The sequence below is a fragment of the Thrips palmi genome, unplaced genomic scaffold (assembly GCF_012932325.1).
Source record: "Thrips palmi isolate BJ-2018 unplaced genomic scaffold, TpBJ-2018v1 HiC_scaffold_7, whole genome shotgun sequence".
Lineage (NCBI taxonomy): Eukaryota > Metazoa > Arthropoda > Insecta > Thysanoptera > Thripidae > Thrips > Thrips palmi.
The window spans coordinates 4,029,808-4,171,214 of NW_023144634.1; the positions used below are offsets into that span (position 1 = coordinate 4,029,808).

General features: G+C 55.7%; 2 protein-coding genes, 1 long non-coding RNA gene and 1 pseudogene across 4 annotated transcripts; 2 read left to right on the top strand and 2 right to left on the bottom strand.

Annotated features, from left to right (window-relative positions):
• The first annotated feature begins 26,232 nt into the window (after window positions 1-26,232).
• On the top strand, window positions 26,233-27,369 carry LOC117652258 (annotated as a pseudogene).
• A 135-nt stretch (window positions 27,370-27,504) lies between these two features.
• Window positions 27,505-105,583, bottom strand: LOC117652257 (serum response factor homolog). 2 transcript variants are annotated; one of them, XM_034397026.1, is made up of 6 exons: window positions 104,912-105,583; window positions 96,041-96,310; window positions 30,551-30,697; window positions 29,538-29,669; window positions 29,301-29,423; window positions 27,505-29,209 (listed from the first exon to the last, which is right to left on the bottom strand). In XM_034397026.1, the coding sequence occupies exons 1-4, from the start codon at window positions 105,359-105,361 to the stop codon at window positions 29,544-29,546; spliced, it is 993 nt and encodes a 330-aa protein (XP_034252917.1). In that variant the 5' UTR covers window positions 105,362-105,583; the 3' UTR covers window positions 27,505-29,209; window positions 29,301-29,423; window positions 29,538-29,543. The 2 variants fall into 2 exon arrangements, with proteins under 2 accessions (XP_034252917.1, XP_034252916.1); XM_034397025.1 differs by lacking the exons at window positions 27,505-29,209; window positions 29,301-29,423; window positions 29,538-29,669; window positions 30,551-30,697 and having other exon boundaries at window positions 93,396-96,310.
• Window positions 58,211-88,838, top strand: LOC117652259. Its single transcript, XR_004588146.1, has 3 exons — window positions 58,211-58,270; window positions 83,026-83,078; window positions 88,716-88,838. It is a non-coding gene; the product is annotated as an uncharacterized LOC117652259 (long non-coding RNA).
• A 13,402-nt stretch (window positions 105,584-118,985) lies between the features above and the next one.
• Window positions 118,986-122,904, bottom strand: LOC117652724 (slit homolog 1 protein-like). The gene is made up of 4 exons (XM_034397816.1): window positions 122,899-122,904; window positions 121,220-122,160; window positions 120,364-120,683; window positions 118,986-119,829 (listed from the first exon to the last, which is right to left on the bottom strand). Exons 1-4 carry the CDS (start codon window positions 122,902-122,904, stop codon window positions 119,033-119,035), a joined length of 2,064 nt encoding a protein of 687 aa, XP_034253707.1. The 3' UTR covers window positions 118,986-119,032.
• Window positions 122,905-141,407: the final 18,503 nt, after the last annotated feature.

Here is a 141,407-nt window from a genome sequence, read left to right on the forward strand (position 1 = left end):
TGGCCAATGGGGGGCCGCTGCGGCGGCGAGGGCGGGGCACGGTCTCTCCCAGCGGCCGCGTCCGAGCGGTCGGCGTCGCAGCCCCGGACGCCCACGGCGGAGCGAGGGAGCGCCGCGACGCTCGGGGACGCCCCGGACGCGGCCCCGTAGTGCCGCCGCGGACGACGCGGGGGCGCCAGGTAGCGGCGCGGACCGCGGACGCCGCTGCGACGCCAGCGCGCCGCGCGGCCGAACGGCGAACCCGGTCGGGAGAAGGGCGCGGCGGCGGCTGCGGCTCGACACGGCCCGGCTCCAGTGAATGGGTGTTCGAGTAATCGAAGGGGAAGCCCGCCGACGTTCAAATGTGGCCGCGCTCCGCGCTGTCCTTCACTCGGGAAAACTTTCTTGTCATGAGAGGATTTGCCTGGAGAGAGGCAAATTTACTTGAAGGAGAATCTATGTCGCCTTGAAGTGAAATACCCCTCACTGGTAAAACTGAAGCGTAGTTGTATGCTTCATTCAAGCATACACCTACGCTTGAAGACTTTTGTTGAGTTTTCAGAGTATGACTCACGTCTTTGAGACGCTGCGAGCTGCCAGCCGGATTCCTTTCTGCATCCCTCACCCAGTCCCGCTGCTCCGATCTCTGTTTATTCATGCAAAAGTCCTTCCAGCCCCTCCAGCCCGGACTCCGGACTTGGGTCGGCAGTTCAGTGATCGGGCGTAGCAGGCCCTTCGCGTGCTGAGCCGGCGGACTGCGATTCCGAGTGGGGGATCTCTCTGTCTCTCTCTCTTTCTATCTCTTGCACTCGGGGTCGTCCCGTAAGGTCGCGAGAGAGACAGATCGACGAGAGCACTGTTTGAATGATTCTGCTGCTTGGCGTATCAAATGAGTACAGATTCATCCCAAAACGTCATCCATTGCAGTCAAATTGAAAACCCATTGAGGGTCAATACCTTCGCGGTTGAAAATCCAAAAAACAGGAACCGATTTTGCCTACCTGATCGAAATGACTGAAATTTTGAAGATTCCCTTGAGAAGCAATGAAGAGAGTAAATTTATCAGTTCCCAATTAGTTCATAGAACTATCCAAATAGTTTTCCTCACTTCGACTTGTGATTCTTCCAAACGTTCATTTCGGCTGAGCAATTAGCACAAGGTGGTCGCTCATTTCGGAAAATCCTCTCATTTTCCCCATTATTTAGAAGCGCCTCTTTCCAGAGTATTTTACAGTGCAGGAATGCGGGCCGCCCGATCGACGTTGGTGGTTGGTCGTCGTCCAGCAGGCCGCTCCACGTTGCCTCGGACATGCCCTGGAACGAGCGGCCACCTGTCCGGCCAGCGCCTTGTGTCCTCCCATAATTGAACCGTGGTACGCCCTTTAAAAAAAGGGGGAAATATCGTAATTATCGCCCTTTACAGGTGCTTATTTTTTTGCGACACTTTTTTTTATAATATTGCAAACTTGTTGCGTTTTCTTTTGTAGTTGTGGACCACACCGAAAAACAGTGGCGCGTGCATACCAAAACCTGACGACAGAAAATTACTTTTAAAAAATTACAGAAAGATTTTCAAGCATTGCAGGCCGATTTTTCCAGGAGGGTACTATTTGCAGGTTTGGCCGCGGGGCCTCGGGCCGTACACTATTAGCCGTGACTGCTATCCGATCCATCCCTTGCCGCTCCGTCGTGAACGACACGGCCAGCGATCAATGAACAACAACAAGAACAAAAACGAAACCACCCACGACGCCCTCAACTGTCCTTCGTGATCCGACGTCACTGGAAGAAACCACGGCCGTTTACTCGCGACTATTGGGACAGAATTCAAGATCACGCGGATCACGCTTCGTTTCGGAGTGGTCACAGTGTTTCGTCCACTGTGGTTAGGAGTCTACGCTGCCAGCATACATGGTCTGTCGAAGGTCGATAAATTTCTTTGAACTAACCATGCGTTGACCCAGCAAATATATTGCAGGGTCAAGTAAATGCAGGTTCCTTTTTCTTCAATCCTTTTTCAACAACTACATTTACTGTTTAGGTTGACACTCACTGCTCACTTGGTTTGTCCCATAAACGTTTGAATGTGCGACTCCCACATCTGCGACGATTAAACAACAACGCTCGACCTCAAGAGTGCCATATCCGTGCGCGATTTTGGGGTGCAGCATCTGGCCAGCGGGGTGACCACTGGCCTGTGAGGACTGCGCCGCGCTGGTCATTGTTTGGACAGGACATCGGGGTCCTGCCTTTTGTCCGGCCGGGTGGACACGCGCCTGTGAGGTCCCCGCGCGTGCTGGGTGCCATGGGTGCCCGGGTCCTGGGTGTGGCACACGGTGTTGGCGCGGCATTCATTTCCGAGGGAAAACACAATGAAAACACACAACGGCAATAATGCAACTTGACTCTGCTGCGCAGATCTCTACCGGGGATAAACGGCTCATTTCGATAGAGGTAGAGGTCGAACTTTTTCCTGGGATCTGACCACTTGCTTTATGCGAAAATATGAAGACAAGAGTAATGTTGAAGAGGAAGAAGAGGAGGAGGAGTAAGAAGAAGAAGAAGAAGAAGAAGAAGAAGAAGAAGAAGAAGAAGAAGAAGAAGAAGAAGAAGAAGAAGAAGAAGAAGAAGAAGAAGAAGAAGAAGAAGAAGAAGGAGGAGGAGGAGCACAAGGGGGACGTGGAGGTCGTGGTCGCCTCAGGCCACCTCAGGCTGCCCCAAGGGCCTTGAGGCCCAGCCGTTCCTGGGGGGACTGGGACGTCTGCTGTATTGCCTGCTGTGCGTATGTGTGTGTGACGTCAATAAGTTATAGAGGTGCTCAAGCGGCAGCCTCCACGCTTGCAATAGCTATAGTGTGCCTGCGTTGGATTCGTGCGTCAAATGGTGTCAGTGACAGCACACACTCGTGTTTACTGATACACGGGTATGTCATCCCTGAATGTGTATTCAACAGTGGTTTATGAACTTAACTTGTCTGTTTTACAAGACATTACCAGCCTGTGACACGTGTCCTGTGACAATATTTTGATTCACAGCCATGCAGCTCCGAGCTTCCGTACAATTTTTACAATTTTTAGCCGTTCTCTAAAGTAAAGTTCTCCTGCTGCCAGATAAATCAGGCGCCTATCCTTGGTAATCGGTGTTATTATTGCCCCCTCCCCCTGTCCCTCTGTGGGAAAAAGATAGAAATGTGAGAAGTAAAGGCCGCCAAGAAGCAAGGAAAACCGAAATTTTAGATCCTGGAAGTAATAAATGCCATTAAAACCGACAACAGTCAGCGAGCGAGCCAAGGCAATAACTAAATTTCGTCATCAACGTTTGTTTATGGCCGGATATGAAATGATCCTTGGAGTGCGTCTAGCGGCAGTCCCAGCCACCATGCGAAAATCCACAACAAGAGAGTGACGTGGGGGAGTGCACGCTTATATCGTGAGATTCAGCAGCTAGAAAAGACATTGTCCGAGTGCCACTAAACTCGCACACGTCACACAAGAATACAAACAGCAAAAGGGGCACTTTTGTCCATTGTCTTAAGAAGGAAGGCAAGCCCAAAGTACAGGCGTCGCGAAAAGGGGTGAAACCCTCAGTGAGAAGTCAAATGCGTCGCAGTGTTCTGTGTGGATAGCTCCTTTTCGAGCGTGTCACAAAACACAAATGCAAAGGCACGGGCGGCTGCCTAAATAAATTACAGTGGCGTGTGTAGCAGCAGCGAGTGGTGCGAATGAGATGAGTCGGCACTGATTCTCATTCATTTATTTTTTGGCTTCTACTTTCGAGTTTCAGGCGAGCACCGTTTTCCGCTTGTTGCATGACCAAGCGCATCCTTTCAATGAAAAAAAGACGAGAGATACGACTACGACACGGTATTGATGTTGTTTTGATTTTCGACAGTCCAACACCCGCATTCTTCGCGCAGCACTGTGAGGAGTGTATCGCGAAACGATCTCAAAGTGTTCCATTCCGAAATGAAAATTGGAAGCGGATCCCCCGTCATTACAGTGCACTTGCAGCAAGGGCGGTGGGCGGCCGACGCCGATTTCAAACGCTGTCTCTCTCGCACTCGTGGGGCGTCGCGCATCGGTGCGAGGGAGACAGCGGCATCAGCCTGCAGGCGGACCTATTCGGACTGCGAAGGAGGGGCCTGGGCGTCGCGGCGCGTCGCTGGCAGTGGCCGAGGCCAGGGCCGCGGGTTGGCGTGTTCTCAATAATGTTCGCCTATCAGTGGATCTAATAATTTCCCACGCTAAATGAGCGCCCCTACAGTCGTAGCGAAAGATCCCGTTGCCGGATAAAAGTTGGAGCCCCGCGCCGCGCCCCGCGGCCGCAGGCAAGCCAACATGGACGGATCTGGCAACCACCGCGCCGCGTAGCGCCTGGCGCAGCATGGCGCACAGGCCTATTTTCCGCACATTTTGACCCGGACGCAAGCTAGCAGTGCCATGCAACTACACTGAAAAAAAAAAAACCATCAAACTTTAAAGGAAAAAAGAAGATTCAAAACTTTTTATTCAGCTACTCCGATGTTTCGATTAGTATTATTTCATCATCTTCAAAATTTGACGTGGTGAATTTTGAAATTGGTAAAATAATTACGCAAGATATCTACATGATTCAAATTTTGGACTCAATGAAACATTTACGTGTACTACAGTAACGTGAGAAATTTTTGTATCGATGAAATATGTGAATATGTAAACAAAGCAAGTCCAATTTTTAAATTTACGTTTCATTAGTCAATTCCTTCTTTTCCATTATTTTTCTTCACTGTTCTTTGTTTTCTTCCTCCTTCTCCGGCAGCAGCCAATGGCGCCGCTGCCCATTAATCCCAGCTTCATTATTCCGACTAACTGCCGCCTTACAGTGGCGTTGCGGGCCTCGCGGTGGCGCAGTGTAGTGGCGGCCATGGCTGTCGGGGGCGGGCCAGCCGGTGGGCGGGGCGTGGCGGGGCGGGGCGTGGCGGGGCGTGGCGGAGTGGGCCGAGGCCTGCTGGCTGGGCCGGGCCTCCGCCAGGGTCGCGTCCGAGGCGACCGGGCCGTTAGGCAGGGCGGCCATGGACTGGCCTCGAGGCGCAGCCTTTCGGAGGCCCTCCCGTCGGCCGGCTGCTTCTGTTGATTATCTTGTTTCCCACTGTAGGGGAGCCGAGCCGGCCTCGGTGGGGGAGCGAGCCAAAGGGGGCGGAAAATGTCACCGAAACTCCGCCACCTTCCCTGATAACATTTTCCGCGCGGAGCGCGCCGCGGGTTACACTATTTTTAGAGCGAACCTTGACAACTCTGCCGTCCGTCAAAAACTACCTTCTCACGGTCACCATGATTGCGCATTGTTGCATCCGCCTTCGCTGCAATCCGCGGCTTTTTTTCGCGCTCGCGGTCGCTCCGCTCTGAAATTTCAGGCGCTCTGTTCGTGACGCGAAATCGGCCCAGCGCTCCCAGGCAATTAAAAAGCGCAGGGGCGTAGCAGTGTGCTGTGCCCACACTGTGCCCACGTAGGCCGGTCGACGTCAGAGGGCTGCTGAGGTATACGGCCCGCTGCCTCTAGCCTCGCAGCGATAGCATCTTAGCAGCGCCGTGAACGCCGAAGGAGCGCTTCAAGCAGAATAATTAGATCAAAGCGGCACTTTTTATTCGCTGGCGAGGGGAGGGGGAGGGGGAAGGGCAGACCGAACAGTCTGCTTCATGTTTTCTCCTGACGAGCTCCTTCCGACGCCCCGATGCCTCCCCGACAGCCAAGTCACGCCACGCGACGCGCGAGTTCGCAAAATGCTCGCCTTGCAATTAATTTTGAAAAAAAAAGAGGGCTAGGTTGGAGACTTAAAAGTGCAAAATTCTTTTCATTTCAATAATTCTGTTTTGGAAAAAATTGTAGATTACCCCCCAGAAAAAACAAATTCGAATAGGTACTTTCAACGAACTTGGAACCGTGCGCTGAAGCTCTGAAAGACACACACTCGAGTGCTGCTTTCAGCGGTCGAGACGTTCGAGATCTCGAAGCTCCGAGCCGGCCCCACCTTCCGCGGGTGGCCACGCGGCCCGCACGCAATGTCACTGGGCCCGCTCCATTCCGCAGATGAAGTGCCTCATTGCATGGCCACCGCCATAACTCTTTCGAAATTAAACTCGGAATGATTCGTCCTCGTTGGATGGTCGGAGCGAAGGCGGAGGACGCGGGACTTGACGAAACACAGAATCGGTTACCGCATTCAAGCGATCATAGGGTGCCCAGCGGTTACACTTTTACACTTAGTATCTATGAACAAAATAAAAAGTCCTCAGAAGAAAATTGCACAAATATGACCGTAGTTGAATTCTTTGCGCTTCGTTACACAGAAACTGAATACTTGAGGGTGCAAAGGTATCAATCGTTGCTGTTGCGGGGTCAATGAACTACATGTATTTCAGTGAAACCAAACGCAGAACACTGTCCCGGGCCAAGAATTGTTTTACCGATTTTTCATTTTAATTTCTTTTATGGTTGGTTCCGGGCCATCAAATTTGGGACCTGATCAGCACTGTCGTCATAGAGCGGCCTGGCGTCGGGTTTGGCTGGCTCTACTAGAGGCCCCGCGTATGGGCCAATAAACTCCAGGACGAGCCTGGCAGCGTGCAATCCGCCTCGCAAATTTATGCCGAGAAGAAATTAAAAACTCGTCGGTTTCCAGTTCTTGGGCCGCTTCGCCGAGAAGCCATGCGCCCTGGATGCAGGACGGCAGTGGACGGGACGAGCGCCTCCGGGCGGGCCTGTCCTGTTCCCGCCCTGGCCGGAGCCTCAGTCTCCGGGACCGGGGCGCTCGGCTACGGGCCTGTAGGCTGACTCTCTCTCTCTCTCTCTCTCTCTCTCTCTCTCTCTCTCTCTCTCTCTCTCTCTCTCTCTCTCTCTCTCTCTCTCTCTCTCTCTCCATTGGTGTTCCGTGAGCTTGCGAGAGAGACAGATGCCTCTCGGAATCAGCCCGCCGGCCGGCGATCTGTAATCCGACCGCACCGGCTGTCAGTCAAACTTTGCGGCGCCAAAGGGAACCCACACGGAAATTAGACTAATGACGGAAACTATTGCGCTGCACTTATTTCCCGTAATGATCGGCCGAGTCAACATTTAATGCCCCGATTGCGGTTCGTCGGCAGTGGTGCCAACACCGTGCCAACCCAGACAGGGAAAGGCTGCGCAGACTGCGCTGCACAGCGACCACGGCTCCGGACTGACCGACGCCGGAACGAGGACGGGCTCATAGCAGAAAAAAATCACATCCGTTTTATCAAGTACGCTAGTGGTATTTGTTGTTTGTTTGGACTAAAATGTCTACCGGGCGAGCTATCAGAATAATATGTGAAAGTTGTCTCAAAAATTGCCAACACTATTCCAGATCCAAAGTGAGCTCAGTATTGCTCAGCCCAAGGTATGAAGGCCAGTGTGCACTGACACTGAACACCCTTTGGATTACTAGTAGTGGTTAGTGAATTAACTTTTCTGTGGTCACACATCTATACCATATTTGTATGCAAGAATAAGTGTTGATGTTCTCTTCTCGCAGTGCAACCTGAGCAGCCCTATGGTTTCGATTCGGACCGGAAAGGGCGGAAATAGCATCCCGCCGTCATTTCCGGGCCCCTGCGGTGTCACTGCACTGCAGCTACTTTTCTCCCTTTTGTTTTTGTTGTTGTTTTCCAGCTGCGGCCGCCATCTTGGCCCCGCCCGTTTGGCGCCGAGCTTGCGGGGGGGCGGACTCGATAAGCCGCACGCTAACCCCACGCCACTGTGAAGAGACGCTTCGTTGTTTCTGTCTCTCTCGCACTCGTGGGGAATGCCCCAGAGGTGCGAGAGAGAGAGACAGAGCCAAAGGCACCGGTGACTTTTCGGAATGGGCGCGCAGGGGGAGTGTTGGGCTGCTCAGCAAACTCTGGCGAAAGGGAGGGAGGCAAGGAAAACACGATATAGAATGCAACCCCCAAATTTTGTGGCTTCTCGGTCGATACAGCCCGCCGTGGGAGCATGGCGGCCGGTTCCTCTATACGCACTCACACACACGCACACACACACACTCTCTCTCTCCCCCCCCCCCCCCCCCCACCACACACACACACCACACCCCACCTCTAACTCCTAAACTCACATGTGGAAACGAATGGGTGGAATTCCCTTTGGTGAAGGTATGGGAACCAAAAGTCTGGCAACTCCACCAATGACAACGAGGAAAAGAGAAGCCCTCCAAAAAAAAAAGAGGTCCTGGGGTGCCGTCGTTGTGTGTGAATTTCTTTGAGAAAACAATCGAGAAAGACGGTTTATTTAATGACAGGGGATTTCTTTACGTAACAAAGAAACATTTTCTTAAATCCAAAGGATTCACGTAAAGAAAAAGTGTTTATACCTAAATTGAATTGAATTAGATGAAACGTGTTTTCAGGTGCAAGCAAAAATCACTGTGAATTTCAGTGTACAAATGCAACGAATTTCAGGCAAATATCGATGAATTTCTGGCAAAACTGCTGAATTTTGAAAAGAACTTCGATGAACTTCACTAAATTTTGATGAACTTCAATGTATTTTAGTGAACTTTACATGCTTGATGAATTTTGGTGTACAAATTTGGCTGCAGTTATTTCCCCTCGGCCAGGTGAACTGGGCGTAACTCTTCGGCGTAACTCGCTCTTCCACCAAATGAACGACAGTCCGGCGCTACACTCGGCGCGGGGGAAGTGTTTCGGCGTGGCGCCTTGCCGCCTATGATCGATCACTCATTTGCAGGATCGATTCTGATTAATTGGCGATCATCAGTGTCCGTCGGGGTAAATAAGGCGGATTCTGTTTTTCTGTGAGTCCCGCTCGGGGCCCCGGGGCGTCTGGCCCCGCCACGCCCCGCCACGCCCCGCCACGCCCCGCCACGCCCCGCCAGCTCGCTGGCTAGGCGCGACGGAGTCAGGGAGGAAAATGAGGGGGGAGGGGGAGGGGAGGGTGACGGCCAATTTTCAAATCAACTTTTGACAGGCTCCCATCAAAGACGAAGAGCCGATCGGATCGACGCCGGCCTGTCAATTACTGACTGCTCTACAGCGCCGAGCGGCCCAACCTGAAAGCCTGGAACAGCCGAGCGGTCCGAAGAAGCGTTCCGTCCCTCTCGCACCCGTGCAGGACTATGCAGGACGCCCCGCGAGTGCGACGGAGACAGAGAAACGACTCTCTCGAATCGGTCTGCAGGCCTGGATCCGGGGAGAGCCAGGCGGACCAGGCGGAGCAGTGCGAGGCACCTCCAGGAAAGGGGCACACCGAGCTCGCCGCATTCAAACTCACAACTTTAGAGGACGCCACGAAAACATAACACAGTTTCAAAATAAACTCTGCAGGAAATTTAAATTTCAATGTTTTTGACCGCAAAGAAAGGCACGACAAAAGTATGTCACGTTCTCGCGTGTCCGCTGCAAGGTCCTAACTGTTTAGTCGCACAGTTGCCGTCGCGGTCTGCACTCCAGCCCGACTCCAGCTGGTTCCAGCGACACGCGTTCGCGTCGCGCTGGCTGTGTGTTCCGTGTCGGTGCCAGCGCGGCCGTTCCAGAATGACAACAGTCGGACAGGAGTGTACTCTCTTGAGCCTAAGGGTCCGTGTCACACTCGTAAAAACGTTAAAAGAAATGTGCTTCACCGCGTTGCTGCGAAAAATATTGCCATGCACTCTGCCCGACTTTGCCAGATTGAAAGCGTGCTCAAGGCTTCTGGGGTGGGATTTTCAGTAAAATACAGGAGACACCTTGGACACAACAGGAGTTGTTAAGGCACACTTTGGAGTATAGTTGCGTACAGACACACCTTAGTCCAGTTTCAAACGACAAACATTTCTAGCAGAGTGAAGAATCTGCGAACTCCCCCTTCAGGCAAAAGAAGAAAGAAGTCAAGTCAGCCGGTATTGGAACCGAGGCCCGCTGCCGGCGTCGACCCTCAAACCGGCACGTCCTCCACAAAACGCTAGGACCGCCGCGAACCGCCGCCATGCCGCTGTGTCCTCCCTCCCACGTACACTTCCTGGGAACACAAATTGCAGGCCAGGCCGCTTATTTCAAACAATTACGGCAATACGCAAGTATAGACGTTCCCATCAATTTGGACTAAGACGGGATGGCCCGAAGCAGGGAGGGGGGAGGTATCGGGTTTGTCCGCGAGAGTCAGACAAAAGGGCTGGAGCATCTGTTTACAAACAATAGTACTTGTGTATGTTGAATAAGTAGCATAGACTAACTTCAATTTTTAAATCAAGGTTACAATCACCGGCAAGATTTCTGGCAAGGACTCCTCCAGAGATAAACGCCGAATTTGGCACTCTGGATGGAGCTCCGCGAGGAAACTTCCCAACGGAATCGCAAGGCCGTGCCGCATACACATTGCTGAAACAGGGACGGAACACGCTTTTGGCGTGAAAAGCGGCAGAGTGGTCTCCGAGTTGAGGAAGAGCTGCGACAGATAAAGTGGAAAACAACCCTCATCCTGCTGAAAGGAATAAGGAGATCGGAATACACATCAAGAAGTCCAAAAGCTCTGCGCGACGGTGATGGACCTTATTTTGCAAGGAGGGAACGCGACAACAATTTCAAATTTCCTATTCAGAACTTGTAACAGCAATTTATCCCCGCACATTTAGGCGGAAAGCACATGCGTTTTTGTACGCTTCAGAAGGGCACACGGCCTGTCGGTCTGTGTTCAATGACTTTCGAGCGGGCGGTGCGATGTCTCCGAACCACAGAGCACGCTCGGCCAAGGCTGAGGCGCCTCTCCTGCACCTTGCGAGGTTGCGGGGTGGCGTGGCCGAGCGTAGCGTGGCCGAGCGTGCGCTACTAATGTGAGCATGGCTGGGCAGACGTGCTAAAACGTCGATGTCACGTCATGGCGTGATGTGATAAAGTTCGCCGGCGGTGCGTGCGCGTGCGTCGTGTGAGAAACGAATGGGCCGTGACACGAGGCATGGCGCGCCGTGGCGTGGCGGGGAAGAGCACGAAGACGTGCGGCTACAAATGTTGGCCTTTTTCGTCAAGGGGTGTTTGTTTTTCCTATTTTATTTCAGTTTTCACCAATTAGTTGGAAATTTAAAGCACGATAAGCTGTACGAGGGTCATTGGACTGTCAAAAAGTCGTGAAAATTTCCAGAGAAATTGTCTTAAGTCTTTGGGGACAAAAATACGGAATGTATACGTTTTAACTTCTTTTTATCACTTCCTGTCAGCTGCTAGCTGGTAGTGTTACCGATTTGAACTTTGCAAACTTTAAATTTGCAACACAGAGCTTTAGTACTTACACTTTCCCGGAAGTTCCTCCAGAATTTCCCAAACTTTCTTAGCAGTTCATTAGTACAGAAAGACTTTCCCATATTTTCAACGAATTCAATTGACTTTCCTCGGACAATTGTTGTCTTTCTTCTTTTTTCGAGCAAAAACAAACCAACTGACGACCGCGCGTCCTTGGCAGCTAATTGCGGCACGGCCAGGCACGGCCACACATGTGGTTAAATCCGTTGGTTCGAAACTGAATTGCCAAGGCGGCGTTGATGCGGAAGCGCAGTGTCTGCAATTTGCGTTCGACAAGCAAGCAAGCGTCATGACGGCGAGCCGCAGGAATCCGCTTCAGGGTCGGGGCACTGGCAGCGGTGCCACTGTGGTCTGTGGCCGCCATTCGGGGCCGATTTCATCCAGTCGAAAAATGGCAGTCCAAAACGGAGTGAAATCGAAATTCAGAGCCAATTTTGAGACCAAAACTGTTTTCATTGGACCTTAATCGATGTCGACATTAGTACCGTTGATGAACTGCAGATGACGACTGCACGGGAGGATCGAGGCAACTTTATTTGATTTTCTGTTTATGCAACTAAGGTCTGCGCTGCGCGGGGTGATTGAAATTAAAATCCTGCCTGTTTTAAAACGGAGTGTAGTGCTAGAAACAAATCAAGCCCGGCGAACGCCTTGGCATTCACGCGCGGTGTTCACGTAGGAGGCCCGTTCAGACGCCAATCCGACCCCGGCCGCGGAGCCCGGCACTACTTGGGCGCTGGGAAAATAATTCGTTTAAACCTCGAGCTAAAGACTTAAGTTCGAGTGGATCGAATCTCCAGGGAAAAGTACGTATACTTACCTTGTCATGCCTTTCGGAGTGTGTAGCCCCGGGCTACCGCTGCTTCGCTGCTTCGATCGGCCGGACCGTCCCCGGTTAGTCGGTTCCTCGACCCCAGCGAGGCCCAGCAAGGCCCAGCGAGGCCCTTCAGGGCTTTTCTGGGCCTTCAAGGGACCACGCCACCCGGACACCCCCGCCTCCCTTCCCTTTGCCGCAGTGCCGCTATACACACTAAACGCCACTGGACGGGACTTTTTCCTTTTGTTTTGGTCCCACGAATGTTGCAATCAGTTTGAGCGCATCAGACGCCATGGCGTCATTCTGTTCCGCACGGCGACGATGTCTGATGTTTGCCCAGCAAGAATTAAGGGCTAGAAAGGGCTAGAAAGGGCTAGAAAGGACGTCGATTCAACGTAAAAATCCATCGATTGGTTGAACCGATGTCGTTTTGTACCACAAATTCGCGTCAAGGGGGCGTCTTGCAAAGTTATTTAGTCAGTATCGCCGAAATAATCGAAAATTCGACCACCGTCGGATGTGCTTTTGTGTCGCTCTTTCAACAAAAATGTGTTTTCCCCTTTATTTTCCTGCTACGTTCACAAGACGACAGGATTTTCTGCAGTATCTTCCATTCCCCACAGACTGAGATCATTCATCCAAGATTCAAATTCCCGAATCCACTATAGTAAATGTTTTAATCGGGCCCTTGGTTCCCCCGAGCCGGCGCGCCGTGGCCGTCCCAAGGTTCGCGGACGGGCCATGTTTTATGGAGAGATTGAGATTAACTCTTTGGCGACCGCGCGCACGCCGCACGCGAGTTGCCTTTTCCAATCGAAAGCCGATGAGATCGCGACCAAGTTTAGCCGGGCCGTACAAAAAGTCACATGCCCACTAGGAGGGCGCCCCTACCACCCAGGCCGGCCAGACCGGGCTGGCAGCGTCGCCAGGCTGTGGGCCGGGCGGTCGGACGGCAGGCAGACGGACAGACCGGCGGCCCATGATGGCCCCACCCCGCCATTATCCGCACGCGATGCCCGGCGAGGCTCATGGCGGATAGGACCGCGCCATGGCTGTCCCTCTCTCTCTCTCTCTCTCTCTCTCTCTCTCTCTCTCTCTCTCTCTCTCTCTCTCTCTCTCTCTCTCTCTCTCTCTCTCTCTCTCTCTCTCTCTCTCTCTCTCATGCTTTTAGGTATAGTGGAGTCGCAGCTGTCAGGACGGCAACTTTGCTAAATTGAGATAAATAGTTGGCCAAGGCGACAATATTCTTAGAACGTATTGCCCCTGGAGAGGGTTAAACAGGGTCAGATGAGACGTTTTTGAAAGATGAAGGCTATCTCAAGGAATCTTAAGATTGGTGAAGATTGATGACATAAGATACAAACGTTTGCACCATTTTCCCCCACATAACGATGAAGTTCCCACCGAAGGCTAGCATATGCAGCTTTTCATAAGGAAGGGTGTGACTTTCAGTCTATGGTAAATCTACGGTGAATCACGTCTGCTGCCGTCACTTTTTGCACTTTCAGAGCCAAAATGTAGCTTTTCGCCAACCTTTCACGCAGCTATCTGGGGGCAAGGGGAGGGGAAGGGGGCATGTGTCCTTCTCCCGCCCCCTCTCTGGATCCGCGCTTATGCCGCAGCGACAGTGTGGGAGCATCAAAATTGCCGATGTGACGATAATTGTTTTCGTTTGCAGAAGCAGCAAAGGCCGCGATGCCCAGCGCACAGTGTGTCGGTCATCACGCATTCATTCAGCACGTGCTAACGAGTCAGGCCTAATTGCAGCAATTACTCCAGCATCAGATTCATGAAAACTTTTTCGCGTGCCTCGTAGGTAGAATCAGCATTCACGATCTGGAGGCCGAGCGGAGGAAACTTCTTCCAACAGTGCACCGCCGCCGCGGCGGCGTTCCCCGGAGAATATTAAATGAAAATAAATTAAGAGTGGAAATATGATAAACGCGCAGCACTGGCGGCCAGGCCGGCTGAATCATGAGGGAAGAAGGCAGGGAGGGACCTCCGATTAAAAGGAACAGGTCTTTAGCTGTTCACAAAGCATGCGTGATCGAGCCAGCCAACCACGCCGCCCAGCAGCTCCTGGCGCATATAACAACTGGGGGTCATTATTTTACAGAAACCCACAGCGCGAGATATTCATAAGAGCCGCCGCAACGGGCAGCCCCCCCCCCTTTTCCTCTCTGACACTCCCCTCCCCTCCCCCCTGCCTCTGCCCAGATCGGCCCGGAGCGCGTTATTAGGGGCTGGTTCTACCTTTCACTCCACTGATCGTAATCTCCATGCGGCTAAAGCCCCTCCCCCCCCCCTTTCGACCCCTCCCCCCTCACACCCTCTATCTGCAAGGGACTCAAAACTACTGCGCCACGAGGATATTTTACAGTAGTTTTTCCCTATCTGTACTACCGTGTACCACTGCCATTCTAAATACAATCGTGTTTTTCTTTTCTTTTTTTTCGAGTTTGGTGTGCATTTTAAAAGTCATACAGTGAAAGGTGACGCATGACACGGCGGTGCAGCTGATTTTGTAACTTGCCACTTATAATTTACAGCAGCAGATATTTTAATTTTGTCAAATTCGTATGGTGAAGAACATCTCCACCAGAAAAATGTCGGTGCAGCATCTCACCTCACAGCCCCCAGTGCGACAAAGGGTGGGGAAATGATGCACCAAGGACTCGCGATAATTGTCCGCCTCAAGAACAAACATCGATACTGCCGACGCGACCTTGACGAGGCCAGCCCGACGAGGAGAGGAAAGACACGAAGTGACTCGACGGAATAGGAAACGAAGCTATGCAGCGCCATGAATGTCACGAAACGCCGATGACTCATGGCCGCTGCAGCCCGCCCCCAATATTTAGTGGCGGCCCCTAGACGCTTTTAATTGTTTCATTGAACATGGCGTCGGGTAATTGAGCGTCGGCCTGGCGTCGCGGCGCCGAGCCGCCATGGGCCGCCATGGGCCGCAATAGCCATGGGAGGGGCTGGCTGCCAGCACGGGCTGGGCTGCCGCGCCGCCGGCAGTGGGGAGAACTCGACGCGCGTCACTACACTGCTCGCTGGCCATTTCAAAGATGCATGGTGTTTGGTTGCTTCTACGCCGTATTTTACGTAAATTTTTGGACTGAAGAAGTATGCGATTTAAATCGGAGTTCCCTCTTGGCACACTTGTGCTTTCAAAACTTCTCCAAATTTCTACAAGGCTGTGTTTGCGAAAGTGTTTTTGATTCATCAGTTTGTCTATTCATTTGGAAGACTTCATAAAAATGCAGATTTTCCAAATTTTCCTAAGACTTTTCGAAGTTGTGTTTCTTTTAATTTTCCGGAATTTGAAGCAGCTTGTGGACGAGAAACCACCGCTTAGTGCCCCAACTGTTTGAAATTCAGCACGACCTGTTCAGAAGTACTTCCCCACAAAAAAAAATCGTCGGTTCGGGGTAAATAAAGATGAGAAGAAAGCAGACAAAAAAAAAGAAACGACAAAAAAGAACAAGAATCGATTTTAGCGTTCGGATACACAACACATCATTTCGACGAGCCAATTCTCATCGGGGACGCGGCGGTTTGGGCCGTGATGATGGTGCGTCGCAGCGAGGGCGGCAATCCTCGCGATAAGGCGACAACTAGCACACATCGCAAACATTACATGAATCGATGGAAACGCAATCGCAACACGGCAGGCGTCCCGCACGGCAACGAGGCGGGTCGATGCCAACTCTGATTTCCAGATGGGTGCCAACAACGACAGTCACTCATTTTTCAAGATAAAATTTACCATTTTTAGAAACACTTTTAATTTTTATTGATTTTTACTTGTTTTTGTTTGGAATTTTCCCTCGGAGCCGCACGCAGCCCGCAGACTTTATTTGGCCCATGACGCCCTATTAAAAAAGGCGCTGCTCGCCTTGGGCCAATGGGCTGCCGTCCCCTCCCTCGTCTCGTCAAAGTGACGCATTGTTGTTGCTGTTTTTGTTCTTGAGGTTGTTGTTGCCCAGCCCATGACACGGGCCTGCCGGCCTGCCTGGCCACGAGGAATGCCGATGAAATGACGGAACAGCGTGCCGCGCCTTTGGCAGCCACGCGCCAAATCGGACCCAAATGAAAAAAAAATACAAACATGTAGATTTTCAAAGCGATTTCTCATAATGTCCATTGTGAAAGGCGCATGTGCACTCTGGTAACATAAAGTCATGAATTTTAAACGCATTGCGGCTGGAAAGTCATTTCAGCAACTTTTGTGACTTTTGGAAAGCCATGAATTTTAGGTCTTAAAACCTATGTTGCTTTTACGCTCTTTGAAGGGCATCGATCATTCATGCCGCAAAATTATGGATAGGGCCACTTAAATTCACGCCCTGAAAGAGCTTAAAATTAATGCCTTGGCGTGTCAGCATCCCTTTGTAAATTTAAAGAGGAACATGCAATGGGCTTTCTGAATTTTCGTGTTGGTGATCAAAAATATGATGAGCGTCCACGTTCTCTTTGGTCGATTTTCCGAACTGTAGTCCTCACAAGAGGCGGAACAGAACCAGTGGACCGCGGGTAGGCGTGGAGGCTTTAGGACTCGAGGAATTGAGGCGAGGGGGAGGGGCGGTGGTGGGAGGGGGGGGGGAAGCGGAAAACCAGAGGGAGATTCGATGCCGTGGAAGGAGAGACGAGTAACTGGAAGGCATCCGAGCCGCGCCAGTTGCTAGACTGCACGATCCTGCCCTGAATCAAAGATGGAGTGAGCGTCGCTTCCAGGATTCATCATTATTCCACCCTCCGGGAAATCGTGACGAGTATCCTTTTGGGAAGCCCGGCCTCACCCACAACACGGCCAGATCAATGTCTTTAAATTTCTATGCGCAAACGAAATGTTCTGAGGCAGCGACCCGACTACGGTCTCCTTGAATTAACGAAAACCGGTTGATGATGGTTGAATTCCTTTGAGCTAAAGTCGCTTAGGCGTGTACCGTTCATAAAATCATGCATTGAGACCAAAGAACGAAATGAACATACACGCTTAGTGTTCATGTACAATTTTGTACGTGGTGCTGCATGATTTTAAACTTGTGTAACGATTTTCATAAAATTGTGCTCAAATTTGCATACATTTATGACTTTTGACGCATACTGCTTTGCAAATACCACGTATGCACAAAAGTGTGCAAGTTACACGTGCAAAATTTTTCTTAAAGATTTAGTGTGTCGACAACAAAAAGTTTTCCGGTGTGAATGCGCCTGGAGGGTTTCAAGTCTCATCGACTCCTTGAAAAAAAAAAAACCAACTCCTGCTGTTTTCACGCCTTTTTTCCTTTCTTTTTTGGCCGTCCTGTTCGGCGCGAAAACGGCGCGCAGGTTTCGAGGCGAGAGGGGCGAGGGCCGTGGTGACAAAATGACACCAATCACGCTGAGGAATGGCTCGGAATGGAACCGCTCGGCTCAGCGCGGCTCAGCTCGGCTCGACACAAAACTAGCGGTCGCAGCACGCACGGCGGCACGGCGCGGCCCGAGGTATGGCCCGGGCCACCTCCGCAACCCACGGCAAAAAAGAAGAAAAAGAGACAAAACCACGGGTGGAAAATATCAACAAATCGGTGGAAACAATCAAAAAATCGCCTGTCACGGCGAACGCCTGCGAGGTAGGCAGCGCGAGCGCTCCGCTGTAGGCAAAGCACACGAGTTGCCTACCTCGCAGGCGCCCGGCCGCTCCGCTGCCTTTTAGGGCACAAGACTCTCCGCTCGAGAGATCGAAGCTTCTCGACCAAACGCGTCATCTCTCAACACCTGCCGCGCAAGCCAGTGGAAACATCAAAACGACAAAGCAGAGGAGGAAATAGGGTCGCTGGTTCGGTTTCTCTTCGGCGTCCGAAACGCGGCCGCGTTTCTGCCAGGCGGTGAATTCGAACCGCAGCCTTTTCGATGTCGGAATGCCGTCTCGTCCCAAGGCAAGCCGGCTGCGGATCGGGCTGCGGACCCGAAGGCCGAGGGGCCGAAGGACAGGGATTCACACCGACCGACTATTACCCGGCAAGAGTCTACGGCCTTCGGGGCGACAAGAAACTCGCCCGTCGGAAGCATGAAAAAAATTACACTGTGAAAACAGCCTTACAATGAACATTTTTGGGCCCAAAAAGGGACATAGACTGGCATAGACCTTTGACTTTGGCTTCGATAATAACGTGGTATTCAGGGTGCACACTAGTTTCCCTCATACAACTTTTGTAAGTGGTCGCACAATTGACATGCGTGCTATTTCGTACAAATTTGTGCACAATTCTGCACGAATTCGTGCGAACAAATTTTTACGAAAAAGTTCGCAAGCTCAAAATTGTGTGGGACTACTAGCAAAAAAGGACAAAATAAATTCAGTGTGTGCTCGACATACCTTGAAATTGAACTTCAAAATTAGACATGTGCTGTCTTCCAAACTTGGAAGGCTTTTAAAATTTTGTAAATATCCAGGAGCGCAAAAAAAAAAAAAAAACGTGCCGCAGATTGGAGTGTATTCCGTAAAAAAAAGACACTCATTCATTTGGCACTGCAGTGGGCCCGCAAGACGGGACGACACGGAACGGCCGGCGTACCCCGGCCCGATTTCGCGTGTAGGTAACAAATTACCAAAATCCAGACGAGGCAAGACAATCCCGGTTGCGGCAGGTCATCTCGATGACGTGACAAACATGCAGCAGCAGCGCACGCGCGCACGCGAGAGTAGCATCTGTGTGTGTGCGTGCGTCTGGCGTGCGTGCCGTGCGGGACACGCGCGCCAATGCCATCACCTCACACCTCACTGCATGCGACTATGAAAAATTCCGAGTTGAATGGGGAATGGAGAAAGGGTGGTGCGAGCGCCTCCCGACGGCTTACTTTAGCATGTCCGGTGTCTTGGCGCGGCAGCGACCGATTGGAGACATGACACACGCCAGGGGGTGGCAACAGCTAGTGCGCGCGTGAAGCTATGCGCGCCGCTCGGGCCGGCAAGGAGCGGCTGGGCGGCTGGGCCGCGCGGCCGAACCAAATTAAACAGAACTTTGTCAAAACTGCATCGAACTGAGTAAACGAGGTCATTTTTAGATTCTACGCAAAATTTCCTATCCGTGAGTGACAATGGAATGGACTTTTGGATATGTGAAACAGTTCTAAAATCAATTTGAAAACCAAATTTACGGCACCAGACAGCCGACTTGAAGTTTCCCTTTCACTAAAAAAGCTATTTCCGTTCGTTTTAGGTCCATACATACAGCGAGCCGATTGTTGGCCACTATTTTCCGGGTTGCGTGGTACACTTGGAACGCCAATACGACTTCTGTAGCAGAAATGCCGATCCAAAAACTAATTTCCATTTTTGGTCCAAAATTGTATTTTGCAACTTTGGAGGTTAAAAGCACAGTTTGAAATAGGTTTCTCAGCATTGTCAACCTCACTAAGCAACCCAGAATTCAATTCTCTATCGCCCTGCTGTGTTGGATTTGCAAAAGGAGGTCAAACTTCTAATTGAAACGAAAAGGCCCGAAGCGCTGCAAAACCGCCAAAACAGTTCAAGTATTTTGTGGAGCTTAATGTGTGAAAACTATTTCTCAGATTGTAAATCCAACCACACCACCTTGTAGGCCAGTCAATTCTACAGCTCCATTGTAAGTTTCATCGCAATCGGAGACCAAAAGTGAAGGCGGCAGAATATATTTAAAGTTAGCTGCAAAAATCTGCCGCAGCGATTTCTCATACTTGCGCCCGCTCGACCAATCAACCAAACTGATGGGATTTACAATTATTATAGCTGTCTTTACTCTTGGTCTCCGATTGCGATGAAACTTACAATGGAGCTGTAGAATTGACTGGCCTACAAGGTGGTGTGGTTGGATTTACAATCTGAGAAATAGTTTTCACACATTAAGCTCCACAAAATACTTGAACTGTTTTGGCGGTTTTGCAGCGCTTCGGGCCTTTTCGTTTCAATTAGAAGTTTGACCTCCTTTTGCAAATCCAACACAGCAGGGCGATAGAGAATTGAATTCTGGGTTGCTTAGTGAGGTTGACAATGCTGAGAAACCTATTTCAAACTGTGCTTTTAACCTCCAAAGTTGCAAAATACAATTTTGGACCAAAAATGGAAATTAGTTTTTGGATCGGCATTTCTGCTACAGAAGTCGTATTGGCGTTCCAAGTGTACCACGCACCCGGAAAATAGTGGCCAACAATCGGCTCGCTGTATGTATGGACCTAAAACGAACGGAAATAGCTTTTTTAGTGAAAGGGAAACTTCAAGTCGGCTGTCTGGTGCCGTAAATTTGGTTTTCAAATTGATTTTAGAACTGTTTCACATATCCAAAAGTCCATTCCATTGTCACTCACGGATAGGAAATTTTGCGTAGAATCTAAAAATGACCTCGTTTACTCAGTTCGATGCAGTTTTGACAAAGTTCTGTTAATTTGGTTCGGCCGCGCGGCCCAGCCGCCCAGCCGCTCCTTGCCGGCCTGAGCGGCGCGCATAGCTTCACGCGCGCACTAGGCTGTTGCCACCCCCTGCACACGCAGACCCGAGGTGGCGAGAGGTGTGAAGCATGCCATGCATGTTGTTGTTGACCCCGCCGGACTGAAAGCACCACTGAAAAGTGAAGGCTGAGAATTCTTGCCAAAATTTTGGCGAGAAATATTTCTCTCCGTCTTGTGGTCAAAAACCTCAGCAAATTTTGACAGGAATTGTTCTACCACCCTACAAAACGTAGCGAAAGATCCTCACCACTTCGAAACGAGAATTCTGATTCTCACCACTGCGAAGGCGAGAATCTCCATTCCCACCACACAAAGGTGATAATTTCTTTCGACTCCTGGACTCCTCACCCTTAATTTATCAGTCATATCAGCAGTTTTTATATTTTTCTGTGAAAATGTAGGCGTTTGTCGGTTTGTCCCCAGCCGCCCGCGAGGTGCTATTCGGCAACAACGCCAAGCAGCGACGCGTCCCGGCAGGCCGAACCAGCTGAGCCCAGCTCCCCATAGGTCGGTGCGTGACGCCGGGACGCCGGCGGGCAGATTCCGAACCGTGCTGTCTCTCTCGCACCCACACGGGGCGCCCGCATGAGCGCGAGAGAGACAGAGCGACGAAAGCGCTGTTCGGCATCAGGAGGCCCGGACACAGGATGTGGTTCATTACTGAGGGATGGGTCCTCGGTGTGGCCACAGCAAGGCGGGGCAGGGCCGAGCAGATCCAGTGGGGTGTAAGAAGAACTAGAGCCAATTCGAAACAAAACATGATTTTTATACATTATACACATTTTGTAAACTGAGTTATCCTGGAACGATTCCTTTAAAAATTAATCGTTTTGTTTTCCACCGAGCACACATTTCTGTTTATTCCTTCGCCCATGTAGTCTACCATGCACGCACTTTATTTTGTACAGATGGGTACGAAACTTTTGCAAGCAAATTCTGTACGAAAAGTTTCGTGGACTATGCGCAGCCACGTACAAGAGTGCACAAATACGCTCACCGTAACAAGGGCCGCGAGTACCAAAATCGCAGCGAAATTGGAAAGTTTAGCGGCAAAAAGAAGAGTGGCGTCTGGCCACCATGACGCGGTTCTCGGCGGCGCTGCGGCGCGGAGCGCATCGCGCCGCCATGCGCGCAGCCCGGCGCAGCCAAGCCATCCCCGCGCCTGCAGCCCTGCCGCGCCCAGCCCGCCGTGGTTATTAAAAGAGCCGCCAGAGTGCGTCGCGTCGTCGCACTTCACGCTGACGTCACTCTCGGCCGGAATGCCGACCGGGAGTTTCGACGGGAGTTTCGCCGGATTTTCAGTCAGAACTTCGACCTGCTTTTGACCGAAGCATTCCATTGAAATTTCAACCCGACTTGGCCAGAGAGATCTGACTGGAGTTTTCTTTCAAGTTCCAACCGGAATTCCGACCGGAGTTTCGGCCGGAGTTTCAACCGGAATTTCGACCGGAGTTTTAACCGGAGTTCCAACCGGAATTTTGGCCGGAATTTGACCGAAGTTGGCATTGGACTTTGGATTTGGCCTGACTGGAGTTTTGACTTGGCTTTTGATTCGGGTTTCGACCGTAGTTTGATCAAAGTTTCCATCGAAATAACGACCCAATCGGACCGAAGTTATTTAAAAACTTCGACCCAGCTGGACCGGAGCTGATGGAAGTTTCAACAGAGTTCCACCCGAGTTTGGGCTGGTCTTTCCTAGGCCAGATGATGGATCCTTGGTGGAATTCGTCCCAAGTGAAGTTTGGATAAGACCGGAGTTTAGAGCGGTATTCCAACCGGAGTCGGTTGGAGTGAGTCTCTGGGACGAGGACAACAGCACTGTATGCAGCGACGCGGCTTGTCTCGCCAATTACACGCCGCTGAGAACTCACTGAGGTTCCGTCCCACAAACAGCGCGGCAACGCCGGCACCCGAAAAAAAATGCAGAAAAAAAAGGGAGAGACTGCACCGCACTGATGCGAAATGATTATGGAGATTATCGTTCGAGATAAAAAGAACAAGGATTCTGCTGCTGTGCTGCACCTAACTGCAGCTACAGGGTGGAAACGGAACTCACCCACAGAATACGCCATTTCCTAAATGGTTTTGCTGCAGTTAGGATTCTTCGCAAAATGCCATATTTTCTCAAAATTGGCAGCAAATTTAGGGAACTTGGGGAAACTGCGGAGCAGGAAGGCCAGGTTCGAAAATGAAACGCACAACACAAACTTTGCGGAAGCCCCAAGGATCCACATACTAGTTGGAGCAGAGTTAAATGTAGAGTGAAACTGCTAGCAAATGTCTATGATATTGTGCGGGGCAGCCTGGCCGAAAATTAGAGTGTACTTCTTGCCGCATTTTAGGCATTTTTACTGCATGCCGCTTGGAGGGTCCAACTCCGGGTTGGCTCTTACTGTAGTCGTAGTCAACCACCGGACAGCCTGCACAGTAGTTGTCACAGACTTGAGTTTACTGCAGCGTTTGAAGTGTAGCCCTTCGAGCCGAAGGCTGCAAGCCAACACAGTTGCCTCGGGCGACGCCGCTATACACTTTATTAAAACAACCCTACGGCCCCTTTTAGGCCCTGCAGCCTTGCAGCCTGCAGTCTGTCTGTCCTTTCGTCCGTCCGTCTGTCTGCCGCAGTCTGGTCGGTCCGGCTGTCTGTCGTCGCCTGTCAGTCACCTGGGCCGCCCGAGCCTGCCCGCCCGGACACGGGTAGGGCCACAGAGCCGCAGCGTGGAGCCGCAGAGTGGCAGGTAAGGGTAATTACTGTCCCACAATTAGGGGTAATGGGCGTGGGGTAATGCCCCTAGTGGCAACACCGCCCGATGCATTTCTGTATGCATTTCGGTATGCATTTCGTGTCACCCACCCCCATGCAATATGCCACTGCCACGGCTCGCGTGCGGCCGCGGTCATTTCATCTAATTAAAGCATTTTATGCAGGCGCCCAGATATCTTTCGATAAGATTCGACTGATTCACAGTTCATTTCGCCAATTCCATAAAGTTGAATGAAGGTTTTTTCTGCAAAAACATGTTTTAATGTGTCTACTGCAACTGGTTTTGAATGAATGTTGTGGTGCGTTAGTAATACTTAGTGATGAAAATGTACTTTTCTCCGAAAGGCCTTAAATATGACTTTTGTAAGGTTTCGAGATGTCCCCGTGCCGCGGCGCGGTTTCCTTTGCAGTGTGCCAGGACGGCAGGACCCGCGGCGCAGCTGAAGACTCTAAAGACCGGACAAGCTCCACTTTTCCGCCCACGTTGCGGCCAGGCCCGGCCCAGCCCGGCCCAGCCCGGCCCAGCCACGACGGCGACGCCGTGACGTCCTCCCCGCCCCGCTCCGCCAACATCGACGCATCTCCGCGACAACGGGCCGCAGATACACTGTTTGCTGCCGGCCGTCGTCCGGCTGGGCGAGGCTGCAGACTCACTCCGAGAGTCGTTTTCGTCGCTCTGTCTCTCTCGCACCTAAACGGAATGCCTCACGAGTGCGAGAGAGACAGAGCGACGAAAACGACTCTGCCGGCGAGGCTGGGCGGGCCGCGGGAATCAAGTCAATCTCGGCGTCCCGCTCTGCTATTCGGACCGATCCGGTATAGCTTCGGGGCGCGATCGGGGCGGCGTACGAGGGGCGCGGCCCGGGGACGCGAACGCAGCCGCGACCCACACTTTACACGTCTCAGTCCAATCGTGGCGAAAAAAAATCGCTGAAGACTTTGGTTAAGACTGCAGGTGCCGTCGCAACATCCGGAATTCCCGCCCTTCTAAACCACTCTTATCGACTTATTGTCGGTGGCTCGCAGTGAAATTCGGCATCGGTGGTCGAAGTTTGAGCACCTGTCAAAAAATCCTCTCTGAAAATGAAACTTTGCCCCTTTTCGGCGACTCGGAATGCGAGAAATTCGTTCGCAGGCCGTCGAGAGGCCGAGTGTGATTGCAGCCCGGCTGGGCCTGGCGGGCCTGGCAGTTTTTACTTTGCCCTGCTTCTGGGAGGAGTGGGGGTTAATCCCCGCGTAATTCGTGTGAATATCATAACAGTCGTAGAAAAGAGCGGCAAGAGCGAACCCACCCCAGTCTCTCTCTCGCACTCAGGGGGCGTCCCATACACGTGCGAGAGAGACAGAGCGACGAAAACGCCTCTCGGAATGCAGGCGGGAAAGGACTGAAAGCAGAGATGGGAGTGGGACGTCCTTTCTTCTCACAGACGTGCAGCGTGCACAGTGTAGGTACCACAAAGGCCGACCCGGTGGTGTGAATAGTGCGGCAGGGCCGCCCTGGACCTGGCCTGATGTGCCAGGCAGCGCTTCGCCTTCTAATTCCCTTCTCTCCTTTGGCGGGAAAGGAGAAAAAACAAAAACAAAAGCAAGCACACAATTTACTCCGAAATATGTTTCATAATAGCCTTGGGCTGGGCGGCTGATAGCGTCAAGCCTGCGAGCGTGTGTGTGTGAATGTTTCAGTGCGAGTGTGTGTTTGTGTGTGTATGCACGGAGTGTGAGAGTGTGTGTCTGCCGCCGCAGCTACAACGCCGGCCGGGGTGCGTTCGGAGAGCGCCGACCGTCCTGCTCCGACTCAAGGAGGCCGTAGGGAAGGACCAGAGCACGGCCCGTTTCACACGCAGCCCCTGGGTATCAACATCCATCCAATTCCCGGAATCGAGGCGAGTGTAAATGGCGCGCGCTTTCAACCGCGCGTGGGTTGGCTGGGCCGGCCTTTGGCTGGCCGGGCGCGCGCTGCCATTGGCTGGCGTCGGGCGACGCCGGCCCCGCCCCCCGCCCCCCCTCCCTCGGGTCCATCCAGTGCGTCCCCACCCCGACGCGCTGCTCCTCGCTCCCAGGAGTCGGCCAGGCTGAGGCCAGGCTGCGGCCAGGCCCGCGCTCCTTCCCCGAAAATGCGGAATCGAATATGACATTGCTGCAGTGGTGGGGGCAGAAATTTTGAAAGGGGGTGGGAGTCAAGCCACGCTTTTACCCTGCCTTCTGTTAAGGGGAATGTACCATGTATCACAATTTGCCCATCTGTCAAGTGCTTGTTTAGCATAGCAACATCCCCCCCCTCCCCCAGAGCACGCCACTGCTTTGCTGCTAAAGCCATGGTTGAAATCAAAATAGGGCATGCCCTGCAGAGGATTTCGTTTTCTATGTTGGCTCTCCCGTCAGCCGGATTATTGTTTTGGTTTTGTTGTGATTTTGCGAAACATCTCGGCGTTGGTTTAGAATAGAAGACATTCGGCGACACGTTAGATTCTCAGCTTCCCTTAGAGAAGGGAGTCTAAGCTCACGTTAGAGTCAGTCCGTGTGTTTTCACGGCTGTTTGAGGTGGCGGTCCTTCAACTGCTCCAGCAACACCAGCTCCATCTCTTGGGAAAATATGACACTGCTCCGGCGCGGCCCCACTTCCCCCCTCCCCCTGACACACACCACGTAGTTTACATGCTTCCAAGCGAAAACGCTCGTCTATGGAAGGATAACGCAGGAGCGTGATTTATCCGAGACACATTTTCTTCAACGAGCTTTGCATACTTTATATTCATAATCGGAACGTAACCGAAGATTCTTCTGGTTTCTGCGGCCAGTGTTTAAAAAACCGCGCCTTTTGTATGGACCTGTGAATAATCATGCCACTATTCACAGTCACTGCAGCCCGGCTCTGCCAACTCTCACACAACAAAACTCTTTCAACGCGTTCTTTTTCTTTCCTTAATCACTTAATGGTGAAAGGCGTGTTTCAATATTATTTTCTAACTGACAGTTATTAAATTTCTTGTAAAATAACAACCGTCAGTAACTTTTGGATTTCTTCGGTTCTCTTTGTTTTTATCGTCTGAGCCGTTCATTTGCGCGCGCAATCGTTATCCACCTTTCGATTTAGCAGGTTTGAACGTGTCTGTTGTCTTTGTGAAAACGTCTATGCGATTTCGGATTTTACGTGATACTTCGTTGTTTGATCTTGACCAATATCGCCTTATATATCCTGCCTCCTATTCGTCACAATGCCAACCGACCTATCGATCCAATACTCTGAAAATACTACGATGACAAGTACGAATACAGGTTAGTTCATCGTGTACCGGACCTTCCAAATCAAAACAATACCCTCCTTTCACTGGTTTTTGATCTTTCTTACCCTAAGTATCTATCATTTCGTCCTCTCGTCAACCTGTGTTCATCATCCTTTTATGATTTGTGACATGTGGTAAACTGTTTTCTTTCGTTTCCAGACATGTCATCGTGACTCCTGACTTGGCTAAGAAAGTACCCAAGTCGCATTTGATGAACGAGTCTGAGTGGAGAAACTTGGGAGTTCAGCAAAGTCCTGGTTGGGTTCATTACATGATGCATACTCCAGGTAGTTATCATTGTCTAAATGGCATGTGGACTAACGTGTTAAAATGTATGCCTTCTTCAACCTTACGCTCTGTGTTTCAGAACCTCACGTGCTACTGTTCAGGCGACTCCGCACAGATCCTGCACCAGTTCCAGCTCCTCGGTTAATGGCTGCAAGAGTGGCGGTGAATTGAAGTGACTTGTAATGCACACAGGCAATGGTGATTTTCAAAGATTTCTTTGTGCCATAATGTGGTTGAGATTTGAAGGCTTTTTTTTCTTTGGCATGTTCTACAAGTCTTCAAATCTAATGGCCGAATCAGTATCATAGTTGGCAATATCTATATTCCAATGATGCAGTCAAAAATTCTTTCAGTTTCAAGGTAACTACATTTTCCAATCAGATCTGTAATATATATATAAAGGCAGTAAGTTCATTACTTTGCCATCTAGCAATCTTGGCGATTCTTTTGTTCTATTTCAAAATACAATGTTTTAAAAATCTGGATGCTGTTCTTACATAAACCTTTGATTTCTTTTTATATCACCTTCAAGGAAGTTTTATATTCTCTTGTATATGAAAATGTGCTTGAAGAACAGGGGTTTGACTGTTAAAGCAAAGGAAGGGTCAAACATTGGTGCTCTTTTGAAAATCAATATTTAATAATCAGGGCACATGTAAGTAGGGTTTCATTCTTAAATACCAAATAGCACATTACATCTGTTCGTCAAATTGATTATTTTTTTTCTTTTGGTTTTGATTTGTCTAAATTAATTTACACACTTTATGTACAAGAAAGTCAACATGTAACTTCTTATAAGAAAAAGTGACACTATAACAAAAAGAAAAACTTAAATAAAAATTACAGTCTTACATATTAAGTCGTAGACAAAACCAAATAAATTTGGCAGTATGACAGCCTGAGCTCATAAATATGAGGGAAGTTTGACATGTTTAAAAACTAGATGGTCATTCAGCCGAATTTTCCCTTAGAATTTCAATTAGTTTATTACCTATAACACCATGTGGAGTTGGAGCTCCAAAACCTATCAAAATATACTGCTTTACCCTCAAAACAATTTTCTATGAAACCTCAATCACATGGAAAACCAAGCATCATCATTGGCATACAAATGCTAACTTTTACCATAAAAAATATGACAATTGTTGAAAAACAATTCTCAGTATGCATAGGCAAAAGGAAAGTAGTTATTTTACTGAATCAAAGCTGTCCTTTTTTTTGGTCCCCTTCACTAAAGTGATAATGGTAATCTATGTTAACATTAAACTCTTTTGAAGAAAACACTCCTATGAATCAGTTTCATACAAAAAAAAAAGTGTAGAGATTTTTTCATTTGCACTTAAAAACAGGATAGTCTCTGATAAATCATAAAGTGAAGCAATATTATAAGCAGCAAGCTTTCCAGAAAAGAAAAAATTCAAAATGAAAAGCAAAACATACAATGAAATTATAGTAAATATCAGCAGTCTCACAAAAGTTCAGCACAAAAATCTTGTTAGAAAAAGCAAACGAAACAAAATCTCTAGTTTCTAAATCAGCTTTCTTTAGAGAATAGAATGACAGCTCTTCTACGTTCAAGTAAGAAAATCTTTTGTATTTTGGACGGAGAGCCAATTACTAGCTATTTTGAGACATCATACTTCAATTTGTTCAGTTACATCAAAGATGCATTAAACAAAACAAATTAAACCACATAAGTAACACAACATAAAGAAAAACAAATAATAAGTTGGTTTGCTCAACACGTTACTATCAATGACGCTGACTGTTGACAGAAACTCATCATTGCAGGTCAAATTACTTGCTGCAAAGTGCACAGAAGTATGTATACCAAATTCTGAACCACTTCAGAAATCCACTGAATACAAAAAGTCTTTTAGTACCAGTTTTCTTGAGAATTGTACAACAAGTGACAGAACCAAAGACAATTGTCATTGGTCACGATGGGAAAATTTGGTTTTAATCTGCAATCATGGAACCAGCCATGACAGATTCAGCAGGTGATTGAAGAATGCATTGAAAACCCAATCTGGCTTCCAAACCCAGTAACTTTTTAACAGTAACATTGAAACTTTTACAATAACAAAAACTAATTTATGTATGAAATGAGCACTGACAGTTGTAGTATAAAGATGGAGTATGAAATCACATGTAAATTATTTACGACCTTTACTTAGATCAGCAGCCTCTGTCATAACATTTCGAGACTGAGGTGGAATCGTCACTTGCGGGTCTGATACAGTCATGGGAAATTGTAGTCTCATAAATGGTGCTTGCCGCAATCCAGTTGATGAGGCTTGGGAAGAAGAAGTTGCAGTAGATCCTATAAAACGAACAAACAGAATAAGTGATAAACATCAAAGATCCAACTAAATCCAACAGATTAAGATCATACAAAAACAAAAAAGTATTACCATTTGCTTCATTATGGGATTGAAATTGTAAGCCAGGTGATAACAATATCATATTTGACATGTTATTGGGAGCATAAACCAATCCTTGAGCAGTCTGAATCATAACTCCTGCTGGGTAAGGCGCTGGAAGTACAGAAATACAGTTAGTTTTTGAGATCACCCCTGTGATTCAAAAGTAATTGAAAAAACAATACACGAGACCGTCCATAAACCAAAAACAAAATTACAAGAACTTACTAGATATTATTGAGGATGAAGACGTAGCCAAAGTTGATGAGGTTGAAGTGGATGTCTGCTGATGAGCTTCAGGGGCATTCGAAGATTCCAGCACTCCTCCACTGCCTCCTTGCTGAAGAGCTTTTCGGATACCTACACACATGCAAACATTTTTTCATTAGTCGAGAGACGCAAACATCTGCACATAAGTCTTGTTGCTAGTGTCCCTTAGCGATTGGTGTTTCAAGTCCTACTTCCTCTCTACCCTGAGTCACATCAAAGCCAGTGCCTTTTATCCCTCTACTAAGTGTGCCGCCTTGCAGCCATGCACGCCCGCAAACCACAGGCGTACGATGGGTTGCCTATGCCTCAAGGCGTTTCGAGACCGCGCATGAGAATTAACACAAAGCCAAAGGCACCTAAAGACGGAGAAGGAAAAATCGAATGAAAGCCGTTGCGGGAAAAACGGCAACAGGCTGCTCAGTGTTCACGGGACGATAGAGAAAATCCTACTTGCTTTGAGCATGCTGGTGGACCTGTGGGCTGTGAATACCCCACGCCGCACGAGACTCCGCGCGCGGCGTATCGGCAGGGGCACTCGCGGCCTGAGGAATACCCCGCGCGCCGGAGAGACTCGACAGCGCGGCAGACGCAGTCGCTTCCATCGGCTTGTCTCTCTCGCACCTACAGGCAACGCACCATGAGTGCGAGAGAGACAGACGACTCTCGGAGGCAGTCTGCAGCGGCCGGGGTATCGACGGCGTCGTCGACGGCGCACAGTGGGCCAGAAGACCGGTGGAGGCGGCCAAAACTCTAAACGCGTTTTGAGCTCCAGAGTCGCGAAGCAGGCCTCGAACTGAACGTGTGACCCCACCAATGGATTCCTCGTTCGGAGAGCAATCCATTGGTGGGGTCACACGTTCGATTCGAGTCCCATTTAGCGACTCTGGGGCTCGAAACGCGTCTAGAGTTTTGGCCGCCTCCGCCGGTCTTCTGGCCCACTGTGCGGCGGAGGCGGAGCGGGCGGAACCCACCTGTGCGGAGCACGTCGGTGAGAACTTGGCGGGCGGCGCTTGCGGTTCGGGCGAGAGGGCGCGCGGGGACTCCTGCCCCGAGGACTCGCCGCCGCTCAGGTCGCCGTCGTCCACGGACCGCGGCGAGGGCAGGGCGTCGTCGGACTCCTGCAACAGAAGAGAGGATGACGTCAGCAGATTCCAAAGTTTGAACTCAAACAGAACAAGTGTTTGCTGTGGTTGCAGCGAGGGCTTAAGGTGGGGGGAGTGCGTGCTTCCGCCGCCCTCGGATTGCTCTCCGAACGAGGAATCCATTGGTGGGGTCACACGTTCGGTTCGAGTACTGTTTGGCGACTCTGGGGCTCAAAACGCGTCTCGACTTTTGTCCGCTTCCACCGGTCTTCTGGCCCACTGTGCCGCGGTGTAGCAGCGCCATTGAAGGCGCCTGCCTCATGCACAAGGATCGCTTCGTCGCTCTGTCTCTCTCGCACCCCTGCGTGACGCCCCATGGGAGCGAGAGAGACAGAGGCGGCCGGGCAGGGCAGGGCAGAGCCGGGCAGGGCTCCCCTTCCCTTCGTTCGGTTCCCACAGAGGCGCGGTGCTCGCGGTGTCGGCAGGCCGTGCCTTTGCGCGGTGCACTGCAGACTCAGAGTCGGTTTCGTCGCTCTGTCTCTCTCGCACTCATGGGGCGTCCCCCGTAGGTGCGAGAGAGACAGAGCGGCGGAAACGACTCTCGGAATGAGTCTGCTGGGGCGGTGCTGGCAACCGCGGCAACGGGTTGGGGCCTTAGACCCAATTGGACGCCCTGGGAAGGTGCCGGAGAGGTGCCGCTGCCGGTCGCCATCTTGCCGCGCAGCCGCGGTCTGGGCTGACCGACGGGCTGGCCAATGAGGCGGGTACACTGTAAGCCAGACTCACCGACAAAAAGCAACCAGGGCAACAACAAAATAGCCGTCGTCCACACTGGAATATAACCAACGAGTTCCACCCCCCCCCCCCCCCAAAAAAAAAATAATAATCAGAGAGAAAATGGCAGAAAATTGCACCTATGCACCAATTGCGAAGCTCATAGCTCGTTCACAGTCCCGCATTTCTGAGGTGTCCAGGTCGCATAGGTGTATGAGAGAAGACTCTCGGAATCAGTCCCCAGGTTGACCACACTGCGAAGGGCGCCTGGCGCCTGGCGCGTCAAACGGCACCCCCTTTGGGGCCTGCAGACTGATTCCGAGAGTCGTTTTCGTGGCTCTGTCTCTCTCGGTCTTATGGGGCGTCCCGTGTAGGTGTGAGAGACAGAGCGACGAAGTGACTTTCGGACTTGAGCGCCCCGTGGACACGCCGAACGGAACACGGCGCCGAATGGGGCACGTCCCCGCGTGCGGTCGACCGCCAACCGCGCCGCGACGCGCCGCGACGCACAGTGGGCCCTGCAGCGCACATCGCAGTCGTCGGGCTGTCTCTCCAGCACTCGCGGGGCCTCCCGGATGGGTGCGAGAGAGACAGCGGGCAGTTCAGGCGTCCACGGCGTCATCGTCACCCATACCCAGACGACACATACAGTGGCAGTGTAAAGGCCTGCGCTTCGATAGGAGGTCAGTCTCACTCGATTCCGCAGGTACTAGGCAACCCTTCCAACTCGATAGGGCTGTACAGTGGACCAGAAGACCGGTATAGGCGCCCAAAACTCTAGACGCGTTTTGAGCTCCGGACGCTAAATGGGACTCGAACCGAACGTGTGACCCCACCAATGGATTCCTCGTTCGGAGAGCAATCCATTGGTGGGGTCACACGTTCGGTTCGAGACCGATTTAGCGACTCTGGAGCTCAAAACGCGTTTGGGATTTTGGCCGTCTCCACCGGTCTTCTGGCCCACTGTGGGTTGCCTACCAACCCCAGCAGCCGCAGGCAACCCTTCGCCTCGCCTCGCCTTGGCGGTTTGTTTTTGCCGCTCGGTCTGGCGGCCTGGCTGCTTGCGGTCCTGGGGACGGCCGGGGAGTGGCCGCGCCGTTGCAGCGCTGCAGCGGCCGGCAAAGCGACGCAACGCAGGCAAGGCAGGCAAGACAGCGGACTGATTCCGAGGGTCCTTTTCGTCGCTCCGTCTCTCTCGCACTTGCAGGGCCTCCCGTCCGGGTGCGAGAGAGACCGAGCGACGAAAACGACTCTCGGAATCGGTCCGCAGGCAACGCGAGGCAACGCGAGGGACACTCTGTTCACACAGTGCTGTGAGCAGAATAGTAATGCCGGTCCAGCGCGGCCGCGTCCGCGCCGTCCAGCGACCAGTGCACAGTGGGCCAGAGGACCGGTGCAGGCGGCCAAAACTCTGGACGCGTTTTGAGCTCCAGAGTCGCTAAGAAGGACTCGAACCGAGCGTGTGACCCCACCAATGGACTCCTCGTTCGGAGAGCAATCCATTGGTGGGGTCACACGTTCGGTTCCAGTCCCATTTGGCGACTCTGGATCTCAAAACGCGTCTGGAGCTTTGGCCGCCTCCACCGGTCCTCTGGCCCACTGTGCAGTGCACTGCCGCAACCGCCGCGCGGTTTTCAGCAAGGTCCGCATTAGCGGCGGACAAAGTAGTTCCAGCGGGGGGCGGGCCAGAACACGGCGGCCGGGGGGAAAAAGGAGTTTGCAAGAGTTTCATTAGACGCGGCCGGGCTTTTTCTCCGGGCCGCGCTGCAGGTGACATCACCAGCAGACGGATTCCGGGAGGCGTTTGCGTCGCTCTGTCTCTCTCGCACTCGTGGCGCCTCCCCTGCGCGTGCGAGAGAGACAGCGCCACTTTCGGAGTCAGTCTCTGCAGGGCCCCTCGACAAGTCGACATCCATCAAGTGCATCAGGTCGGCCGAGCCGATGCAACGATCACAATCGCCACGGCGCGCCACCGCCTGTCGTGTCCGTCAAAAAACGCCGCGCTTGACGGCCAAGGAGCGCCGCCGCGCCGCGCCGGTCTAGTTCGGCCGATCGTTATGAATCCGTAATCGGCAACAAGGACGCGACGCCGAGGAGCGAGGATTCTCTTTGGAATCATTTCAAAATGTGTAACAACGTCGCAGGCCTGCCTGATTTCTTCGAGAAAATGACCACCGTGGTGGGTCGCACCGCGCTTGCAGAGGTGGGGCCGGAGAGGGAGGGGTAGGAGGGAGAGAGAGGCAGAGAGAGAGAGAGAGAGAGAGAGAGAGAGAGAGAGAGAGAGAGAGAGAGAGAGAGAGGAGAAAAAAGTTCCATGCCGCACGGGCTGCGTGGCGGGGCGTTTCCATACGTGTTTCTGCGCGGTTCGCAGAAACGCAGCCGCGGCGACGGCGTCTCCCAGTACTGTGCATTAAAAACGACTCGGGGACGCCGAGGCTCGCCCAGGCTCAATCTGTGAGGGAGACCGCGTGACTCGAATTAACTGGAGCTTATTTCTCCCTCCCCGTCGTGCCCCTCCCCCTAGAAACGACGACAAAATCTCGTCGTTCTCGGTACGAGAAGTAAACCGCTTTTGCATAATCAAATGGGACGTAATTGAAGTGAGCATCAATTTGAGACGGTGGCGCAACCAAGGTGCCTTTCCTTGATCAGAGGGAAGTCCCGCCCGCCTGACGATTCCGGAGCGCTCCCCCCCCCCCTCTCTCTCTCTCGCTCGCTCGCACCCCGACGGGGCACCTCGTGAGTGCGAGAGAGACAGAGCGAGTCTGCCGGCCGAGCCGTGCCGAGGTGTGGGCCGCGGCGCCGTGTGAACCTCCTGCCCATCTCGGCCCATATCGGGACAGTGCCCGATGGCTAATAGCGGCTAAACCGGAGCCGGGGACCTCTGGGGCCGCCGGGGCCGCTGGGGCCGCGCAGGGGGCGGGGGGAAGGAGGGGAAGGGGGGAGAACACAGGCGTCAACGCGGTGGCCAAAACAACCTGGCGGACAACTCAATAACAACAAGAATCCAGGTGCGGATCCAGGGCGACGACGACGACTGAAAGATAGGCACCATTCGCATTGCCCTACCCATGAAAATAGTTGAGCTTTGATGAAGATGCCCTCCACTTTAGAAGCGATGAAAATGTGATCCTTGGCTTTGATATCAATTTGATCATCATTTAATGGCAAAAACAACAATTTTTCAGAGACTGCGCGGCGCGAGGTCCTCGACAAACGCGACCGTGCGGATATCAGAGTGACTGCGAACCGCGCTGTCGTCGCTCTGTCTCTCTCGCACTCACGCGGCGTGCGGGGCGGTGCGAGAGAGACAGAGCGCCCACCCCCTCGGCGGGGTGCGGGCCGCCGGGCCAATCAGGGTCCACTTTGAACGGCGGCGCGCGGAGGCGGCGCGTCGCCTTGCACGCCTTGGAGAGCGTGATGAACAACGTTTTCATCGCTTCCTTCCTAAATTGCTTTGATTAGCTGAGCGCGGCTCGGGGCTGGACGCGCGAGTGGCGAGGGAGGGGGGAGGGGAGGGGGAAGGGGTCCGAACCACATTACCCGTTCACATCATCATCCGGCGTCCTCTTCGCACGACCAACGCGTCCAACACCGTCCGACCGCCGCGGAGCGACAGAGACGACGCCGTGCAGACTCATTCCGAGAGTCGTCGCTCTCGCACTCATGGGGCGTCTCGGAGTCAGTGGACGGCGTGGACGGTGGGAAGCGCGGCGGCGCGGTGCTGCAGTCTCATCCCTCGCCCTGTCTCTCTCGCACCCTTGCGGGCCTTGCCGGCCTTGCGGGACGAGCCACGAGTGCGAGAGAGACAGAGCGTCCGGTGCAGCGAATTAGGGACGACCCTCACGTCATCGCGATGCATCGGCCGGCTAATTCGCATTCGCCGGCCGGCCGGCCGAAGCAGTCAGTCCAATATCCGGAGTGAGATCCGGAGGGGCCGATCGGCGGGCTGCGCGCCTCTTGGCTGGAGGAGCCTCGGTTGCTTTCCAAGATTCAAAGATTTCAAAAGTTTAAAAAAATGCATTTACAGAGCGAAAGAAAATAGAGAAAAAGAAAAAACATAGAACTTTTTGAACTTAAACTAGGGGTTAAGTATGCATTTTGAAGATTTTACTCGCCACACAGTTAGGTTTTCCAAAAATAAATTTAAAAAATCTAAATTTTTATTCAACCTCAGTCAGTGCTTGAAAGTGGCGAGTGGTGTTGGCGCCCTCGTGGGGCCCACAGGAGTGCCAAACTTCGTCATCCTCAGAGCGCTCTCCGGGGCCGCGGGGACCAATTCGGGCGTTCAAAATGGAGTGTCAGTGGCGAGGAAACTCCGCCAATACCAGACAATTCGCAGTGAACGAAGAGCACGGTTCGGCGAGGCGCGACTCCCACGCCCGCTGGCCGCTCCACTCGGGACACCGCGGATGTCAAAACTGGATGCGCCAAACACGAAGGCGGTGGCGAACCACAGAAAGCGCCGAAGTCGCGCAGTACGTCGAGCACTGCTTTCGTCGCTGTCTCTCTCGCACCCTCACGGGACGCTCTGCGAGTGCGAAAGAGACAGAGCGACGAGAGCAGTGCTCTGAATCTGTCTACAGTGGAGCGCCGACGCCGTCGAGAACCGCAGCGCAAAACCCCTTGACGGCACGTGGCTTTCACCCCAAGGGCTGGAGCGCGGACCGGGAAACACTTTCACCAAAAACAGCGGACAGCAGACTCTCAAATTCGAAAGAAAAATGGCGCGAGAGAGACAGAGCGACGGAAACGGACTCCCGGAGTCGGTCTAGCACCTGACCCGCTAACCTCGCGGGGGGCTCACACGGCAGGGCGGCGCGCCGCGCGGGGCGACACCACACCATCAGCAGAGTTACACAAAAGCGCCGCCCGGCCGGTCGCTCGCAGCGCCTCGCAGCGCGGCACCAAAGTGACCACAAAACCGCCACCTTATATTCCCATCACGAGATGACTTCCCAAAAAGGGCGGACGGACGCGGGCAGCGCCGGGCGGGGGGGCGGGGCGGGGGGGCGGGGCGGGGCGCTGGGGGCCCCGACGGGGCGCACAGACAGCGCGGAGCCCATCTACACTGGTCATCATCACCTCCCCCCTCCCCCTTTTCCTGTCAGTGCGCGGGAAAAGCTCACGCCGTGAATGCAGAACGTTTAGCTGACCAGAGCCGACGCGCGCAGACACTGTCGTCTGCCGAAGGCGATTTGCGGACGGCACACTGCGAAAAACGAAAAGTGTGTCCGGGTTCCCCAGGCCCGGCCCACCGGGGAAAAATGACCTCTTTTTCCAGGTGGGCATGGGAAACCCGGACACTGGTTTCGTTGTGGCTAACTACCCCTGGACCCGCACCTGCTTAAGTCTGAGGACTCCGAAGCGAAGCGCCCCTGCGGCGTCGCCGCGGTCCTGTACTTGTCGAACCGGCGCGCGAAACTAGACCGCGCTTCCGGTGTAGCGGACAGATCCCGACAAGTTGTTCGGTCGCGCCGTCTCTGTCGCACTCACGGGACGTATGCCCACAACTACGGAACGTTCCGTACTTTTTTTTCCGTGCCCATTTACATGGGTTCATATAGTACGGAACGTTGCGTAATTTTCTCCGTACCTCCGTACTATATTTTTCTGTACCATTTTCGTACAAAAGTACGGAATTTTTTACAGTGCGTGCCGTGCGGGTGCGAGAGAGACAGAGAGCTGCTGCACCGCTTCCGGTCCATCCGCGGGCACACTGCGGCACGCTGCGGCACGCTGCGGCGGGGCGTCCGGTGGGGCCTGGGAATCGACTTCGAGACATCGACGCCGCCGAGAGTCTCGCCGAGACACACACTCGGGCAAGGCAGGCAGGGGCAGGGCGTCGCCATCATCCGCCGCGCGCGGTTATGAGAACTTCCCCGGTCCTCTCGGGGCGGCTCTGTCCGGAACTTCACCCCCCCCCCTCCTCTCTCTCTCTCCTCTCTCTCTCTCTCTCTCTCTCTCTCTCTCTCTCTCTCTCTCTCTCTCTCTCTCTCTCTCTCTCTCTCAGGCAGACCGGGCTGACCACAGCGCACGCAGCGACCACACCGCAGGCTGCTAATTCATTCCATTCATTCGTCCATTCATTCGCCTCCAAACTCATTCACCGACCGACACCCATTCATTAAGGGCCTCTCTGTGCAGCGCCGCGCGCCGCTTCCTGCCGCCGCCGCCAGGGCGCGCTGCCGGCGCGAAGCCCAAACCGGGAGCCCTGAATCATAGCTCGAGTGTGTGTGTTAGTGTGTAGTGCAGGAGCGTCTGTGTGTGCTGGTGTGTGTGTAGTGTAGAATGTGTGAGTGGGCGAGCGTTCGCGTTCCCGTGCGCTGACTGGCGACTAGAAATACGCCCCGAACGGTCCAAGTCGGTCCAAGTTTATTTTCGGCCAAAAAGGGAGCAATCCGTTTTTTAGCCGTGCCGGTCGGTGCGAGCGTCGAGTCGGCTTGCCGGTGGTCGCGTGGACCACCGCCAGGAGTACGAGGCGCACAGTGGGCCAGAAGACCGGTGGAGGCGACCAAAACTCTAGACGCGTTTTGAGCCCCAGAGTCGCTAAACAGGATGCGAACCGAGCGTGTGACCCCACCGATGGATTCCTCGTTCGGAGAGCAATCCATTGGTGGGGTCACACGTTCGGTTCGAGTCCCGTTTAGCGACCCTGGAGCTCAAAACGCGTCTCGTGTTTTGGCCGCCTCCACCGGTTTTCTGGCCCACTGCGCGGCGGACGCGACGCGTGCCCCCGTGACAGCGCGGACGGAGGAGTCCGTCCCACCAGGACGAGGATCTAGTCCACCACGAGGAAGCGACGCAAAGCACAGCGAAACGACCGCCAAAAGTTTCGCGCTGCCGGCGGCAGCAGCACGTTTGAAGCGCCGAACGCCGCGCCACGCCTGGCGGCTCAAAAAGCCAACTCTCCGTCTCTGTCGCACTCACGGCGCGTCCCGTAGGGGTGTGAGAGAGACAGAGCGACGATGCAGCGACGCGGCGCCGCGGCAGCCCGGCGGATGTCACGTGGTGCGGCAACGGGACGGCGGTACACTGCTTCCCGTTGGCGGCGCCGCGTTCGCAGAGGGCAGGGCTTCCGCTTCCCCTCGCAGCGCGCTCTGTCTCTCTCGCGCTCATGGGGCGTCCCGTGTGGGTGCGAGAGAGACAGAGCGACGAAGGCGACTCTAAGTCTGCAGTGTCGCAGGCACATCGGCCGGGCAACGGTCCCCGTCGGCCAAAATGACTAAATGCAGCCCCACGCCTTGGACGCGTCCGCCCACCACGACTTGGTGACCCACGAGCCGTACGGCCAGGGACTGTGACTGGACAGTCGCCGTCGGTTCTTCCTCTTCCTGGTCACCCAGGTCTTGATCCAGGTGGAGCGAAGCGCACACACACATAGAAGCCACACACATACATACACACTTGCTTGCACTGACGCACACAGACAAACACTTGCACACACAACCACACACGCGCGCGCGCTTGCACTGACGGACACAGACACACACACACAGGACGCATTTTCGGCCCGAAATAGCATTCTGTTGTGGGAGGAGGGCGACCTGTGCCGCGCCTTTGGTCCGCTCATCCCAAGGAGGCCACGGCGGCGAGGGCGGCAAGGCGGTGGCAAGGCGACGGCAGGTGGCGGGGGTAGAGGCGCCGGGGGTATTTTCGGAACGTAAAAGGCCCACAGCTGCCTCGCAGCGTAAGGCTCGGCACCAGACTCCCGAGTCGTCGCTCTGTCTCTCTCGCACCCATACGGCGTCCGCTATGGGAGCGAGGGAGACGGAGCGACGAGTGGCGGAGTCGGTCCGCAGCGCAGTCGCGCGACGCGACCCACAGCAGCGATGGGCTAGCTGGTTTGCTCATTCCGCGCAGTGGCGTTCCGCGTCCCTCTGTCGCACCTACACTGAAAAACCAAGCGTGGGTCTTGGCGTGGGTGCCATTTTGAGCGCATCAGTTGGTGCGCTTGGTGTTTGGTGCGTTTGGTGTGGTCATTGCATGGAAACACCACACCAAACGTGGTCTAGACCACACGAAACGTGGCCAAACGTACCACACCAAGTGATGCGGTCAAAATGGCACCCATTTGACCACACCAGTGGTGCGGTCTAGACCACGTTTGGTTTTTCAGTGTAGACGCCTAGAGCCGCGCGCAGGGTCCGCGGGACACCCGCGGCCTGCTGCGCTCTGGCGGCGGCGGTCGGAACCATCCAGACGCACTACACGGCGGGGCCCCCGCCGCCCCTCGCGCTGTCACAGCGGCCGCTCCGCAGGTGCGGCGTAGAGATGGGTGGCCAGCCCGTCCGTGGACCGATTCCGAACATCGTCGCTCCGTCTCTCTCGTAGCTCCACCAACGGCCCGCGAGCCTGAGAGAGAGAGAGAGAGAGAGAGAGAGAGAGAGAGAGAGAGAGAGAGAGAGAGAGAGAGAGAGAGAGAGAGAGAGAGAGAGAGAAGAGAGCGACGACATCGCTATGCGGGACCGCTCTGCTCACGGCAAAAACAGTGTCTAGGTTTCACAGGCCCACCCTGGAAAAGTAACATCTTTTTTTCTGGGTATGGGTTCTTTTTTTCGTATTTGGAGAAATATATTTTCGTACCTGGCCAACTATTCCGTATTTGGATTCGGACTGGTCAATTCCGAACCCTCGGTCCCCCGTAGATTCTTCACGCTGTGAACTTGGCACGAGTGGCGCAATGCACCGCACTGCACGTGCAATGCCGTAGCCACACATCGCCCCGAAATGCCCTATGCGTATGCATGCACTTCAAGTGCGATGCAAAAGCATTGCACCGATTGGTGCGTGATGACAACAGGCTCCGACCACTGCACCAATCGACGCTGCGACCACAGCGTTTGGAATCCCAGCGAAACCGTTTTCGGCTTTTGCATTTCCGGCCGGGAACAGAAACGGGAGGGAATATAAACAACGAGTGTGCTGTCACTCCCTCTCATTTGCACAATAAGCAATATATCAGCGGCAGAATGTTGCGATAAAACAGTCGCGCTAATTTCCGACCGGCGAGCCTATACGGCTCCATTACCCAGCCAGTGCGTGCTCGCGGCCCTCCGCTAATGATGCCCTGCGCTCTCCTTCGCGGAAATTCCCTTCCCGCCATTTTTACAAAATAAAATTGCGCGCGCGCGCACTTTCATATTATTTCGCAATAATGACATCGTGCATAAACATAACGCGCGGGTCCTTTGCCGCGGCGGTGCGTTGCAGTCCGCGGGGCGGTCTCGCTCCGTCTCTCTCGCACCTGTGCGGAGCGCCCCGCCCGTGCGAGAGAGACAGAGAGACGCGCAGGCCGTGCGCCGCTTATACGGCGTTCGTTCTAGCCTAAATGGCACTCTTTGTTGCCGTCGTGTTCCATTGTCCACGCGCCGCTCATTGCATTTTGCAAACTCAATGAAGTCCTCATGTGACGCCGCGGGAAAAGGCTTTATTTTCGAAGGGGCAGCTACACTGGCGGAAGCAAGGCGTGGCTGCAGAGGTTCATTCAAGCTTACGATCACGCTTTCAGCGCAGAAAACCACGCGGATAGGCGGAAAAATTGTGCGAAAAGCTCGCCTCTGCAAGACTGACTGCAAAGCCTTCAAACAAATATTGCACACTGAGAAAACCTCTTACAAACTACTCCTGGCCTTGCAAAGAAAAGCAACTTTGCATGCTAAAAATACTTCGTAAGGCTTTAAGCGTGCACAGACACTTAATGTGGACTTTTCACTTTTTTGCAGTTTTGAATCAATCTATCCCAGGTAATTCGTTTCAAACTCTCCTGCATTCTTTACTAGTCCCTCTATTTACTGAAACGGCCGAAGATGCTTCTTGTTAAACGCAACCAACAACCAGAGGCCTTACACGCGCCTGAGCACCTTGCAACACACAGCCTCCCGGCCAACGTAAAAATGCATCAGCCACAGCAACACACGTTGCGGGGAGGCAAAGTAAGAAAAATGAGAATTAAATTCCTTAGAATGCCAAGATGGTGACAAGACTCCAGCCTGGGTTTCATCGAACGTTTGTAAAAAAATTATGGCACTCGAATGACAAGTTTTGAAATTTCTCGACACTTGATTGGGCTTGTGAATTAGGCGCCCGAATTTGTACAAAAATCACATTTGCGCAAAATTTTGTGAGACCACGTAAGATTTTGTAGTTAGAATTTGGCGAGGAGCGAAATTCAAAGAGGTTCAAGCATCGATAATAGATCGATACATCGATATATCGATCCCTCATCCGCGCGCACAGACGGTGGGTGAAAGTTTCGGCGCCATGGATGATTGTTTCTGGACGGCGTGACGAATGGACTGCCAAATTAGCAGTGTACGCCGCGCCTCGCCGCTTTCCGCCGAGGAGAATACACTGCGATTGTAATTAAACACACTCGCCGTGTTCGGCAACATCTTGTTAATTAGCGCTGCATTTTTCCACCCCGGCCGGCCCGCCCCCGCGACACGCATAGGCGCAGTGTAGACAGTGTAGGCGCCACGGAGGGCCGTGGGAAAAGACGCGAATCGAGCATAGCTACGCGGTAACTGCTTTTAAACAAATTTGTGCACGCGGCGTACCACAGATTTATCCACACGTAAATTTTTATCGTACCAATTTGAGAGTTAAATCGCACCAATTCCAGCGAAGTTTCTCTCAAATTTGTAAGGAAAGACGCATAAGCAAAGTAACGTGAGACCACTTACAAAAATTATACAAAAAAATTCAGTGTAAAAGTCCTTTTTTTTACGAAAATTTGAAATTGTTTGGACCACAAATAACCCTCTGCTCTTTGGGTGAAACATGACATCAAAGTTAAATGTTTGCTAGCATACTAATTTTTTCCACAAACGCAATTATTCCGTCTGTAAAACGGTTTCTTTCTATTTTCGATTTTCTGAAGGAAAATCTTGGAAAGGGGAGAACATTAAGAGACATGGCGCCTGGCGGGTAGGCAGTCCCGTTACACCCGGCTGCTTTGGGGTGTTGCCTATCCTCCGTTCCGCAGGCGCTACCATTCCTACCCCACAAACACTGACAAAGTCCTCTCGGAGCTAGCGGTTTCAAAAGCCAACGAGCGTGTTAGAATTCATGCTCCCTTACAAACAGTGCAACGACAAACCGTTTGTTGGAGCCCGTAAGCCCCAGCTATAGAATCGGGACGCACGCACACAAACACGCGCAGAGAGAGAGAGAGAGAGAGAGAGAGAGAGAGAGAGAGAGAGAGAGAGAGAGAGAGAGAGAGAGAGACGAACACAAGTCGTAGGGAAGATTCCCCGACAAACCATCGGCCAGCTAGAAGCAGCAAATAGCCCGGCCATACAGGTGCCGGCCTGACGGCCCCAGCCGCCCTAGCGCCTCGGACACACAGGTGCAGAGGCTCTCTCTCTCTCTCTCTCTCTCTCTCTCTCTCTCTCTCTCTCCCTCTCGCTCTCTCGCACACATACATACACGGCAGCAACACAACCGAGTAATTAGACTCGGAGTATTTACAGCGAAGGGCCCCGTCGGCAGCACACTCGCCAAAGGGCCACCTCCTGAATGCGAGTCCGCACGGCACACGGTCCAGCCGAGCCGTTTCGTCGCTCCGTCTCTCTCGCACTCACGGGGCTCCCCATGTGGGTGCGAGAGCGACAGAGCGCGGCGGTCCGGGTGGCGCGCCGTGATAGCGCCGCGATAGCGGCCTATTCATGTGTTCATCGCGGACCGCGCGGTCATTTGTATCCGCACACACGGACCGGATCGCAGCGCGTCGCAGGCCGTCTCTCTCGCACTCGCGGGGCGCCCCGCTGGGGTGCGAGAGAGACGGAGCGACGAACGCGCGGTGCGGACGCAGCCCCCGCAGCGCACGTGTGAAAGCGCAAGTTTTTCTGCGCGCCGCCACGCCACCGCTAACTCCGCGCGACATGTGAATGCAAGATGTGCGGTTTGCAGTGGCCACGCAGTGGCAGTCCAGTTGGCCGGGGAGGGCCGCCCGAGGCGTCCAAAGCTACCGACACTACACTCTAAGGGCGGTGATATTCCCACCCTTCCACACTGGCAAAACTTGATCATCGTGCGGTATTACCCTCCGTTTCCAAGCGTTATCCGTTTGCGCTTACAACAAGCGTCACGGGCTCATACACCACTACGTAAATGCTTAAAAAAGTTTCTTGTCTAGGCTTCATACAAGGGGTAACCAACTATAGATTTTCATGTACACTGATTATATTTAGAGTATGATTACATGTGATTTCTTTTGATTATTTTAGTATTTATCACTGATTATAGGAGGTTATTATGTTGATTATTGGGAAATATTGGGGATTATTTGAGCGCGACCTCAGAAAGCTGTTAAAGTGTCGAAATTCAGAGTGACTTTGGGCAGCCACTGCGTCAAATTTAGTTGCGGTCATGGGCCTTCCTCGACGCTACTATTCTGAAGACCTACTCTTCATGCCCCGCCCGGGAAGGCTTTGACCGCTGATAGTTTGGGAGCAGTGGTCTCGCAAAAATGGTCAAATGTGAAGAATTTCAGAAAATCACCGTTTTTGCTGACTTTGAGGGGCCCTGCGTCCAATTTAGTTGCGGTCAAGGCCTCCTCGACGCCTTACTATTCTGAAGGGCCTACTCTTTCATGCCCCCCTCGGGAAAGCTTTGACCGCTGATAGTTTGGGAGCAGTGGTCTCCAAAAATGGTCAAAAGGATGATTAGAATCCCGTTTGCGATTTGAGCGGCACTGCGTCCAAATTAGTTGCGGTCAAAGGCCTCCCTGACGCTACTATTCTGAAGGGCCACTCTTTCATGCCCGCCTCGGGAAGGCTTTGACCGCTGAATTGGGAGCATGGTCTCGCAAAAATGGTTAAAGTGATTGAATCCCCGAAAGTATGATTGTCATTTCATTGGATGATGTTGATTATTTCACTGATTACCAACTAGACGTGCAATGAATATCTTGTGTTGGGTACCCCTTGGCTTCATATTTCAAGCGTGACGTCTTCAAACGTAACTTGATGCTTACAGTTACACTTTAGGTACCAGCACGGCAGTGCACAAGTTTGACCCGCTTTGCAAAATCTTTTTTGTGCACGGCCAATAGATTTAGAGTGTACCGGACCGACGCACTTTACGCTAGAGATTTTGAAAAATTGATCATTTTCCGTGACGGGCCATCTGTTTGGGAAACCGAACGACCGCCGTCTTTTCAACAGAACGGGCCGAAACCTCTCAAACGGGAAAGCTGCTGTTTTTGTCCGCAGCGAGACGACGGCAAGGAGCAAGCACCCTGTGCGGCGTTGCCCCACCGATTCTGAAAACCTCTTTCGTCGCTCCGTCTCTCTCGCACTCACGGGGCCTCTCGTGTGAGTGCGACAGAGACGGAGCGATGAGACGCCGTGCGCAGAATCGGGCGGCTGCCTCGCACACGCGCCGCCCGAACACGCCGCGAGACCATGCATTTGCAACAAGATGCGAATCTGTTGTCCACCTCGGACGGCGGAGGGGGGGAGGGGGCACCCTTTGGGTGCGCTGTCCAGCGCTGTCCCACACGCACGCCGCCGCGCGCACACTGTGCCACAGGCGGCGCTTTGATACATTTGCGCGTATCGCCGTCGGATCACCCGCATTCAGCAGCACGCTGGTGCCGCTCTGTCTCTCTCGCACCCGTGCGGGACGCCCCGCCAGTGCGAGAGAGACAGAGCGGTGCGGACGGGCGGACACGCGAACACGGGCAGACGGCCGGGCGGCCCGGGCCGCCAGATAGAAACGCACACGGTCCCCGGAGAAGGCCTCATTAAGGTCCTCGCGGAGGTCTGCATCTCGCCGAGGGGGACGCCCTGCAAGATCAAACGCAGCACACGCTTGTTAGCGTCCACACCCTAAATGTCTCACGGTGAAAGGCTGCACCAACGCATTATTGAGGAGGGTTTTTCCAAAATACGAAAGAGATTTCGACAAATTTTCGTGAGGTTCGATGAATTTTCAGGGGTAATGTAATTACGACCTAACAGAGCTGCAAGATAATGTAACAAAGTCAGCTGCACCACAGTAAAATAGGTCATTTTCAAAATATGACGGAGAATCGTCTTCACCATTAGACTTACAGAGAGTACATGCTAATGCACTACAAGTGACGAGTGCATGTAGACTCAATAAAGAGCGTGCACTGTGTTGAGCTTCGAGAGCATCTTTCTTGGCTCTCGTGATTTCAGTTCTACAATTTCAGTTATCAAAATTCCAGGTTTCCAAATTTTAGTTTTCAAAGCTTCAGTTTTCAAAATTCTAGTTTCTAAAACTTTATTTCTAAAATTTTACTTTCTAGAATTCCGGTTTCTTAAATTTTAGTGTCTAAAATTCGAACTCTCCAGTTCCTAAACTTCCACTGTCTAAAAGTTCAGTTTCTAAAATATCAATTTCAAAAATTCGCGATTCGCGTCAGTGTTTTTTTTCCTTTTTCGGCACATTGCACTCCTGCAGGCGGCAGGCGGGTTGCCGGCGGCCACGCGCCCGGCCGGCGCGACGCGCGACGTGTGTGCTGCCTGCTGCCGCCGCCGATTACATACTGATGGCCCGGAAGGCAACGCCTGGGCAGCGCCGCGGCCGAGCCATTCAGAAGAGTCTGCCGCTCTGCCTCTCTCGCACCGAAGTGGGGAGCCCCGTGAGTGCGAGAGAGACAGAGCGACGAACGGCTCGGCAGGAAGGCGCCACGGCAGCGGGCGAGGCGCGGCAAGGCGCGGCAAGGCGCACGAGCGGGCACGAGCCCTGGACGTGCGTGGGCCCCTAATCCAGCCTAGCAGTCAGGCGGCACGTGCTTTCGTCGCTCCGTCTCTCTCGCACTCATGGGGCGGTCCGCAGAGGTGCGAGAGAGACAGAGCGACACTGTACTCGGAGTCAGCCGGCCGCCGCCTCCATCCGGCGCCACGCGGTCACCCGGACGGAGGCCCGCGATGCTCGGTGTCGGGACTCTTTTTGACAGTCATTCGGAAATCGGCACCATTTCAGGCGAGCCGCTCCACTCGAAAAACAAGGACGGAAAAGTAAGTCGTCTAGTCCACAAGTCTAGTCCAAAAACTTGGCTGGACGCCCCAAGTAGCTCACTACGAAAACGTTGCCTCGTTATTTCCTATATTTGTTTACATAACAGGTTCCTCCAATGTTCCAACTTTCAGTAAATTTTCAATTAATTTTTTTAAAATGATGTTTACGTGGATTTTTTTTGGCGGCCTCGTATGACGTATGATTTCATCGTATTACGCATGAATTTTATTGCAGTACGTATGTTATTTCAACGTATGTTACGATGACCCTTTAAGAATCTGAGCGTGCCTCCGAGGCCGCGACCCAGCTGGGACCTGCGGCCTGTGCCAGAGGCTGGAGGCAGGGCCGGTGCCTCGTCGGTCGGCCTACAACAGCCATTTTGAGAGCTCTGCCTCCAGCGACGTCGCATCTCGGATCAAAAGAGTCCGCCAAAAGAGTGGCGTCGAAACTCTGCGAAGCCCTCAGGCCGCTGCGCCAGGCGGCTGCAGGACAACGGCGTCCTTCTACGGAGAGCCTCTCGTGCGATATCGACGCGACATCGGCGAGCCTCCTAGGTGGCCACCGCGGTGCGCAGCGGGGCGCGGCGGGGCGGCAGGCAAACCAAAATAATTGGGAAACTATGGCAGTCATACAAATGAGGGACGCAATCAGCGGAATGCGCCACGACACTGCGAGGCACAGCGTGGCACGGCGTGCGTGCGCCTCCATGTCATTTTATTTCTCCATTAGAGCGCGGCCTCCTTCAAGTAGAAAAAGAAGAAGTAAACAACGAGGAGGACAGAGGGGGGAGGGAGAGAGAGAGAGAGAGAGAGAGAGAGAGAGAGAGAGAGAGAGAGAGAGAGAGAGAGAGAGAGAGAGAGAGAGAGAGAGAGAGGGAGAGAGAGAGACTGGAGAAGAGACACAGGCGGACCGAAACTTCTCATTTTTTCCTCGCTCAGTTGGCAGTGCCTCGGCAGTGCCGTGCCAGTGCCGTGCCGATCCGAACAGCATTCCGCGCCTCAAAGCAAAGCTAAGCGCTGCCGGGCTATTAGCAGCGTGCTCCATAATGCATGAAGGGCGATGAAGGCCGGCCGGCGTACTGGCCGCACTGGCCGCACTGGCCACTGGGTGTGTTCCCTTCCCGCCCAAACGGCAGCATAGCGAGCGTAGCGGCCTTCCCGCCCGGATGCAGTTGGAACGCACCCCGCAGTCTGACCACCGCCCGAATGTCATTGCAGGCGTCGGGCCAGGGCCAGACTGGGACACCTTCGAAAATCAGAGGAAAATCAGAGACTCCATAAATCCGTGGGCCGTCGGCTCTCGCCGAGCTAGCGAGCCGCGGCCGCCATTACACGGCTAAATGTTAAACAAGGGAGTTTCTTCGCCTTCAACGACGACTGCGCGCGCCTCGGACAACCCGTCCGTCAGGGCGACCGTGTCGGAGCGATTGCAAGCATCAGCGCACCCAGCACACCCTGGCAACCGGCACTGCACGCCCTTGCAACCAGCACGGCATGCGCCCTAGCAACCGGCACTGCACGCCCTTGCAACCAGCACGGCATGCGCCCTAGCAACCTGCACTGCACGCCCAAGCAACAAGCACTGCACGCCCATGCAACAAGCACTGCACGCCCTCGCAATCAGAACTGCGTGACCTTGCAACCAGCACTGCGCACCCGAGCAATCAGCACTGGCAACCAGAATTGCACACATCACCAGTATCACTTCGAAAATTTTGGTTGCCACTTGTTGACTAAAAATCTGATTTTCGTTACAGGACGATGCCCCCCCGAACATGGCACCCTTGCAATCGGATCCCTGCACTGCAAGGAGCGTTGCACGCTCCAAGTTGCGCAACGTTTGGCCGCGTGATTTGATCGCGAGGCGGTCCACTGGGAAGGCCCTCGCAGGCTGACATGAGCAACCCTCCGCGGACGCTGCCCAGAGGCAGCAGGCTCACTCCGAACAGTGGGCGCCCTCCTTGTCTCTCTCGCACTCACGGGGCGTGCCGTAGGGGTGCGAGAGAGGAAGAGCGACGAAAGCGCTTAGTCGGGAACCAGCCTGCCGGGCAGAGGCTAACCAGAGGCCAGATGCTGCTGTCCTGTCCACCACACTATCACGCGGACAAAAGGACCGATGTATCTATCCATCCATCCATCCAGGCTGTGTCCGCGCAAACAAAACGACAGGCGCTTCGCCTTCGCAGGCGGGCCGCACTGTGAGTCATCGCGAGGCATTCAGGGGAAAGAATCCGCTAGGCCAGTGGTTCTCAACCTTAGGGTCGAAATTTTTTTAAGGGGTCGCGGCGATGCTGGGGTCGTGTTTTAGGCCGATTTTAAGCAGCCACTGCGTCTGATCCGAGGCGGGCATTTTGCTCCCTCAACGGGCAATCGGTCTTTGGACCTTCCTTCAGCATGCCTTTGTTACGGAGTGCAATTATCAGTCTTAGTTTGGGAGCAGTATTGTCTCAAAGTTGGCCGAAACGCTCGGAAATGTCTATGAAAAATCGTGTTTTGGGCCGATTTTAAGCAGCCACTGCGTCTGATCCGAGGCGGGCATTTTGCTCCCTCAACAGGCAATCGGTCTTTGGACCTTCCTTTAGCATGCCTTTGTTACGGAGTGCAATTATCAGTCTTAGTTTGGGAGCAGTATTGTCTCAAAGTTGGCAGAAACGCTCAGAAATGTCTATGAAAAATCGTGTTTTGGGCCGATTTTAAGCAGCCACTGCGTCTGATCCGAGGCGGGCATTTTGCTCCCTCAACGGGCAATGGGTCTTTGGACCTTCTTTTAGCATGCCTTTGTTACGGAGTGCAATTATCAGTCTTAGTTTGGGAGCAGTATTGTCTCAAAGTTGGCCGAAACGCTCAGAAATGTCTATGAAAAATCGTGTTTTGGGCCGATTTTAAGCAGCCACTGCGTCTGATCCGAGGCGGGCATTTTGCTCCCTCAACGGGCAATTGGTCTTTGGACCTTCCTTTAGCATGCCTTTGTTACGGAGTGCGATTGTCAGTCTTAGTTTGGGAGCAGTATTGTCTCAAAGTCGATCAAAACGGTCGCAATTGTCTTTGAAAAATCGTTGTGATTATTTTGGTCAACTTTGAGACAATACTTCTCCCAAACTAAGACTGATAATCGCACTCCGTAACAAAGGCATGCTAAAGGAAGGTCCAAAGACCAATTGCCCGTTGAGGGAGCAAAATGCCCGCCTCGGATCAGACGCAGTGGCTGCTTAAAATCGGCCCAAAACACGATTTTTCATAGACATTTCTGAGCGTTTCGGCCAACTTTGAGACAATACTGCTCCCAAACTAAGACTGATAATTGCACTCCGTAACAAAGGCATGCTAAAGGAAGGTCCAAAGACCAACTGCCCGTTGAGGGAGCAAAATGCCCGCCTCGGATCAGACGCTGTGGCTGCTTAAAATCGGCCCAAAACACGATTTTTCATAGACATTTCTGAGCGTTTCGGCCAACTTTGAGACAATACTGCTCTCAAACTAAGACTGATAATTGCACTCCGTAACAAAGGCATGCTAAAGGAAGGTCCAAAGACCAACTGCCCGTTGAGGGAGCAAAATGCCCGCCTCAGGTCAGACGCAGTGGCTGCTTAAAATCGGCCCAAAACACGATTTTTCATAGACATTTCTGAGCGTTTCGGCCAACTTTGAGACAATACTGCTCCCAAACTAAGACTGATAATTGCACTCCGTAACAAAGGCATGCTAAAGGAAGGTCCGAAGTCCAACTGCCCGTTGAGGGAGCAAAATGCCCGCCTCGGATCAGACGCTGTGGCTGCTTAAAATCAGCCCAAAACACGATTTTTCATAGACATTTCTGAGCGTTTTGACCAACTTTGAGACAATACTGCTCCCAAACTAAGACTGATAATTGCACTCCGTAACAAAGGCATGCTAAAGGAAGGTCCAGAGACCAGTTGCCCGTTGAGGGAGCAAAATGCCCGCCTCGGATCAGACGCCGTGGCATGTTAAAGGAGGGGTCCCGTGGGGTCGCGAAATTTTTCCTGGGGGTCGCGGAAATTTTTGGCTTCAAATTTGGGGTCGCGAGCCGAGAAAGGTTGAGAACCGCTGCGCTAGGCAGATAACGAGGCGGCCGATCGCGTGCAGGCAGGGTTGCCTACACTGCAGGCTGGACAGCGTCTTTGTCGCTCCCGTATAGGGGTGAGAAAGAGTGGGGGAGAGAAAGAGAGAGAGAGAGAGAGAGAGGGAGAGAGAGAGAGAGAGAGAGAGAGAGAGAGAGAGAGAGAGAGAGAGAGAGAGAGAGAGAGAGCTACCCTGCCTTCGTTAGGGGCTGAGCGGGATTGCCTACCCTGCCTTCGTAAGGCGCTGCCTTCGCCTCTCGATCGCATCCTAGCTCTCATTAAGGCTTCCCTCACGCGGGCAATTCATCAATTCCATCCCCGAGCTGGCTGGGCCCCGCGCGACAGCACAACAAACTGCCGCGAAGGGGCAGAAGGCAGAACCTCGTTGCATTTTAAAAGCTCGGCCTGTCCGACGTCTGTCTGTCTGTCTGTCTGTCTGTCTGTCTGTCTGTCTGTCTGTCTGCCTGTCTGTCCGTCCGCGTTCCAGCATCTCGCGTTGCGCGTCACCGGCCGGCGCTGCCAGTGCCACAGCGAGAAGATATTCAGTCGCGGGGAGCTGTGTGGGGGTGCCTCGCTGCGCTCGCTCCGTATGGAGTGACGTTCGCTCTGCCCTATTAGTTGCAGTGAATCCTCTTAATCTGACTGGCCGGCGGACGGACAGACGGACGGGCGGACAGACAGACAGACCGGCGGCAGGTAGACGGACAGATGTCAGGGCGACGACGCTGCGCATGCGCGCCGCGCAGCGCCGGCCTGAAACGTTTGAATAACGCGCGCGCCGCGAAAAACAAATGACAGTAGCGTGGCGAGGCCGCGTCCGAGCGGCGACGTCCCTCCGTCTCTCTCGCACCCGCATGAACCGCCCCGCGAGTGCGAGAGAGACAGAGCGTTCGCCATGGGCGGCATAACGAGCAGGCCGTCCGTCTCCAACGCGTCTGCACGTCAGCGGGTACACTCGACCAAGCGCGCCCGGTTTCACCTAACCTGCGTCCTTGCTTTTGTTTCTTCGCCTTTCTTTCCACTTTGCGCACCCTTGTTGTTTTTCGACTACGCGCCCTTGTTTATGGTCTTCCGAGGGGGCAACTACAGGCGATGTTTCGGGACACAAGATTTCTTCGGACAAGAGATTTCATCGGATTTCGTATATTTGTAAGCCTGAAATCTGCCTGTTTTTGGCCTTTTTGAGGGGGAAGATTTCGGATTTTCCAGAGATTTCTGGGGCTCCAGGGACACAGGATTTCTCGAGTGGTTGCCCCCTCGTGGTCTTCTTTTTTGACTTCGCACCCTCCCTTTTTATTCTACACCAGGCACTTTTGTTGGTCTTTTAGGACTTTGCGAGCCGTTGTTGTTTTTTCGACTTAACGTGCCGCTGTTTTTATTTTTCGACTTAGATGGTCCTTTTTTTCCGGACCGCACGCTCTTGTCGTTTTCTTACGACTTGGCGCGCCCCTGCTGTTTTTCATCGACTTCGCGCGTGCGCCCGGAGCCGAATAAAACTATTTATCCACCGCGGATGGATGTTGTTGTTGTTGTTAATGTTGTTGTCGTTGCCGTCGTCTTACAGCGATGACAATGGCCCGGAGATTATCAAACTTGATACATCATTTATTTCGGACGCGCGGCGCCGCGGCGACACACGCCATTTGAATGAGCGATGGACGCGTGAGTCACGGCGAAGAGACGGGCAGCTCTCCGTCTCTCTCGCACTTCATGCCCCGCACAGGTGAGAGAGAGAGAGAGAGAGAGAGAGAGAGAGAGAGAGAGAGAGAGAGAGAGAGAGAGAGAGAGAGAGAGAGAGAGACGCTAGAGCGACGAAACACTTCTCTCATGTTCGGTTCGGAATCAGCCCGCCAAGTGTCACGGGGCAGACGCTACAGTGTAGCAGCGTCGCATCTCGCTTCGAGCAAATGACCGCCGCAGTGCAGTGCCCCGCTAAGAGCTGCAGGCGTATTTGCCCATGTGGCTCGCCAAGTGTGTGTGTGTGTGTGTTAGAGAGATAGGGTCAGTGCACTATGCGCTTCGCGGCGTGCGATGCACACTACTATATTTACGTAGATTCAAGAGATCCACACTTTGTTGGTGCCATACGACGCTGGCTGCTGGAGCAACTGGGACTGTGCGGGGAAAGGGGGGGGGGAGCAGGGGGTGCAAAAGGAAGGGGGGGGGGGAAGGACAAGGCCTTCGGTTTATGACCCACACGGCCGCACGCGGCGCCATTGTTTGGCTATCTTCTTCTTAGCCAATTAAAAGGCCAACGCTAAGTGCAAGTCTTTCGCCGCTGCCGCCCTTTTCCCTTCGGTTCGTTCGCTCGGATGAAATTTGTTAGCCTGACACGCCGCCGCCGTGGACTTGCGTCTTTTTGCACCCCTTGAATTTCCATTATTATCGAAAAAAAAATATTGGCTTAAAAAGTGAGGAAAAAACGCGCGTGTCGCGTTGGCCGGTGGCGAGTACAGGGAAGGCAAAAAAAAAAAAAATTGTCATGTGCAGAGCGAGAGGCCCCCGCCGGCCGGACCCTGGGCTGTGCGGCAGTGCCGCTGGAAACCCGTGCCATAACTCACCCATCGAAAAGAAAGCCGAGACCCAAGTTCCAATACGTACCTGCAACAACGGAAAAAAGGCAAAAGTTATAGAGCGAGTCGCAACGCTACAGTGTGGCGTGCCGTGGCATGGCGTGGCTTGCAGTGCCGTGGCGTGCAGTGCCTCAGCAAAACGGCCATAAAGCATCGACAACAAACAAACAATACGGCCTGCAGATTAGCCGCTACGCCAGCAATTAAGTCGACCGCTACATGACACATGACCGGGCAGAGTCCGCGCGGAGACAGTGCGCCAGAGGGAGTGAGCAGCACACGGAGAGGGAGAGAGAGAGAGGGCGCAGTAACGGACTGGACAGGGTCAAGTTAAAAGTCTGCGAGGTGAAAAGAAACAAAATGGTTCCGTGTAAATCCTTCTAACAAACAACTCACTGTGTTGTCTTTTCGATAGCATAGTGCCTATTTAAGATCCTAAAAGTATTGAAGAAACCTGCGACGCCTCAGAATTCTCAGAACATCAGAATTCGCTGAAAACGAATTTAATCATAGTTCGACAACACAAATAAAAAGTTTACAAAGGCTGCTACACTTTTAAAAAATTCCGTACTTTTGTACGGAAAATGTACAGACGTACATCATCAACAACAACAACAACAACAACAACAACAACAAAAACAGCTTTTTTTGGAAAGTTTTGACCCGCATCGCTGAGTGTGCGCGTCTCTGAGCGCATTGAATGCAGGACCTGTTGTTGCATCGGACCGCCGCCGCGCTGTGGCATGGCGTGGCGCGGCATGGCGTGGCGTGGCATGGCGTGGCGTGGCGTGCCACAAGGCGGAGGTAACGAAGCACCCACGGGGCCTGCGGCAGCCTGCGGCAGCCTGCGGTGCCACAGCTGACGGCCGGCTGACGGCCAAAGCGACGCCGAGCGACGCGGCGACGCGCGCTGACGCGACGCGCCTCGGCGGACGGACGCGCTGCGGACGGAGACGGCCTGCCGGCCGGTCGGACGGCTGACGCGTTCCAGATGCATCCGCGGGGACCCAGTGCAGTGGACGGGCACGCCACGCCACGCCATGCCGACGCAGGGAGGGCGATTGGCACATATTCTGCACACAAACGGCATCTCCGCCGTCCCCTGCCCCCGCCCCGCCCCGCTCGCTGCACTGCAGGCTGCCTCTCTCTCTCTGTCTCTCTCTCGCAACCACGGGACGCCGCTCGAGTGCGAGAGAGACAGAGAGCGCCGTTCGGAACCGCTCCGCTGCGCGGTGCTGCGCGGTCGGGTGACTAACGCTGTCCCGGCCCGCGTGTGCCCAATGACCTGACTCTCACTTGACCAAATAATTGACCAATGGAGTTTGCTAACGAGACAGGCGCACCGTGTTAGTGTCCAGCAGACTCACTAACGTCGGCCGCTCCACTCGCAAAAATCTGGCGCGCACGGTGAGATGTTTTTTTCTGGAAGCCCGGCTGCTTAGTAGTAGAATAGGAGGCCTTGGGGTTTTAACTTGTGCGTCTCGGGTCAAAAATAACGACGATTTTGCTCATTTTGGGTTTAAGTTTGTCTTATTCGACTCGTTCCCGAACCCAATGGAATAAGCAGGGCTTCGATTCGATTGATAGAAATGTAGGTTTCCATTCATAGAAAAATTTTGAGATTCGATTGGAAGAAATTTTTTAAGATTTGAATCGAAGAAATATTTTAAAATTCGATTCAAGAAAACTTTTCAGATTCTATTCAAAGCATTTTTTTCCACATTCCATTCCACGAAATTTGTTTCAGATTTGATTCAAAGTAATTTGATTCAGATTCGACTCTAGGAAATTGGTTTCAGATTCGATTCCAAGAATTTTTAAAAAATTTCGACACAAGGAATTTTTTGTAGGATTTGATTCAAGGATTTTTTTTTTAGATAATTTGATTCGAGATTGGCAGACCACTACTGTGGGTGTCTATACTCTCCACGCCGCTACAGTGTAGCGTACGAGTGTAAACGCATCGGCCGACACGTCGCACACGCCGCGGCCTCCCCGAGGATGGCGCCACGGTCGGACACGCGTGGACACGCCAAAGGCGAAGCGGCCTGCACGCGTGCCACGTGCGTGGGTGGCCCCAAGGGGGCCCGGCCCGCGGCCAGTTCGCTCCGTCTCTCTCGCACCCCGACGGGCCGCCCCACGAGTGCGAGAGAGACGGAGCGACGGCCAGGTAGGGGCTGCGCGGCTCGTGCGGAATGCATGGCAACGCGCTCGCCCGTTTTATGGCCACGGCGCCCGGAGTATTTGCGTATGTCCGCCTGTAGGAACACGTACACACACGCGCACGTACACACACACACACGCACACACACACACACACACACAAAAGCGGATCCGCATACTTCGCCGTGAGGCTAATCCATCCGAGGGTTCGAAAATAATTTAATCATACGTGAAATGACTGAGTGAGGCATTGGGAGGGTGAGTCCGCACCATATCGGAGCCAGACGAGACGCGTTTGAAAACAAAAACAACACGCTTAAAAGATTGGTTTGTTGGGGTTTGTCAGGAAATGTGACGTTCTCAGGGTGGATATGGCACACTCTAAAATCTCGACAAACAGCATCAAAAATTGTGAGCAATTTTACGAAGCACTTTGGCCGTCAGCACAAAATACTTCGTGGGCATTTCTTCTTATGACAAGTACAGAGTTCGCTTCTTGAATATGACAAGTCTTCGAAATGGTTTCAACAACTCCCCCCCCCCTTCCCCTAGAAAAGTTTCTTGAACCAAAATAATTGACTGGAATTTAGCGAATTTATTTCAAACAGTGAAGTTCATTCGCTTGATGCAGGTACGTACGTTATCTTGGTTCATGAAACATCACCGAAAATTTAAGTGCGTTCTGACTGAGTGTAAAAATTGAGCACTCAAATGTCACACTTCAGTTTTTTTTTTTGAGGGGGGGGCGAAATAGTTGTGTTTACGAATTAGCTAGCCTGGATTCACCCAGTTCGGGGAAGGGACGCGGTGTGGCGGGCATTCCCGAGCGCGTTCCGAGAGGCACCGCCTTGCCGCCTTGTCGCCGAGGTGTCGCGGCTCGCGCATGCCGATCGGGCTGGTTTGTCAAGGCGGTGCCTCAAGGCGGTGCCTCCACTGGACAGGGTAATTGGCCTGCGCGTCTCATTCCACCGCCTTCTCCGAGAGTCACCCTGTCTCTCTCGCACCTCTACGGGAAGCTCCGCGAGGACGAGAGAGAGAGAGAGAGAGAGAGGTACGAAAACGACAGTCAGTCCACAGCCACGCCCCGCGCAGTCATTTGAATCGGTGCGTTCCTCGCGCGCCTCGCCGCCAGCGTGGTGACAAACCAGCCAGGAGCGACAATGTAAGTTTTTGCTTTGCGACATTGGAAGATTAAATCAATAAACCGCTATTATCGATTACATTTTTAAAAACTGTCTTGCTGGAAAGCGCCTGCGAATCCCAGGGTAGGCACCACTGCAACACAGTGCCGCGTGGCGGGATTGCCTGCCAACAGGGGCCCGCAGTGAACAGTGGGCCAGAAGACAAGGCCAAAATTCTAGACGCGTTTTGAGCTCCAGAGTCGCTAAACAGGACTCGAACCGAACGTGTGACCCCACCAACAGATACCTCGTTCAGAGAGCAATCCATTTGCAGGTCCACACGTTCGGTTCGAGGTTCGGTTCGAGTCCCTTTTAGTGACTCTGGAGCTCAAAACGCGTCCGGGATTTTGACCGCCTCCAGCGATCCCAGTGCACACAACAAACCTAGCTGTTCCAAGTCCAGCAGAGAATCCGTCACGCCGGTCACCAACACCGCAAAGCTCTTCCACAGAGTCCACGCGAGCCGTCAAAAAGAAGCCGTCAGCAAATATGTACCATTTCATCTCGGCAGAAACATTTCAATAGAAAAAGTGGTCGGCCTCGAGCGCCGCAGCGGCGTGCACTGGTCGTCTCTTTCTCCACGGCGACACAGAGACGAAACACGCGCTTCCAAATAATGCGCATGTTGCGTATTTACACACGTCACGGCTGTGGCGTCTGGACGAGAGTCTAGTCAGCAACAAGATCAATCCTTGTATGGATTCGCGCCCGGCTGCGCTGGGCTGCGCTAGGCTGTGCTAGGCCGAGCTGGGCGACGCAGCAGAGGAGTGGGGACGCCTGGGGACACAAGAAACGCACGGGAAAAACGCTGCGCAAGAATTTCGGTTTGAAATTCGAGTTGCATTGCGATGCGGGTGTCGTCGGAGAAAGGACTCCACGGCGAGTCACGTCGACAATGTTCGCACACACTGGAAACCTTACAAAGTATTTCAGGCTTGACAAAGAAAATCAGCTTGTTACAACAAAGTGTCTTGAGCGTACATAAGCTTACATGCAAAATACTTCGTAATTTACGAACTATTCCTTCGTATATCAGTAAATTAACTAGGTTGCACTGTGTGTGCTCAAAATACTATTCGCAATGTTTTAAGCATGCATTCTCCGAATGTTGAAATTATGAAAGCGCAATTTAAGTTCCTCATACTGCAGCAAGTGTTCTACGTCAGGTATGAAAATGAGAAAATCACCGATTCACCCATACAAAAAAGGAGATTGTTTGCCTCGACAAAGCTTTACCGCTTTGCTTCTAAAATTTATAAAATTTGTGAACAACTAACGTCGTCTTATGACCGTGGAGCCACAGTTAGAATGTTAAATACAAAGCCCTAAAAACAGGGTAATTTTTGGCATTTTTTTAGACATCACATTCAGATTCACTGTCCGATTCTCCATGCCGGCGCGCCTCTGTCGAGATCGCCGCGGCTCCACGGCCCGTCGGGCTGCGTCCGGAAAACCCGTTCCGCGCCGCGCGTCTCGACAGTGGAGGGGACGCGCCGGCCAATGGGAAGGCTCGGCCGCGAGCGCGGCGGGGGCGCGCCGACCAATGGCGTGCGGCCGCGGAGCGAGAGAGACGGACAGCCCCTTCTGGAGCCCCTCCGCGGCCCGCTGGAGGAGGGGGGTGGGGGGCGGCGGGGTCCGAGTCGCGCCCGCGCGTCAGTGCCCGCCGACCGGCCCCCGGAGCAACATCGCGCCGTCGCGGCAGCGCTGGGCCGCGGCCGGCGAGGCACGACGTCGAGACGACCGCGACCACCGCGGGACGCCGCCAGCGCCTCCACCGCCTCCACCGCCGCCGCCACGTGACCCAACCACCGCCGCCGCCGCCGACAGCACCCACCACCAGCACACAGTGAGTACCCCTTCGACACCCCTTGCCTTTGTTTTGCCGCGGTGATCCTGGACCCTACGAGGCACTGTAGGTGACCCTCTAGTGTGCGATCCCCGCATTGCCGCGCGACGGTCCCAGTCAAACGTCTGAACAGGTGCGTTCGGAGTTTGTAGTTTGAGATTTGGTTGAGTTGTAGGTTGACAACCAAAATCAATGAATCCTCTTATAAATCTGACTTGCAGGCTGATTTACCTGCAGGCAAACGGGGGTCTGTCTCTCTCGCACTCATTCGGGGGAGTCAGATAGAGGGGGAAAGAGGGGGAGAGGGGGAGAGGGAGAGAGAGAGAGAGAGAGAGAGAGAGAGAGAGAGAGAGAGAGAGAGAGAGAGAGAGAGAGAGAGAGAGAGAATGAATCAGAGACCAAGTGCCACATGGACATTGCGCGGGCATGCGAGAGTGTGCCACCGAAGGGCTCCGCGGGGTGGTGGGGCGGCGGGGCGAGGGAGGGGTAGAGGGGCGCGGAGGTCCGGGTGCATGCAGCGCGTGCGAGAGAGTGAGAGAGACTGAGAGAGCGCGGCGCGGCGGCGCGGCGGTCCCGCGGCGACACAAAGACGCCCCGTTTCCCGGCGAGGGGGACGTCCCCCCGGGCCGAGCCGCACCTCTGGGAAAACTTCACGGCGAGCCCGACCGGAAAAGCTTGGGGGCGGCGGGGTGGCTCCGCGGGGGGCGGCGCTAGGGGCGGCGGCAGTCGCAGGTGGCGGCGCGGCGCCGCGGGGCGGGGGGCGGAGGGGCGGTGTGGGCAGCAACCTGCTGGCCCCTGCTCCCGCTCGCCTCGCCGCGCCTCGCCTCGGCTCACGGCATACATGAGGGGACCGCAGGGGACCGCCCGCGTGCCCCTTGGCAATAAAGTACCCACGGCCGGCCGGCCCGCCAGGCGGCAGCACACTGGCAAACGGGGTCGTTGCTTTTTTAGTTTTTTCCTTCGGCCCTCCAGCTTCACGCGGATGCGCTGCGCAGTTCGGGTAGGCGGCCATTACGCCTTTGCAGTGTGTCCGGCAGCCAGCGCTCTCTCTCTCTCTCTCTCTCTCTCTCTCTCTCTCTCTCTCTCTCTCTCTCTCTCTCTCTCTCTCTCTCTCTCTCTCTCTCTCTCTCTCCAGAACGACACGCCGTTTGAGCAGCGATAACGGACAAACTGACCGCGTCCCGATCGTCATCGATTTGGCGCGGATCAAACTCATTAGCGAAGATGGCGCCTTTTTATACGTCTTGTCGCCACACTGTAATGACCCTGCGAGATAAAAAAAAAGGTCACCGCCCCTTGTTTTACGGTCCTCGTTCGCAGCGCGGCGCCGTCGAACTGAAACCGATACGATTCCGCGATGACTTTCAAGCGGTCCGCCGCGAGGCTTTGGCTTGAATCGTGCGGCGTGTATTTTGGCGGGATTCTCAACCGAGCGGCCCACACTGGGAGAAATGAGTACCGAAAAAGTTCGGAACTAGTCTGGTCACCAATTTGTCCAGACCAGGAGTAGCAACCAACTATGGAGCTTTTGTACCAACTTTACATGAGTTCATATCGAAGAAGGACGAACGTTCTGCACCTTTTCCCGTACTTCCATGCAGTATTCCTCTGTGCACTTTCCGCACGAAAGTACGAATTTTTTTTTCCACAGTGGCCGCGGCCGGGCGTCGAACCCTGGCCACTGCCGGCCACTGCGCAGAAACAAAAGCCGGGCATAATTGGCGCGGCGGGGCAAGCGGTATGGATATGATTAGAGGCGAGTTGATACACTGCGCGGAGAGACAGAGACTTGAACGCCCGAGCAACACCGAAGAGGCGCGTTGCACTTCCCGGCACAGGCGGAGGGAATCTTCGGACGCGTTTCTTTCATTTCGTCGCTCTGTCTCTCTCGCACTCATGGGGCGTCCCGTAGGGGTGCGAGAGAGACAGAGCGAGTGAGGGGAAACCTTCGATGGGGAGCTAGGGCGGTCAGGCCAGCGCGCGCTGCTGTGGCGCTGTGACCTCTCGAGTAAAAGGTGACTCGATCAGAAACTGCAACCCGAGCCGTCAATGAGTGATTCATGTCGCATTGCAACGCGATGCCGGGGACTCTGTGCGAGAGAGAGAGGGAGAGAGAGAGAGAGAGAGAGAGAGAGAGAGAGAGAGAGAGAGAGAGAGAGAGAGAGAGAGAGAGAGAGAGAGAGAGAGAGAGAGGGAGGGCGCTGGCCCCGGGTCACGGCGCTAGACACGTGTCTAACCGCGACGTTGCGCAAACGACTGTCACGTGGTTATTTCGTCCTCTCCAATCAGGACTGCGAGTTCGACAGCTGTTCGACCGGGCCAGGGCCAGCTGCGCGCAGTCCGCCCAGCACTAGTTTGAGGACCCAATCGGACGCGCTGGAGGTGCCGAACCGAGTACCGAACACCCCGACGGAGCGCCTCTGACAAGTGCACTGGCGGGAAGGTCCGCACTGCAAGTGGAGCTTTCGTCGCTCTGTCTCTCTCGCACGCCTGTGGCACTGCGTGGGGGTGCGAGAGAGACAGCGCTGGTCGTTCGGCGCCGGCCTGCAGCTGCCCGCTGCGTCGGCACTCTGGGTGAAAGCAGCTGGGCCCTGCACCGCCCTGCACCGCACAGTGGGCCAGAAGACCGGTGGAGGCGGACGAAACTCTAGACGCGTTCTGTGCTCTACAGTCGCTAAGTGGGACTCGAACCGACCGTGTGACCCCACCAATGGATTGCTCTCCGAACGAGGAATCCATTGGTGGGGTCACACGTTCGGTTCGAGGCCTGTTTAGCGACTCTGGAGCTCAAAACGCGTCAAGAGTTACGTCCGCCTCCATCGGTCTTCTGGCCCACTGTGCACCACCCTGCAGTGCCGCGCCGCCAAAGCGCCTCTTCTCAGAATGAACCGCGGCCCGGCCGCGTCCGGAAGCACGCCACCGCGTGTGTGGCACTGTCGCTGTCTCTCTCGCACACTTACGGGACGCCCCACGAGTGCGAGAGACAGAGCGACGAAAGCGACTCTCAGTCTGCTGCACTGCAAGCCAGACGCGAGGAAAGCGCTGACAGTGTGCGGACAGTCGCATTAGGCGGGTGCAGCGCCTGCCATGCTCACAGTGCAGGTGCGGGCGGCGCGGCGCGCCGACGCCAGCAATTTCTGCGAAGCCGACACTAGCGCCGCCGACACGAGAAGGCCGAGGTCAGAGTCCACGTCAAACGCGTTCGGAAAGCGGACGGGCAGCGACGGCGGGGCTTACGGTGTGGAGGCGCGGCGCCGAGCGATGGCTTTATTTATGTCTCGTTAGCGGGGCCCTGCGGACTGATTCCGGACAGCGCGCTCTCTGTCTCTCTCGCACCCCTGTGAGACGCCCCTGTCTACCAGAGAGAGAGAGAGAGAGAGAGAGAGAGAGAGAGAGAGAGAGAGAGAGAGAGAGAGAGAGAGAGAGAGAGAGAGATGTTCGGCCTGCACCGTGATACGAGACGCGTCAAAAAGCAACAAGGCGCTGATATACGGCGACAGTGTTGTCACGTCCGCCTCAGGAGGATGGCGCGCGAATTTTAAAATCCCCTCGCGGCGATCATAAATTCCGCCGCGCTTTGCGATGTCCCTTCCTTTTTTTATATTCATGAAAAAATAATATTTGCTCGGGAAAATCGGAATAATGCCTTTGTGTGTGTGTGTGTGTGTGTGTGTGTGTGTGTGTGTGTGTGTGTGAGGGCTAGCGTCTGTGTGTGAGTGCGAGCGTGTGCGCAGGTCGGACACAAAGGCTCATGCGTTCGCGAGTGGCGCTCGGATCAAAGCGAACCCCCTCCTCCTTTTTTTCTCGGTTATATCGGCCTCAAGTCGTCCGCCCACGGGTGGCCACGCCCCGCCCCGCCCCGCCCCGCCCCCCCCGCCCCGCCCGCCCCCCCCGCCCCGCCCCGCCGCTGGACAATGCCGATGACCCGCGTCGCTACCGCCTTTGCACCTCGCTGCGGCACGGCCGGACAGACGGACAGGCAGACAGACAGACAGACAGACAGACAGACAGTGACAGACCGACGGGGCTGTCAACAGAGGCGGGGTGGCTCGGACAGGTGGTCAGATGGTCGGTCGCAAGGGCGCAGGGTCGGAACCAGGGCCTCCGACGGGGGCCCCGGAAATCACAACACAGCCGACGCGGCCAGATGGCGGCGGCAGGCGGGCACCAGTCGGAGCACACGGGGAAGCCAAGCGGACCATCCCGCCAACCGCCGGCCAAATCACCGGGCGAAAAGGGCAGGGTGGTTGGGAAACTGCACGAAAACCCATTCCGCAAATTTGGTCAAAGTTCGTCCGGCCGAACGCACGGGGAAGGGCGGCCAGATGGCCGGTGGCGGAGGCGGCCCTGCCGGGCCCTGCCCTGCCCGTCCAGATGGTCGCATAGGCAGTGGAGGAGTCGGCCGGTCGCGACTATTGTCAGACTGGACCACCGGCACAGCGGCGGTGCGGCAGCGCCGGGCAGCGACGATATTTGCAATCCGTCTACTTTGTCTTCTTCCGCTCGGCCCGCACGCCTCGCGCACGCCGACCGCTGCCCGCTCAAGCCGCTCTGTCCAGCCCGCCTCAGAGAGCGCTATTTTCAAGTCGCAACGCGGAGCCGCCCGGAATGGCAATGACCCGCGCTGCAGCGCGTGCATTTTCCGGCGTCGGAAGTAAAGAGTCGTCATTTTCCGGCAGGGCAAATAGTTGGGCATTTTCCGGCGAGGAAATACCTTTTTCGGCGTGGAAATGGTCCTTATTTTCCGGCGTAGCTAATGGTTCTAGATTTATTTCTCGTGTGAAAAGTAATCCTAATTTTCCGGAGTGAAAATGGCTTGACTTTTCCGGCTTGAAAAATGAGTCGGGTCCGAATTTTCCGGAGTGAAAAACGGTCCCAATCCGAATATTTCGGTGGGGGAATCATCGGTCTGAGTTTTACGGCGTGCAAAACGGTCTGGTCTTAATTTTCCGGCGTGCGAAACGGTCCGTCTTTCCCGGCGTGGAAAATGGTCCGGGGAACGCGACTGGGGAACCGCTTGCATTCCAGAGGTCAAAGTGTGCGGCGTTCTCACACGGACGGACTGGCCGGCCGGCGCCGCGGCCACTGCAAGTCTGGCTGCAGGTCTGGCTGGAGCACTGGAAGGCCCTGGAAGCTCCAGTGCAGATCCAGCTTTACGGCTCGGGGCGATAGCAAGACAATACGCCACACTGCGAGGAGGCGAATGGTCAATTACGCCCGGCTGCGCCAGGCCCTGTAGGGCTCGGGCCGGCTAGTCGGGCTTGCAGTGGGGGCCCGCCGGCAGCACGCGGCGCCTCTACGGTCTAGCCGGCCACCGCGCACGCCGCCGCCGAGGCGCCCGGCACTGCCAACAAACCGCCAAACCGGGACGCCACCACTGACAAAAATGATTATCATTTTATTTTTCTATTTTTGCGTTTAGGTGTGTACATAAATGTATCATCTGCTCAAAAAAAAAAAAAAAAAAGGTTGTCACTTGATGACAGTATCAAGCTTATTTTCTTAAGTGTCATCAAACCATTTTCGCTACCTTGCATAACATGGGCGATCTGTGAAAACTAAGTCATTATTTCCAAGTGGTAAGAACGTCATCAATTTCATTATGGAACTGCTTGGCATCAATACCGATTTTTGACATTGATTCAAAAGCGTTTCTACTATCACCAACGGATTTTTCTTTCTTCGAATGCCACGTTTGTCTGGGCGGTTGACGAGGCGTGTGGAATCTCCGTCGACTTTGTGGACCTCTCTGCGGAGGCTTCCCGGATTCCTCTGTCCAATGAGACGGGCGGCTCGCGATTGAAAGCGAGCGACGTCGCGTGCGTGGCTCCGTCTCTCTCGCACCCCGGCGGGGCGCCCGGGCCGCCCCACGCGCGCGACAGAGACAGACGGTGTGTGGCGAGCGTGTAAAGTCGCAGCGCCAACAAAGCGTCTCCCCGCGCATGCGCGCCGCGCCGCCCAACCACACTTAAGGCACTTTACAACTTAAATACCCGTTGAAGCGGCAAAGTACGCCGAGGCCGGCTGGGCTGGCCGGGCCTGGCTCACGGCATACAGCAGTACAAAGTTACGACGGGGCTCTTCTGGCCGGTTCATTTCAGGCAGCGGTTTACCTGGACAAAAAAAACACTCCGACACCGTGCGGGGGCTGCAAGCTTCATCTAGCCGCGATAGAACAGATTTCAAAGACCGTTGCACAGTGGGCCAGAAGACCGGTGAAGGCGGCCGAAGTTCAAGACGCGTTTTGAGCTCCATAGTCGCGCTGAATGTTACTCGAGCAGAAAGTGTGACCCCACCAACGGATTGCTCTCCGAACGAGGAATCCATTGGTAGGAACACATGCTCCGTTCGAGGCCTGTTTAGCGACTCATGATGAAATGTTTCGAACTAACGTGAGTAATCAGTAACCTTTAAGGGCTTAGGCTAGCGCCTGTGAAGCAGCAGATAGGCAATCCCGCAACACGTCCTAGTGCAACGGGACTGCCTACCCACAAGGCGCTCTCGCCTCCAGGGCAAAAAGTGCCAGAGAAGTGAGTTTTTGAAACAAGTGATAATCTTGACGCTAGCAAGAATATTGCTTTGAAGCAGTGGCTTTTGCGCTCTCTTCCAGTGCAGGCTGGCAAGCTGCGGGAACTTTTTAGTTTCAAGAACATACTTTTCGGAGCGTGACTCTTCCAATTTTTAGTATCCATCTCGAAAACGGCATGAGTACATGCGCTATATGCAGAACAAAAGTAAAGTCGAAATTTGAATTTTGAACGGAGTGTGTTTCCAGTGTAACGGCTGTAACACTCGCCGTTTTCGAGATATCGACACCTGAAGTTGGAGTCGCGGCCTCGCTCTGGCCGATGGCTGCTGCCCTATCGCCTTGGCAGTGCACCGGCCGTGCATTAAGAGACGCGAGAGAGATGCCCGTTTTGTCGCGCCGTCCCTCAATCTGGTGCGCGCGCCTCGCGTGTACACTGCGCACTCATTCCGAGAGTCCCTCTGTCTCTCTCGCACCTCTACGGGACGGCCCGCGAGTGCGAGAGAGACAGAGTGGCTCTTGGAATCGGTCCGCTGGGCGCGTTGCCACGCCGACCACGACACTGGATAAGCCGCCAAAGCGCGGCGCCGTTCGAAAAACAGGTCGTAATCGTCGCGGCGGCGCGGCACAGTGGGTCAGAAGACGGTGGAGGCGGACAACACTCCAGACGCGTTTTGAGCTCCAGAGTCGCTAAATGGGACTCGAACCGAACGTGTGACCCCACCAATGGATTCCTCGTTCGGAGAGCAATCCATTGGTGGGGTCACACGTTCGGTTCGAGGCCCATTTAGCGACGCTGGAGCTCAAAACGCGTCCGGAATTTTGACCGCCTCCACCGGTCTTCTGGCCCACTGTGCGAGGCGGCGCGGCGGCACGCGCCCCAAGGCGGCGGCGTCATGCCGTCTCTCTCGCACCTCCTCGGCGCGGCCCGCGAGTGCGAGGGAGACAGAGCGACGAGGCGCCGTCGTGGGCACCGCGCGGCCAAATGAAAAACTCGCCGCTCGATTAAGCCGACAAAAACGCAGCGCCGCTTCACTTAGCGGCCGGACGGCCACTGCACTGTCTACTTGCAGTATGCACGCACGCACCGCGACGCACCGCGACGCGCCGCGGACAAACTCGACACCGGCGGCGCGAGCTTGGCGTCGAACGCGAGCCGAATAACCGCGGCGTCGCTCTGTCTCCCTCGCACTCACGGGGCGTCCCGCCAGGGTGCGAGAGAGACGGCGACAGTGCCCGGCCGGGATCAGCCTGCACGCCGGAGCCGCAAAAGTCGCACTGCTGTCTCTCTCGCACTCCAGGGCCGTTCCCTGTGGGTGCGAGAGAGACAGAGCGAGGCGGGACGGCGCGGGACGGCGGGCACGTCACCGAGAAATTCCGCGGAAACTGAAACTAACCGATGCTTGACGCGTACCGTCGATCCCACAGAAAGGTCACACGGGAGCAAGGGACCGAATGGGGAGAGGGGGGGGGGAGGTATACGGCACGGACAGCAGAGAAATGCTACGAATCGTGTGCTGAGTGACATCTGACGGTAAATAAAGACAAGCGGACGGACGGCGGTCGCCGCGGCGCAAGAGAGGGGCGGGGCGGGGCGGGGCGGGGCGGGCCGCGCCGTGGGAACTCTAGTCCCTACACTGCGTACGCGCCGCGCACTCTGGAGTAGCCCAGCGTCCGTCCGCATGGGTCAGGCCTGGTCAGGCCTGGTCAGACCTGGTCGCAGCCACTGACCGGAGCGCCTCCGAAAAAAGAGGACAGGACAACGCCGATAGACGCTCCTGCCTCTGCTGCGACGCAGCCGCGCTCCGGACCCGGCCTCTTTGCAGGACAGGTCTGACTCAGATTGGGAGAGGGGGGAGGGGTGGGGGTAGGAGGTCCACCGGCCGAGACAATGCGAAATCTGAAATCAAGTTGCGCGCCGCGACTCAACGATCCTTATTGATTCCCGGGAAATGCAGCAAACGCACTCACACTCACACACTGTCACACATACACACACACACATATATATACGTACACACACACGCACACACACACACACGACGTTCCTCTCTTGATTAAAATGTCGTTAGAGGATCGTCAAAAAATGGTAATCCAAAAAAAGGGACGGCCAAAAAAAGGGCAATAACGCAATAATTTGGCATGTTTTATTTGTAATTATTTTTATTTTTTTTTCGACCATCGACCACCTTTACTTGTGATGGGTCCGTCGAGCGGCGTCCCAGTTGTCGAGGCGCCTACAAGTCGCACGGCCTTCCAAACGAGTCCACGAAAAAGGGCTTTGGCGGCGGCGCGGCGTCGTCACCTCCGACTCATTACTGAAATCACAAGGCCTGGCCGCCAGGAGGCTGATTCCGAGAGTGGCTTTCGTCGCTCTGTCTCTCTCACGCTGACACGGCACGCCCCATGAGTGCGAGAGAGACAGCGCGACGAAAAGGACCCTCGGACTCGGCCTGCCGGCCCGCGAGGCGGCTTGGCCTAACAAGCAATCGACACTCGCTCTCACGTAATTTGACTCCAATCATGGTCATTGGCGCGACCCGTAAAGAGCTGATACGATTAGGACCAGATGGCGTGTCAAAACGGAGGGCAGGAGACGGGGCGCCGTACAAGGCGTGTCAACGAGGAGCCTCATCCTCCAGGACCTCGCCCAGGACACGCTCCAGCAGGAGGAAGCGTCGTCCGGAGCTCCAGGGTCATGTTCAGGATAAGGTTCGGGGTGAGGTTCAGGGTGAGGCTCGGGGTGAGGCTCAGGGTGAGGTTCAAGATGAGGTTCGGGATGAGGCTCAGGGTGAGGTTCAGGGTGAGGTTCGTTCAGGATGGAGGTTCAGGATGCAGTTCGGCATGAGGTTCCGAGGGAGTTTCAGGGTTCAGAGTGAAGTATCTGGGTTGGGGTCTCGAGATTGAGTTTCAGGGCGAGGTTCAGAAATGACCAAGCATCAGACAGCTAACTTCACTCGAGAACAATTCAAACTCATGTCCCTCTGACGTCTAAAATATCTATATTTGCCAATCAGATTTTTATTTTAGTTGACTCTTGCAATGAATGCGTACGCCTTGTCACAACAGCACCGCTCACGATACACACATTAACCCCTTAAGTTAGATTTCTTGTCAAGTTGGCACTCGCCGCCTCCGGAACTCTTTCCAGGACTCGCTCCGGGGTGTCCGGCTCCTTCTCCTTCTCGTTACGCGGTGAGGTAGCGCGACTAGAGTGTCCAGGTGGCGGGGCGTGGCGGCGGGCAGAGAGTCGGCTCTGCGCTTTGACTTACGACATGTTGACCGAAACAAATAGCCGCATTCGCTTCACAGCGTAGGAGCGTCGCCGCTTCCACTCGGTGATGACAAAGACAGACGTCTCGTCGACGGTACCGCTTTTTTTCGGACTTATTTCTTTCATTAAGATTTTTTTAATGCATCACTTTGGTGTTTGCAGCTTATGGTGTTTTGGTGGCTTTAGATACCACGTTTAGGTATCCTGGGAGTTCTCATTGTAACATGTCACTTAAAGGCAATCTCAAGGATAATTTTTCTTACAAAAATTATCAAACTAGTGGATGACATTGTAGTCGCCGCCTAAGCAATATGTGATCAATTTAAGATATGAAATGGCCCTCACTTTAAAGTGACGAAAACGTCATCGATGATTTTGACACTAAAAGACGACACACTTTTTTTACAGTGCTGTGGCGTGACAGCCCACAGCAGTGTTTTGTAAAGTGCGGTGAACGATTATTCAGACCGAGAAAAACTTTGTCTTCTTGTGTGTAAAAGAAATATTTCCACTTCGACATTTCTTTATTTTTTTCAACGGGGTCCGCGTCTTCAATTCCGCGGCAGTGTACGTCGAATCCGAGTGCGGATGCTTGACCCGCGGACCGCGACCGGCCGGGGTGGGGGGAGGGGGGAGGGGGCTGACCAATGGCAGCACGGCGGGGTCAGGTGGCCAGGCCGCCCAACGCAGGCTCGTTCCGAAACGAGTACAAATGACCGGGGAGGGGGAGGGGGGCAGTTCACGGAAGAGCGCGCACGCAGCACCGCCAAACAAATGCTTAAGGCAGCGGCTCTCAACCTTTCTCGGCTCGCGACCCCAAATTTGAAGCCAAAAATTTCCGCGACCCCCAGGAAAAATTTCGCGACCCCACGGGACCCCTCCTTTAACATGCCACGGCGTCTGATCCGAGGCGGGCATTTTGCTCCCTCAACGGGCAGTTGGTCTTTGGACCTTCCTTTAGAATGCCTTTGTTACGGAGTGCAATTATCAGTCTTAGTTTGGGAGCAGTATTGTCTCAAAGTTGGCCGAAACGGTCAGCTGTGTCTTTGAAAAATCGTGTTTTGGGCCGATTTTAAGCAGCCACTGCGTCTGATCCGAGGCGGGCATTTTGCTCCCTCAACGGGCAATTGGTCTTTGGACCTTCCTTTAGCATGCCTTTGTTACGGAGTGCAATTATCAGTCTTAGTTTGGGAGCAGTATTGTCTCAAAGTTGGCCGAAACGCTCAGAAATGTCTATGAAAAACCGTGTTTTGGGCCGATTTTAAGCAGCCACAGCGTCTGATCCAAGGCGGGCATTTTGCTCCCTCAACGGGCAATTGGTCTTTGGACCTTTCTTTAGCATGCCTTTGTTACGGAGTGCGATTATCAGTCTTAGTTTGGGAGCAGTATTGTCTCAAAGTTGACCAAAATAGTCACAACGGTTTTTCAAAGACACTTGCGACCGTTTTGATCGACTTTGAGACAATACTGCTCCCAAACTAAGACTGACAATCGCACTCCGTAACAAAGGCATGCTAAAGGAAGGTCCAAAGACCAATTGCCCGTTGAGGGAGCAAAATGCCCGCCTCGGATCAGACGCAGTGGCTGCTTAAAATCGGCCCAAACACGATTTTCATAGGCATTTCTGAGCGTTTCGGCCAACTTTGAGACAATACTGCTCCCAAACTAAGACTGATAATTGCACTCCGTAACAAAGGCATGCTAAAGGAAGGTCCAAAGACCGATTGCCCGTTGAGGGAGCAAAATGCCCGCCTCGGATCAGACGCAGTGGCTGCTTAAAATCGGCCTAAAACACGACCCCAGCATCGCCGCGACCCCTTAAAAAAATTTCGCGACCCCGCTTGGGGTCGCGACCCTAAGGTTGAGAACCACTGGCTTAAGGTGCACCGGATGTCTTCAGTAAATTCTTCAGCGGTTTTGATTATTTCCAGATAGAAACGCTCAAATAATTTCTCTCTATTTATTTGACTGACTTTACTTTTTCAGGCTGCGCAACTTTATCAATTCCAAAAAAAAAAATTGTTACTGTGGCTTTTTAAAAAGAAACCTGAATGGAGATTATTTTTAACTCAATTTTTTTTCTTGTCTTCGCCATGGACTGAAATGTAAAATCTTGTCCGCCCGGCCGCCGCGGCCCGTAAGCCGCTACCGCTGTCAGCTCGGCCTAGTGCACGCGGGCTTGGCGAGGTTCGCGGGCTCCGCGGGCCGCGCAGAGGCCCGGCCTGTCCCTCGGCCTGTCCGCGGCCGGACAGCGCCTGGACAGCGACAGGACAGCACCAGCGGTTCAAATTTATAGCGGTGGGTCGAGCGGCCAGCCAGCGCGCCAACTTAGAACTTTTTGTCGCGGCCCCGGCGGTGCAGTGGCGGTGCAGTGGCGGTGCAGTGGCGCGACACGCCGACGAGTTTATCGCGTATCAAGGCGCGCGCGCCGCCGCACCACCGCCGTTGCCAATTTTGCACTGGCCTGGGTTCAAATACTTGGCCATGGCGGCACTTTTAATTGTTTATTTCTCCTTGGTTTGTTTCGCCTGTCCTTAGCCACGCGTTACAAGCACGGCGTCAAGCCCGTTTTTCTCTATCCATTTTCCCCGAGCCTGGGTTCGAATACCCCGCGACACTCTAGCAACTTTTAGTTTCCCCCTCCTGATTGTTTTGACTATTTCCCCTCCTCCTCCTCCTCCTCGACATGCAATAGGAGGGCTTCATTTGTGACGGCCGATGGCACTGACGTGTCGGCTGGGCACCTCTCAGTCGGTTTGGCGGTCATTAATTATGTGGCCGCGAGGGGAGGGGGGAGGAGACAGATGGGAACGATGAGTGTAACTATCAATCGGAACACGCCGCCGCGTCGGATCGAACACAGCAGGCCGTTTGACTTTATTAATTCGGCGTGGTTCGTTTCGAACGCCGCGCCGCTGCCTGTCAGTCGACAAGCGCGCCCGTAGGACTGCGTAAAACTAATTGAAAAAAAAAATCGAAAAAAAGTTGCCACAGCGGCGCTGGTATTCGAACCCGCGACCGTCCGTCAGCCTAAGCAGAAAGGTGTCGCGCATCGCGTTCACTTTCCTAGCGGCTCTTTCTGGGTCATCCGGACATTTCCCGAATGCCTGGCGGAAACTGGCGAGGAGGCCTGCCGCAATTACCCGCGAAATATGTCAATGCGGCGCGGAAAAAAGAGAAAAATGGAAGAAGAGGACGCGCGGCGGGCAAAGCATTCCTCGCATCCCTCTATGATAGCCCCGTTGCCACGACGACGCACAGTGGGCCAGAAGACCGGAGGAGGCGGCCGAAACTCTAGACGCGTTTTGAGCTCCAGAGTCGCAAAGCTGGACTCGAATCGAACGTGTGACCGCACCAACGGATTCCTCGTTCGGAGAGCAATCCATTGGTGGGGTCACACGTTCGGTTCGAGTCCCATTTAGCGACTCTGGGGCTCAAAACGCGTCTAGAGTTTCCGGTCTTCTGGCCCACTGTGCGACGGACGTCCCGGGACGTCCCGCGCTCCCGGCCGCGCGATGCACCAATTCGCCGCCAGGCTGATTCCGGGAGTCGTCGCTCCGTCTCTCTCGCACCTGTACGCGACGCCCCACGAGTGCGAGAGAGACAGAGCGACGGAAACGACTCTAGGAATCAGTCGAGATTCCCGCCGCGGTCGCTTTTAGGCGGCCGTATACCTCTCTCAACGCGACGCGCGAGGTTACTTAACTTTTAAATCGCACTGTGAAGTTGTTGCTGCTCCATGCGGTGCGCTCGTAACTTTTGCGGTTAACAAGATATAGCCCGCGAAAAAAAAGGCAGCGAAAAATAATAAACCTGTCTAATGCTGCTAGGGCACTACTAAAACTGCCACACACTTGCTACTGCTTGCTGCCACTGTGGAACCCTCGATGGAACCTCAAGTACTAGTGCCCACCACTGCATTCAACGAATGTGTTAGCAAGTTCGTTACAAAGTGAATCGCGTCGCATTTATTGGAACGCAGATTCGCATTCCAACGAACGTGACATCATATCCAATGAAACCTGTCGCGTCACGTTGTAAAACAGTGACATAGACAACCATGAGACGAAGCGCGTTTTTAGCTCGACTCGCTAAGCAGGACTCGAACCGGGTGTGTGACCCCACCAATGGATTCCTCGTTCAGAGAGCAATCCATTGGTGGGGTCACACGTTCGGTTCGAGGCCTGCTTAGCGACTCTGGAGCTCGAAACGCGTCCGGGATTTCGGCCGCCTCCACCGGTCTTCCGGCCCACTGTGCGTTATCGAAGGCTAGCAGGCAGGCCCGCCGCGCGCGCGTGCCTTGCGATGGCCTACCCCGCGCTTGGCAGGCGCTCAGCGCTGCTGATAGGCGATGCACGATGCGCACACACGATAGGCGCGGTGTCGTGTGTGTGTGTGTGTGTGTGTGTGTGTGTGTGTGTGTGTGTGTGTGTGTGTGTGTGTGTGTGTGTGTGTGTGTGCGTGTGGGGCACACCACTCGTTAGTGAGAATAATACGCATTCCGGGCGGCGGGCCGGGCGGGCCCCGCAGGTGCACCGCGTGCTCTGCGCCCCACGGGGGCCCCGCGGGGGGCCGCTTGCAGTGCGGTGCCGCTTGCAGTGGAGGGTCTAGCACGGGTGGGCCATGACACAGTGCCTGCCGGCGGCGCGCCGAGCCCCGCTCCGTCTCTCTCGCACCCTTACGGGGCGCCCCACGAGCGGGAGAGAGACGGCACGGCACGGCACAGACCGAGGGATTTCGTCGCTCGGTCTCTCTCGCACTTATGGGGCGTTCCGTTCGGGTGCGAGGGAGACACAACCCCCTGTTGGTCTCTCTCGCACCAGTGGGGCGCAGGGGGGCGAGAGAGACAGAGCGCCTGTTCGGAACGAGCCTGCGGTGGTGGTTTGGAGGGGGGGGGCACTGGTGCAGTGCGATATGCAGCTTCCGATCGGATCGCGTCCTCGCGGTTTGGCCATTAGGGCTCATCCACATATTACGTAACGTCTTCTATCGCTCTCGCACTCACTCCGCAAGGAGCAACAAGGACAGAGCTATGAAAAACGCTGCGAAATAAGTGGAGGATCCCATTGCTCTAAGGGTTTGGCGTTTGGCTGGGCTAGCAGCTCTTAAGCTCTATTCTTCATAGAATGTAGGAAGGAAGTAGACGTTTAAATTGGGCGCTCAAAAAATGAGGGGTTCGTCACTCCGAGCAAAAGCGTCAATAGTAAAGTTCGAAGAACTTTTACTCCACCGAAACGAAGTACAGGTAAAAGTTGCGGTCGCCTCCGCTGAGATGTTGCATCGCCTTCATCGACGTCGCGCCCGATTTGCCTGCAAGTCTCGGCGCGGCGACTGCGCCTCCACTATAAACCAGAGGAGCCCCAGACGCGCTGTTTACGACACCAGTAAAAAGGCGACGCTTTTCGGCAGCCTGCCGCGTCCGATTCCGGAGGATTGTTTCCGTCTCTGTCGCACTCATGGGATGGGGCGCCCCTTCGGGGGAGAGAGAGAGAGAGAGAGAGAGAGAGAGAGAGAGAGAGAGAGAGAGAGAGAGAGAGAGAGAGAGAGAGAGAGAGAGAGCGACGAGGCGGCGGGATAAGGAACGTCGACGGAAAAGCCCGCGCACGCCGCGAGCCCAAAGAAATCGACCATCGGTTTGCCCTCTGGTTAGTGTCGGCGTCGGCGCGCAGGGCAGGCCGGCGACACAGGCAGCAAGCCAGCCAGCCGGCCGGCCAGGCGGGCAGCCAGGCAGGCAGACAAACAGACTGGCGTTTCAAGAAAGGGGTCATCAAGCGCACGTTGTGTTGCCTCTACAAACATTTTGTTTTCCAGCGGCCGCGCCGCGCCTCGCCTCGCCTCATCACGGATCGAATGACGACCGTGACGCGTAACGTTGCGTTCGACGATCGGCTTCTGTTCCAAAGTGTCTGTCTGCCTGTCTGTCTGTCTGTCCGCCTCCAGCGCATCCAGACCGATTCCGACCGTTTGGCGTCCGTGCGGCGGGCCGCGTCTGTCTGTCTGTCTGTCTGTCTGTCTGTCCGTCCGTCCGTCTGTCCGGTCGCGACAGCCGATAAACACGCGCCATGCCGGCCATGCAGAGGTCTGCCGCCGAAAGCGTCGCTCTGTCTCTCTCGCACCCCCGCGGGACGCCCCACGGGTGCGAGAGAGACAGAGGGCCGTTCGGCCGGCAGCGCAGTACGAGCGGACCGCGGCCGTGCGGTGCCGTGCCTTGCAGTGCCGTGCCTTGCAGTGCCGTGCCTTGCAGTGCCGTGCCCTTCGCCTCGCCACGTGATTCTATCTTTATGTGGCTGCAACCGGCGGTAGCTGCGGGGCCAGAGTGACGACTTGCCGGCTAGTCTTTAGTCTGGACTCGACTCTAGCACTCTCCCCCTCCCCCTTCCTCCTCCCCCCCCCCCCCTCCCGCCCCTCTCCGCCCCAACAGCCAGATTTATGGGCCGTGATGGCTGCACGTCGTGAGTTTCAATCGGCGCTCTTACTCCGGTGCAGAGAGGGTCCAGTGCCAATCCTTTAAAAAAGAAAGAAAAAAGTCCTGAAAGTTTGGTTTTGTTTCGTGGCAAAAATGATCAGCGTTTCGTGATTCTTTTTTCTCTCGGCGTGCAAAAATTCCAATTACGTATGTATAGATCCGTTGTGTTCTAGGGCTATAAGGTATCGAGATGTGAGTTGGGGAAACACTTCCCACGTTCATTGTGCAAAATTTACATTCGATGTTTGGGTGGCAAAAATGCCTGTAAGTGGGCAAATGCGTCCGAAATGTTGCACCACCTGGCAAGTTCCCGCAATCATTGTACACAAAATTTTTCAGTGGTGGGTTTACCACTCCTCGTCGGGATGCGTGAAAATTTCATTTTTTGATGTCCAATTTAACGCGGTCAGCGTAAAGTTCCGAGGAGGGTAACCCGAGAGCCTGTGGCCGTCTCTCATTAGCGATGCCGGACAGCAGGGCAGCCCTGCAGAACAATGAGGACCAGAGAGAGAGAGAGAGAGAGAGAGAGAGAGAGAGAGAGAGAGAGAGAGAGAGAGAGAGAGAGAGCAGCGGTCGCGTCCCGAGCTTGGGCTTGCAGCAGCCGATTCAAAGAGTGCAACAAGTTTGCTTCATTTTCGTGCGTTTCGAGCCCTGTCGAGTTAAGTTCACTACGTTTCTGCAGAGACGTCAAAAACGCGTGGTCTAAAACTGTCAAGCAGTATGGTTCTTCATTTTTTTTCCTCCCAAAACAACAACAAACAGGGAAAACAAGTGATGAGCGCCATCAACAAGTTTTGCACGTGCGGTAAAATGGAGACTTACTCGCTACGTGGCCGAAAAGAAACGCCTGTCCGCCTCGGTACGAGTCGGTACGAGGCACCATTTCTTTCCTTTTCTTTCGCCTCCTCCGGACACTATTGCATTAAGTCAGGCCATGCACGCGTGGCGTCCTCTTCGCGACTACTTGCGGCCCATGAATGCCACTGCACTGTAACGCATCATCATGCTTTCGCCCGGGACGGCGGCGGCATTCCAAGACTAACCAAGTGTCCGTAGACAGCCGCAGACTTCTTTCGCTTTCTTTTGCATGTGTCGACACGTATATACCATAGTTCCACATCTAAAAAAAAAAAAAAACACACACACACTTCTGTAATGTTTTTTTGAAAATTTTAAATTTTATTTTTTTACAGTTTTTGTTGTTGTTTTTTGTTGTCGCGTTCTGATAATCCTCTTCCTTTTTTAGTAGCGATTCACTTTATAGCTGATTTTTATTTTTTGATTGCCGGGCTATCAGCGATCTGCATAGCAATCTATCCATTAGGCTGTAGTCGGACCCCGAAAACGAAAACAAAAAACATCAAAAACAACAACAAAAACAGAGAGGCTGGACGAAAACCGCGTGGCGGGACTCTACCTTCTTCTTGCGTGTCGTAAAGCCGCGGCCTTTATGGCCAACCGTTTGACTGGGCCGCGCGGCCGCGTCGCCGCGTCGCGTATTGGGCCTTGTGTCCCTCCTCCACAAATCCGGCCCACGCCGGCGCGCGCACGACGCGCTAAACGCCAAGCTCGCCGTGGCCGTGGTGGCGTCGTCGCGTCCCGTCCTCCCACTCGCCGGCCGGGTCAGGCTCATTCCGCGCCGTGCTCTCGTCGCTCTGTCTCTCTCGCACTCACGGGGCGGCCCGCCAAGGTGCGAGAGAGACAGCGCGACGAGTCAGCTTGCAGTGGCGCGGCGAGGGGCGAGGCGGCCCGGCCCGGGCGGCACCTTGCGCGACGTTTTCACCGCCACGCCGCACCCGGGCCATTTCCCGGCAAGCCGACGGGGTGGTGGAAAATGCAGACTGATTCCGAGAGTCGTCTACGTCGCTCTGTCGCTCTCGCACCCACAGGGGACGCTCCATGAGTGCGAGTGAGACAGAGCGGCGAAAACAACCCTCAAAGACTCGGGACCGCTTTTCGTCGCTGCGTCTCTCTCTCTCTCTCTCTCTCTCTCTCTCTCTCTCTCTCTCTCTCTCTCTCTCTCTCTCTCTCTCTCTCACCCCGCCGCCCTTTGAACCGTGGAGGTCCTGGAGGAGGTCCTGGAGGCCGTGGCAGCCCGGCCGGACCGCGGCAAGGCGACCCTCTAATTCCCAGTGCAGGGCCGCCCCGCCCCGCCCCGCCGCGGCATGCCTGTGGCCCACCGACTGCCGACCACAAAATGCCCCATTGGCCGAGGTCCGAGGTCCCGGGCATCATGAGTCACCGGGCGTTTTGGGGGCCCCGCAGCAAGCGGCTCAATTTCGTCCTAGGACCCATCCCGGGGGATGCCCTCTGGCCGGCAGCCTCCAGGACCTGGCGCCGCCACACAGTGGGCCAGAAGACCGGTGGAGGCGGCCGAAACTCTAGACGCGTTTTGAGCTCCAGCGTCGCTAAATGGGACTCGAACCGAACGTGTGACCCCACCAATGGATTGCTCTCCGAACGAGGAATCTATTGATGTGGTCACACGCTCGATTCGAGTCCCGTTTAGCGACTCTGGGGCTCAAAACGCGTCTAGAGTTTTGGCCGCCTCCACCGGTCTTCTGGCCCACTGTGCGCCACGGTAAAGCGCTCCGCTCCCCGGGCGCTCTCTGGGTCGGGAGAGGCGCCAGGCCGCGCCGGGCCGCGCGGCGTGTGGTTTTAGGGCGATCCCGCGCGGACCGAACGGAACGAATCTTCCGGTGAAATTAAACTGGCTGCGGCCGGCCCGTCCAGCAGGCCGTCTCTCTCGCACCCGTGCGGGACGCCCCGTGAGTGCGAGGGAGACGGAGAGAGGGAGAGCATCCAGGGGACGGCGGCGTCCACCCACCAGGGCGATCCGGCGTCCGGGTCGACGACGCGGACCCCCCGCGGAGTCGCCCCGCGCCGCGGCGGCCACGCCGGCCTCGCCAGCGCGCTGCACTGCACGGCCAGGGCCCGTTAGACCACACGGGGCAGCGAGCAATGATATCGCGCCACTGTTAAACCATCTCGGCATCGTGATTGGCCGCGCCGTCTTCGATTCGGCGGCCGTGGCTCCGCCCAGCGGTCTCTCTCGCACCCTCACGGGACGCCCCGCGAGAGCGAGAGAGAAAGAGCGAGGCCCTTTGCTGGTGCCTCGCGTTCCGCCCCGCCGTGGCTAAAGTGTCTGCTGACAGGGTGTGAACAGGGTAAAAAATCTTAACTGGTCGTTTTTCGTGAAATAGCGAACTCAGCTGCCAATACGTATAAATTTTGAAACAAAGTTGCCTTGTGCATAACGCTTGCTGCAAGGTCCACGCCGTTTAAGAGATATACAAGTTGGGCTTTTGCTAAGCTAACACTCTTCCGAGCCTGCTGCAGGAGGAAATGCCTCTGCACTCCGTCACGTCCACACTGTGTACTCTGATTCAAAGAGTCCTTTAAATCGCTCCGTCTCTCTTGTGCTCAAGGGACGTCACGTCGAGGTTCGAGAGAGACAGAGCGACGAAAACGACTCTCGGAATCAGTCTGCCGCCTCGCCCGCCACGTCCCGATCAGCTGGCCCGCGAGTACGTGGCCTGGCGGGGCGGGGCGGGGCGGGTGCATCTCCATATGGGCATTGCCAGGCCAGTCATCAGCTGGGCGACGCGGACCAGCTGGCCGCGCTCGCTGCGCTGCGCTAGTGCTGTCCATGAAGCACAGTGGGCCAGAAGAACGGTGCAGGCGGTCGAAACCCCGGACGCGTTTTGAGCTGTAGAGTCGCTAAATGAGACTCGAACCGAACGTGTGATCCTACCAATGGATCCCTCGTTCGAAAAGCAATCCATTGGTGGGGTCACACGTTCGGTTCGGGTACCATTTAGCGACTCCGGGGCTCAAAACGCGTCCGGGATTTTGCCCGCCTGCACCGGTCTCCTGGCCCTCTGTGCGCTCTGGACAGCCGCCGTCGCCGGTCGCTTTGTCGTCGTTCGAGATCAGCAGAGAGGCGGCGGCCGTCGGCAGCGCTAGCCGAGCGACCGCCAGTCTGAGGGCCCCGCGCGGGGCGGGGGTCCGGGGGCACACCTGCAGGCTGCGGACGCCCCCACGCGGGGGCAGGGCCGCCCCCGCCGGCCGGGCCGGGGCCGGGCCGCACCGCGACAGTGTGACTGCCGCCCCCGACCGCCCCCGGGCCGCTGCCTCCCCCCGTGACCCCCCGCGGGGCGTCGCATGCCACAGGTGGCGAGGCAGGGGCGGCGGGGGCCCTTCCAGCCGGTCGTAATCTCGCTCGTACTCACTCAGTCACTCACACGGACACGCTCGCTCACTCACACACACACACACACACACACACCGAGGCAGGCTCGCGAGAAAAGCACTTATTTGCTTCAAACAGTTAACCGAAACAAATTTACGTAGCGTCACTTGACTGTGCAAAAAAAGACGTAATGTTATTCTGCTCTATGCAAGCCACTCCTCCCTCTCGTTTAGGTGAAGAATGGGTTGGTTTGGTTCAAACGAATCAAATGACTTGCGTCATCTTTTAGTGCACTAATACTCCGATACAAATTCACGAGTCATCCTCCATCCGAAAACGTGGCAATATTCAAACCGAAGCAAATATTTTTGTTTTCATTCCAAACAACAACAACAAGTGGCCGGATCGGGGCGCACCCTTTCGCTCTCGGCAGCGGGCTGGTCCCCGTCGGTCCCCGGCGGTCCCCGTTCGGGGTCCTTGGCCCTGGGACAATGGCAGACGCCGCTCCCAAATGCCTTCCGCACCGCGCGTGCGCTCGAATCTAATTATTTCGGCTTTCGAATATGTGTCGCTGCCAGCCCCGGCTGGCCGGCTGGCCGCCCCGAAAACCAGTCCGCGTCATAACGACTTAATGCGGCTAGCCGGCCAGCCGGAGCAGCCAGCCAGGCAGCCACCCTCATTGGCTGCTCGCGCAGCACGCGGGCCAATGACAGGCTAATGATAACACTTTCGCTCATGATATATCGGACCGGGGAATCGCGGACGGGTGTTCCTCGCTCGCGGACTGCCGCCCTGGGGGCGGTGGCGGGGGGGTGGGGCGGGGGGGGGGGGCTCCTCCAGCCTCGGCCTCGCCGGCGACGCCCGGAGACGGTCGGCAGATCATCAAAATGCCATTTCTCCCCTGCCGAGCGATTCCGGGGGATCGTTATTTCGTCGCTCTGTCTCTGTCGCACTCACGGGGCGTTCCGTAGGGGAGCGAGAGAGACGGAGCGACCGAACGATCCTCGCGCTGGCTGCACGGCGTCGACACCGACGCCCGGCGCCGCCGCTTGACCCCGGCCGGCCTGCCGCTGCGGCGAGTCGTCGCTCTGTCTCTCTCGCGCCCGTGCGGCGCGACCCGTGCGTGCGAGAGAGACAGAGCGACGAAAACGACTCTCAGAATCAGTCTGCAGTGTCTTGAGGTCGTAAAATGCGCAAACAATACAAGTCTGGCATTGCGGCGCACAACGCGGCGCAGCGCGGCGCCCCATGCACGGTACCCGCCGGGACCGTAACTTAATAACCTTTTTCCCGATTTCAGCGCGCGAGGCTCGGGGCCGTGCACAAACCACGTAACACGCAACCGACCACGCCTCGACTAACACTCCACTCTAAATGTCTGTAGGAAAATGACGCAAAGCAAATACGAAGGTGCTTTTTCTTTCGTAGATTTTTTCCTTCTATATGACAATGAAAATGGTAAAAAGATTCCTGACATGAAGAAATATTGCTTCGTACTACACTGTTAAATGTCTTACGGTGAAAGGATGCACCAATATTATGGTGGAGATTTTCTCCATAATACCACCGAAATTCGTCAAAATATCGTTAAGGTGCAGTCTCAATGGTATGTTATGAAGTCAGCTGCACCACCATAATAAGGGACATTTTCACCATGATATGGAGAATCTCCACTGTACAAAATTTAGAGTGTACGCTTGCGCCAAATTCGCTGTAACATAGCCCAAATTTCATTGTAACACATTTAGAGCGCATTCGTTGAAATGTTGTCGATTCGAACTTCCCGCGATCCACATAGCAGTGCACCGCCCGCCATGAATGTAAACAAAACGCGGTTAATGACGCGCCGATCGCGGCGCCGCCATCTTAACGGCCTTCCCTCCCTTTTCGTTATTTTCGCGCGAACCGAAAGCAAAATGCAAAGCCAATAACGCGCGCGTGCTCTGCCGCGAGTCCGAAAAGGCGACCGCGCTTCCCTCTCGCTCCGTATCACGGGCATCTCTCTTTGTCGTGCAGGCACTGCCGGGCAGGCCGGGCACCATTACTCTGTTCCGGGAAGCGATCCGTGGCGGCGTGGCCGAGGCGTGGCAAGGCGTGCCGAGGCGTGGCTAGGCCGCAAAGATGCACACAAATTGGGAGCGCGCCGTCGCCTTACAGTGTGGTGCCACCGTGTGCCACCGGCCGCGTGAGCGGCGCACACCTCCTTAGACCCGTTTCGTATGTTTTCCAGGGCAAAGAGTCCGCCAGGGCAGTTTGCAGACTTAAAAATGAAGTGCAAAAATTGAAGGACAAAAGTCAAGTCGTTCGTAACCCAAATTTGCAGACGAAAACAGGTGTCATCTGCTAAAACTTCCTCAGATTGCTTTGAAACTTTGCTGACTAGCATCGCGCCTTCGTCAAAATTTTCATACATTTTTTAAAATTCTTTTGAAACCCTACTTTTTAGTTGGTACACTTAGAAAAGTGGTTTCTTGATTTTTAATTTAAAAGAAAAAGTCTTGCATAAGAAAATTTTTCTTCACACTAGACAGTTTGTTAAAAAAAACGTTTTGAAAAAAAAAAACACGAAAAGTTAGTTTTACTTGTTTAAGAAGTTTTTTTTTCGTGCAGTCCCTCTAAAGTACTGAAAACAGCGCAGCAGAGTCCGGGGTCAGCCCGCCTGCTCCACTGGTCCGCCCACAGGCGCGTGACACACGGCCCCAAAACCCACTCACCCGCCGCGCGGCGCCGCGGCCGAAAGTCCGTTTCTAAAGCCTTAAAAAAAATCGTTCCAATGCACTTAACGCGAAAAAGAAACCGCCTGTCTCTCCGGGACGCATAATGCCAAACGGCGAAAGGCGGAGGTGCAGCATCCGGCACACCAAAAACATAAAACTTTAAAAATTCAAATATTTAAAAATAGAAGAAGGGTATGGTTAAGAGCCAAAGAGCGTTTCCTCACTCAAAAGTCGCTAAGAAATCTGAAACCGCGAAGTGCGTCACCAAACCACAGTAGTATCTTGAAATTCTAGAAGTAACTGGTTTTCTATGTTGGAGAAAGGCTAAGAACGTAGATCCATTATATTCTTTCTCACCCGCACACTGTGTCCACCACCATTTCATCGCATTGCTGCAGTCGGAGACCGAGTTTCCCAGCCGCCTCACTGTAACTCCATTTCCCTCCGGGTTCCCTTCAGGCTTCATTAGGCAGATTGGGGGCCGGGCCAGCCAGCATCGCGGACGCTTGGACGCGACCGCCACACAGTGGGCCAGAAGACCGGTGGAGGCGGACAAAACTCTGGACGCGTTTTGAGCTCCAGAGTCGCTTAACAGGTCTCGAAATGAACGTGTGACCCCTCTAATGGATTCCTCATTCGGGGAGCAGTCCATTGGTGGGGTCACACGTTCGGTTCGAGCCCCATTTAGCGACTCTGGAGCTCAAAACGCGTCCAGAGTTTTGTCCGCGTCCGCCGGCTTCTGGCCCACTGTGCGCCGCGCCCTCACTTCGGCCGGACGGCAGCCGCTGCCACCACTACACGATTAAAATCCACTCCACTCATTCATCCATTCATTCGCGTGGTCACTCACGCGCCATTCATCTCGTCTCTCATTGACGGCCAGGCGGCCAGCCAGGCAGCCAGCCACGCCCGGCGGCCAGCCGGCAGCCGACACGCCCTTTCCGGGACGGCGGCGTCTTTGAATCCGTTGACCTAGCGCGGCGCGGCCTCGGCAAGGTTCATTCCGAACTCTCCCTGTCTCTCTCGCACCCCCGCGGGACGCCCCGTGGGTGCGAGAGAGACAGAGGGAGGCGGGGCGGCACGGCGGCGGCTCTTGTTCGGTAATGAGCAGTTGGCCGCGCCACCCGCAATTTAATCCCGACGAATCACGGCGAGGAAATGGAAGCAGGCATTCTTCCGAGCGGCAGGGTGGCAACCATGGCAACCATGCAAAGCATGAAAACCATACCTTGGGAATGGTGGGAACCATGGAAACCGTGGAAATCTTGGGAAAATTGGAAACCTTGGGAACCATGGAAAATTTGGAAACCATCAACCATCCTCCATCCGCGGATTTTAACCACGGTTCTCTGCGGAAAATTGCCTACACTGTGTGAGTCCACTCATGAGCTAGTCAAGTCACCCCACGCCCAAGCGTGGACCCGTGGGGTCCATCCTTCTCAACAAAAGAGGCTGCACGGGGAAAACCACAAGTGAACTCACTGAAACTTGTGAAAACTCCAGTTGTCACGACGCAGTGGAAGCATTCCCCAAGCAGCACGCGAACCCGCACCCACTAAATCGGCCCGTTTCTGTTTCAGAGCGCTTCGCAGAGCCACCCGCGCGGTGCCTGGGCGGACTACCAACCTCCTCAGTGAGTATAATCTTCAAAACTGGGCGGCCCGGGCCTGCCGGGCCCGCCAGGGAGAAGAGACAGCGGGTCGCGAAAGGTCTTCTTGGCCCCGCTCCAGGCACGCTCCCGCTCCAGCGCGCTCCAGCACGCCCTCCGCAGGGCATGCCGCTGGAGAAGCCCGTCCCGGAGCAGTCCGTCCGTCCGTCCGCCCGTCGCCACATGGTGTCGGAGTCATTTCCCGGGCCGAGCGGCCGAGCGGCCGAGCCAGTGTGTCTGGCCGATTACCCGTGGCTGCGCTGAGCTGCGCTGCGGTGCGGCCGGCCGCTCAATGGACCAGGAATCTGAATGAATCAACGCTCTAATCGCTACCGTCGTCCCGCTGCACTCCGTCGACTCCGTCTCTCTCGCACTCGCGGCCCGCCCCGTCCGGCGCCGTCCGGGTGCGAGAGAGACGGAGTGCGGCATCAGCCCGCGGCTGGAGTGGCTCGGCTGACCTTTCGACGCGCCCCGTTCGTGATGCAGTGATGGGCGGCTGGAAATCGGCGGCCAAATGGCGGCCAAATGGCTGCCGCCGCCACGAGCCGCGCGCGTGGCGCTGCAGACCCTCTTCCAGGACGCTCCAGGACGTTCCAGGACATTTCACAGGACGATCCAGGACGTTCCAGAACGATCCAGGGCGTGCCTGGACGTTCCTGAACTATTCAGGACGTTCCAGGACTTTCCAGTAGGGGACGTTCAAGGACGTTCCAGGATGTTTCAGGACGTTCCAGGTCGTTAAAGGACGTATAAAGGACGCCACAGCGGACGATCCAGGACGCTCCAGGACGCCCAGGACAATCCAGGACGATCCGGGACGAACCGGGACCTTTGAGGGCCGGGCTGGGTGGCCGCCGCGTGGGCCCGATAGCACGCACTACGGGAAATTTGAATCCAAACGATAAGTAGTGGTGGGCCGGCGATCCACCCACAGCGGGCACCGACAGGACACGCAGCGGACACGACGTGGACACGGCCAAACTGGAGGACGGCCCGGAATCACGTCGGAGTGACACTACTTGGGGGCTCACGTCGGGGCCTAGGGACTCTATCGGTGGGTGCGGGGGCTCGGTGAGGCTGCACAGTCCAGAGGCTGGCCGAACGAGAGAAGCATGACAAGAGGAGTGCAGGACATGACGAGCTAAGGAATTAAGGAGTTCAGGACATGAGGACGCAAGGACTTGAGGAGTTCGACATGAGTTCAGTACTTGAGGACGTAAGAAGGACTTGAACTAAGGACTGTGGAGGACTCAAGGAGTTCAGGACATGATAGATAAGCTAAGGACGTGAGAAGTTCGGACGTGCGGACGTACGAGGAAGAAAGAAAGAAAGAAAGAAAGAAAGAAAGAAAGAAAGAAAGAAAGAAAGAAAGAAAGAAAGAAAGAAAGAAAGAAAGAAAGAAAGAAAGAAAGAAAGAAAGAAAGAAGCTACATTCCTCGCGCAGTCCATCCTTAATCACCTATTGTGGTGGCGTTCGCTTTTAGACTCACTAATGGGCGGGTTGGTCGCGAACCAAAGTGTCAATGCAGGCCGGCGGTGCCGCGGTGCCGCGCCGCAACGCATCGAGTGTAATGAAAAATTAATTACCATCAGTCAAGTGGCAGTATGCTTTGATGAGAGCCGCCCTGAGACAAGACAGGACAAGACAGGAGGACTGTACCGTGATGGAGCGCGTCATGCGAGCCGAGCCGAGCCGAGCCGAGCCGAGCGAGCCGAGCCGGATCAAGCCGCGACGTGCGCGGCGCCGGGCTTGGAGACTTAGACGCAATGTGAGCCGATAGCACGGCAACAACTGCCCACCATTTTTTCTCATTTTATTTTTTATTTCGCTCTGACGTTTCGGTCATTGTGCCAGTGGACTCCACGTTAAAATACTGGCTCAAATTAATTGACTTTTATTTCCATGTGTGTGGATTTTTTTTTCGAACGAGTCTCGTGTAGGTTTGAGTGTAAACCTTCGTGTCAAGTTCAAATATTCCCTGTTGCTTAAATTATCCCCGAGCAAGGTGACTTTGGGCAAAAGCTTGGCCGCGGAAGCGTCCCTGCAGTGCGCATTTTCCAGTGAGCGCGCGCAGGGGGGCGGGGGAGTGCCTGCTGGAGGCTGCAGGCTGCTGCCTGCCGGCTGGAGGCTCCAGGCGGGCCGGCCGAGCTGGCAGCCAGCCGCGGCTGGAGCGCGCGGTATGCAAGCCCGGCCTGGCGGGCTGGCGGCCGGGCCCTCGACGCGTGCCGCGGGGCCGCGCCGCCCCGCCACGCCTTCTGCGCTCCGAGGCGCGGTTATCGCGGCCCCTCCGCGGGGGGGCGGCGCGCGCTCGCGGCCACGGCCCCCTCGGGGTGCAACTGAGCCGGGGGCGGCGCCACCCCCGGCTGCGGGGCGGCGGGGGCGCGCAGGGCGGGGGCGGAGCGCCAGATGGCCGCGGAAGAGTGCAGGCCGCCTGCGGTACGGCGAGGCGCCCCCCTCCCCTCCCCCCTTTCACCGCCTTTCCCTGGCGGCCGGCCCGGCGGCGGGCGAGGCGCGGCGAGGCGCGGCGGGCTTCGAAAATCGACACAATTGAAAGCGGCCTGTTATAGCTGAGGCTGATTGGGGATGAAAGAAGCGGGCTGGACGGACGGACAGTGCCGCCGAGGTTCCCTGTTCGCTTCCCCGCGCCGCCGCCGCGGCGCCAGCGCGTCGGCAACGCACGCTTTTTGCGGCGCGGCCGTCCAAGGGCCGGCAAGGGCCCGGCACGCCCTGCTGCTCCGAACGCGCTAGCTGTCTCTCTCGCACTCCTCCGGAGCGCCGGCTGGGTGCGAGAGAGGCAGAGCGACGCGGTTCGGAGTCGGTCCGCCGCGGCCCGTAAACCTCGCAAGCCCTTCGCTTTATCCTCATCGTAAAGCGAGTTGGTCTCGCCTCGCTCTAACTCGACGCCCTGCCAATAAGACACTGCCTGTTCGCAGCGCCGTGGGTTGCCTACCTCTGACTACCCTGCCAATAGGGCACTGTCTGTTCGCAGTAGCATCTGGGTTCCCAACAATGTACTGTCAGTGGCCTCCAGGTTGCCTACAGGACGTGTTTGCAGTGGCGTTGGCTGCCTACACTGCCTGCTGGCAGTAGCCTCCAGGTTGCCTACACTGTCTGTTTGCAGTGGCGCGGTTTGCCTCCCCGCCCACGCCTCCCTGTCACCGCGGCCGTGGGAATGCACGGCAGTGCAGTGCCGCGACGGCGGGTAATGGGTTAATCGAGTATCCGCCGCCACGCACCGAGCGCAGCGGAGCGCGGCCAAGCGCCGCCTATCGAGTTACCGCCTCGCCGTGTCCGCCGCATCGCCTCACCGTCGAAAAAACGGAGCCAGTGGCTGAGATTCTGAAAACTTACTCTGAGTTCCGCAGAATGTCAGGAAAAGTTTTCAGCTTTCAGAGGTGCGCGAATTTTGATCAGGTTTCTGACATACTGACAAGATTTACACGGGTGTGAGCTTTAATTTTCCACTAGCTGCGACCTGATCTCACATTTGATGGGATTTCTTCTCCTTGGGAACGCAAAGCCCTGCTGCTCAGGATTTGGCACCCTGTTAAAATAAAGAGTTAAGTCAATTGACTGAAATGTGGCTAATTTCTTTTATTTTTAGAAAAATCATTTTGTCCGAGAAAGTACTCTATAAATTCTTCAATCAGATTGAATCACACAAAGTTAAACTAAAGGCTGCTATAGCCTCTTCGATTTGGCTTCGTCTTACAGTGAACGGCCTGGACTCTCTTGTAACATGTCCGACAACACAGTAACGTTTGGAAATACGTGATTTAAATCAGGCCCCCGTTGTCCTGTTGTTCCCTTCCTTCCCCACGGGGCCGCGGGGCTGGGCATCACTCCTGGAAATGTGCCACTTTTTGTATGGAAATGGCCCGCGCCGCTGGAGCCGCTGGAGATTCCAGACAGATGCTGCGCCGCGCTCCGCTCGTGGGCGCGTGCATGTGTCAGCACACCCGTGCCAACTGTCGGCGGAGAGAGAGAGAGAGAGAGAGAGAGAGAGAGAGAGAGAGAGAGAGAGAGAGAGAGAGAGAGAGAGAGAGAGAGAGAGAGGAAAAAACGACGGGAATTGCTGAACGCGTGCGAATAGGAACATTTTGGAGCGCACCCGCTAACAAGATCCGCACAGCGCGCGCTACCGCGACGCTGTTGCTGCGTCATTTTATGGAACTACGACTTTCGTCCCGTTTCCACCGTAAAAATCACACTCACTGGACAAAAAGAGAAAATCTTTTTTTTTTTTCAAGGTCGCTTTGTTGTGAAAATAGTGCCGCCCGTATCATGTTCCGACGGCCATTTCTGGGGGTGTCCATTCCGATGACTGACACGCCGACCTGCGCGTCTCGGCGTGTCACTGGCGGGGTTAACAAGTTATCCATCAGGGCGCAGGGCAAGCCTTTGGTCTCGGCCCGGTCGCTCCGTCTCTCTCGCACCCCCACGGCACGCCCCGTGAGTGCGACAGAGACAGAGCGACGAAACGGCTCTCGCGCCTGCTAGGGCCCTGGGGCCTCTGGCACGCCGCCGCCGCGGCCCTGTTGGTACATGCGGACTGATTCCGAGAGTCGTCTTCGTCGCTCTGTCGCTGTCACACCTGTACGGAGCGAGTGCGAGAGAGACAGAGCGACGAGAACGACTCTCGGAATCGGACTGATGGGCATAAGGGAGCTCCCCCGCCGCGTCATCCAGGCCGCCTGTTCGAAGCCATTACTTCGGCGGAGCGCGCGAGCGGAATGCAAAATCAAGACATTTTATAAAAAAAACGTCCATTAATATTGGAGCCGCTCCCCGGCGGCCTGGCGCCTCCAGTGGCGCGCCTCGACTTTCAATAGCGCACCAGTAATTAACAGCGGCCTACACTGCCAAGACTCTGCTTTCTTAGTTCCATTAAAGAACAACGGGGCTGTTTTTAAATTGTAAAGTTTACTTTCCAGATCAGGGATTCAATCTTTGGTTATCACGACATTTTATCAATATTTTACAGACCAAAATTTTTGGTCAAAAGTATCGATTGTTTTTAGATTAACGATTCTACTACAGAGGCTCGACACTTAGCAAAATTTTCGTTTGATTTTTCTATGATATTTTTCAAGGTTTTAGAGGCTGGTGTAAACACTATCCCTTTACAGTGAAAACCAAATCCTACAAATCAGAGAAAGCATCAACGTTTGCTTCCTTTACATAGTAACAGTAAATCCTTGCCTGCTTCTTTTTTATTTAAGGGAATTCGATTTATAATGAGAACCCATTCTCGCTTTGCGTTCCTCTAGGCCCGACACCCACAGAATGCGGTATGGAAAATCTCCCCCGTGCGGATGGCCTCACCTTTATGACCCTTGCATGCCGCGCCTCGCCCCGCCTTGCCCCACCCCGCCCCACCTCACCCCGCCCCACCCCGCCCCGCCCCAAGCACGCGCCGGGGCCCTTTTTACGGCTAGCGTAATTACAACAAGCGCTATTGTTTAATTACCGCCGAATGTAATGCTACTTATTGTCATTACACCCCTTTTCCCGCCCAGTCTCTTTAAAGTTATACCCGCCCGTTTTATTATCAATATCTTCGGCCGCATTAGAAGTGATATTTATTACTGCGTGTAATGCGTGCGGTTTACTGCTTGCAGGGCCAGCGCACCGAGCCGAGCGGCCGAGCGGCCGAGCCAGCCGGGACGGAGCGGTTCATCAGAGCAACGAGAAGACTGAACACGTGTACCTGTCATGACAATACACCGCCCAGTGTGTTTTTATTGTTTTCGTTTTCTTGTGTGCCTTCCTCATCCCAATGCACTACCCTGCACCCGGCTAACGGCCGCACTAACGCCCGAACACTATGCACTATCAGCTTTGCACCACACTGCACTTGTCGATCAGGATTTTCGGACCAATTTGAAAACAAAACGACGGCTCAGCAACAAACAAATGTTGTTCTCTCTCACACCCCTTCCCAACAAAAGACGTAAAATCAAGTTCACTGTGTTTTTTTACATTCTTCAGTAATGTTGATATGACTAAGAATAGACGTACTCTGTGACATCTTGACTAGGAATATTGCAACACGCCAATGGCTTTAGCCAAATTTAAAGTCATTTTGACGTTCACATTTTTTCACAGCAATCAAACTAATACTTATATATTTTTTTGTCGTTTTAAAATATGGTTCTGCTACGTCATAAGCGAGCTAAACCAGGACGTAAAACTTCCAAAAATCTCGGTCTATAATTTCCCGAATCAGTGGCAGTATTTGTGGTCCAGCCCGGAAACGCCTGGCGGGTAGGCACCACGGACACACGCGAGCCTCAGGGTTGCCTACCCGCCAGGCGCTCTCCGCGCCCACTCCCAGAAGACGCGTCATAGCCAGGGACAATACTCCCCCTCCCCCTTCCCCCCGGTGCTTTTGGCACTGACACTGACACCTGATCAATTTGTGAGGCAGTTGGGCCAACGACGCAATCAGCCAAAAGCCCAGATTCTAGATTATCAACAATGCCGTGGGCCGGAACGGCGCGCGCGGACCGGAGAGAGAGAGAGAGAGAGAGAGAGAGAGAGAGAGAGAGAGAGGAGAGAGGGGGGCCGCGGTCGGCTCCGAGTCCGAGGGCGTTCGGAATCACTTCGGGCGACTCCGTCGCACTTCGGCGAGCCGAGCCCCCGGTGTGCGACGAGGACGCGCGCGGGAGAGGTGACTCTGACTCCGGCCACGGCTCGGGCTTCGGAGCAGATGTGTTTGAGTGAGTGGGTGTCACACGAGTGGGTGCCCCGCTCAAGGTGAAGCAACAAGGTGCTGGTGTGTGTGTGTGTGTGTGTGTGTAGTGTGAGTGTCAGTGTGTGAGTGTGTGTGTGTGTGTGTTAGTGTGAGTGACAGTGTACATGTGTGTGTATGTGAGTGACAGTGTGTGTGTGTGTGTGTGTTGGGATGAGATGGCATTATGTAGGTGGCCGCGCGGGGGCGTGAGTGAGATAGATGGAGAAATAGAGAGTGATGTATGGCAGGGAATCAAGAGGAGGGGGCGCCTAGTGCAAATCCCGCGCGGTGCATGAATGATCTAGTGACCGGTAATTTATAGTTTGAGAATCCTTGCATCTGATTTCCGCAACGGGGCCAAAACACTGCCAGTTTTCACCGCCCGCGTTTCTTTCTTTTGCTTCGTTTTTCCCAACAAAACGTCTTTTCCCTCAGCCACTGCGGTACATACCGCGACTGTCCGTTCCTCCGGTTGATATCTTTTTCCCCGCGTTCCCCCGCGGACCGCGCCTCCTTTCCAAATTCCAGTGTGTGCGCGCGGTGCGAGCCTGCCGTCAGAACTGCCCTATCAGAGTCAATAAATCCTTCAATCACCGCAGATATTTCATGATTATCTTGTACAAAAAAAACTAAACCATTGACGGTCTGCTGAGAGACGAACGTCACGTTCCGTCACCGACGTGCTGCAGACTCCGTCGCTCTGTCTCTCTCGCACCTGCAAGGGACGCCCCACGAGTGCGAGAGAGACAGAGCGACGACTCTCGGAATGCCGCGCCGCGGACGTCGCGGACGTGCCCCGATCACCTCGGTAATGACAAATGAAGCCCCGCCCGCCGGCTTCCGGTCCCTTTCACCGTCCACCGCGGTCCACCGCCACCTACACTTTCATTAGCTCCCTTTTCCTCCAAATTGATTTGCATCCATTGACCCATTCCCCCTCCCCCCTTTTATTTTTTTTATTGTGAAAATGTAATATGCAGATTCGGTTTCTAGCCGGACGGTTCTGCACGACTTGTCCTGATTGTGGTGCGTTTGTTCTATCTTGTGAATAAAACAATGGCAAGAGCTCAGACAATGTGGCTTTCATTTCCCCCATTGCCCCCACCCCGTGGGCGGCTTGCCGGACTCCGTCGCTCAAAAAGGCTCAGGCTAGTTTGGCGGGAGTTTAAATCCAGATCGACAAAGCAAACACACATGGCAGCTTTCCTTTTTTCCGTGTTCTTTTTTTTTTTTTGTTAAAAGACAAGTAACGTCCATGCTTCCAAACTGACCTGTTTTATTTTTTAACTACCTTTGTCGTAGCTTTTTTTCTTTTTTCATTATTCTTGATTAATTTGCAAGTTTAAAAACAAAAAATATTTGAGACAATTTTCATCCCTCCATTGGGATAAATTGCGTTCACTTTGGGTCGGTATGTGCTCTCGGCACGTCGGGATCGAAGTGATATGAGCCCAGTTTTGTTTTCAGTTTTATGTATTTACATCTCTGGCCAACAAAATTATTATGCACAAACAAGTACCAACACAATGAGAGGGAAAACAGAGACACATCCTACGAGTAAATCACGAGGTCATACATACAAAATAGGCACCAGACATCGAAATCTTCGACGGAATATATAATAATTAATGTAAATAAAAACAAGTATTTGGTAGACAGTGGACAAACGAAGCCTATGCTACAACAGGGTCCACTAGCCCCAATACGGATTCGTCACAGATAATGTCTCACTCACACACAAACACATTCTCACTCACACTTGGCAGACATTCATACAGACACACACGTTAGAGTAATCTTTGGTTGGCAACAGTTCGTAGCGCGGGCACTGCAAGCCACACCTAAAGCCAGTCCCTGAGAATACGTGGTAACAAAGGTCCTTTCACTGCCCAGCAGTTCTGTACGCCTTTCCAGAAAAAGTAATTCAAACCGGTTGGCTCGCAACATTCTGAGGTCTTTGAAGGCGCTTCGCCGATCGAAGACGAGGCCGCGGTTCAAAACCCACAGCCGTCGCGAGCCGTTGCGCACATCGGTTCAAAACGAAGCTGAGGCTGAAGTCGCTTTAGGATAGACCGGTTCAACCGTGCTAGAGCCCAGGGCTGCGATCGGTAGCCCAGCTCCGTTTTAGCGGCACTTTTGAGACGGTCGCGCAAAACCAAAATGGCCAAATTGAGCACCAGGGACTGGACATGTGGTTTGGACCGGATCACGGTACCCGCCATCACAACTTAATAGCAGACCCCATCTCGAAAAGAAAAAGAGTGCTAATCATCCTCAAAGCGTCTCTATATATGAGACAGGAAATTGAATAATTATTTTCTCCTCTGTCGTAAAAATAATTAAAATGCATCAGACACCAATTTGTCGGGAAGGTGGGAAGGAGGGCGGGAGGAGGCGGCGGCGCGGTGCGCCAGTGTTGCTGCTACTACACTGTGTTCTTTCATTAGCGGTTGTCATGGAAACCACGCGAGATGGACCGGCCGGGCGGCACGGCGGCGGAAAGGGTACCGAAATGCGGTTCCGAGTGGGGGGCTTCTGGGCACGGCGGGGCACGGCACGGCGCGGCTGCGGTGACATGCTTCAAGGAATTTATCGGGCATCGGGCGGGCGGAGGGCCGGGGGGCGGACGGGATGCACCGGCCGGTCACGTGCGCGTCGACCAGGTGGTTCATTAGCGCGGTCCAGCCGAATACCGGTAGCACAGCGGCCGAGCGGCCGGGAGAGCCGGGCGTGAAATCAATCCCAGTAATAGAGCACGTGGCGGCTATCCGGGCATCGCGGCCTCGACGGCCACGACGGCCACGAGGTGCGCGACGGCCACGCGAGCGGTGGGCGCTCGGCGCCGGGGCGACGGGCACCGCGGCGACGGGCACCGGGACGGAGACTCTAATTATCCGGCAACAAATCAACAACAGGGCTGGTGGTGGCGATGTCCTCGCAATCAGGGCGCGAGATAAGAGGCGGGGAGGGGGCGGTCACCCGGTGGGGGGAAAGGGGGGGGAGAGCTCGGATTGTATGCAAATGTGCAACGCGACAGTCACCGCTGTCAGGACAATTACTGCGGCCAGCCTAGGCCAGCCCAGGGCCGCGCAGATGGACACAGTCCGGCCGAAACCGCGAGCGGCTGTTCGAACCCGAACCCGAGAAACCGTCGGGTTCGGGAGCCGCCGGTCAAAACATCCGCCGCACTCGGTCGGCATACGCGTGACTGGAACGCGGACCCTTCTTTTCGGAGCATCCTCCGAATCGAGGCTGAAAATGAAGCGGCCGGAGACTTGGACGGCGGAGACGTCTTCGCGGCGCGCACGCACAGATAGTGCAGTGCAGGGCCTCTGGCTGCACACAATGCATAGCCTGATTACGGCTTTCCGGGAAGGCGCGTCTTACGTGTGATTCTCGCTACGATACACAGTATGCAACACGGCAGCACTCCTTTGCCCACACTTTATCACGGGGGTATGACGAAACGGGAGGAAAATTGGTTTAGGCGTCTTTTGTTTCGCTGTCAGGACAACCACGCTTTCCTTTTGTAAGTACTGTTTGTATAAAGAACTACAAATTAGAGTAACAAAATTAATAAATTATAATCTTGACTAATAATCACAATCATTAACAAGACGTACAGAGAGCAGTACGTGCAGGCATGACTAATAAGCTCGCCACACAACAACAACAACATCAACAACATGCTAAAAAGGGGGTGGCAAAGGCCCGACGCTCTCAGGAGGTCAAATGGGACGAACCAGAGACACTAAGAGAGGAGGAGAATGTTTCCGAAAGTCTGAGACAGGTTTGGTTGTGCCATTCGATCTTTGGAAGGGGACACTATAAAGAGAGCCTCCTCAGAGCGTGGGGTCTGGCCGAACAAACACACCAAGGCATACGAACCATGTCACGCTGACCGACGCAAGCTGCCTCTAATATAACAACCAGCCAACCAGCCTAAACAACTACCACTTTGGCCTTAAAGTATAAACCGCGTGCAGATACGATTATACTCTAATAAAATAGGTAAACACATCAACAAGTTTCTTTCTGCGTTCACAAGTGTACAACAGAGGGATTGCACTTACCCTAAAATAGCGATCACGGAGACGTCGAAACAATTTGACAACATTTGACACCAAAATCAGAAGAAGATCGCAGGTTGGCTGGTATTCTCAACCCAAGTCAAACACTACAAAACCAAACGGCCGTGAGCTCAATTTCAGGATCAGTCAAGTCGAGGGTTCGATGACATTATTTCTTAATAATCGAATATAGGAAAATAATTTATTTTAGCGAGATAACAGTGACTTTCAAGAAAAACAAACTCCTTGACCGGACTCATTCTGGCGTTGAGCTCACGGGAACATGCGTGCATAAACAAAACACCGAGCAGGGCAGAGCGAGAGGCGGTTGAGGCAAACATCGGAAACGTGTGAATTCTTCAAATACTTCAAATTTTAAAAGGAAACTTTGCAAATGTTACTTTGCAGAAAAACAAGGTGGGCAGATGGCGTTCAAGGGAGCCGCTCACCACGTTGGTGGCAGTGTGCCAACGCCGGGGAGGAAGCCACGGCGGCCACGCGGCTAGAGCTGTGGCCGCCGGTGGCGCATCCCACATAAGCCAATCCTTTACATTTCGTTTAAAAAAAACAACAACAACAAAAACGGCACTCTAAATGCTCTCTTCCCCACTACGTTACAAAAATGACACATTAACAAAATAACTTAACAAATATATATCACGTGACTCACTACAGGAATGTCTTTGTGGAAAAATAAGTTCAAAAAACTAGAAATTTTGCGCGCGCGTTGGCGAAGAAGAGGCAGTTCTAGTTTCGTCCGCTGGGCGGCGCGAGCGTCGTTCCCAATAACTGCACCAGAAGGGAAGGCAAGCCCATTGAAGCTATGTTTAGCCATTCGGGTAAATTTAGGCCTTAACCTCAGCGCCCTCCTCGCGCTACCGTGCTGGCAATACTACTTCTACGCAACAAACACATGCACTACACCGGCAGCAGCAAGATCACATCACAAACAATCAAAAGGCCAGCCAGAGCAGCTGCATCGACCGGGCATCCCTCTCCGCGAAAACACGGTTAGGTTGTGACCAAAGATTATGACGGAAATTTAAGAATCAAAAATCTAGAAATCTATGGATGTGCGGAGAACGGAGTTTGGTCGATGCAACTGCTCGCGCTGGCGGTCAGGGGAGTCTTGGGATTGGACGGAGACGAAAGATGGGAAGGAATGCTTTTACAAGGGGAACCGTTTTTAAACACGACGTTGAGCATTCATTTATAAAATTCTTCACTTTATTTTGCGAATGTAAGAAATCGGAGTGTATTTTTAAGGTCAAAAAAGTGTCCTAAATTTACCCGTCCCGGGACGGCACACAATACGTGCTGGCGCCCCCTGCTTCGGGCCCCTTCCTTGGGGCAAGTAAAGGGGATTCACGAGATGACTCGGTTGAGGAAATGAATTTATGAGCGCTGGGAGCGCTGCCAGGCCGCCCCGCCAAGCCACTGCCCCCGCACCGACCGCCGCCGGCCGCGGACCACGCCAGACGGCGACGCGGAGACGCACACAGCCAGACTTATTCGACCATGCTCGGCCACAACTTTTGGTCATACATTTTCACATTGCAAAAAACAGGAAAAAACAACGTATGAAAACAGCAATAAAGTTTTTATAAAAAATATTTTTACGTGTAAAAGTGTTTGTAAAAGACTTATTCAGCCATGTTCGGCTACCCCTTTTGGTCATAGATTCTCACTTTGCAAAAACAGAAAAATACAATTTCAAAAAACAACATATTTCTATAAAAATATATTTACGTTTAAAAATTGTTCATAAAATTTCTATCAAAATATATTTTTAAAAAAATTAGAAAATATTTAAATTTGCGCTGCCCTACCGCTGCGGGTGCGCGTGGGACATGTGCGCCAGGCCGTAGCTGCCCCCGCCGCCGTGCTGGGGCTGCGGGGGCTGCTGCTGCTGCTGCGGCAGGGGGGAGGGGCAGGGCTGGTGGTAGGGGGGCAGCACGAGGGGCTGTGGCGAGGGGCAGGGGAGGAGGTGCGAGGGGGAGGGGTACATGTGGTGCTCGGGGTGCTGGTGGTACATGCCGCCGCCCATCATGTGCTGCTGCTGAGCGTGCGTGCCGTGGCCGCCGTGCGAGAGGCCACCCTGGCCGCCGTGGCCGCCGTGGCCGTACACGAGGTGCCTTACTTTCTGCTCGTCGTCGCCGATGTTGTACGACAGCTCCGTCTCCTCGAAGCCCGTGGCGCTCATGCGCTGGTCGCTGCCGCCGTTGCCGCTGCTGCCGCCCGACGACGGGCAGGGGTCCGGCGAGTTGAGGCACGTCTGGATGAGGGCCTTGCCGGCCTCCGACGTGATCATGGGCTGCAGCTTGCGCGTGGCGAACGTGTACACGTGGCCCGTCTCGGACGCCACGAGCAGCATCACTTGCGTCCCCGTCAGCGTCGACAGCTCGTACGCCTGCGGGCAGAAAGAGCGGCGGTCAGGTTCGCGTCCACCTCGGTGAAGACCTTCCGGGGCACAGTGAGGCAGAAGCAGAAGACCGGCGCCGGCGGCCAAAACTCCAGTCGCGTTTTGAGCTCCTGAGGACATGACTCGAACCAAACGAGTGACCACCACCAATGGATTCCTCGTTCGGAGGAGATAGTCCATTGGAGAGGTCACGTTCATTTCGAGTCCCATTTGGCAACTCTGTCGAGTCGAGACTTTGGCCGCGTGCAGGTACTGCGAAGAACAAACAATTTTCTTTGAATTATCTCGAAAATGGGTAAGGTTTGGAGACTGTTTAATAGTTTCCCAACTAGTTTCCAATGCACAGGTGCTCAGGCTTTGGGTGCACTTGATGAGGCCAAGCCCACAGCGTCCTCCGGGTCCTCCAACACGCAACCTCCGGTCCGCTGGCTGGCCCACTGTGCGGCCGGCCGCCTCAGGTGTGGCAAAGGCCACGGGGCGCGCCGCCTCGGCCGCCCTGCCCACTAAATCCCAAAGTATAAATTGTGGCGACCGACATATCTCGCATCTCGCAGACAGACGGTCGCAGGTGAAAGTCCGCGCATGACCCTTTGGTTACACCGCCAAGCGGCCGACAGCGGCGCGCCAAATGACACCTCGGAAAAGCGCAAGTCACACCCTCCAACTTCGAACGCGATACAGTGTAGCAGCTGGGCGATTGAGGTGAACGGATCGTCGCTCTGTCTCTCTCGCACTCCCACGGAGAGAGGCACGAGGGGGACGGAGACGGCGCGACACGGAACGACGCTCTGAATCGGCCGGCTGCTACACCTGGGCGCCGCGGCGTCGTGCGCGCGGGGCGTGCCAGTGGGTGGCAGTGGGCGTCCCCCCCCCCCTTTCCCCCGGGCCACCTCACGGTCACATGTGTGTACATTGTCACTGACGGGTCACGTGTGTGCGTATCTTGTCACTCACATTACCTAATGGTCACAACACTGGCCCGGAGAGGGAGAGAGAGAGAGAGAGAGAGAGAGAGAGAGAGAGAGAGAGAGAGAGAGAGAGAGAGTTTTTTTAGTTTTTAACAGTATTTATTGGGGGGATTCTTATTTCACATTCGGGCCAAGGGGTGGTGTAATTTTTGTCACAAAATGCATGCAGAGTTTCTGTTTTTTTAAAAAAGTTTTGATGTTTGTGGTGCTGGTTTTACATTTTGTAACTTAGAGAGATTATTGAATTTTTACATTTGTTTTTTTTTAGCTTTTTTTTTCTTTCTTTCTTTCTTTTTTTTTTTTTTCATTTGATTTTTTTTTTTTTTTTTTTTTTTTTTTTGGGACAATTTTTTACAGATGAGGTAATTTACACTTTCACATTGAGAGGAAGAAAATACAATTTACTAATTGTTAAATGAGAGCTTCAGCTGCACGCTTTAGTCTCCTTAGTAAATTAAAATCTTTACATAGTATTTGAGCATCATTTAGTTGAGCAATTAAAGCACTGAAATCACTGGTATACTTAGATGCAACAGCTTTTGAGTTACTTTTCCCTCTACACTCAGAGAGAAAACTGCGGAAATGTTCTTGGCTTAGGTATGATGATTTGTGTTTCATTTCATTCATTAGTTGGTTGACAGCTAGTTGCTCTTTGGCTCTCTTGACTTTTTTTCTCTCAGGCTTGTCTTGTTGATCCACTCCACTGTAAGAGCTTGATGCTGATGAGTCTTCGTCATTTGTGGGGGAATGTACTCTCTTGACTGAAACGTTGGCACTGCTAGGTTGTGTGTCCGTTACTTGAACATGGGTACTCTGAAGGGCAGCATCTCCTTGTGATTGTAGCTGACAACCCTGAAAGTCAGTGTCCTCAGTAGAGCTAGTGATTGATACATCAAGGGGCGACAACTTTTGTTGGTCTGGTTGAGGCAGCGTTTGGTTCAACGCAGGCTGGGTTTCTTGAGTGATGTTGGATGGCGTTGAATTGTTCGGATGAAGGATGTCTCCCCAAACTATTGGTGCTTGGTGACTATTTGGCTGCCAGTTGTTGTTGGGTGGACTGGAGAGACTTGTCGTTGGATCAGAGGTTAGGTTGGGCTGGTTCCATGGATTTCTGTTGAGCGGAGTGGGTTTTCTTGTGTTGACGAGTCTTGTGACACTGAAGGCTGGAAAGTTGGGAAGTTGATGTTGTCGATTTGGAGTTTTTTGCAATTTTCTCTGATGTGACCTGGTGCCAGACAGTGTGCACACACTAAATCATCTCTGTTGACATAGAGAAAACTTTTGGTCCCATCAGTATTATTGACAATAGGAATTCTCTTGGGTGGGTCATTTGAGTCACTGGGTATCATTATGTAAATTGAGCGGCGCCAGGACTTCACATGTTTTAAATCATCATGAGAAGTATTAACCCGGAGTCTTGATGGTGCAGAAACAATTCTACCATAAGGCTCCAACAGTTTCTTGAGGTCGTCATCAGAAAACTCAGGTGGGCAATTTGATACTACAAACTTTGTGGCCTCGGTAACATATCTTCGTACTGGAAAATACTCGACATCAATAACTACTCCTCCTTCTTGACACAGTTTGTTGACACATTCTTCGTTTGACAGGTACATGCAGATTCGTGCGCCACTAAGTCGGGTCACATAATGGATATTAGCGCCCGAAATAATGTCAGCAACGGCTCTCAATGCTGAGTCTTGAGAAACAGATTGGGTATTTTCAATAACTATTGCACACTTTTTTGTTGGCACATAATTTGTTGAACTTGTGTTGATTGCTTCATCAGTTCGTCTGCTGCCGATGTTGTTTTGGTTGGGTGCGTTCGTTGAGTCTTGACTGATGGCCGCTGGTGGTCGTTGTTGGTCAGTTGAGGTTATGGCGGCCGCCATGCTGGATCCGGGAACGGACCCGCGGCTACTTGCAGAACTACGTGAGTCAGATTCAAATTGACTTACTGATGAATTGTTTGTGGATGACTTGTTGAAGGTTTGTTGGATTGCTGGTGATGGTTTGGATGAAGTCTTGAGCCAAGATGTCATTCCAGAGTTGCCGCTGAGGACGGTGGGGTTGTTTTGATGGTTGTTGTTGAGCTCGGCCAGAGCCTGGCGGCGGGACGCCATGACTGTGACCGTTGCCGGCTGATGGGTTTGTTGTTGTAGATTTATCCTCTAGAAGAGCACCAACTGGCTGTGATTATTATCACATCTTGGTGGTTTCTTCTTTAACTTGCCGTGGGAAAGTATTTGTAGGCGTTTCAACGCCTCCAAACTAGTTAAAAGTCAATAAAACTGGGGAGCACACTGGTTTCGCGCGTCAGCCGTTGGTCGAGAGAGAGAGAGAGAGAGAGAGAGAGAGAGAGAGAGAGAGAGAGAGAGAGGTAACAGGACGCGCGGCGTGGGTGGCAGTGGCGCAAGACGTCCCCATCCAGCCTCCCATTTCCGTTCCAGACTCTAGACGAGTTCAAGACGCGTGCCCCACTTGTCCAAACAACGGACAGCGGTAGAAAAAGAAGGACCCTTCTCATGCATAGCTCTTTGCAGTTTTAGGGTATTGTATTGTACCTGCTTCTCCGACTCCAGCAGACTGATTTTTTTTGAATCTGGCAGATTGATTTGTTCGTCATTTTCCTAACTTAAAAACGCCTGTGCCAAACCTAAAAGAAAACAGAAACAACGTTTTCTTTCTCAGGCGGGCAGGTAGAGCGCACGAAAGAAAACAGAAAAACATCACGAATCCACATGTCATCAGAGTCAAAGCTCTGCTACAAATGTTTTTATTGATTTTTCGAACTACTGGCAGGCTATGTATCTCCAGTACTACTCTTCGTAGAAAAAAATTATATCACAATGCGAATGTACCAAATCTTTTCTATAAAAATGTCTCCCACTACACTTTAGCTCTCTTACGCTACACCGCGTCACCTGTCGCGTGTCACGCCTGTGTCACGCCTTCGTCACACAATGGTGCCAGCCTGCACCGCGGGTTCACGGCCAGGTCACCTCCATTAATTTACCGGCGAGACACTGCAAGGGCGCCACGCGGTCGGCACCGTTCAGTCCTCCACACTCTAAATGTTGTACAGTGAAGATTTTCCATATTGTGGTGAATGACATTTAGTGTGCACACAAATTTGATCGTTTTATAGATTTAATTGCTAATATGTCACTTACATAACGAAAAATCCATAAAATACTCCGCGAGTGCACTGGTAAAACTAAAGCGTAGTGTTACCCTCTGTTCTCAAGCATAGCCAGTTTACGCTTGAAATCAAGCGTAACAGGCTCATCCACCAATAATCTCCCTATCTAAATGCATGGGGAAATTTCTAGTCTATGCTTCATTTCAAGCGTAACGTCTTCAAGCGTAACATTATGCTTGACTCAAGCATAGAGTTACGCTTTAGTTTTACCAGTGTGCGGCACTCCGAGAGGATTTTCCAGGCGAAATTCGAAGTGTCGTCCAGCGCGCCAGCCCCGCTGTCGCAGTGCCCACACCGCGAGAAGCACGTGAAGCCTGCGAAAAACCCGTCCAGTCCGTCTGGGCTGCTTTTTGGAACGATCGACAGGCCGAGGGGGGCCGAGCGGGGCCGAGCGGGGCCGAGCGGGGCCGAGCGGGGCCGAGCGGGGCCGAGCGGGCCGAGCGGGGCCGAGCGGGGCCGAGCGGGGCCGAGCGGGGCCGAGCGCACCAAGACAACAATTACCGATGAAAAAGCGCCGATAATGCGTGCGAGTCGCGTCCATCACCGAGTCAGTCGTCCTCTCAAAAAGCAGTCCGGACTGTGCAGCCCGGCCGCGGCCCGGCCACCCATGGGGACTGCAGCGAGATTCAGAAAGAGTCCTTCCGTCGCCCTGTCTCTCTCGCACTCGCAAGGCGCTCCGTGCGGGTGCGAGAGAGACAAAGCGCTCTGCTGGCACGGCGGCGGTGCCACGGACGCTGTGCCCGATGCAGGGCAGCAGATTCTCGTGCCGCGTCCCGTGAGTGCGAGAGAGACGGAGCAAGCGGAATCAGTCTGCAGGGCTGCCGACACGGACAGTCGAACCGTTCGGCCGAGCATCGCTTGTCTTCGTCACCCCGGACTGCAGAGGCTCCGGCATGCCAGGGAGCCCAGGGCCCAGGGCCCAGCGAGTGACGCGTTTTGGCATTCAAGAGTGCCACCCTTTCCCCGAACGGCCGGCCCGGCGGACAGACAGGCGGACAGACAGTCGGACAGACAGACAGACAGACGGACAGACAGACGGACAGACAGACAGACAGACAGACAGACAGACAGACAGACAGACAGACAGACAGACAGACAGACAGACAGACAGACAGACAGACAGACAGACGGCATTGCTGACAGCGACGCTTTTTTCGCATTGGCGCATCGCGATCGGGGGCACTACAGGCGATTCCAGCCTAACTTCATGTCCCACTGCCTTGCTTCAACGGGAGTCCATTGGTGAGGTCACACAGTCGGTTCGAGTCCCAGTTAGCAGCTCTGGAGCTCAAAACGCGTCTAGAGTTTTGGCCAACTGCGCCGGTCTTCTGGCCCACTGCGAAGCGGACTCCTAGCAGTGGTAATGCCCTGGTCGGGCCCGCTCACCTTCAGCACCACTCCACCGTAAGCGATCAATTAACGAAACGGCTGAAAAACTAAACGTTCCCCAGCAGGGGTAGGAGCGGCGTGGCTGGCCGGCGGGGCGCCGTTTGATTTACAGTGGGCCTTCAACGCGATCGGACGCTGCGACCTAATTGCTTACAAAATAATCGGCGCCCGTAAAGTATTTTACATTAACGTTACGGTCCATTGTTGTGCGGTTATGCGCTTGCAGTGGCGCGGCCAGCACCCTCGGCGGGAGGCTGGGCCTGGCTGGGCCCCTGGAGGATGCGCGCCGCGCGCCGATCCCCCGAGAGCCCTTCGGCAGGCTAGCTCTGTCTCTCTCGCACTCAAGGGGCGTCCCCTGCAGGTGCGAGAGAGACAGAGCAGTCTGCAGACTCCCTCCGTCTCTCGCACTCATGGAGCGCCATCCCGGCGGGGTGCGAGTGAGACAGAGCGACGGAGTGCTCAGACGCGCCGCCATCGCGGCACCTGAGTGAAATTGAGTAACTTTGAGGTCAAAGCCAGGCGATTCCAGGCGCCCTGTGTTCGGCGGCCACCCGGGTAAACGAAAGAGAGAACGCCCTACACCCCGTTTCTCTCGCTCGCTCGCTCTCCTTCGGGCCGCCCCATGAGTGCTAACGCGATAGACAGCGAAGAAACGGCCTTTCGAAATGATTGTCCCAGTTGCAGCCCTCCGGACCAGGGGCGGGTCCAGAGGAGGCGGCGAGTCGCACGTTGCCACTGTAAGTAGGCAACTTTTACCGCCCCTGGATCCGCCCTTGCGGCGGAAAGCGTCGCCGGATGCGCCAGCCAATCCAAGCGCTGCGTTTAAAAAAGCATTTTGCTGGGCGCTCGCCGAAAGCTGAGACTTGGCCTATCCCGGTCACCCACACTTTCCCCGCGCCGACGGCCGAGGCGGAAATGACCCCATCAACAAATTGCGCCGAAATAGGAAGTCTAATGAAGTAATTTGCCGGTAAAACTACCGGCGAGGCGGCCCGGTCGACGCGCTATGCACGGAAGGGCTCTCAGTTAGCGTTTCCGCCAAACCTCTCGGTGGCAAGCCCGCCATGCCGCAAATTTTTTTCTTTTTTTTACTTTTGTCAAGTACGAAAAATTAAAAAAAATCAAGATAATGTGTCATTAGCTCTAGTTGTGTTGGCATGTGGATTAATAAAAGCAACAAAGTTAACTTTACTATAGCAGAATACATCACCTCTCACAACTGTCATTCATTCTCCCTCCCTCCCCTCTCCCCCTTCCCCTCCCCATGTCATATTGCAGTTCGAATCAGCTGATTCATTATTGGGATCAAACAAAGTTTTCTAGACACTCAGCCCAATTACTAAACGTTCCCTGTTTTCATACGAATGTTATACCAAGTTTAGATAACTGCCTGATGCATACAAGGATATCATTCTCACAGCCTGAGATTAATATCAAAGTTTGATCACAATTAATTATTATTGATACTGATTCTCTTGTTTCCTTTAAAAGTTTGGTCCCATTTGTAGTTTTAAAAAGACAAACTGTTGGAAAAACACTAAATTATGTCTGAGAATATCGAATGTGTCATTATTTTCATTTACAAAAATATTGAAGCAAGTATCGATAATATTTTATATTCTTTCACATTTACCCGCAAATCTAGCGCAAAGCCCTCCAATAAACTGAAAGCCAATATATTGAAAGAAAGATACCAAAGTATTTATCTGCGAAGAGTGTATATCATGTAAAATAAATCAAAGCGCAATCAAAAAATTGATACCCAGAAACTCACAAGTAAGTAGGGTTATGACAAAACTATTACTGGGACAACTTAAGTCCCAGACATTAGCAAAAGCCTCAGGCTATCAAGCAGACTAACACACAGAGATTGTCATTGAATTTACAGTACCCCGCAGTGTTCAAACTCACAAGTTGCAAGAAATTTCTCGAATTCCAGTGCTCAAGGTTAACTTCAGAGAAAGGAATAAAAGGAAACATTTCAGAAAATACCAACACAAGCACACCAATCTAAGGATTAAAATTAAAATTTGAAATCTAAGAACACAGCAAGAGAAAAGTCTTCATTTGAATTGGTTGTGCAAAACTTTAGGAGAGAAAACATTGTGCCGATACTGTCGAGACACAAATCATATTTGAAATGAACACATAAAGGGCCCAGACTGGTCGACTATTCATTGATCACACAAGAGATAGTAAAGAGACACTCCTATAAACTGTATTTAAATGTATTATCCATCCTTAACTATCAGAAAATCCTCCTAAAATGTCATAGACAAGCATGACAGGTTTGTTTTGAAAGCAGTTTATTACACTTAAAGGTGACAGAAAATGGTACCGGGTGTTACCAATCCCAAAAACTAAAATTCCTTTCACTTTCCCGGCAGCCTGATCCAACGCAAACTGTCCGCAAGGCAGTGAAAGCCCAGCCTCGCGCAAACGACAAAGGGCGACATAACCTGTACGCTAGGGCGGCCGCGGATGTAAACAAACCGCCAGTCCGCCAGGCGGCCGGCCGCAGCCCGGACGCAGCGTCAACAGCTGTCCAGTCGCGCCAGTGCCGAGGCGGCCGTCGTGTGCACCACGCCGTCAACGCGTCCCCCGAGCCCTGCCGTCAAATTCATCTCAACAACGCGCAGAAACGGTATTTCTGACACATCGGTCCAGGGCTTCATAACCTCTGTGAGTGTCAGTGCTCGGGCGCCTTGGACATCGTTCAGAACGTCAAGATCGTGTTGACATTCGGTGACAGCCGTCCGGGACGACCCGAGGAGACGTCCCGTAGCCCCGGCGCCCCGCCACGCCCCGCCACGCCGCGCAAGGCGTGTAGCAGCGGCCCGCAAAGGCAGGGCAGGGCTTTGGATGTGAATCGGGGCCCAGTGCAGAGTGCGTAGGACGGGAATAGCCCCGGCCAGCACGCGCACCGCGGGGCACCGCGATGCCGGTCGGAAATAGGAACGCCTTGGAGCGCCGCGGAACGCCACACAGCACGCCGTCGACGCCGGCCGCGCTGGAGGTAAGTCCATTTACCTTTTTCATTATGCCAGTCTTCCGTTTGGAAAAGGTGGTGTATCTCCTGAGCTTGTTGTCGATGTATTCCATTTTGATCTTGACCCGCCCCTTGGTCTTCTTGCCGTTGGGGGGCGGGCCGCTCTTCTGGGGCGCGGGGGAGAACCCGTCGTCCATGAGGTCGGACCCGCAGTCCAGCGGCCGCCCCGTCACGTCCTGGTCCAGAAAGCACACGTCCGAGGACGAGCGCTTGAGTCCGCGGGACAGGCCGCCGCCGCCCGGCGCGCAGGACCCCGACAGGCCGCCCATGCCCGACCGGGACATCCCGGAGGGGCTGTGGCTGCTCAGGGAGGTCGCCGACGACCGGCCGCTGCCGTACATGTCCGGGGAGGTGTCGCCCCCCAGCAGGGACATGCTGTTGTACCCCAGGTTGAACCGGGCGTCCCTGCCCGCTCCTGCCGACGTATCCATGGTCACTGGCGCGGCGTAAGCACGGCGTTAGCACGGCGGGGACACAACACGTATCATATCACAGCACACACACTGGGAACCGCACACTTGACTTGACTGGCTAGGCGCGCATGTCACGCTCTAGCCGCCACCACGCGCACGCACTTGAGCACCACGACGACGACGTCACGCCGTGCAGCGGGCAGGCTCAGACACAGCGTGCACGCGCGTCCGTCGGCAGACAGTCGGCCACTGCCGCCGCCACCACCGCGCTGCACCGAGCCCCCCACCCCGCCCCGCCGCCCCTCCCCGTAACCCGACCTGCGCAGGCCCGCCCCACTCCGCCCCCACTCCGCCGGCCGCGTCCGAGGCCCCCGCGCACCGCGGCCGCCGCGGCCGCGCCGCTCCCCGCGCGCCGACGCCCCTGTCCGCGGCGAGAGGCGCCGCGAGAGCGCGAGAGGGACTTGGACTTCGCGGACGCAGCCCGGACTAGCTGCGCGCGGCATGTAGTCCCTCCGCCGGCGAGCGGCGCGACCCGAACCGATGCCGCCAATGTTGAAAGCGTTATCGCGGGCCGCGGTCATCGCCGAGGGTCGCCGCCGATTTCCCGACGCGTGTCATCGCGCTGCTGCCCTGCCGGCGCCCCGCGGCCGGGCGCGTCCGGGGCGACGTCGCGGTCCTCGTCACACCGCGCACCCCGGCCACCGCGACGGACAGAGACGCCGCGGCCCGGCCGGCGGAAGGATACCGCGCGCCGCCGCCCCGGCACTCCCCCCACCCCTCTACCATATTTAGAAGTCCCCACTGCCAAATTAGGTAAAGTCCGCCGCGTATGGCAGGCGGGATTCACCCTTTGCAAGGATTTGATTGACGCGGACAGGTGTGGACGGCCGGCGGCGCGGCTTTTCGTCCGGCCCGGGCTGCCCGCCGCCCTGCCGGCCTGCTTGAGGTGCCAAGGGATCGCCTGCGCGGCCTTTCCCTCGGCGCCGCGGCCGCCGCGTATGGGCGAAAAAGCGCCCGACCTCGCCGACGGCGAGGGTGTGGCGGTGCGCGGCGTGGCGGGGCGCGGCGTGGCGGCTGCCCGGGCTAAAACAAGATGTCCTCGTGCGACGGCGGCGTGCCTTTCCGAAGCACTTGACGCCCCGCACGGCGTGCGCGGCGCGGCGGCGCAGCATGGTGCAGTGTGGGGCACGTGCCGCCGGCGGGGAAGGCCCTCGCCACTCCCGCCGGGAGCGCGGACTCCGTGGACTTGACGGATTCTCGGAATCTCGCGGACTTTGCTGGGGACTGCGTGGTGCTGTCGTAGCGGACTTGGCGGTTCACGCGGTTTTGCTCACTTCACCCGAGTGGGGAACAACTTGAATTTTGCTGTATACGTTTTCCTTGAAGTAACGTTACAACAAGGTGAAATAGCGCCAAAATTACATAAAATGACTTGAAATTGGAAAACAATTGAAAAACAAAAGCGGCGTACAAAATGTTTTTAGAATTTACTTTGCGTACTGCACGTACTTCACGGCTTTTCGCAGACCAAACATGCTTCTCGGGAGTTGCCGCGGACTTCGCGGCAGACTACACTGACTAATCAGACTTCGCGGAGATCGCGCCACGGGGTGTCACAGTGAGCCGACACTACTTAGGCGACCCACTTGTTGGCAATCGGAGGAAATGAGAGGCCGGCCGGCGTTTTACCAAATAAGGAGCAAGGGCGGCGATAAAGACGGGATGCGTGGCGCGCCGTGGCGGGGAAGTGCGGCAGATAACGCGAGGCCAGGCGGAACTCTTTTCACCTCCAATCTGTCTGTCTCCCTCGCACTCACGGGGCGTGCCGTTAGCGTGCGAGAGAGACAGAGTGGCAATCCATTGGTGGGGTCACACGTTCGGTTCGAGTCCCGCTGAGCGACTCTGGAGCTCAAAACGCGTCTCGAATTTTGGCCGCCTCTACCGGTCTTCTGGCCCACTGTGCGGTGGGTTCCGCCGCGGAGCTTGGTCATGCCGCCGCGGGAACGCTGCCGGGACGCGGCGTCGTCTGCTAGACTCGCGGTGTGGTGGTTCCAGCCGCCGCCGCTGTGGTCGCGGCGCCACCGTACGGATGACAGGCCGTTGTCGGTCGGCCCCGCAAAAGGCGTAGCGGTAGGCGGGGCGGCGGACCGCCGGGCCGCGGCGTGGCGGGCGTGGCGTGGCGTGGCGTGCCTTGTCGTGCCTTGGCCACCGACTCGCATCCTCGGACACCACCAAGAGGCTTCCGCCAGGTTGTTTTAGGGCTTAGCGGCGCTCGTTCTTAGAAACACAAATTCGGTAGATTTTTCCGAATTTTATTGTTTGGAAGAACACGACGTCGGCGATCCGATTCGATCGTTGTCTAGTGATACTGAGAACGGTGATGGTCATGACCATGACCGCGTGGAGGCAGCGGCAGGCTGATTCCGAACAGTGCTCGCGCCGCCTCTCTCTCGCACTCACGGGGCGTCCCGTAGGGCTGCGAGAGAGACAGAGCGACGGACCGCTGTTCAGATGCAGCCTGCCTTGGCCTGCGGGCACTGCACATCTCCCCGCAACATCCCGGCGCGTCGTCAGTGGTCGTCACTGTCGGGCCATCAGGCCCACTGCGCTCGCGTCGCTCTGTCTCTCTCGCACCCGCGGAGTGCCGCGTAGGTGTGCGAGAGAGACAGAGCGACGCGAGCAGCGCAGCGAGGCCCTTTCCCCGCGCGGCCGCTGACGGGCTCGTTTTTCAATGGCCCGCCTGCCTGGCCGCCGAACTGCATGCCGAACTGCACGCCGCATTGATGCGACGTCGGGGCGCGTCGCTAAGCGCGGCCTTAAGCGGGACTCTGGGACGGCTTACACTGTAGTGGGACTAATGTAGTCAGTGGCGTGCGCAGAAATTTTGGAAGGGGGGAGGCGTCAAGCCACGCTTACTGCGTGCGGAATCTATCGCAATCTGGCTACTTCACACGCGGCTATCAAGTGTCAAAATGGGGGGGGGGGGGGGACCCCCGGCCTCTCCTCTGCGTATGCCACTGAATGTACCTAGTAGCCATCCTTACCCTGAACTACCTTGAGGCGGACTTCCTTGCGGGTAGGGGCCCCCTAGGGGGACGTTGCCCCCATGACCCCTCCCCTGGATCCGCGCCTGCTCTCTCGCATGCACGGACGGTGCGCCCCGCGAGTGCGAGAGAGACAGACGCGCCACTCGAAATCAGCGTACAGATGCGGCAAGTCCTCTCCGGGCCGGAACGTGCGCGCCCGAAACAAGAGGACGACGAAATAACGAGAAATAAAAACAATTCATTTGTACACGTGTACAGAAGCCGCCGCCGCCCCGCTCGCGGCCGCGCCGCCGCGTGTCCGGAATGACGACCGTCTTCGCGGCGCGCACACCGGGAGTCGCTTTCGTCGCTCTGTCTCTCTCGCACTCACGGGGCGTCCCGCACAGGTGCGAGAGAGACAGAGCGACGAGATCGGCCTCGGACGCGAGGTGCAGCCCGCCTGCATTTTTAGGCCGCGTGTGCCGCCCGGCCGTGCTGCGCCCCGCTGCATCCTTGACTTGCACGCCGATGCCGAGCCGAGGGTCTCTCTGTCTCTCTCGCACCCGTGGGGCAGCCCGCACCGGGGCGACGGACGTCCCACCCGGTGTCTCGGCCCGCCAATCTGGCAGGCTGCTGTTTTCGAAAGCGTCTCCCTTCGCGCGCTGCTTCTGTTGTTGTTGTTGTTGTTGTTGATGTTGTTGTTGTTGTTTGTTGTTGTTGTTGCGCTGGGCGCAGCATTGCCGGTCAGGGCATTGTCCCTTCTGGATGCCGCCGTACGGAGATGCGCCGACGACGTACGTACTTGTCCACTGCAGCGGCGGCGCGGCGGTCAGCCAAAAAAAAAAACAAAAAAAAACGAAAGGTTCATGTGTTGTGAAAGAAAATAACTTTCGACGTTTGTTCGATCCGATATTAGTGAATGAGCAATTCGCGTCCCGCCAGTCTCGCGCCCTTGCCATCACCATATGAGTCGGCGTCAAAACAGAGACGGGAGCGGAGGGGAGGGAGGGGAAGGGGCATGGGGCAGCAGATGCTTGTTCAGATGGTGAAAAGTCACGCCCGCTCCATCTGCTCGGCGGCGCGATGCTCGCCTGGTGGTGCTTCCCCCGACCTCAGCAAAACTCGCCACTTCATTCCCAGAAGAAAGAAAGTCCCTTTCCACTGCAGCAGCACGCAGCGGCGCAACTGCACAGTGGGCCGGAAGACCGGGTTTTGGCTTTTGCCATTGTAAATTACATTGTAAAACCTTTGTATTATGCAAAGTAGTATCGGGAATTTCTACGTAAGACGTTGACAGTGTTGCTGTTTTTTTTTTTTCGAGACATTGGGACCAATGCAGCACGGTAGACAAGGTGGCGCGTGCCGTACCGCACAATGCTGGTGTATCGGAGGGGAGGGGGGAGAGGGGGGCACTTACGGTGTACAGCAATGTCTACTCAGGCAGCACGGGTCACGCACGCGCCGCGCGATGTCCGACACGGAGGCGCGGGGAGGGGGGGGGGGGGGGAAGGGAGGAGTAGCGAAGAGAGAAACTTGTGTCGCGCCAACACGATTAGATTTGTCGGCGCGCTTTGAATTTGGCGCCTTTGGTGTTCGGCCGCCGTCGGCCTTCCCTTGGCGCTGCACTCCGGCGTCCCGAGTCACTTGGTGGCTCTGTCTCTGTCGCACTCATGAGGCGTCCGGCAGGAGTGCGAGAGAGACAGCGCGACTCCTCGCTCCTCGTGCTGCTGCCTCGTCCTCTCGGCGCGTCCCTGGAGGTTGTGCCGGTGGCGGCGAGAGGCCTCTTCGAGGTACGTGGTTTCGATAGTGGCCCAAACTCGATCGCGGAGTTTCGATGACGCACAGTGGGCCAGAAGACCGGTGGAGGCGGCTAAAACTCTAGACGCGTTTTGAGCTCGAAATCAGTTTGCAGCAGCAGATCGAGGCCACTTTGTTTTTGTTTTTTCGTCCAGCTGTCCGGCTCTCGTTTTCGTCGCCGCCTCATTAACATGAGATACACGCCATCTGCATAATTTAGTCGTCCGCGGAAAGTCCAATACTAGAAACAACGGCACTCGCGGCGAGATGAAGGCAGGCCGCGGACCGAATCCGAGAGTCTCGCTCTGTCTCTCTCGCACTCATGAGGCGTCCCCTTCGGTGCGAGAGAGACAGAGCGACGAAAGCGACTCTCGGAATGAGGCCGCTGCCCATTTGCATCCCTACACTGGCACGCGTACGCTGCGCCTGCATCGCCATTAATGCGGCCGCCTAGCAGCTCAATTCACTAGTCGCTTTTTCCTCTTTTGCTTTTGTTTTTGTTTTTTGCGTCATGAGTGCCGCGTCAGCAGCAGCCGGGCGGCGACCACACTGGTGGCCGCAGCAGACTGAGAGCCATGCTCGTCGCTCTGTCTCTCTCGCACTACAGTGGGCCCCGTGTTAGAAGCGAGAGAGACAGAGCGACAAAAACGACTCTTGGACATCAGTCGTCTGCAACCCAGCCACGCCGCACAGTGGGCCACAAGGCCGGTGGAGGCGGTCGAAATCCCGGACGCGTTTTGAACTCCGAAGTCGCTATGAACAGGCCTCGAACCGAACGTGTGACCCCACCAACGGATTGCTCTCCGAACGAGGAATCCAGTGGTGGGGTCACACGTTCGGTTCGAGTCCTGTGTAGCGGCTCCGGAGCTCAAAACGCGTCCAGAGTTTTAGCCGCCTCCACCGGTCTTCTGGCCCACCCACTGTGAGCCGCGTAGACGCGACGCGCCGAAAGCATTCGCGAACCCAGAGCGCGCATATGACTACGCTGGAAAACAAAACCACGTGACACTGCAGTTTTGCCGCGATCGACCTTTAACGATTCCTGTCCGTCAAGTCAAGCGGCGAAGCGAAGCGGGGCGTTTTCGTTTCTTTGCCCCGCAATACTGTTTGCCGATCGACGCAGGCCCTTAGTCCGGGCCCTGCACTGCAAGGGCCCATTCCGAACGCCGCTCGCTCTGCCTCTCTCGCACTCGCGCGGCGTTCGTGTGCGAGAGAGACAGCGCGCGGTGTGCTATGCGCGATGCCCTCCGGGTGTTGTCAAGCACCGACGCGGGGAGAAATACGACGCTCTTAACGCGTCGTAACAGTCTCAACAAAGAATCAGTTAACGAATAGGCCGGCCGGCGGCGTCGCTCCGTCTCTGTCGCACGCGCGGGCCGTGCCGTGGGGGTGCGAGAGAGACGGAGCGATGTGGCCGAGGCTTTCGGAACGGCTCGGCCTGCGGGCCCTGCCCTGCCCTGACCCGCTGCGGGGTGTTCCCGTTGTCCGGGCGGCCACCTCCTTGCCGGCCGGCCGGACCCCCGGCGGGGTAGGCACTCCCGCGGCACGGCGCCGCGCTGGTCCGGCCTACGCTGCATTGCCATTACCACTAAGGGCTAGGCCACACATGATCGTGCGCCTTTACTGTAAAAAAACTGACTGTCAGTGAATGACAATAATGTCACTGCTAATTGTCACTTGAAGATGACATCGTTGTCATGCCTATGCAAAAGGCAGTAGCTTTGATGAAAATTGTATCCATTTTTCGGTAACATTGTCTTTGGAAAAGGTCATTCATGATTTTGTGCATTCAGCTTTGCTTTTGCCCCCTACTTTTTGAATGTTTCCGTTTCAGAACGTGTTTCTTTTTATTTTTATTTTTTTCCATTTCGCCTCTGGGTGGCTGCGGGGCTCTCTTCTCACCTCGGTCTCTCGGCGAGGCGGGACCACAGCGACGTCCGTCCGGGCCGTCCGGACCGTCCGGCGGTCAACGTGTTGGTCAACCGCCGGCGGCACCGCTTGTCTCCCTTTCACACTCTCTGCCCTCCTCTCCCCCTCCTCTCCCCCTCCTCTCCCCCTCCTCTCCCCCTCCTCTCCCCCTCCTCTCCCCCTCCTCTCCCCCTCCTCTCCCCCCTTTTCCCCTCCCGCTGGACCGCAAAAGACTCGGACAAATCGCTCATCGCGGTCCCTGTGTCTCGCGGTCGCAAAGTAAGAGTAGGACGCGTATGTTGCTGGACGGCAGGAGAAAGAGGGGGGGGGGGCTGGAGTGTCCAGGCGACGAAAACGGCCCCGACGCATAAAGACTCTTATTTCGACGGCGCGGGCTTCGCAAGCTTCGCAGGCGTTATTGCCGCAAATGAGAGCCTAACCAGGGGGGGCGTGGCGGGCGGGCCGGCCGGGCCAGCGCGGCGGCAAGGGCTCGGTGCATTCCGAACGAGGCAATGAAAAGGATGACCCCGGGACCCCGGCCCAGCCCGGCCCGCGTCCAGCACCGGCCGGCACCATGCACGAGGATGCAGGGCGGGACACTGCAAAAAAAAATCCGTGGTTTGGTACGGAAAATGCTACGGTCCTGGCCCACTGCGGGCGCTAATGGCTCGGTGCGGCCGCTGCGTTGCGCTGCGTTGCGTGGGAAAGCAGTGTGGTGTCGGGTCGAACGCGTTTCCGAGGTGTCACATAAATGGCCGGCGATAAGAAGGTGGAGACTGTCGTTTGGGCAACGCGCTGCCGCCGGTGTACTGGACTCCACCAGTGCAGTGGCAGGACAAACGACAGGCCAGGCGCGATATCCGCCACCAGCGAGGATCAGCGGTCTAGGCGTCAAGAGGCGAACGCCCTGGGGCAAGCCCTCGGGCAGTCGGTCGGCCGCGAGCTCGCGCGAGCAGGGGCCGCAAGAAATAATAACCGGCGAGCGTTTTTGCTGTCGTTTTTCAGCCGAGGCAGCGAAGAAAACGCGCGGAACAAGGTCCAAATCGCGTTCGGAAAGAAGGCGGTGGCGACCATATGGTGCGTCACACACACGCACGCACACACACGAGTGCGAGCTCTCTCTCTCTCTCTCTCTCTCTCTCTCTCTCTCTCTCTCTCTCTCTCTCTCTCTCTCTCTCTCTCTCTCTCTCTCTCTCTCTCTCTCTCTCTCTCTCGCTCGCTCGCTCGCTCTCGCACTCGCTCACGCGTGCAGAAGCAGCCACGATGATTGGAGATGAGAGCTGCTGGACAGGCGGTCCTGGACCGCCAGGGCCACATGAATAGTGCATCAGGGGCTGCCCCTCGTCGCCCCGGGAAAGCGGGAAAAAGATTTCCGCCAATCGGCGGACGGGGAAGCGGGCAACGCGACTTGAGGACCAGTGTGGTTGCAGTCTTGTGGCGGATACAGGAGTGGCAAGGGGCGGGGGGCGGCAAAAGTACCACTTTTGTCCACTAACAGGGGCCAAGTATAGCTTTTTATCCACCTTTCGGTTGGCTAAGAGCCCGCGTCGCTTCAATATTGGCAAGTGAACTCAAAACGTCGTCTGGTTGGAAAGTTGTGTCAAAGTATTTTTCTCCACGTGTTGCTGCGCCGAAATTGGAAACCGTCGTCATGCCGTCGCGGCATTTTCCGAGCTGCACCAATAACGGTAACGACCCGACGCGCACTGCACTGGAACAATAGTCAAAGAATGGGACACGAAAAAATTAGATGAGGAAAAAATGTGTTGTGTGGCTCTCTCGCGCGCGGACGGTAGTCGGGCGGGGCAACAGATGAGCACGGGCCACGCACGGGAGCGTGGATTAGTGGTCCATGACGTATGGCGGGGCGGGCAGTGACTCAGCGAACGGGTGTGGCAGGTACCGTCAGCCGCCATCAAGTACCGAAGAGGGACTGATTGAAAAGAGTGCGCGCGGCCTTCGAAAAGCGTGTCGAGCGATGGGCCGAGCGTTGGCCGAGCGTTGGCCGAGCGTTGGCACGTTGGCGGCGTTGGCCGAGCGTCCGTGGCCGTGCCTAGCGCGCTGGCCGCTTCGAGCCGAGGCGAGCGTTGGAGAGTCGACCCAGGGCTCTAGGTTCGAGCGTGGCCTGCCTGCCTCCCAGGCACTCACTTGCTTTGCCGCATTTCTCAATGAAGTAGGTACAGATTGAATACCTGAGGACCGAGTCGAGGCCCGCGCGAATGTGACTGTGAATTTCGGGTTGGGTGGGAAGTGAATATTACGTTGTCTCTTTGAGGGAGGGGGGATCTACGGTCAAAAAGAGGCCGAAAGAAGTGAGGTAATATTCGCACGCCGACTCTAGAGACCGTCATCTTTTCCACCCTGCTGGGCGGAATTGTCTTCCTTCCAGAAGTCAGAAGTGGCCAACCGAGTTCTCGGAGCTTTAGGCTGAAACACATAAGGGTGCTTGCACTCTAGGGGTCTGAACCGCTGGGGCCGAAACCGGACTCTCACGGGCGAGGCTCTGAACTACTCGGTCTGGGGCGATATCCGTGATTAGCGAGCCTCTAAGCCATCCAATGCGACGACCTTGGGCGCTACAGACGGCTCACAAAGCTATCAGCTGGAACTAGTGTTTCTAGTCTCTAGAGTCTCTAGAGAATCTCCAGCAGCGGTTCCCCAACCGATAGTGAAGGCGCTCGAAATCCAGAGTTGTACCGGCCGAAACCCGGCGGGGAGGAAGAAACCGGACGGTCAGGGGACCTCCGGTTTAGGGTTGGTGTTCTACGGTAGCCGGGTTCTAGGGAGCCGCTTTCTGACTTCTGTGAGGAATCCGAGCCTTCCCAGCGTGGTGGCTCCGACAGCGCGACTCGCAACCCCGAATTCGCAGCCACATTTACGCGTGCCCCGAGTCGGACCTGAGGTGTCCGATGCCACTCTCATTCCAGGAACGTGACATCACGTCGAAACGAATGTGACAAAATGCCACGTTCCTTTGAGCATTGTGTCACATTCGTCTGGATGTGAATCAGCTACAAATTAGCTTATTCGCGTCCAAACGAATGTGACACAATGCTCAAAGGAACGTGGCATTTTGTCACATTCGTTTCAACGTGATGTCACGTTCCGGGAATGAATGTGCCGTACCCACTTCATTGAGAAAGGCAAGAGTCAAGAGTGGATGCAGGACACTGTCGAGGACGCCAAGCGTGAAGCACAGTGAACCAGAAGACCGGCGGAGGCGGAGGCGGACGCGTTTTGAGCTCCAGAGAGTCGCTGAATGGCACTCGAACCGAACGTGTTACCCCACCAATGGATTGCTCTTCGGACGAGGAATCCTTTGGTGGGGTCACACGCTCTGTTCGAGTCCATTTAGCGACTCCTGGAGCTTAAAACGCGTCTAGAGTTTTGACGGCCTCTGGCCCACAGTGCGACTGTATCGAGCGAGTCGAGCGTTTTCAGCGTTTCGAGCGTTTCGAGCGTGGGGTGCGTGATGAGTTTCGAGCGTTGCGTTCGTCGTAGTCTGCGGCGATGCACTCCGAGACGGCCCTCGGGGACGGCCGGGACAGCCAAACTGCTGCATCGCTCCATGCGGTGCTGAACGCCTGCAGGGTAGGCAGCCCAACCGGCACTCCCGCCACGAGAACGCCGGGGAGGTAGGCAGCCCAACGGGCAGGCAACTTGTCTCACGAGGGGTGGCAGCCGTGGAGGTAGGCAGCCCAACCAGCAGCAGCGTCGGTTAGGCTGCTCGTTCTTACGGCTGTCCTCCTTCCTCCTAGTTTGAGGGCTGCAGGTGCCTTGAGTCTAGTAGTGTATTTGGCGTGATAAAGGCTTTTTTCGTCATCACGCTTGTTGACTTTTGATGATGGGACGAGCGAGGCTGTGTGCAATAGGTTGCTTACCTATGTGGCGTGGGCCTAAATGCGCTGAAACTGACCTCAAATAGTGTGTCTAAGACACTATGGAATGGGAAGTGGTCAAGCATGGCATACTTCATTCAGTTTAGGCCATTTTTGAACATCTGACAAATCGTTTAAAATGTTTATTGTTTACTGGTTGACCATGTCAGATTTGCCTGAATTTGATATGGAACATTGCTGCGTGTATCACATGCCTTGTGCCAAATGGTTTCTGGATATTTTATATCATGTGAAAATGTCTAGTGATGTCAAGCTAGTGGAGTTTGTATGACAGCTGGTAGCACAGAATTTGATGGTAACTTCTGCCGCACTAGCTGGAGGATTTTGATCTTTTCATTTAATTGTTTCCGCCTAAATCACTAACTTAGCAAATGAAGCTTTCATCTTTTAAACTTTGTCAAATGATCAAAGGAAAGAGAGTAAAAATTAACAAAGTAAATGGAGAGAAATCATTTCTTTATTAACATTATGCACTTAACAGAAGTTTCGTTTTGCTTTTTTCACAGTAGAAAGCGTATGGATCTAAATTGTATTTATGTACATGAAGACTGTTAATGGTTTTTGAGACAACTCTGGAGTAAAGAAAAACCTGGCTAAGGGAAATTCATAACACTTCGATAACATTACTAATTACTATCACAAGGTACTGCACAATGGCACAGCGCAAAATTAGCATGGAATCAAACATGGTTGCAAACAATGTTCGACGTTCAATGTCATAAACGTTAACAAAAAGGGACTGAGGGCAGAGCCCCACATGAAAAGCGAGTTCTTTCAGAAATTTGGCATGTTTCATTTTACTATTATTTTAAAATCAGGATGACAAGCCATTAGCGTATGGAAAAACTCAATTTAATTTCCATATCGTCACTCTCATCATGGCAAAAAAATGTGGGAAACAAAATTATTTGAAACGAATTCACGATGTAAATTTTGTGCACATCTTCTATCCATTCTATTCACTATGACTAAAAATGGAAATGCAGAGGTTGCCTCAGAAATCTTCTGTCAATTGAAATACACAGAAGAAAAAAATAAGACTGCTCCAAAATTTTATATTGTGATACACAACTTCCACCACATTTCATTTGGGAAGGTTCAATGGGTTGACTTTCATCTATGACCTGAAACCTTGAGGAGATAGGCGACTTATTCCTATATGGGGAGGAAATGCTTTTTCTATACAAGAAAAAATATAATAGAGTACTTCAATGGTAATGAAAATTTATGAACATAAGAAAACAAAAGATTCGTGACAAGGCTTAAAATTTACCTGATGGTCTTTACTGAGAGCTCACTGATGAGCGTAAATAAGTTATTTACAATAAGTTTAAGTACGTTTCTTAATATATACATAACATAATATAATTTATTTTTAATGGAAATAATAATAACAAAAAATGGGTGTACGAAAACTTGTCAGTCTTTTACCCTTGCATTAACATTAAAGTCCCAACCCAACACATCTGTCAATAATCAGAACAAATGCATATTTTTAAAAGAGGCCGTCTAAACCTTATGTTAATATTCTAAAAACCATAGAGTGTGTTACAATACAAAAATTAAATCTCTGGATGAAATGATAAACGCGGCCTAAGGATAAAACATGGTTTCTTTGGGTCAGCGATTATTTGATGTCATATCTTTCATTTTCCAAGCACGGTTTATAAAAGAAAATAATGCTAAGATTCCTGAACTTTTCCATTTTAGCAACATGAGGGTTTTTATGTTCCTATAGAAACAGCACAGTACACACAAACATGCAAGCAAAAAAAGTCTTCAACACTGGTCATAATAATTGCTTATAAAGACAAGTTCTATTATAAATTTACTATTAAAAGTAAGATTTTGAATGAAATAGAAATATAACAGGACTAGAACAATAACAACTAATTACTGTTGGCGTAATGTGTACAAAAATATGTCCGAGGAAAAGATGCAAGGAAGAAAATTGAAGTTTTTCTCTGAACAGTCAGTGACAAATCTGATAACGGATCACCTCAATTTCCACAGATGGCATGAAGGCTTTCTGATACTTATGTTCTACATAAATAAATAATCAATGTGAAACACAGGTCCTCGTACACTTACTCCAAAGACCCTTTCACATGACACACCCAAGAAGTGACTCAAAGTTGCTTTCGTTTTTCCCCCCACAGGACCGCTTGCGTTTGAGGTTTGCAGTCAGAGTCCTATGCTTGTTAAGTTGCTTTCGAACACAGATGGTTTGCTGAGGCCTTAACAGCACTGATGACGACAATGACTGGTTAACCAAAGAGGTGAGGTATGAACTTAGAGCTTCAAAATTCACTTTTCAGTCAAAACAAGGCATTTAATTTAATTAGTATCATTGTCTTTCTATGCACTCATTTTGAACTCACAAAGCTGAGAAATAAATTCAAAACGTTGTCTTGTTGCTTTGTTTCTCGCTTGAATAATGATTCATTATCTCTCTCGCATACCAAAAACACAAATACTGTTCGTCACATTTTAACGTTCAGATGACATTGCATGATGACATGCATTGCAACTATTTCTTCGACCTGAGCCAGCTACAACCCCACTGTAAAGCACACCCTCCCCACTTAGGAGGTGACGAGCATGAGCTTGCCGGGGAATGAGGGGCTGAGGGGGCAAGAGCTGGAGGACGACGCCGTCGGGGTGAGGGTGGGAGAGCTCCTGGGGGTGAGGACGGGGGTCGAGTCGGGCGTCGCGGTGGGGGTCATGCTGGCCGTCGGCGTGGAGGTCGGAGTGGGGCTGGGCGTGGGCGTGGAGGTGGTGGAGGAGGCCGACGTGGAGGTGCAGCCCGAGTCGCTGGCGTGGTGATCCGGCACGGACAGCGGCAGCGTCTGCGGCGCGTCGCGGCGGCGTGCGGGCCTGGCGGGGCCCACGGCGGGGCCCACGGCGGGGCCCACGGCGGGGCCCATGGCTGAGCCGGTGCCTCGGGCACTTGGCGCGGCGCCCCGCGGCCACCAAGGCGGTCGGGGCGCCGCGGAGACCCCCAGGGCCCCGGAGGGGGTCGTCAAGGTGCTCGGCAGAGGCACGGGCTCGCCGCCCTGCTACACGTACACGATGTGCGGCGGCTTCTTGGTCATGTCGATGGCCATGGAGTAGTGGTTGTGGTACGTGCCGTAGTTGCCGGGCCCCGGGGGGCCGTTGGCCGAGGCCTTGCCGCCCTTGTGGCCGTGGCCGTGCCCGTTGCCATGGCCATTACCATGGCCGTTGCCGTGGCCGTTGGCGTGCCGCACCTGGTCGTGGTGGTTGTGCCGCCCCATGGTGAGCGTGTGGTGGTGCGCGCCGTTGCCGCCGTTGAACGACGAGTCCCAGTTGTTGAGCGCGCGCTGGTACGCGTTGACCGTCACGTTGACCGAGTCCTTCTTGTAGTCGTCGTAGCCGCCGCGGCCCAGGCCGTTGCTGGGCAGCCCGGGCAGGCCGATGGTGGCGTAGGTGGGCTCCACCTTCATGTCGGGGGTCATCATCATGACGGGGTGCGGGCTGGCGGCGGGCACGTGCGGCAGCGCGCCCAGCCCGTTGAGCCCCATGCCGTGCTTGTGCAGCGTGGAGTGCTGCGTGGCGAACGAGTCGGTGCTCACGTCGGACGCGTCCTTTTCGTGGCTGCACCAGCGGCCCGAGCTCAGGAAGAAGAGCACGGTGCAGGTGGCGGCGAACAGCGCCAGCACCACCACCGTCACCATGACGACCGCCATCCAGGTGGCCTCGCAGCGCACCTCGGCCTCGGGGACGTCCACCAGCATGAAGCCCTTGAGGGCGGCGGGGCCGGCGCAGCGGATGCGGCCCATGTCCAGGATGACGGGGTGCAGCTGGCTCAGCGCCGACGGCTCAGGGCCGCCGAGGCCGCCGAGGGGCAGCGGGGACGGCGCCGGCGGCAGCGTGGAGGACGACGGCGGCGTCGCGGTCGCGGAGGCCGCGGCAGCTGGAAGCAGAAACGCCCGGTCAGAAAACGAAATCACCTGGGTTCACTGTTAAAATTGCGTATAGTTGGTCCACTAGCACTCAAACTGGGCCAAGGCACGTTAGAAATGTCGGAGGAACCTCGCACAGTGGGCCAGAAGTCCCGGACGCGTTTTTAGCTCCACAGTCGCTTAATGGGACTCGAACCGAACGTGTGGCTCCACCAATGGATTGCTCTTCGAATGAGGAATCCATTGATAGGGTCACACTTTCGGTTCGAGTCCTGTTTAGCGACCCTTGAGCTCAAAACGCGTCTGGAGTGTTGGCCGCCTCCACCGGTCTTTTGGTCCACTGTGCCGCGTACAGTTCCCCTTGGCCCGGCGAGACGCAGGACCTATACCGTATAAGTGGCCTGGTGCTCCATAGAGACGAATGGTCACCCTAGTTCGGGAGCCTCCCCGTCGCGGACGACACGTACCTGCTGCCGCGGCGGCCGAGGCGGTCTCGTTGACGGCGATGGCGTGCTGGCGCTGCTCCTTGCAGAGCAGCCACAGCCACAGCAGCGAGCAGTTGCAGGTGAGCGGCACGTCGGCCACGTCCAGGACCTGCAGGCGGTCCAGCGGGAAGTGCGCCGCGTCCAGCGAGGCCAGCGCCGAGCCGCGCACCGAGACGCGCGCCAGCAGCGGGCTGCCGTGGAACAGGCGCGTCGGCAGCGACGTGAGGCGCGCGTTGCCCTCCAGCGACACCGTCTCCAGGCGCTTGTTGTCCGCGAAGGCGCGCGCGTCCACGCGGGTCAGCCTGCAAGGAGGGGGCGTTATCGAAGGTGTACAATGATTGCGGTAACTGCGTTACAATGCGCCTCTGGTGTACACCCAAAATTGAAAGGCGGTATACATGGTCTTATGAAGGCGGTACAAAATTACCATCCTCTATGGGCGGGTGGAATCTATTTTTTACCGCCTTTCCAAGGGTGGTAAAAAATTACCACCCTTTTTGAAGGCAGTAAATTTATTGCCTTCAAAGGGCGGTAATTTTTGTAGGCGGTAAAAAAAGGATCCCGCCGTAGCAATATTACCGCCCTTGGGTTTTGGGTGTATTTGCCACACGTGTTGCCTACGGAGAGTCGGCATGCAGACTTGGGCCCCGTTCCCGTTCCGAATTCTGTTTGACCCGGGGAGTCAGATGTTGACTCAGTGGGGTTCGATTGGGGCTCCAGGTTGGACCTCGGTCCAGCGGGGCAACAACGGGACGGGGCTCAGGTCTTGCATGCCGCAAAGCCCTAGGTGCGAAACGACTGGAAATTTGATGGATCTTGAAAATTTGTGCCGCCTTACCTGACCAGCCGGTTGAGCCGCAGCGTCCGCAGCTCGCTGAGCGAGTGGAAGGCGGCGGCGCCCACGGAGGCGAACATGTTGCCGCTGAGGTCCAGGTAGCTGAGGCGGCGCAGGCGGGCCAGCGTGGCGGTGGGCACACTCGTCACGTTGTTGTCGGCCAGCTCCAGCCGCTCCAGGGAGCCCAGCCCCTCCAGGGCGTTGGCGTCGATGGAGGAGATGACGTTGTTGTCGAGCGCCAGCACGCTCAGCTCACGCAGGTTGGCGAAGGCGTTCTCGCCCACGTCCTCGATGAGGTTGGCGCCGAGGCCGAGCGCGCGCAGCGAGGTGAGGCGGTAGATGGCGGCGCTGGGCACGGCCAGCAGCTGGTTGTCGCCGAGCTGCAGCACGCGCAGGTTGACCAGCGCGTCGAACACGCCGTCCGCCACCGAGGCCAGCCGGTTGCGGCCGAGGTACAGCTCCCACAGGTCGTGCATCTCGGCGAACATGTGGCGGTCCAGCGCCTCCACCAGGTTGTTGCTGAGGTCCAGCACGCGCAGCGAGCGCAGGCCCTTGAAGGCGTCCTTGCCGAACGCGCCCACCTCGTTGCTGCTCACGTTGAGGCTGGTGAGCCGCTCCAGCGCGTCGAAGTTCTTGCTGCCCAGCGACTGCAGCCTGTTCTGCGACACGTCCAGGTGCTGCAGCTGCTGGTAGAAGTTGACGGTGTACTCCAGGGTGATGATGTTGTTGCCGCTGAGGGTGATGGTGGTGGCCTCGGGGTTGAGCTGGAACGGCACCACGTCGAGGCCGGCGTTCTCGCACGAGATGCGCAGCGTGTTGCACACGCAGCCCTGCGGGCAGAAGGCCGAGGCCGGCGCCAAGCCCGCCGCCAGCAGCGCCAGCACTGCCACCAGGGACCACAGCGTCGACGGCGTCCTCGGCCGAGGCCGGCACCGCCAGGCGTCCTGGTGCGTCCGGGAGGGCGCGCCGCGCGTCGACGGCGTGCTCTGCTGGCCGAGGCCGTCGGCGCGGTCGGTCCCGGGGGTCGGCTGACTGCGCCGCCGCCGCGGCCACGTGGTCCGCCACGTCGTCGGGCACGTGGGGCGCGCGCCGTCGTGCGCCGAGGCCGGCGGCCGAGCGCCGAGCACGCCCATGGCGGAGGCCGCGGTGGAGGCCATGGCGTAGGAGGGCGCCTCTAGGCCGGCGACGGCGAGGCGAGGTACTCCCCCAGCATCTCCAGGCTGCAGCACACAGAAGCACAAGTTCGGCGTCAATTTTCAGCCGGCAAAAAGGAAGAGCGCAAACTTAGTCAAATGACATGAGCAGAATAGGAATTCGGCCGCCTCTCGTTTAAGTGGGGCTCAGCGCTCTAGATTGGGGGGAGGGGGAGGGGGTCAAACCAGGCAGTGCTGGGGCTGGCGAGGGGCGTGGCTCGTCTTGGCTGTGCCGCTCTGCCGCTGTGCGTGTGAGCAAGGACTTGGACGCCAACTTGGCGAGCAGGCACTGCCAGCCAGTGGCACGGAGTCCTGCGGTTCGGTGTAAGGGACGTGGCCGGGAGACACGGGCGATCCTCTCCCCCTCCCCTCCTCCCCGACCCCCGCCCTCATTCTCGCCCCTTCCTGCCACGCGGCACGTTCCACGCGGGGACCGGCCACAAATCGCGACACCCCCTCCCCCTCCCCATAGGCCCATGCAGGACAAACCGCCATGTCACAACGAGGAAAAAAAATCGTTTTGCGACGGACCCTCGAAAAAGCGCGGGCATCGAAAATCAGCGAAGAATCCTGACTCGCCCTCCCCTACCGATTTTTTTTGTCGCCCCTGACTCTCCCCTGGCCGTTTATACGCCGGCTCATCTTGTAAAATGCAGATTTCCTTTACCTAGTCGCGTTTTCATTAAGCGACGCCGCGTTAAGGCGCGGCAGGGCGCGGCAGGGCGTCCTGGCCGGGCCGAGGGGTCGCTGGTGATGCTGAAGGGGAAGGCCCAGCCGCCTCATTCCGACGGGTCGTTTCGTCGCTCTGTCTCTCTCGCACTCATCGGGGTGCGCCGTGAGTGCGAGAGAGACAGACCGACGACACGATCCTTCGGAATCAGTCGGCAGGGCCAGGCCCCGGTACGGTCGTACGTGACGGCGAGGTTGGAGGGCGCGGCGGCGCGGCGCTGGGGTCGCGGCGCACAGTGGGCCAGATGAATGCAAACAATTTGTGAACGAGCGCGTCGCATGGCGGAAGCAGGAACCAAGAAACTAGAAACCCAGAACCGGTTAGAAGCTCTGAACTGGAAACGTGGGGAAACCCAGGGCCCGAAACCCCAGGGTCCCCAGGGCCAGAAACCCCACGGTGAGAAACCCCAGGACCAGAAACCCCAGGACCAGAAACCCCAGGACCAGAAGCCCGTAACCGGAAACCCGGAACTGCGTAGGGCAGCGGTTCCCAACCTTAGGGTCGCAACCCCAAATGGGGTCGCGAAAAAATTTCGAGGGGTCGCGGCGAGGTGGTTGGGTCGCCTGGGGTCGCGGCTGTTTCCCGGCTGGCAGAATGTTCAAAACGGTCGAAAATGCCTTTGAAAATTCGTGTTTCAGGCCGACTTAAGCAGCAACTGCGTCTGATCCGACAAGGTATTTCGTCCTTCCTCAGCGGGCATTTGGTCTTTGGACTTCCTTTAGCATGCCTTTGTTACGGAGTGCGATTATCGGCCTTAGTTTGGGAGCAGTATTGTCCAAAGTGGATCAAAATGGCATGCAAAGGCATTTCTTACTGTTTCATCAACTTTGAGACAATACTGCTCCCAATTTAAGGCCGATAATCACACTCCGTAACAAAGGCATGCTAAAAGAGGGGTCGCGTGGGGTCGCGAAATTTTTCCTGGGGTCGCGGATATTTTTTGTTACAAATTTGGGGGTCGCGAGCCGAAGAAGGTTGGGAACCGCTGGCGTAGGGGGAGGCCAAGCCTGTCCAGCTGTCAGTGGAGCCGGACAGGAAAAACGGCCGGGGCCGCGAAGGCGACAGGGCGCGACGTGAGAGGTGGCGCCGCTGTCGCGGCCCGCGACTCCATCAACTCTTCACCCGCCTGATTACCTCCACTTGCCACCCTCATTTCCCCGCGGGGCGAACAGACAGACAGACAGACAGACAGACAGACAGACAGACAAAAGCTGACAGACGGGTGGACGGACAAGCCCGACGGCAGCTACTCGCGTTTTTAAAAGAATGAAAAGATAATCTAATGGACCCCGCGACCTTGCCAAAGGGGTCCAAAGGGGTCAGCCTGTCGTCTTCGAGTCGAAAGCGGCGGTTCACACGGGTTCGCCTTTATCGCAAAGCGACGACAAAAAGTTGTTTTTCCGTTTTCCCTTGCGAAGCGGCGGGGCGGGGATTCGATCCCGGGCCCGGCGGTGCCATAACGCGGTCCAGCCTGGCTCGGCTCGGCTCGGCCATACACCGGCCGCTTCTGTCCAGACGAGCGCATAATCGAGGCAGGTGCAAAGGGCCCCTCTGGGGGCGCTATGGGGCGCTGCAGTGTGCCAGCGCGGGGCCGCCCCGGTCCGGCCGGCACGCTGGTGACCCATATCCATGCACGGCCCGAGCGAGGGGCCGGGGTTGGCCTTTAGAGTCCAGAAAAAAAAACAACAAAAAAAGAAAAATACTGCGCGGGCGGCGCAGCGTGAATTTAGACTTCCCGGAGGCACTTTGGAAAGGTTTTACCCCTCACTGGCGTTGTCACTCGCAGCAGCCAGAACGGACCCCTACACAGCTGTCCTCCCCCCCCCCCCCCTCCACACACACACACATTCAGAGGCGCAGCGGGAGGCAAAGGGGTGAGCTGCTGGTGTTGTTAAGCGTCAATTTATTATTAATGGAATCCACGACTGTGTTCGTCAGGGCGCCGCCGGAGGGCCGCGGACGCGAAGGGGAGGGGGGGGGCGGCAGGGGCAATATTTTGAGTTTTGGCGTTTCGGCTTGGCGGCGGCCTGGCCAATTATTCATGTAAATGAAATGCGTCTTCCTCCCCCGCCTCTCTCCATCTCTCTCTCTCTCTCTCTCTCTCTCTCTCTCTCTCTCTCTCGGCCGCGGCGCGGGGCAAAAAAGAAAAGGGCCGTAATCGGTGTTGATGTTTAACTATTGATCAGCAAACTAATCATGCCGCTCGTCCTCGGCGCGCATTTACCATTTACCACACCCCGCGGATAATTAATGAAGGCCGCGGATGAAAAATGCAGGCCGTGATGATGACGGCGACGATGATGGCGAAAGAAGGGGAAGATACAAATAATGGCTGCAGGCTGCAAACTGGGCGCGTACAACTTTCAGCTCTCTCTCTCTCTCTCTCTCTCTCTCTCTCTCTCTCTCTCTCTCTCTCTCTCTCTCTCTCTCTCTCTCTCTCTCTCTCTCTCTCGGCCGGGCGCAGTGATTGCATTATTTTGCGCTGCATACTCCAGACTGCAGGCCGCGGCGACGGTAACTTCGGCCGCCTCACTGCGCGCGAGATGCGGCCCGTCTCTCTCGCACTCATGGGGCGTGCCGTTGGAGTGCGAGAGAGACGAGACGCTCCTTCGGCACGAGACGGCCGGCCGTCTTGGCCGGGCCGGGGGCAGGCCAGGCCAGGCCGACCTAACCAACCACCTTCCGGCCGCCCCGCCCCGCCCCGCCCCGCCTCCTTCCTCTCGCCTGTTTTGCATCGCGTGGGAGTGAGCCGCGGCCGCGCAGACTCCAACCTAAATGCAATTTTATGCTCCGCCAGCTTTCTGTTCCAACGATCCTTCAACGCCCTGGACTACGCCGCGGCGCAGGGGCGGGGCGGGGCGGGGCGGGGCGGGGGGGGGCCACAGTCCCGCGCCTTGGCCGCGTTGCCTTTGGCCGCGCGGGCGCCTTGGGCCGAGATTCAAAATGCGCGCCACGTCGCGACATAGGCGTCACCATAAAACTCACAGCCACTTGCGCTTTTTTTCCCCGCGCGCGTTTAATTATCCCGTCTGCTGACTGCCGAGGAGCAAGGACCCCCCGTGACCCCGGTCGGGCGGGGCGGGGCGGGGCAGCATCCAGGCCGACAACCTGCTGCTGCCTTTCGGGGAGGACTCTAGGGGTGAGGGGCTGGCGGACAAGGCAACGGTTTGAAACGCTTTCGTACGGTATACTTTTTACGCGACAGTCGTAGTGCACCTACGCCTAGCCCCGTCCCTCTGCCCCCTCCCCCTCCCCTCCCCGCCTCGCCACGCCCTGACGCGCCCCAAGTGCCTGTTTTTCCCTCGGTGTGTGTTCCACCAGGACTGCGTCCCATGTTCAGCCGGCAACCGTCCCCGTCGACGCTGCGAGTGTGTGTGTGTGTGTGTGTGTGTGTGTGTGTGTGTGTGTGTGTGTGTGTGTGTGTCGCATTTCATGTGGAGCGGGTTGCCGACTGCAGGCGCCGGGTCATTAGCTGGTCGCATATTCAGACCAAGCCAGCCAGCCCCACTCTCGGCCCGGGCGTGCTGCTACAACGGCACGTCTCAAGCGCAAAAAAAGTAAAGGATTTCGCTACCTATCTCTCTCACTTTCCCACTCTCTCACTCTCTGACACTCTGACACACTCTTTCACTGTATCTTTCCGACTCTCTCTCCTCTCTCCAGCCAAACACCCCGCATCGACGCGGTAGGCAACCCTATGTTTGGCGATGACTTATGGATGGCGGCTCAAACAGGCCGCGCTGCGTTGCGCCCAGGTTGGTTTGCACATGCCGCGCCGAGCGTGCCCAAAAATATTAATTAGAAAAACACAATTTGCCGGAAAAATGGCGACCGCGGGGGGAGAGAGAGAGTGAGGGGCTGTTCCGTGTTCTGTTCGGTGTGCATTTTGATGGCGCCCGGGGCGCGGCGGAAACGCGCTTATATTTGTATAGTGTGCCAGCAGGGCCGCGGCGGCGCCGCCACCCGCCAGTCGGCAGTCGCTCGGGTAACTTTTGCGGCAACTAGCTCAAAGAAACACAGACGCAGTTAAGTCGCGGTAGCGAAATGCACCGCGCCGAGCAGAGCCGTGCCGTTCCGCGCCGTCCCACAGTGGGCCAGAAAGCCGATGTAGGCGGCCAAAATTCCGAACGCGTTTTGAGCTCCAGAGTCGCTTAATGGGACACAAACTGAACGTGTGACCCCACCAATGGATTGCTCTCCGAACGATGAATCCATTGGTGGGGTCACACGTTCGGTTCGAGTCCCATTTCGCGACTCTGGAGCTCAAAACGCGTCTAGAGTTTTGGCCGCCTCCACCGGTCTTCTGGCCCACTGTGCGCCGTCCCCAAGTGGCACTCGGCGGCGGCGCCTAATTCGCATCACGGCGATCATCATGACTCATCCCCATCCCGCTGCAGTGCCGTGCATTAATGAAGGCTCTCCTCAAAGTCCCGCCAGATAGTTCATTGTTCCTCTGCAGCCTTACGTATTCACGCCGCTCGCCAGTCAATTACTATTCGCCGGAAGTTGGCGGGAGGCACGGCACGGCACGGCGCGGCGCGGGAAGGTTCAAAACTTTGGCGATAGTGAATTTTGCACACTGCGCCGCCCTGGCCGCCGCTAGTCATAAGCGAGAAGTTTTATGTGCTTAAGACGGCCGGGATGAAGCGGCCTTGGCCGGGGCTTGGCCGAGGCCGCAGCCAGAGGCATGCCGGGCAATATAAAGGCCGGCAAAGACAAGCCCGCCGGCCTCGGCGGCCTCCACGACCTGGAGCAGGGGCCGAGGCCGAGCCAGCCGAGCCTTTGCGGCGCACATACCTGCGGCTCGCCGGCCTCGCCGCTCGGACACGGCCGGCGCGTTCCGTTCTGGGGAAAACTTTGCCTCAACAATGCAGGCCTTGTCGGCAGACAAACTCGGTCCGGGCGGCCTTACGCTGGCTCGAGCGCCTGCCGGGTAGGCCACGCGACTACACTGGTGTTCGGGGGCTGGCCACGCTGGCTCGTAGCGCCTGCCGGGTAGGCACGCGACTACACGGTGCTCGGCGGCCAGCGCGCCTGCCGGGTAGGCCACGCGACTACACTGGTGTTCGGCGGGCTGGCCTACGCTGGCTCGTAGCGCCTGCCGGGTAGGCCACGCGACTACACTGGTGTTCGGCGGGCTGGCCTACGCTGGCTCGTAGCGCCTGCCGGGTAGGCCACGCGACTACACTGGTGTTCGGCGGGCTGGCCTACGCTGGCTCGTAGCGCCTGCCGGGTAGGCCACGCGACTACACTGGTGTTCGGCGGGCTGGCCCACGCTGGCTCGTAGCGCCTGCCGGGTAGGCCACGCGACTACACTGGTGTTCGGCGGGCTGGCCCACGCTGGCTCGTAGCGCCTGCCGGGTAGGCCACGCGACTACACTGGTGCTCGGCGGGCTGGCCCACGCTGGCTCGTAGCGCCTGCCGGGTAGGCCACGCGACTACACTGGTGCTCGGCGGGCTGGCCCACGCTACACGGCGCTCGCCGCCGCACGACTGATCTCGGTCTCTCCGCGCACCGGTTCTCAATATCCGCAGCAGCCGAGAGTGAAGCCCCTCCGATTTAAAATCCGATTTCTGATTTCGGGTAACGCTATCAGCTTGTGCTCGAGGCATGCGCTGCGAGTCCCGCCAGCACCGTAGATTCCGTTCCAGAGACACCCTCTACTCCCCCGGCGGCCGCTTCAAAGCGCGCCGTATGCTCACGTGCGGCAGTGCGGCCCCGGGGAGTAAATAAGAGTGGTGGCGCTCTACGTGTTGGCGGCGGCGTCCCGCGCGGCGCAGCGCTGCGTCGCCGTCGTCCCCTCCCAGAGCGCCACGGCCACGCCGCGCCACCGCCACGGCACCGCCACGGCACCGCGCACAAAGACTGCTCGCAGTGCTCGTGGAATGATTTAAGTGGTCTGGCCGGCCGCAGTTAGGCCCTCCGCCTCCGCCCTTGCTTCGCAGTGTGGTGGGGCGGGGTGGGGGCCCTCAAGAAAGTGGTATGTAGCTACACAGCCCCGCGGCCGCAGCCGCGGCGGGGGAGGAAGGCGGGGCGGGCGGGGCGCCTCGAAGGAACACTCCGACATGCCGGCACTTCATTTGCTATTCTCTAGGACGAGGCGGAGAGACAAAGGTCGGGGCGGGGCGGCCGGGCACAGTGGGCCAGAAGACCGGCGGAGGCGGTCAAAATTCTAGACGCGTTTTGAGCTCCAGAGTCGCTAAATGGGACTCGAACCGACCGTGTGACCCCACCAATGGATTGCTCTCCGAACGAGGAATCCATTGGTGGGGCCACACGTTCGGTTCGAGTCCTGTTTAGCGACTCTGGAGCTCAAAACGCGTCTAGAATTTTGGCCGCCTCCGCCGGTTTCTGGCCCACTGTGGGGAGGCCGAGCAGCCAGGCAGGCAGCCAGGCAGGCAGCCTGGCTGACTTCGAACGTCGCCCGGTTTACAAGCGGTAATGCCAGGTCTTGGTCGACAACTCGCGCTCTCACAACGACTTTCCCCGTTTGAACTGGTCGCGCCAATTTGCACGAACCGCCGTGCACGCCGCCCTCGGTGCACTCGGCCGACCGCCTTGACGACGACGACGGGGTGCTCCAAGGCCCCGGCCAGAACGCCGCCGCGGCAGTGCGGCACAACGCCCCAAACTTAGTTCTCCGCCGAGTGCACGGCGGGGCGGGGCGGAGCGGGGCGGGGCTGTCGAGCTTGGAGAGGTTGAGGTGCAGGCCGGCGCGGCGCGGCTAGGCTATATCCGGCCAGGCGTCACTGGAGATGGCGGTACGGCGGCCAGTGAAAGGATTCCGAAGTCCGCGAAACTGGCAAGGTAAACTTGGTTTCGGCTCCCCAGCCAACAGGCCGATTCCGAGCTCTGCTTGTCGCTCTGTCTCTATCGCACGCATGGGGCGCCCCGCAAGGGTGCGAGAGAGACAGAGCGACTGCGGCGCCACCACGATCCCTCTCATCCCTGTCTGCGCGCACTCCACTGTAACGTAGGCATCTTGAATGGCAGTGCCTGCACCCCGAGACCCGAGACCCCCCGGCGGGCCCCGGCCTCTGCAAACAGGGCCGATGCTGGCAGATATCGAGATCTCGATTCGAGATATCGTCTCCCTCGTACTCGAGTGCATCGGCACACTTTGTCTCGATTGGGCCACTCGCTCGGGCCTGCTGCTCGCTTCCGCCCGCCGCCGTCCTCCCTTGGTTCCGGCCGCCGACAGTGTCTCTCTGTCTCTCTCGCACCCCGACGGAACGCGCCGTGAGTGCGAGAGAGACGAAGCGACGCTGTCGGCCGGGCTGCACGCTCGCCGTTTCGAGTTACCCGACGACGCCGCCGACTTTAAAGCAGCGCGCCTCCCCGACGTGCCCGACGTCTCGCCGCCGCTTTCTGCTTTCGGCCGCCCTGCTCCAGTTTTGGCGCTGCTCTCGGCGCTGCCACTAGCACTGCCAACACCGCCAGACACCCTCCTTCAGCGGGGAGTATCGGCAAACTCGCCCCGCCCCGCCTCGCCCCGCCACACTCGTCCCCCTCCCGGGGGTGCGGCGCTGCGCGCGGTCCAGCGAGGCTCTGGTTTCACCCGCGACAGAGAACCGTCGCCCGCCCACGCCAGCTTCTCTCTCTCTCTCTCTCTCTCTCTCTCTCTCTCTCTCTCTCTCTCTCTCTCTCTCTCTCTCTCTCTCTCTCTCTCTCGCCGTGCCTTTTCCCCCGGAGAGGACGCCGCGGGGAAAAAGCTATCGGATTCCAGCGGATCATAATTATCCCCCGACGGTTGGCTAAAAGAGTGTCTGAAGGCGGCCGAATGACAGCGAGCCGAGGGGAGGGGGAGAAAGATGGCACCTACCGGCACTGCACTGCAAAAAGCCACTGAAAATAATAGCAATAAATAGCGCGTTGGATGCAAACGGAATATCAAAAAAATTAAGACCGCAACGTCCAGAAGGTGGTCGCAGCGAAAACAAATTAATCAAATTACTGTGCTATTAAAATACGTGGCAACACTTGGAGTTTTGAAAAAAAAATTGGCTAGTGAGTGTTTCTTTGAATTTGCAGGCCATCGTGCGACGCAATTACTCGCGCTGAGTTTCGTCGCCGATAAGGAACGACGAGAGAGGGAGAGAGGGAGAGAGAGAGGGCGCACCCAAACCGCGGGGCGATCAGGTATCACCCCGGCCAGCACGTTTCTCTTTTTTAACACCCGAGATATCTCCCCGTCCACCGGAATCTGGGTCGGGTTCTGGAGCGGGGCCTGGAGCGGAGCGCGCTGGAAGCGTACGGAAACACGGCGACATGGGATCGAGAATGCAAATTTGCGCACCGGTACCTCAGCCGCGCCGAGGCGACCGAAGGGACCGCGGAGACCGAGGAGCCTCGCGCCAGGGGCCCGGCCCACAGACCGGTGGAGGCGGCCAAAACTCTAGACGCGTTTCGAGCTCCGGAGTCGCTAAACGGGACTCGAACCGACCGTGTGACCCCACCAATGGATTGCCCTCCGAAAGTTTCCTTGGAGCTTACAGAGCGCTTAAAAATAGCGTCGTTTTACCAGCGCAAGCGCGCGCGAGAGAGACAGAGCGACACAGGAGCGGAGTCAGCCTGCAGCGTGTCCTTGCGGCGGCCTTACCTTGCACGACATTCCCGCGCGTCTTCGCGGACATTTTAATGAGCCGTCCTGTCTGTTCCGGCATCGTTCGAGGCTCCGCGTCAACCCCCCCTCCCCTCCCCCCCCCTCCCCCCTCCCCTCCCCCCCCTCCCCGAACCTGCCCCACACGTCCCCGGGCCGTCGTCGGGCCGCCTCCACCCAAGGCCAATTTACCTTGGTGCTGTCGGCGCTGACGGCGAGGTCAGGCGGCTGTCGCGTCGCAGCGGCGACGTGGTCCCGGCGAGGGTCCCGGCGCCCCCGGCAGCGCGCAGCGAGTCCCTGGAACAACAAGACGTCCGTGAAGGCCAAGTCAACAGGAGAAGAGGCGAGGAGGGACGTCGGTCTCCCTGCATGCCGCCTAGAAGGTAGGCAACAAGTAACACTAGCCCCTGTATGTAGGCAACTTTCGCGACGTCGCCCCTCATGAACCCGTCTCTGGATCCGCCCTTGGGCACGGCGCGGCGCGGCGCGGCGCAGAGACAAGCAGACGCAGTCCCGCCAACTTCGGCGCCGCCGCTCGCTGATCGCGACCACCGTTAATTTTGGACGGCGCGCGGATTGCTCCGCTCTGCTCGCGAGTGGCTTGGCGGCTTGGCGGCTTGGCGCTCCGCGCTCTGCGGCTCGCCGCCAGCGCGTCAGCACTTCCGTCGCGGAGTTGTTGGAGGAGCGGGCGACTCGACTCCCCCGCCCCCTCCATTCTACCCGGACTCACACTCCGTCGTGGCCCCGACAGCGCGACTCCGCGTCACTTAGCGATATTGCCCGTCCCACTGCGGCGAGCCAGCGCATCGCGTGGAGGGTGTGAGAAAACGTTCCCACGCCGCGCAGTGGGCCAGAAGATCGGCGGTGGTGGCCAAAAGTCCGGACGCGTTTTGAGCTCCAGAGTCACTGAATAGTACTCGAACCGAACGTGTGACCCCACCAATGGACTGCTCTCCGAACGAGGAATCCAAAGGTGGGGTCACACGTTCGGTTCGAGTCCCATTTAGCGACTCTGAAGCGTCCGGGATTTTGGCCGCCTCTACCGGTCTTCTGGCCCACTGCGCGCCGGCGGTCCGTCTTCAAACGGCCACGCCACCGCACTGGCGGAATGGCGCACCTGATTCGCTGATTCCCCGAGCGGGCGAGGGCGCGGCGTTAAACACCTCTCGCGCTGTCCGGCGCCAACAAATGGCGGTCAGAATGGTGCGAGAGATGGCGCTGGCGGCGGTACTCGAGTGGCGGGAACGGGCGGCAACCCGAGGGTGGCAACCCTTGGGCAGTCCCTGGTCCTTTTATGGCCAGCACACGAGTAGCGCGGGCTGCAAGGCCCTGCAAGGGGCACTGCGAACTGCTTCCGAAGATCTTCCGCCTTTGTCGCACACCGGGTCCTCTCGTTGAACAGCGAGAGAGACGGAGCGATGGCTGCTGTGGGGGGCCTCTCCTTGTAACGGCGAAGCGTCCACTAATCCGAGAGGGGCTCCAACGCGCCCCCAGGGCGGGCGCATCAGCAGGGCGGGTCGCTCTGTCTCTCTCGCACTCACGGGGCGTCCGGTACGGGTGCGAGAGAGACAGAGCGACGGCCTCCAGCCGCGGGGTCTTCACCTACCAGGCCCGCTTGGCACCCACAATGTAGCGGTCTCGGCCTTCCTTTTCGGGGGCCTCGGGCCGGGCCGGGCCGCCTGGGCCGCCTCGGCAGTAAACTCCCGGGGATTACGCCCAAAGTAAACGCTCGATCCGCGCCTCCTTGCCGAGCGTGGCGGGGCGGGGCGTGGCGGGGCGTGGCGGGTCGCGGCTGAATGTCTAATGACGACCTGACCGGGCCGCCAGTGCTGCCAACCCGTCCCGTCGATTCATTACCAACTTGCGAGCGGACAATGCGCAATCATGTTGCGGTGGGACCCACGACGGACCCACGACCGCCCCGCCACCGGGTGCCGCCGGGTCGGCGGGCCGGCCGGGGCCTCGCAGTGCGCTTGGGCAACGTCTTGAAAACTTGACCCCCTCCCCCGCCGCTTCGAGGGACCCATTCCAGCGGCCACCTTGAGTGAATTATTCGTCGAGCACTGCAAAGGCAAAAAGCGGGGCAAAGGGAATGGATTCGGGGCTCTGCTGCACAACGAGGGCCTCAGGGCCTCCAATCCCTGGCGGCCGCGCGGCCCTGCCAGCCCTGGGCGCCCTTTGCACGGCGTGTCCTCGAGGGCCGACCGCCGCGGCCTCCACGGCCTCCACGGCCTCCACGACCTCCACGGCCTCCACGGCCTCCACGACGTCAACGACCACGGCAAGCAGGACCACGATCTCTGCGACGACGACGGCTAGCGACCACACCACGTCGAGCCGCCGCCACCGCCGCCGTGGCCTCGACGCGGTGCTCACCCTTCCGGGGGTCCGAGGGTCCGGGGGTCCGGTGGGGCGAGGCGCAGGGTCCGGAAACCGCAGGGGCTTCTCGCCCGGAGCCGGGCGCCACCGCAGCGCCGTGCCGGCCGAGCCGCGCCGCAGCTCCGGGTGCTCCGGGGGCGGGGGTTCGGGAAGGTGCTCCGGGGACAATGGCGGTATCAAGAGATATTCGCGCGCAAAGCGGGGCGCCATTGAAAGCAACGAAAAACGAGATAAACTGGCGAGCGATTTCGCCGCCCACACTCCTTGCCCCGTCTCTCTCGCACCCCTGCGGCACTCTCCACGAGTGCGAGAGAGACGGGAAGCCCGCGATGGGAATCGCTCGACAGGTCCACGCGCAGCGCACCCAACAAAGAGCGAACCGCTTCCGACCGCGTCGCCCACGTCAACAAAAACAAAAACAAGGAATAAATAAAGCGAGAGAGTGTGCCGCAGAGTGCAGTGCAAAGCACAGCCTTGACCCCTGCACTATAAACCGCGCGTCCGCGTCCGTCGCATTGTCCACTTGGCGCTGCTGTAAAAAGGGCCGGCCCAACATCGCCATAACTTTCGCCGTTTGAATCCCCTTCCCGCTCCCTTTTTTCCCCTCTCTCTCTCTCTCTCTCTCTCTCTCTCTCTCTCTCTCTCTCTCTCTCTCTCTCTCTCTCTCTCTCTCCTCTCTCTCTCTCCCTCTCCAAGGGCCGAGATTAAAGTAGCCAGCCCTGCCGCAGCCGCGCAGCAGCCAGCAGAGGAACCCGAAATATTACATTCATATTTCGCGGTCTTCGGACTAAATTACGTCTTGTTTCTGGTGGCGTGGCGGCGCGTGGCGGCGCTGGGATTACAAGGCGTGGCGCGGAGCAAAGCCTGCCGGACTGATTGGGCGGCAGCATGCGGCAGCACCCTCGTGCAACTAGACGATCATTGAGGGCAGCAGCAGGCTGCGTCGTCGTCACTGTCTGTCCAGCACCCCTACGGCACTACGCCACGCCCCGTGAGTGCGAGAGAGACAGCGGCGGGGTGGACCGACCGGCCGGGGAGATAAGTGGCCCGGTGAACTGCTGTCGTGGACGACGGCCTGGACCGAGGCCTGGACGATGATGATTGGAGGGGACGTCTTGGAGCGATCGTCACGTCTCATTTTACCCCCTCTCCTTTCATCTTCTCTCTCTCTCTCTCTCTCTCTCTCTCTCTCTCTCTCTCTCTCTCTCTCTCTCTGCCGGCTTTCACTCGCCTTGACTCTCAGTGCTAATTGCGGTAATCGAGTTGGGCCCTCGCCGTCGTCGCCGCCCCCTGCTCCTTCCTCGTCGCGTTCGCCCCCTCGGCTGCCGTCTGCTTCCGAGGGTCCCTTTTCGTCGCTCACCGGGCCGACTTGACCCCGGGCTCCCCAGGCCGGCTGGTCTTTTGAGTCCGCGCGGCCGGAGCCACAGACAGCCACAGGTTGCCGCTCACAGTGTACTGGGAAATCGCCAGGCGATGCGCAGTGTGGCACGCGAGTGGCAGCGTCGCAGTGGAGTGCAGAGCGCTCAAGCGTCCCAAAGCACACACTGTAAACTTGGCAAGGACACCGCGAAACCCTCGACGGAGGAGTGCAAAGTGCCAACATAACGACAGGTGGATCGGGATGGATTGGGTATGATTTCACACACCTCATGTTTCCACTCAAGAACTCGTTAGGAACTCGAAACCCGACAAAATCAAAAACGATTGTCCGCGACAGCCGACGGCAGCAATCCGCCCAGCCCACCCAAGTCAGCGGACCGGAATAATATTTCTATCAGTATTAATTCGAAGTAGTCGGGGAGTGGCGGGGGGAGGGGGAGCGGGCGCCACGGGGTGTCGCGAGCTGAATGGCGCCCGGCGCGGCACATAATTAAAAATTAACGTTTGGCGCCGTCGAGGCCGCTGCAGGCTGACTTCGAATTCGTCGCCCCGTCTCCGTCGCGCACATCGTGGGTCTGGCACCGGTGCGAGGGAGACAGAGCGACGGGGGTACTCTTCCGCACCGCGCTCGCGCCACGTCCTCTGTTTGGCCAGAGGGCCGGAGTCGGCCGCGCCTTGCCCGCGTCCGCGCTGCCCCCCCCCCCCCCCCTCCCCAGCGAGGCGCGTTCCAGTGTGCACCCAAATTAAGAGGAGGGGAAATAAGGCCTTCCGTCGATTTTGGAAAACGGAGCACAATTACGCTCGTTTCAGTTTTGAATGCTTCCCGCGCGCGGGCGGGGCGCGGGCGGTTGGAAGTTACGGCGTGGGGGAGGGGTGGAAAATAAACTCGCAGGGGGGGGGGGGGGGTGACGCGAGAGGCGGCACCAGGCAAACAGCCTACTCCGCTACTGTTGAGTGTTCCGTGGAAAGTCGGTTTATGTGGGTGTTAAGATCGGTGCTCGGCGACGGAACGGAAGCTGGTTAGGGCAGGTCGCGATGGGAAAAGGGGTGGGGGGAGGGCAGTGAAGAGGGGGAGGGGAGGGGGGGCGGTAGGTGCATTTCCCGCAAGGGGGAGGGGGGGCAAGGCCCCATAAAGACGCCACCCTGCGACACCGGGACTTTGCATGGACAACGCGCGATGGAGAGGGGCATATCCCGGCGGGGCCGGCAGGCCGGCCCGCCCCGCCGCGGTACACGAACCCATTCCCTTCTTTAGCAGACGCGGCAATCCCCGAACGGGCGAAAACCCTTCCAGGCCTTGGGCCCTTGTTCGCATGCCCTCGCGCTGTCCCCCACCAGGGGGCCCCGAAGGGGTCCAGGTGGGACCCCCCGTTGGGGTGAGCCACCCAACGGGGCCACAGGGGCCAAAAGGGGAGGCGGAAACTAGACGCTTTTTGGCTTCAGGTGCCAAATACCGAAGAGCGGTACCCCACCTGGATTTCTCCGAACAGGGTATTGGGGGGTACGCTTCGGTTCGATCCTTTTTTAGCGACTCGGAGTAAAAACGGTTAGAGTTTTGGCCGCCTGCACCGGTATTCTTGCCCACTGTGCGGCAACAGCGTGCCCTGCGGTCGTCTCCCGCTGACAACTCCTCTGTATTCCTTCGCGAAACTTGTCTGTTTTTTTTCCCCCCCTTTTGTTTTTTCCCCCCCCTCTTTAAAAAAACCCCACCCCCCCCAAAAACCCCGGGGGGGGGAGGGGGAAAAGGGGGGAAAAAAAAAAAAAAAAGAGAAGGAGAGAGGAGGAGAGAGAGGAGAGGGGGAGGGGGGAGAGGGGGGGGGGGAAGAGTTGCTCGTCCCGTCCGCACAAAAAGGGCGAGTCAGGACTGAAGGCCGAAGAGGGGGGCTGGGCTGGGGGCTGGGGGCTGAGCTGCAGCGTGCAAGTGATAGAACCCCCCTCTCCCCCCCCCTCCCCCCTCGCCCTCGTGAGTGCAACTCACTACTTTCTTATCAGGGCGGCGTCTTTCCCACGGAGCGGACGGTGGAGAACAGGAGAGGAGGAGTACCAACCCGACACACTCACTCACTCCCACCCACACACACACACACACACACACACACACACACACACACACACAAAAACACAGGAGAGAAGAAACAAAAAGACAAAGAGGAAAAACCGCGGAAGGGGGGGCTTTAACGGACAGCTCCTTTGACACGTTGGCACGATAGTGCCCCGATACAGGGAGGGGCGGGGCCGCCACAAGAATAGGCCGAGATGGCATTGCTGCCGCTGCTGCTGCCCACACGGCCAGATTCGGCCCGCTATTAAATCATCCCATCCCTCAGGATGCACCGCACCGTGTGCGAGGGGGAGGAGAGAGAGAGAGTTGGGGAGTTGTTGTGTGTGCCTCTCGTTGCCCGGCTCCCACGACACGCGCCAGAAAGCCGCCTCCGTCCACGCCCCGCCACGTCCACTGTGTGTGTGCGTGTGTAAATGTGTGAGGCTGACTGGACAGCACCCGCACTCCCCCGCCCCTTCCCTTTCTGCTCAATATTCCGCGTATGTTCGACATTTCTATAGAGCTGCCCCCGCGACGCACCGCGACGCCCGACCAGCCTCATTCCGCCAGCGACTTGTAATGAGATTTTTTTTTTCCCCTTCTCTCTTTTCTTCCCTTTGCACACACTCGCGCACTCACATTCAAACAGACGACGCCCCTAAATTATTTCCCGAACAGCGGCGGCCTCGCAGCCACATCGGCTTGCACTTATCTCCGTCGCGTCCCGCCCGACCCGCCAAATATAAATAACCCCGTCCCGAAAAAAAGAAGACAAAATATTTCGGTCACGTCCACTTTTTTCTTACTTATTTATTTTTTTTATCGCGCGGAAGAGGCACTACTGGTGTAGGCGCTATGGCGGAGTGACGGCCGGGTCGCGCGTGCGGCAGCGGCGCCAGCAGACTGAGAGCGTTTTCCCGTTTTTCCCCCCTATTTGGGTGCAAGAGAGACAGAGCGACACGAAGCGACTCTCGGAATCAGTCTGCAGCAGTGGAGGCACACACGGTAACAGACGGCCGATGCAGTCGGCGCCCCGGCCGCTTCGGACGTGCGCGGTGTTCCCAACAGGCAGTTTACCTGGCGGCTGCCAGCTCGGGCTGCCCGCCTGGACCGGCCGCCCCGGGGGGCCCCCCCCCCCCTTTTTTTTTCCCGGGGGAAATTTTAAAAAAAAAACCCCCCCCCCGCCCCGGGGGGGGGGGGGGGGGGGGCCCCCCCCCCCCCCCCCCCAAAAGGGGGGGGGGGAAAAAAAAAAGGGGGGGGGGGAAAGGGGGAGGGGGGGGGGGCCCCCAAAAAAGGGGGGGGGGGGGCCCCCCCCCCGGCCCCCCCCCGGAAGGGGAAAAAAGGGGGGGGGGGGGCCCCCCCCCAAAAAACCCCCAAAAAGAAAAAAAAGGGGGGGGAAGGGGGGGGGGTTTTTTTTTGGGGGGGGGGGGGGGAAAAAAAGGGAAAAAAGGGGGGGAAAGGGGGGGGGCGGGGGGTTGGGCCCCCCCCCCCCCCTCCCAAAATTCCTTTTTTTGGGGGTTTTTTTCCCCAAAAAAAGGGGGCCCCCCCCGGGGGGGGTTTTTGGGGGGAAAAAACCCCCCCTTTTTTTCCCCCCGGGGTTTTTTTTTTTTTTTTTAAAAAAAAAACCCGGGAATTTTCCCCCCCAAAAACCCCCCTTTAAAAAAATTTGGGGGAAAAAAAAAAAAAGGGGGAAAAAAAAAAAAGGGGGGGCCCCCCCCCGGGGCCCCCCCCCCAAAAAAAAAGGGGGGGGGGAAAAGGGGGGGGGAAAAAAAACCCCCCAAAAACGGGCAGACCGGTTTTGGGGGCCCCCGGGTGCCCCTCCGGGCCCGGGCCCGGCGGCTACCCCGGCCCCGGGGTGAACCGGGGCTCTAAAATTTTTCTGGCCGCCCTGAACCCCCCCCGGGGGGGTCGGACCGAGGGGGGGGGAAGGAAATAGAGAGGGGGGGGGGGAGTCGTAATACGTGGACTGCTAAGCCGCGCCGGGTAGTTTGCGTCACCGCCTTGCGAGTGGTCGCCCCGCGCGGTCCTAAGTCTGCGAATAAGGCGGTCTGCCTCAGCCGCGCCGCCACGCGCGCCGCTAAGACGCCGGGCAGACGGGGCAGCCAGCCAGCGGGGGGCGGCCGGGGCGGCTCGGACGAGGCTGGCAGTCGTCCCGAACTGAATTAGTACGCATTCACGAGTGCCGGCTTGGGGATCAGGAGGGGAGTAATCTGTCGGTGGCGCCCAGGTAAGAGAGAGAGAGGGGGGGGGGGGCTGGAGAAGGGATTGAGAGACACACCGCAGAGGTTCTCACGCACCCATCACCAAAGTTGCCTCTTTCTCCTTTTTCGCTAAGTACATGTCCGACTTAGCTAAGAGGGATCGCCGCCCCGGCGGTGCTGAGATGTGTCTGGTTCAGAGGTAACGTCGTTTACCCCTCCCTGCCCCGGACTCGGTCGCCCTGCCCGGTCCCCGGGTACCGATTCCCCTCCCCACACTCCTCCCTGTGGCCACTGAACTGCTCGAGAAAGTTGTAGCCCCACCGGATTCGAAAGGGAAAGGACAATTATCCCCGAAAAAAAAAGAAAAAAAAAGGGCAGACGAAAAAAAAAAGACGGCGGGGCATTCCTCGGTGAGAACCACACCCCACACTGGTCATGAAGGCAAGGGAAAAGGGAAGCGAGAGGGAGGACAAAAAAAAGGCAATTCTCTGAACGAAACTACGTGAAAACTCGGCTCAAGTCGGCTGCGTTGGCCCTTTTTTCCGGTCCGACCACCTCCACCACTCCGCCCTGGACGGCCCAGGCGTCGCCCCCCGGAGTGGACCCATAAGACCAATAATTCCACACTCTGCCTCTAAATAGCCGGGGAAGTGGATTGTCTCCTTAAGTTCACATTTAGGGCCCGCCGCGGCCCGCCGGGCGGCGCCCTTACGACTCTGGAAAAACGTAAACGCGCCGCTAAACGCGGAATTTAACTTTTCAAACGTACTTCATACCGCGGGGTGTCCCTCCGGGCGTGGAACATAACCGCCAAACACAAAGGGCCGATATGAAGCGGAGCGAAAAAAAAAAAAGAAAATTAAGCGCAGGAAAGTGGCGGTTCGCAACGGCTCCACCTCTCCACCGCGAGACTTACTTTGCGCTCCCATTACCATCCAGTCTTCAAATTTAATGTCTAAAGCCACTCCTGATTTATGCAGCCACTCCGTCTTTCGGGCGGATTAATTTCGACGGCGCTGATAGGCCCTCTTCACCTGGAACCTTCTTCGCCTCCGAGACGGCCGGGCTGAACCAGGCCGCCAGACTGAGTCCGGGAGTCGTTTTCGTCGCTCTGTCTCTCTCGCGCTCAGGGCGTCCCGTACAGGTGCGAGAGAGACAGAGCGACTGAATGACTCGGGCTCAGTCTGCAGGGCGGCGACCAGTGCATTCAATCTCCATCGCGCCTCACCTCAGACACGAAGGTGGACCAACAGGCAGGCGGACAGACGGACAGAACAGGACAGACAGGCAGCCAGGCAGGCCGATAGACACGCAGACAGACAAGGGCGAAAGGAGTGCAGTAGGAGGGAGACTGGCTGACAGCGGTACATAAAAACGGGGAAAACACAATATAAGCGGGTGAAAGATAAATTGCCGGTCCGATGTCGGAGTCTCTCTCCCCCTTCTCTCTCTCTCTCTCTCTCTCTCTCTCTCTCTCTCTCTCTCTCTCTCTCTCTCTCCCTCTCTCCACGACATGCGTGAGGACGGGTCAGGAGGACGCCTCCAGCGGCGAGAGGCCCCCGAGGAGGTGAAGACAGGAACAAGTCGAGCCAACAACCCGCCTGCAAATATTAGCGGACCGACTGTTTCGGACAGCAGGTCTGTCGGGGGGGGGGGGGGGCGGGGGG

Excerpts from the sequence above, each read along its gene's own strand:
- LOC117652257 (XM_034397025.1), bottom strand. The coding sequence starts at position 105,361 with ATGGATACGTCGGCAGGAGCGGGCAGGGACGCCCGGTTCAACCTGGGG. Across the intron at positions 96,311-104,911 it reads AGACTGGCATAATGAAAAAG|GCGTACGAGCTGTCGACGCT; the intron begins GTAAATGGACTT and ends TTCTGCCCGCAG.
- LOC117652724 (XM_034397816.1), bottom strand. Across the intron at positions 120,684-121,219 it reads CGGCTCAACCGGCTGGTCAG|GCTGACCCGCGTGGACGCGC; the intron begins GTAAGGCGGCAC and ends CCCTCCTTGCAG. Across the intron at positions 119,830-120,363 it reads CTCGGCCGCCGCGGCAGCAG|GCCTCGGCGGCCCTGAGCCG; the intron begins GTACGTGTCGTC and ends TGCCCCTCGGCG.